The 144,179-nt window shown below is 39.4% G+C and overlaps 1 protein-coding gene across 3 annotated transcripts; it reads right to left on the reverse strand.

Annotated features, from left to right (window-relative positions):
* Positions 1-7,101: 7,101 nt before the first annotated feature.
* FUBP3 (far upstream element binding protein 3) lies at positions 7,102-79,995 on the reverse strand. Of its 3 annotated transcripts, XM_020973553.2 has the most exons (19): positions 79,845-79,994; positions 68,135-68,243; positions 43,150-43,183; positions 40,121-40,170; positions 39,607-39,678; positions 37,895-37,952; positions 36,029-36,191; positions 33,376-33,474; positions 30,670-30,774; positions 30,099-30,201; positions 29,378-29,478; positions 21,504-21,645; positions 16,576-16,736; positions 15,682-15,755; positions 15,242-15,322; positions 14,962-15,038; positions 10,912-10,983; positions 9,822-9,949; positions 7,102-8,518 (listed from the first exon to the last, which is right to left on the reverse strand). In XM_020973553.2, exons 1-19 carry the CDS (start codon positions 79,929-79,931, stop codon positions 8,510-8,512), a joined length of 1,725 nt encoding a protein of 574 aa, XP_020829212.1. In that variant the 5' UTR covers positions 79,932-79,994; the 3' UTR covers positions 7,102-8,509. The 3 variants fall into 3 exon arrangements, with proteins under 3 accessions (XP_020829212.1, XP_078006120.1, XP_078006121.1); XM_078149994.1 differs by lacking the exon at positions 7,102-8,518 and having other exon boundaries at positions 8,525-9,949; positions 79,845-79,995; XM_078149995.1 differs by lacking the exons at positions 7,102-8,518; positions 10,912-10,983 and having other exon boundaries at positions 8,525-9,949; positions 79,845-79,995.
* Positions 79,996-144,179: the final 64,184 nt, after the last annotated feature.

Below are 144,179 nucleotides of genomic sequence, written 5' to 3' on the forward strand. Positions count from 1 at the left end.
AGTTTGGGTGGGGTGGGGCTGTATGAGACCCAGTCTGGTCAGGAATGTTGAGGAACCTTGAGTAGTCACCTAACTCCTCTGAATAGCAATTTTTTTTTAAAGGCAATTGGGGTTAAGTGACTTGCCCAGGGTCACACAGCTAGTAAGTGTCAAGTGTTTTGTCTGAGGCTGGATTTGAACTCAGGTTCTCCTGACTTGAGGTCTGGTGCTCTGTCCATTGTGCCACCTAGCTGCCCCAGAGTCTCAATCTCTTAATCCATGCATTGGGTCTAATGGTGACTGCATTATCTAATCAGCCTCACAGAGCTTTTGTAAGGATGGAATTAACCTTTCAGGATCAATGAAGGTATTAGACAGATGTCACCTTCCTTTTCTTCATGACTTAGGGTAGTCCATGAACCGTATTGGAATTGGGCACTAAACAGAAATGGCTTGTGCCCTCCTGGACCTTGTTGTCTGTCAGATGACCCAACTCTCAACCAACCAGTAAATTGGGAAAATGTTTACCTTGAGTGTGTAAGGGCACTTTGTGGAATCAGGGAGTGAAGGAGGGAATCAGGTAGCTGTATGGCAGTAATGCCTCTTAGAGTCATTCCCTCTACCAGATTTGAGTCTAAGTGTATGAGTTCAAATCCTGACTCTGGGGGGCAGTTAGATGGCACAGTGGATAGAGCACCGGCCCTGAAGTCAGGAGAACCTGAGTTCAAATCCAGCCTCAGACCAAACACTTGACACTTAGCTGTGTGACCTTGGGCAAGTCACTGAACCCCAATTGCCTAAAAAAAAATCAAATCCTGACTCTGTCATTTGCTACCCATGTGACTCTGGGCAAGTCTTTTAGCTTCTCTGGGTGGCAGGTCCTTTATCTGTCAGAAGGGGTTAGACTAGATAACATCAAAGGTCTCGTTCAATTCTAAATCTGTGACCCTTGGAACTCAGAGGTTGTCAAAATCTACCTATAGTGCAGTACACCTTAATAAAATAATTTGTTCTGTAAAACTTGGACTCAGCCAAAAGGCTGCACCCAAGGACCTAGGAAGCCACATGTGGCAGGTTCCCCACCCCCATCCCAGTCCTGCACTATTGAAAGGGCTCCCAACCAGACTCCTTGTCCTGGGTCTCACCTCCAGCACAGGCTTCCAGACAAACAAATATACACACACACACACACACACACACACACACACACACACACTACATATACATATATACAAGTATATATAAACATAAGATATATCTAGATATGTGTATATATAGAAGAAAAGCTAAATATACATGTGTATATGTATGTGTGTATGTATACATGTATGTGTATATACATATATGTGTACATATATACATACATACACAGAGATTGGTGATATAGTTGGTATGGGAATTTCTAGTGTGGAAATTCCTTCTATTGCTATAGCTTGACAATCATCTTTAATATGTAATCAGAGCAGGAATTCTTAACGTGGGGGTCTATGAACTTTCTTTTACTTTTTAATATTTTGGTAACTGTGTTTCAACACAATTAATTTCCATTGTAGTCCTGTATGTTTTACTTTATGCATTTAAAAACATAATTCTGAGACCAACGGGTCCATGACACAAAGCAGGTGAAGAACTCCTGTCTTATGGAGTTGCCTGGGACACTGAGAGCTTGAGTGATCAGTTCACACAGCTAGTACGTGTCATCAGTACAACCAAGGTCTTCCTCCTGACTCCAACCAGCAATCATATCCACTTTGCCACAGTTTACCACTAATGAAAATAGTAGCTCACATTTTGTTGTCCTATTAGTATTACAAAGCACTTTCAACACTCTGAAATATTCAGTGTGGGTAAGGGTTATGATGACTGCTTTTTAAACCTCAAAACAGCATAGAAATAAATGTGAGCTATTATTTTTAACCCCATTTTACAGATAAGGAAACTGAGGCTGCAAATGTAAGTGACGTGTTGCACAGTTCTAAACATTTGAGCTGGAATTTAAAAACACTTCTGATATCAAATTCAGTTATTTTTTCCCTCTACTACATTATATTGTCCCATTCAGTGTTGTTTCTCTAACTTCCTTCAATTCCTAGCTAAAATCTCACCTTTTACAATAAGCCTTTCTCAGTCCTTAATGCCATACTTTCCCTCTGTTGATTTTTCTCCCATTTATCCCATATATACATTTTGTCTCTCCTACTAGACTGGGATCTCCTTGGGAGCTTTAGATTTTTATTTTATTTTTTTTGTTTATTTTTTTTTTCCCTTCCAGGACTTAGCTCAATGCCTGGCACATATTTGGTGCTTAATAAATTGTTGAATGACTGCTTTTAAGGATGAGCTCAAAAACCTAGCAAACACCACAATCAACAACTACGCGATCACCATTCCATCACCCTATCAAATTTATGACCTACTAGGTGGTTGGTTGTGGCATTTAATTGTGCAATCTAGGGAAATGTAGACTTGTTTTAAGCCACTCCTTAATAAGGTAAATTCATTAGCTTCTCTGACATTCAAAAGCCCCCAAATAAGTATTTAAAAACTAAACAGAACTGACTTTAGGATAACTTGAAGTTTGGGATTATCCACAGCAGAGGTGTCAAACTCTACTGTGAAGCCCACACCAGATTAAAATGTAAATGAGATATGTTTAATAAAATAAATAAGAATATAATACAACATAGATAATGTTAATTTGTGGTTTTCTAAAACATGGGCCCAATTCAGGGATCATTTCTATTTGAGTTAGAAACCACTGACTCATGTTATCTCCTACTCCTCTCAATGCTGTGGACAACCAAGAACAAATGTATCATAGTTTTGCTCTTAAATTGGGATGGTGGCTTTAATTGAAAAGAGAAGGAGAAAAATTAGAGCGAGAGAGCAAGAGAGCATAGAAACATGATACCAAATACATGTCTATAGAGCAGCAAATGGGAAAATTTCCCCTGGCATGGAATTCCCATCTGGAAGAGTGAATGGAACCCAAGCTACTAAGGAGGCTCAACCCAAATTTCTCGAGGTACAGAAAATAAAACTCCACCCAGGAAAGAGCCAATGAACCACAGCCCTCAGGTACTACAGAATATAAAATAGACTATGGACTGTTAGGGATGAAAAGGATCACAGAACCCAGACTCTTTGAACATAAATTAGACTAGACCTGGAAGGGACCTTCGTGGTCATCTAGTACAAACGTGATTTTATAGATGACGGAAATGAGTGAGGTCCACAGAACTGGTTAGTGGTAGAGCCAAAAATCTGGGCCTCCTGATCGTCTATTGCTCTTACTATGGCTTTTCTCTTGCCCCTTCCCTATGTATTGGCCCACTTTTCTACAAAGCAAAGTTCCAGGCCCCTTAATGTATAGTTGCACTGTAGTTCTGTGTAGGCCACACAGATTCCTGCAGTTCTCCTGGGCTAATGGGAATTTGACTGGGTGGGATCCCAGAGACTGGGGCAACAGGAAGGGACAGGATAATCCTTGGGGCACGGAGCCACACAAAGAAAGGATTAGAGACAGAAGAAGCACAAAGGTAATTTTAAAAAACATCCCTTTTTCATGATAGAAAAGGATTTTCTTAATAAAGTGATAATGAAATGGTAGGGCATTAATGCAAGACAGACCCCTTCTACTTGTCACCCACACAATGACATACCTCTAAATTTTGATTGTCATGCAGTAGGAATTCTGAAAATAACATTTTTATAAGAACTAAATTCTGGGAAACCAACAGTATTTCATCTTTCCCATATGGATCTCTGAGTTGTTCTTCCATGTGCCCTTTATAAACGACTGACTTGGAATTCTTGAGAGGATAAAGATATAGAGCTGTTGGGAGCAAAGGGAATAGGTGACTGTTAAATATTTACTTCAATGGAGGTATCCTATAAACATGGGCACTCCCTTTACTGAAGTGTCATGAAACACCTTCAGCTTTATTGGGACCAAACCTCTGGTGATAAGTCTTTCAGCCTTTAGCTTAAATCATCCTCATCCCCATTATTATTCTCCCTGTCATTTTGTCTGCTACTGCTGCATTCTGAAGATGCTTTTGGAGAACCTATGGAAACAAGTTTGTACCTCAATACTTACTCAATTACAAAAAGCAATGTTTTTACCCCCTTGCACGGTTAGTCAGGAAGATATTAAGCATAAATAAACAATAGGATAGCAACCTGTTACCAGTGCCATTTCTAGCTGAACTAAATAGGAGCTAGATGTTCCTGTCTTGAGAAGATGCAAGCAACAATATTAATAGCAAACATGCTATATACCTGCATACGTAAAGTAATACATACACTTCCTTATCATTCTGTCATTTAATATTCACAACCCTGTGAGGTCGATGAGGAAGCCAAGGCTTAGGGAGACTGAGACCTGCCCATTTGTCCACAGCTAGTATCAGAGGCTGAAGATGAACCCAGATGTTCCAGGTTCCAGTCCAGCACTCTAGCCCTGAGATGCCAGCTACACAGTCTGTCTCCAGTCAAAGTTTTTCAACCTTGGTAGGGCCTGCCCAAGCTCATCTTCCACAGACGCACCCTCTGAGAACTCAGGCCCACCACCATCTTACTTACAGAGTAAGGCTTGAGAAGTGGTTCTCTGCAGAAATACAGAGGAAAACAAAGGTTCTTCTATACCCTTCCTCTGGGTATAAAAGCTCAGAATTAAAATCTGAGGTCAGGAAACCAAATGTTTATGAATAGCTTTCAAACCCGGCAGAAAGCTTATCCTAGGATCCAGTGCATAATTTAGGCTATTTGGCATCTTTCATTACCAACTCCACCCAAATAAGAATACTCAGCCTGGCACCCATTTCCTCAGCATATCCCTTGTGCCCCACTTCTTTCCCTAGAATTAGGTCTCAGGCAGTCTTCTGGTCCATTAATTCATGAGAACTAACTGGGACCATCTGTGTTAGCCTGTCTTTAAAATCCCAGCTGGTACCCGGGCATTACTGAGTGGGCAAGGCAGATGTCAATACCCTCCGGTGTTGAAATGCCTTGATGGACCAAGTTGCTAAGGTCTTCCCAGGGTTACCTAAGATGGACAGGTCATAATGGAGAGTTCTAAAGGTGATCCATTGGAGAAGGACAGCTGCAGGAAGAGTAATGTATCCCACAACCTGAGAAGCCTATGGGTATGGACAGGGACCAAGGCCAACTAGCTCTGGTACATATCACCTCAAACTTCTGCATGGGAGGGTCTCCCGGAAGGCCAAACCAACTTCTTCACACTCATAAACCTCTCACTCTGGGGACCAAGTTTCAAAGACAGGTCAGAGAAGCCCCCACCTCTCACACTTTTTGCCCCAACCCCCACCGACACAAAGTCCTTAGTGATGACCATGCAGCTTTCTTAATGGAAAACAATCGCTGAAGTTGGTGCATTTCAAGCACTTTAGCCTTCTAAGACACCAGACTGCTGATGAAAAAAACCCACATTCCATGGGCGCCATCTTAATGAGAGGCCAAATTTCATATGCTTGCAAACTTTTCCCCCCTCCTCCCTCCACCCCACCCTACCCCACCCCCTCAATAAAAGGTTGCATCAGAAGGAGATAGTTCCATAATTTATAGTATGGGCATTTCACTGGGGAAAAGCGCTAATCTGTACTTACAGATACATTTAAGAAAATGCATCCTCCCACAATCCTGTGCCATTTATGACTCTTGGCACAAGCCGCAATACTCAGTCTTCAATTAAGGGACACCTTAGGGTTCATTATCACACAATTGCTCCCTGTGAACCATGCCAAATGCTGTTTTGGCACAGAGCTTGGAAGATGAATTAGAAGGAAGTCTTCTCTGTAATGCCCTCTCCCCAATTCCCATTCCCATCATCAGCGTTTATGCCCTCCTCTTGCTCACCCCCTCCCTTCTTTTTTTCCAAGAGGCTTTTACTATTCAATCTCTCAACGTCAAACTCGATTCTCTAGAGGTGTATTTAAAGATGCCATATCCCCATTTTTTTCTTCCGGCTTTCAATATGCCTCAAAATTGCTGCAGATGGGATTCTCTCTACACCCCTTTCTGACCTATCAGGGCCACAGATGCCTCTTTTTTCGGCGGGGGGGGGGTGGAGGAAGAAGGGAGAGGGAAGAGGCTGGGGCCCAGAAAAGAAAACAGACAAGAGCTGTAAATACTCTATTCAGGAGCTGATCAAGGAGCACCTAGATCCAGGGGAGATTCCTATGTAGACAGGGTGGCAGCATACTCAAATATTAAGCATAGCAACATGCCTTCAACATCATTGCCAGTCATAGGAAAAAGAAAAAAAAGCAGGTGGTTAAAAAAAGAATACAAGGCAAAGTATTTATTCTCCTACTACACTGTTCTACTCCCTTGATTCAGAGACCATTTGGCCTCTAGTTGCAACTATCCGTCTCATCACTTGAATAGACCTATTCACAAAGAAGGTTCTCCCAAAGTAGTCACCAACACCTGCTTCCAACTATAAGCAGCTATCAATGTGGTATGTAGCACCACCTTCAGCTGGGAGCACAACCTAAATCTGTTACTTCTGAGAACAAGAGCAGCAGCACTCACAGGGGTAAGAATTGCAGAGATTCAGATCCTTATTTTATACACAATCAGGTGATTGTGTATAAAATGATGACACATTATACACACTCAGATGATTATGGATGGAGGGATAGGTTAGCAGAAAATGTGGAGCAGACAGCGTAGGCTTTGCTGACTTAGTTACAGTAAAGTGTGTTTATACAGCTGAGGATTGGATCAAAACCCCTTGATATTATTCCCATAAATGAATCTTCAGGACCAACTTACAATGACAGCATCTCTCCATATGAGGAAACTCTAGTTATTAACTTCTCAGTGTCACGCCACTTCAAGAGATGCTTAGACGTGACAGGTAAGAGGGGCTGATTGTAATTAGGGCTCTCAAGTCAATAACATCAAATTATACAAAGCCATTAAAGCGAAATTAGTTTAACGAAGTAGATATAAGCCTATGCACTGTAGCAACTAAGTTGGAGATAATGCAAAGTGAGTCAGTTGTCTAAAAGCAAGCGAGCATTCCTGACCTCTTTCCATTTGGGGTGGCAAAGGGAAGGGGAGGTACCAAGAAAATGCAAAATAAAACAGACTAAAAACACTTCACCCACAAGAAGCCTTGTGGAAATTTTATTATATAGAGTGTAAAATGCAACTGTCAGTCAAATAAAAAGAACATTTTGTTTTAAACACCATGCTCAACATTATTTAATTGCATTTTTTTTATAGTTAGACATTTCAAGCATTATAGGGAAATAAAAAGAAAGAGAAAAAACCGAACAATAAATTCAGTACATTTCAAAACGGAATGTCCCTCAGGTCAATTAAAAATGCAAGAAAAAATAGTTTCAGTTCCGTTTTTTTTCTTTTAAAAATACAGTTATCTGTACAAGAAAACACTAAACGTAAGAAATCATATTATCCCTTTTATTAAATCAAAATTATTTAGCGCATACTGTGGTTAATACTAGAATCATTTATTTTTCTAAGTAATTTGACAAATATTAGATATGAAAATATTTGAAAGAAAAATGAAAAAAGCAAAAAAACACCTAGGAATTAAAAAATAGTTACTACCTTATATATGGTTTAATGTTCCACAGTGTTTGTTAAAGTTACTAGTAGCTGATTTATTTTTAATATTAAAAATAACAGTATTTATATTTCTGAGAGCATAGAGGAAGGTCTTTAAAATTTTTTAAAACAAGCTTGGAGGTCTTAGATACACAAATGCAACCCAAAATGGACATGTGAAAAAAAGTACTGCTAAAAAAAATTACATGTTTTTTATATTACCCCTTTAGACTCTAGAAATTATACAAACCCTACAAAATGCCCCCCCTCCCCTAACCTGTCTGACAGCAAAACAGTTAACTGTTTCAATACAGAATTCACATAATTAATTACAATACATAATGTAGTTTTAAAAAAAATGCAATAAAATCAGACAGCCAAAATAAAAGAAATTAGAAGTAAAACATTTAATAATGCATTTACATATTTAAGAATATTTAAATACTGTTTAAAAATTTTTTTAGGATTTGTTACATAACACCTAAGACTTCCAAGCCACTTTGTTGCAACAGAAAAGATCAAAAAGGAAAAAGAGAAACACGCCAAGAAAAAAACAAAACAAAAAACCCCAAACAAAAAAAATTCCCATGTCTGAAATGTCACTACTCTGGGGTATATTTTGGTGCCTGGAATTTGCAGACATTGTTCCAAAAAGAAACCCAAAGTTTACAAATTTGGAAGTAACAATAAAACAAAACAATGCCCCCCCCAAAAAAAAAACCAAAATCAAAAGATTACCAGCATTTTCATGAAGTTTAGTATATTACTAATTTTTCCTGATTCTTAGAAAAGTTCAGTATAGATTATTCTACAACTAGTGTTTCACAAAAACGAACAAAAAAAATCTTCTGTAAATCTAGAAACCTCTGTTACAAAAAGGTTTTCTTTCACAATGATTTCAAGGAAAAAAAACTGCCATAAGGACATTGTTCTACTGCTCCTGTAGAGGGAAAGAAGAAAGAAGAAAAGTTATTCCTTGGTAGATTTTAAAGTAAGTACTTCTGAAACATTTGTCCCCAGGGTGGGTGACAGGTCACACTTTCTCTCCCTCTGGCACCATATCAAGCATCCAAACAGACAACAGAGTCAATGTACAAGGAAATACCTCCTCCCCCCTCCATGGGACTGATGTCATAGGATATGGTAAGAGAAAACCCTGCTTAGGAAGGATGCTCCAGAGTTTTTCTTCTAAATGGGAAAATAGCATGGGGCGAGACAGAAGTACAAGCACTTCCCAGCCTGTGGATATTCTGTTAGCCTTTGGAAAGCTCAACTATCCATTCTTACTGAGCCCTCTAGGCAGCTGCTAAGGATATCATCCACAGGGTCTGTTGAGGTAACCATTATTTTGTAGAATCATTGGACACTGTGATTTGCAGTGCTATAGAAGGAACAAGAAAACCTGTGGATATTTTTCCTTTAGTTGCCTGACAATTGACCTCAATACCTATCAAAATGTCTAATTATTAAACTTCAGAAGGATGATTTCCTGTCCATGGGATTAGAGGCTGGAAATGTACAAGGCTGAGAAAATCTGGCTTTGTGCCCCTCAGCCCTGCCTCCCAAGGAGCAGCCAATACAGAACACTCTTTTACTTGATCTGGGAGGTGCCTCATGGACCTGGAACAAAGGACAGGGCTAGATAATCATTGTTGTTAAACACTTTTCTAAGCCAAGTGACAGCAATTTCAATAGCCAGCTCCCCCGATGTCAGAAAACATCACAGAGTGGCAACTTTTTCAGAATGGCAATATAGTTCAATTCTTCACATTCCCTATGTGGAAGTACCTTAGAAAGCCTATGTACTTTCTTGATTGCATTGTATACAACTGAAAAATTGATGGCAATTTATTAGGCCATATGAAGGAGTTTGCCCCACTAGGTTACAAAACTGACTCCAGTTATCTTTGGCCCAAAAGATCCCATGTATAGAAAGAATAAGTAAGCTGGAGTTCTGAACAGAAATGGCTACTAGGATTTCTCCCTGGCTATTGTAAGCTACTCAGCTAACACTTGTTTTTTTTTTTTTTTGCTCATGTCCAAGTTTTACAAAGACCCAAGTATCAGAGCACCATGTTTTGGGATGGAAGAACAACAGGAGACAATGGAGACACTGGCTAGCTAAGGGGTCAGAGCTTTGATGGGTCAGCATGCCAATGTTCCACTCACTCACCAAACTATTCTAAGATGGGGGAGGAAGGGACGAGACAGAGGAATACTGCTGTGTTCAGGGAAATACAGACCTGGCTGTGGGCCTGAGCTTGCCCTAACGTTTGCCCATAGTAAGCGGCTTGCTGTCTGTAATACTCCGCCCAGGCCATGGTGTAGTCTGGTGGGGAACTTGCCTGAGAAGCTGCATTGGCTGCATGGCCTGATTGACAAAGGAGGAAAGGCAGATTATTTGAAGGCACCCATACCAGAGCATTCAAAGACAAGCCACATTAGCTGTAAAACAGTGCTCAAATCTAACTGTATACTTCCCTTCCTAAAATGTTGCTGGACATCAGGAAACACTGCTCACATTGCCTGATAGTTCAATTTTGAGGAGCTGGATGGTCATAAGGACCTGATTGAAGCTGGCTTGCTGATGGGTACAAATTACAAACACTTAATAAAAAATTCTACCCTTCCCATTGCTGCCTCCCCACTAATAGTTTCTTAAAACCATTGCATTTTTGCCATTCAGCCATTCCCCTCAGTAATCCCCTTTCTTTTCCACACCCAGGAAATTTTCAATGACAGAGGAAGAAGTATCATTCTCCTTCACACAACATTCCTAAGCCCTAAATCTTTAGTTTACCCATCTTCACCAACCTTCAACCTGAGCTCTCACAACTAGCAAGTGATGTGAATCAAGGCTTCAAACCACATGAGACCTCAATTCAGTTTCCAGAATATTTCATTCATCTAGCTCAATCATTTAAGAAAACATACCAATTTAGCCCTGATTTGAATTGATCTGCTAGGTGTTTTGAAGACTGGTTTAGTTTGTGATTCAGTTATATGGATTAAGCAGAAGGACTTCAGGACTCTAAGGCAACCACCACTTTTCAGAGGCTCAATGAGAATTAGTAGTGTGAAAATCAGCAAAGGAAAGGGATAATGTTGGCATTTCTATACCAACTGAGATGCAACCTGGATGGGTTACAACTCCATTCTGGCAAAAGGGCAAGAAGAAAAACGGGGAAACAAAGTTAAGGTACTGATATGAAGTTCCTGAGGAAAAGGGGTGAGGAAAAGAAGATGCTCCATCCACAGTAAATTAAAGTGTGCTCAGGAGGGACAAGAAGGCACTTTGCCATTGGCCATCTGCCTTTGAAGAAAGCCACTCACTCTGTTTTTTGTAATAGTCCTCCCAGGCCTTGCTGTAACCAGGCTGGCTGTTCTGCTGCTGGCTCTGCTGGCCTGTTTAAAGAGGACAAAAACAATCAGGCCAGTGAGGAAAGGAGGGTTTTTTCCTCCTGCCCAGCTACTGCCCAGAGCTTCTTGGTGTATTTTTTACCCACACCAACAAGCCTGTGGGGCACATACCTCACAACAACGCTTTGGTTTTTTGGTGAAAAAAGAGGCAAGACTTAGCTAGAAGAGGATGGAGGACAGGACAAAAGAGGAAGAGACCAAGACGTGAACCTCCATCCAAGAAACAGACATTTTTTGCCCCATGGTTATGTGGGGAAGGGGTGCAAAGAGTATTCCTCCAGGTTAGGCATGGAGCACAGCTGCTGAGTTAGTGGGGAGAGGGGAATCGTCCCTAAGATAGAAAGAAAACAGGGTAGGCTGCTATGAAAGCAAAGAAGCTTCCTAAAGAAATGTGCCAAGAAGGGGGCTACAGAGACATTGGCTGTGGGCTACTCTGAGGTGATTTAGCATTCAATACCTTAAATGAAAACAGGTAATAGACAGGAGGCTAAGAGAGAAACATGAGAAGCAGAGTTGGTTTTGTTTACAGGGTCAACTGGACTTCAAATAGGGAGAGGGAGCAAAATACCACCACCCCTTTGCATAATCTTTTTCTTCTATTTGAAGACAAAAGACTATGTACAGCTGGACAAGCAGACTTGTAGTAAATATTCAGAGAAACTGAGCATAGGAAATTAAAGAAAATCCAAGAAAGAAAGCTCAGTCCAAACCCTAACCTCATTTCCCCTTGCTCCCCAACACACACACAGTATGGCGGAAACCAGGTTGGAAAGCTTATAATTCTAGCCAGAAGCCTCTACATACATTAGATTCCTATTTTATTCCAAATTCCATTTTGGGGAGAGCAGACAGAAGGCCAGGGATAAGAGAAAGAAAGCTAATTCTAAAGAAAGCTAATTCTAACTCTTTACACTCTCTCTCACTCTCTCCTGGGTACATGTCCTACAGTGCAACATAAGCTGCAAAAGGATTTCAATCAGTAAAGGGAGAGTGGGGGGAAGGAGATTGTTACACATAATAAATGGCGAGAGGGAACAGGGCAGTAGCATCCTGTCCAGGAGCATGAAAGAGGGTTAAAAGGCTTGACCAAAGCCATAAGTCAGGACCTTTCTTTCTGCTGAGGTCAGGGCCGTCCACCTGCTAGTACCAACAAAGGAAAGGCCCTCCTTTGATGCCTTTTATTTTATTAGAACTAGTCCAAAGTAGGCTGAAAGGTCACAGCACTAAATACATTTCGTGGCAAAATACTTTACCCATTAGTTAATTTATTTAAGGTTGAAGATGGAGTATGTGGAGGATAGAGCCATTACATTCAAATGCATGCAAGGTTAAGGATGGGGGTTCGGAAAAGAGGTCTTCCTTTCCCCACAGTCATCACTGCAGAAGGACAGGGCCAAGGAGGAGGGAATGAAGGAAGAGTAGAGGAGACCATTTTTTTGATAGGTGCTTTATGTTGGCAGTGGAATGATCTGGTTCTCTAAAAAGGCAAAGGGTTGACTGAGAAGTCAGATGGCAGGCAGGAATACACTAATGGACGGGTAAGACAGTGGAATCAATACCACCTCCCCCCATCCCCGTGAGATTTCCTTTAAGATTTTAAGTAAAAAAGAACATTTGGGATGTAGAAAATAAGATTTTTCTTTTTTTTTTTGTTTGTTTTTGGCTAGGCAATGGGGTTAAGTGACTGGCCCAGGGTCACACAGCTAGTAAGTGTTATGTGTCTGAGGCTGGATTTGAACTCAGGTCCTCCTGAATCCAGGGCCGGAGCTCTATCCGCTGCGCCACCTAGCTGCCCCCTAAGATTTTTCAACTATAGGTATTTATGTAGTTTCTGAAGAATAATCTCTCATGCCTTGCATGACTGGGAACTACCCTGATCTTTAGCCAGTGAGCAATGCAGTGAAGTCTGCCTTGACAACTGCCCCACCTCATCTATCAGTGGCCAGTGTGAAGCTCTTATATTTTTATTTTTCTTATTACTCACATTTTTTATTTCTCTCATTTTTCCAAAGGAGGGGAAAAAAATCAGAACTGACTGGTAAGCAATCTAAACTCATCTACTCTTCTGGGTGTGGTGTTCAGCATTTGCCTCCACCACAGCACAGAATGAGAAAAGATCAGCTAGGCTTTTGGCCATTAGCTAACCCAAAGGTTGCTCTTTGCTAGTTAAGATACAGCCACATTCAGAAAAATGTCTAACTAATTTTCTGGTATTTTAGGAAGGATTTCCCTTTATCACAGATATACAAAAAACAGTGACATCTGGTTGAGCAATGAACCAACCAAAACAACAGAATTATAATCTTAAAATAGAAAGGGATCTAAGAAATTTACGAGGCTAAGAGCACAACCTCTATCACAAGGCTAGAGTGGAGAAATCAGGTCTAGAACCTGGGACTCCTGATTTCTAGTCCTGTCATATAACATCTAGTGGACCAGGAAACCCAGAATTCTTGAACTCACAACCAGAATTCTCCTCACTTCTAAGCCAATAACCTTAGAAGCAGGACTGCTTTATTTCCAATGTACAGAGCCCACATCACTTATGAACACTTGATATAACAGACCAGTATGCTGCAGGTCATAAAATCTGCAGTGTCAAAATGAATGCTTCCCAAACAAAAATATGTTAGGATTCCAATATGTCAAAGAAACCTGGGTTTTACCAAGGCTAAGATGAGAAAAATCTCTGGGAACAGCTGAAAAGGGACAGCAACACATTCCAAACATCAATAACACAGAAGGGTTAGAAACAACTAAACCTGGTTTCTGGTTGAGGACTAATCTGACTCTGGATTGAGAACCCAAGGAATCCAAGTCTAAAAGGTCATTTTAGTTTTCAGATACGAAAAAAGGATTTTCAAAGGGCCACCCAAGACACAACCAATTAAGGCAGCAATAAAGGGAATATAGACCGGGAGGGTTGGGCAAGCTTCCTCAAAGATGAGTTACCCAACTCTCCACCTCAGAAATCAGATCACTTCCCCTTCCCCCCCCAACAATTTAAGGAAGATTAAACATCTGCTTAATGGTTGCCATTCTCTATCTCCCCACACCCACCCCGACTATCCTCTGAACCCAAAAGCTATACCATATTTGCAACACAGGATGAGCAGACAACTCACTGACACTGAGATAAGATAGGTACAAAAGTGAGGGAGACTGTTGTCTAAATCAAAGAGAGAGGCTCCATGTGGGACCCAAGAAGACTAACTGCAAAGAGTCAGTGGTGTTGGGGAGTTCTGTGTCTTTAGTCTTTTCACCATGAGACCTGGCTAAATAGCAACAGTGTAAGAGTGCTTTGGTCCAAAGGAAACTCTTAAGTCTTGTGAAATGGGATATTTATGACCCATTCATGAAAGACAAGTGCTTGGTGACTGTTAAAGAGAATGAATGAAAGCCAATAAACCTAGAAAGTAACTACACAAAGCAGAAAAGGAGAGAGGCTTCAGTTCAATTCCTACCCCAGAGAGCAACAGCAAGAGAGATGTTGATTCTTCTCTTCTAAGTTTTCTCCACCACCTTCTTCACAACCCCTAGCACATCACTTGCCTACAAACTGTAGTCAACCACAAGGAGGGGACATGGGTCCTTGTGTGATCTGGGGCAGGGAGCAACTGGGGCCTCACTGTTCCGGCTCTCTCCCTGTTTCCCAGCTCTGTCAACCAGTGATACACATCTTGGAAGAGCAAAGGCACAGATAGTGAAGAAAGCATCAGAATATTGTTGGACTCAATGCAGCCAACCTATCATAACACACCAGTGAGGAATGCAGAAGAACTGAGCTGTTTTTCCAGACCAATTACCTCTGGCTGGCCATGTCTACGTGTAGTTTGCCTTTTTACAGGAAGGCCTTGCTACCTTTTATACTCAAGAGGGCTCTAGGAATTCACTGATCTATCCATCCTGCATCACATGAGAAAATGTGCATCTTTTTTCATCAGACTCTGAAGTGTCACTTACTTGGGACTTGCTGTGCAGGCGTCTGCCACGTCTGGTAGGTGTTACCCCAGCCCTGGGTCATAAATGCCTGAGGACCACTGTGGATTACAAAACATTCATTCTTTCTGGTCTATCATGCTTCTTTTTCATCTCATGTGCCCACCTCCCCTCACATTTTCTTTCACTCAATTCTCTTTCTTTATGTTTCCCACCCACTTCTCAAAGCCTCAAAGCTAAAGCTCTGTTGTAAGTTGTTTGCCAACTGCAGGAGAACTAGAATGAAATAACTGATTTTACCTACCTCACAGGGTTGCTGTGAGGGTTACCGTTCACTTTAGCAGCAATGTTTGGAAAGCACCCTGAGCTCCTCGGAGGAAAGGTGCTACATGGACACAAAAAAATTAAATAAATAAAAATGCTGAGGATGGAAGTTATGGAATAGACTGGCCCCAAAGCCCTGTTTAAGAACCCATTAGCAATGGCAGGAGTTAGTCTATTGATGATAGTGTTAGAAAAGAGGACTCCTCAAAAAAACCCTGGAAAAGCCCTGATGTCAATCATCATTAAGGGCCAAGGCCGAGATTAGAAAATGGGGTGGTGGCACAATTTAAGACATTATTCAACTGTAATGCCCTTACCAAATTTTCAACCTTTTTAATGCAGAGTCTCTAAGAGGGAAACTGTGGGCAGGAGGGATTCTTGAGAGAAAATTCTCTACAAAAACATGGGTAAAAGACTCACTTTTGATGAGGTGTAGCAGGTGCTTGGTTGAAAGGACTCTGACCAAAGCCTCCAGGTGCGCCCATATTGGTACCCTGTCACAGACACAATGACAATTCTAACTTCCTATTCACTGCCCATCTAAAATCTGCCCAAACCCTCCCAATCCAAATCAGCTTTAAAAGTTAAAAAAAAAAAGAAAGAAAGAAAGAAAAGAAATAAAAATATCTCATAACCCTAAATCTATCCTTTCTTCCCCACAGAAAATTTTATTTGCAGAATGGTTTCACACCCTCAGGTGAACAATATCACAGAACAGCAAATAATGGTACCACTATGTCTAAGGATGATAACACCACAGCAAACCTAGCTTATCACCCTGTGTATATGGACCAACCTGCTTGACTCTCCCGTCAATTAAGGCTGGCCCAAGTCTCTTTCTGCAATTCTATGTCCCCTTTGAGGTGAGCAGTGGCAAATCTTTCCTCCATCAACACTCCCTTTGTTTATCTGCTTTGAGGTGCCTGAAACTAAAGCCAGAGTCAATGAAAACCATCTGCATGTCTGGCTACCAATACAATGCCAACAAGAGGCCAGGCGGGCAGTGCTGGGTGCAAAGCATTAGCCCCATCTAGCCTGGAAAACAGGCAGAGAATTGGGGTAGTGAAGAGCTGGTGCGTCTAAAATGCTTCACTCACTGGTCCATGACCGTTATCAACTTCTGTGCCTCAGACTTTACCCTCAGTAAAATGGGGATAACCCATCTGCCCAACCAAGCTCACCAAAACAGTGTGAGGAACTACTGAATGGCACAGGAAGCAAAAATGTTCTTAGGGAAGTAGTGGGAAGGCACCAGACAGCCAACAGATTATTCTATGAACAGCCCAAAGGTGGGAAAAAGGGCCTTGTACGTACACCAACTTTCTCATCTATGAGATGTCTGGCAAGTTCAATCTGTTGTGGTATGCCTCTGATGGTAAATATCCGCACACTGGGGTCTGTGTTAGGAGGTGGATTCCGCTGAAGTTCCACGTGGGCTCCTGACTGTTGGTTTATACTTTTGATATTCTCACCCCCTGTAGTAGAAAAAAAGAATACAGCAGAGAATAAATGAGGCGTGATTCTGATACCGGCTAACAAATCAGACATTTCTTTCTCTTTTGCATCCTTTACTTTAGCACCAGCATGAAAAAACGTTTTCTAAGAACCAAGACATACACAGAGCAAATAGAAATGTTGAACTGTTTTACAGGAACAGCACTGCTCCAAGGAGGCAGCCATTTGTTTGTTGGCACTTGAGAACTTGCTGGTAATAGGTTGATTATGTGGAACATGGTAAGATCACTAATACTGGGAAAAATCAGCAGAACAGTGGCCATCAGAACCCCTTTACTGGCACTGAGCTGCTGACCAACTAGAATGCACGTATCCTACATGTATAATGTAAAACCGGAATTTACTATCTAAAAGGGGGAAAGTCCCTTACCAAATTCCAAAAGCTAACACAACTGCACTGCATCACACTGTAGGTGCTCAATAAATATCTGTAGATTTTGTTTGCTCTCTAATATTATCATCACACGAACCCCAGGCCCAAGAAAAGGACTGTGTGTTTAGTCAGCAACTCTGTCCCTCTGATAAGTTACAATCTGTTTTCTCAGTATAAGAATGACTTTCTGATGGCTCCTCCATTGTACAATGGGGGCCTTCAACCAAAACACACAGGCCACCCCAGCAGCTCTCCCCTCCCTGCACAGGTCAAACGGCCAGGCAAAGGACCGAACAATTCTTGGCTCCCACTAAGGCCTTTAATATACCATCCTGTCACTTCTAAAGTCACTGTGTCCATAGGGAATGGATCTAGACAGGGAGCCATACCACTACAGTGTACATAAGAACACTGGGTGGAGCAGGGCTAATGAAAATTTAGTTGGACTTTTTGAAAAACCTGTGAGAGTCCCAGTCTCTTAATGAAATTTGCTTAACAAAAGCTCCAGCCAGCATTACAATGGTTCAATTCTTCTTTTGAAATTTCACAGAACTTACAGATCAGCTCCACTCAACTGGAGAAGAAAAAAAAAAGGGAGGGGGGGAGAGAATAGAGGGAAAACTTATAGCACCAGTCTTGTAAATCTAGGGGGAAAATAATCACTGAAAAACTGCTACAGAGCAGTAACTGTCCCTAATCCATATTTAAACATTTCTTTTCCTTTTAAGATTTTCCATATTTCTCATATAAAGTTAAAAAAAAACTTATGGGCACAGGGGCTACATTTGTTCATTTGTAACATACTCTTGACCTTTTTAACATTCCAACCTTTGCATTCTCCTTTGCCCTAGTCCCTTCCCTCCTCCATATTCAGGGAGGGAAAGTCATTTCAGAATAACTCCTCAAGCAATTAGGTTTTCAAAGACATTTGGGGGAATCAACAAGAGTTGCATTCTCCAGCAAGATAACCCGAAAAAACAAACCAACCCCAAAACCTTGCCTTTGTAACTGACAACAGCAACAGACCTATAGTCTGGTATGCTGAAGATAAAGGCGATACACCATTTTACAAAACTGAGAATTAGTTGGTAATTTGTTCAAAGTTTCACTTAACATTTGCTTGAGTAGTCTGTTGTACAAAGTGGTTTTAAATAACATAGTAATTTATCAAATAGGTCTCAAAGTTTTGAATATTCTCAGGCTTTTATTGAAGAACTACTAGAATTGTATAAAGTTCCCATCTTTTCCTACTCTATATGCAAATTATAGGTGACAACACGACTATTTAAAATATTCTTTAAGCTTTGTTCGCTTACAGGTAAAGCACAATCTCACTCCCTGGTACTATAAATACCATATTTTATTCAGGAGTCATTCTATCAAAAGAGTCATGGAATTTTATTTTCATTGACTCACAAAATGGGACAACAGCTTTATTTGTCAATTGGTTTTCAGGTTATTATATCAAAACAAGGAAGGCTACAAGGTCATCTTTCAGGGAAAGCCATGGTTCTGTAGGTCTCATTAGCCCACCAAGCCCTTGCCAGTACCATCTTCCTCTTAGGTCAAGGTAATATGATCTCAAGGTTTATGCACAAAACTGTGCATGTTTGCTCTCAAAGCCCTGCAGTCTCCAGTCAGCTAATATCTCCTTGCTTCCAGAAAACAGTAGCATTTGCGACCCTAGCCCTAGGGATTCTTTGCTTAGGCCTTGGGAGCATGCTAATAAGGCAAGGCAGTCAACACTATGCTGCACGGCCGGAAGGAGTTAATTTAAGTTCATCTTCCTTCAAAATGAGGTCACCCGCTTGGCACATGGTGGCTGTCTATAGACTGATTCAACAGCCTGCTACATTGTTCCACCTGATGGGGGGCAGAAACGACCCACCAGTGGCCCCCCAGCTGGACGTGAAATCGTAAAGCAATTAATCAAACCTGCTAAAAGGCTGGGCTGACAAGAGCCGGGCTGGCCACATTATCTGTCAATATTGCTGTGTTTATCATGGAAATCCAGCTAGGGGCCCAAAGAAGCTGCAGTTTGTTTTCAAGCACCAACTCGCAGAGGGAGCGCTTGACATTTGTATGGGTGCCCTTCTTCAACCACATCCCGAACATCTTTAAAAAGCATAAGATACTATACCTAGCCAAGCTCTTGGAGAAAAAAAAATGGAGGGAGGAGGAAAAGATAATGAGAGAGGAATCTTTCCATTTATTCATTCTAGCTCATCCAGTTGATTCAGGATGATTTGCAAGAGGACAAAGAACATGGTGGTAATTCTAAAGTATCACGCTTTTGCTAACTGAGAGAAATTCAAATGATAAAGACACAGAAGCTTCGCTGATATCTAAAGTGGAAAAAATCAAATATCATTTACAGCTCATCTTTAAAAGTAAAAGAAACTGTATCAAGATCAATAATAATTTGCAACCTATAGATATCAACAAGATTTGGTCTCAAATCATCCAACTGGCAGGGGAGGAGAGGGAGATATCAAACTTGTTATTGTCAATGAACCATACTTATTGATACAATGTCAGTGAGATATACAAAATAAATTACACAGACACAGTTCCTACTTTCTAAAAGCTTACAGTCTAAGACAGGTAACACCGACTAGACAGTTAAAACAAACAAAATGGTCATTCTTGCACCTGCAAAAGAATAGTTAATAGAAGAGTTATTTAGAATGGGCTGGGGGTGGTGGTGGTAATTTACCACCCCTTTCTTGTGGTGTTCTGGCACCATGTTTCTGGTAAAGCATGGGGCTTGAGACAAAGCTCTGCTCTCCCATTCTTCTTTTCTCCCAGGAATTAAAGAGAACTCACTAATGTTGCTATCTCAAAAGTGACATTACAATAAATAATAAATTAGAGATAAAATTAAGGTTACTTCTTTTCTTAAAAAGTATATCATTCAATTCTTAGGAGTAGATGGGTAATTCACAAGAAGTCAACTTTAAAGTTTGGTTCTCTGACATTAAGAAGAATGATTTCTGTCTCTAAACACTAATTTAGGATAGATGATAAAACGATTAAATCAGGAAGAGAGTGTTAGATGAAAGATTAAGACTACATTCATATAAACCTTATATTTATGAAACCCAACCCTCTATGTTGATTTCTTGCTACTAATGGAGCAATGATACAGGCTCACCAAAAGATCAAAGAAGCTGGAAGCACCTGGCTCATGTCAAGGAACAATATTCTTTGGACTTGTATTTAGATCCTTATTGCTCCATTCAACTTGTCTCCTCAATGTCTACATAGAAGTTAAAAAGTATGAGATCACCAACCAAGAAGTGTATGCTATATATTTCCCACATCACATACTAAAGGACGAGGATAAGGAGACTGCCAAATATTCACTGGCTACAAAGCAAGCCCATCCACTTTAATTTTTCTCTACAGGGTATCTGTTGTTCATTTTAAGAAGTGCTGAAAAAAAAAAAAAGCTAGTTTCACATGCTGTGTCATCAAAGCCAAAATACCATAGGCAGTTAGGACAAGCAGTGTGGTCTAAGACAAAAAGCAGAAATCAGGAATCCTGGGTTCTAATCAGTGCTTGGTCATTTGCTAGACTCCTTTTCTGGGCCTCAGTTTCCTCACCTATGAAATGAAGGGCCTGGATTCTTCTCTCTAACAGTCTATGGTCCAAGAACAACCACTGAGGTTGCTACAGCACTTTAAAGTATGTAAAGCACTTTATGAATATGATCTCCTTTGATCCTTCACAACAATTTTATGCAGCAGATACCTGCTGCATTTTATAGATAGGGAAACTGAAGATTTTAAAGGCTGACTTGCCATCCATGGTTACCACAGGTAGTAAGCGTCAGAGGCAGAACCTGAATCCAGCACTTCTTGGTCTCATGCTTTCTAAGAAGCTGTGACATCACTCCTGAGAGGTCTTCATCTGAGAAAAATATCCTACCTAACTATTCAAATTATTTGAAAGTTAACTTCAATACCATTTTCTTAACAATTCAGACTAGCTCAATACATCTAGGACCTTGAATGATGCAGGAAAATGAATGAAAAATATGGAGTCACAAGACTTGATGCTGGGCCTGGCTGCCAACTTGTAACCTTTGGCAAGGCACTCTGGGCATCAGTCCCCTCACAAAAACGTGAGCTCCTTGAGGGCAGGGCCCATTTCCCTTTTGCCTTTGTATCCCAGGGCCTAGCATATGGTAAGGTGCTTAATAAATGCTTGTTGATTGATCAGTACAATGATGAGGTTGGACGAGATAACTTTAGGCAGGCAAATGGAATTAATTAAACAAATTCAGACTCTAGAAGTACTGGTGTGAGGTGGTATGAAAAAGGAAATGGAAATCCAGTAGGGTTTTCTTACCTTTGCCTATAACGAGGCCGCATTTGTCTGCTGGGACTGTGTAGGTGACCTCCTGCAGCCCCCCAGGTGCCCCGACACTCCAATCACTTCGGCCACGACCTCTTCCTCTGGGTACAGAGAGGCTTCCTACACCATCGCGTTCCTGGGAAGAAAGCAAAGTTTTAGTGACTACTCTCACCACTCACAACTACCACCACCACTAATTTTTAGTCTCTTCTACTAAAAGTGAGGTTAAATGACAGGCTAAATAATCGATGCTGTACCTCCAGGTATGGAGCAGCAAGGCACTTTCTCATGTTTCTGACTATTAAGGGTTCCATAAAAATGGAATTAATTCAAATCACCATCAGAGGAGGAACTGAGCAGATAAATGTATGTAAATATAAATAAATTAAAATAAAATAAGTGTTTGGATAAAAAAGTTAAAAGCTCAACTACCTTGTTCCTGTGTTTTAATTGCTGGACTTGATCTGTTAGAACTGAGAGCCTGGTTTTATCCAACCTTGAGGTTTCTTTCCTGTGGCTAACACATGCTGTGATTATCAGAAGTCAGACGCTAGACACTAAAGAGCTATCGACATTTGAAAGGGAAGACTGAGTGACAGTTTATGGTTTCTAACCCTCCCCTAACTAGGCTGGCATACAGACAATGCTCTATAATTCAGAAGACCTTGCAATCTAACAAGCAGGAAGAATCAAAGGATTATTTTTTTCTTTTTATCTGCAATGCCACTCCCAAGGGCCGGCACAAAGATGTGTTAAACAGTGACCACAGAAGACAGGTTCTGAAAGGGACAAGAGCTGTCCCCTTTACCCACAGCCTGATGCTGGAGAGAAGATTTCTCTGAAACACAGTTTCACACTGTTCAGTGATCACAGAACAGTGCGCAAAGACAGGCACCTACAGAAGAAGATTTCTTTTAACATTCAGAGTGCACAAATCCCATTCCAATCACTGTCTACTATGTCAAACACTTTGGTCCTGCCACATTTCAAAATGGTGACATTAAAAACAAATGCAATCAGGCTGCAGTTCTTTCCTCTCCTTCATGAGAGGGTGCTGCTTTACCAGACCAATTCAGAACAGTAAAAAAAAAATGCCTACTGTTGACAAAGTTTTCTTCTATTTGTGCATATTTCTCTAGAAACCCTCTAAATCAGGTAAGCTGATTTTGTTTGCATACTTTACACAAATGGTAAATAGGCAAGTTGACATTAGGAACTAATTTTTAAAAAGCCACTTATAGAGCAACTAACAAAAAAGAGAAGCTTCTTGAAGACAATCTTTTTATTCTTTCCTGACTTCTTAATCAGCTAGATAGCACTGTGGATAGAATACCAGGCCTGGAGTCAGGAAGACTCATTTTCCTGAATTCAAATCTGACTTCGGACACTTACTAGCTATGTGACCCTGGGTAAGTCATTTAACCCTATTTGCCTCGGTTTTTTCATCTGTAAAATAAGCTGGCAAAGGAAATGGCAAACCACTCTATTATCTTTGCCAAGAAAACCCTAAATGGGGTCACAAAGAGTCAGACACAAGGGGCAGAGCCAAGATGGCAGAGTAAAAGCAGCAATTTGCTTGAGCTCTCCCCCAAACTGTTCCAAATACCTATAAAAAATGTCTCTAAACAAAATCTAAAGCAGCAGAATCCACAAAAAGACAAATTTCGAGCCCAAGACAATCTGGATGATTGATCGGAAAGGCATATCTTGCTGAGCTGGGAGAGGAGCGCAGCTTGGCGTGGGCACGTAGGCCACAGCAAACCGCCACGAACCTGGAGCAGGCCTCAGAGGACTGAATCACGGGCAGCTGTGGTGGTTTCCAGACTTCTCAACCCAAGAACGCCAAAGACAACTCAGAAGGTCTGTGGGAGAAGTCTGTGTCTGCAGTGAGAGAGAGAAGCGCAGGGTCCCAGTCCCAGGCCCTAAGCCTGGCCCCAGGGCAGCGGCTGCCTCCTAAGCTTCTGGCCCACAGACTGAGGGGGAATCGAGTGGCTGATCAGAGAGGGATTGCAGGGATCTCTCTGTTGGTGCAGGATTCTCTTGCTTTGCCCATGCTTGGATCTGGGTCACAGTTCTGGGTGGTGGTCCTGGGGAAAGGAGGAGTGCTGGCGTGGTGGAGCTTGTAGTGGCTGTGGAGAGGAAATTCTCCTCACAGTTCCAAGATAGAAAAGAGTGCTTGTGGTCACTCATAGACCAGAGCACAGTCCAGGAAAGGAGTAAACATCTCGCTCTTGATCACAGCACCTTGGAAGAACTGAAAATTTTCAGGTCCCTAGAAGTATCTCTGAAAACAGCTGCACAAAACCCCCGAAGCTTGGGACAATACATTCTCCACACTGGAAGCAGACTCCTACCTTAACAAAGAGTTTATAACTCAAGTAATTGGCTGGGATCATAAGCAAACAGCACAAAAAGAATCAGACCATAGAATCTTTCTTTGGTAACAAAGATCAAAACATACAACCAGAAGACAACACAGTCAAAGATCCCACATCCAAGGCCTCCAGGAAAAATATGAATCGGTCCCAGGCCATGGAAGAGTTCAAAAAGGATTTTGAGAAGCAAGTAAGAGAAGTAGTGGAAAAACTGAGTGACATTAAAGGAGACTCAAAAAAATACTGATGAAAATAACATCTTAAAAAATAGCCTAACCCAAATGGCAAAAGAGGTCCAAAAAGCCAATGAGGAGAATGCTCTAAAAAGCAAAATTGGCCAAATGGAAAAGGAAGTCCAAAACATTACTGAAGAAAATACTTCCTTAAAAATTAGAATGGAGCAGTTGGAAGCTAGCAAGTACATGAAAAATCAAGGCACTGTAAAACTAATCCAAAAGAATGAAAAAGTAGAAGAGAATGTGAAATATCCCAGTGGAAAAACAACTGACCTGGAAAACAGATCCAGGAGAGAGAATTTAAAAATTATTGGACTATCTGAAAGCCACGATCATAAAAAGAGCCTGGACATCATCTTTCAAAAATTATCAAGGAAAACTGCCCTGTTATTTTAGAGCCAGAGCAAACTAGAAATTGAAGTAATCTACCGATCACCTCCTGAAAGAGACCCCTACAGGAAAACTCCTAGGAATACTGTAGCCAAATTCCAGAGTTCCCAGGTCAAGGAGAAAATACTGCAAGCAGCCAGAACAAAACAATTCAAGTATTGTGGAAACACAAATCAAGATAACACAAGATTTAGCAGCAGCTTCTTAAGGGACCGCAGGGCTTGGAATACAATATTCCGGAGGGCAAAGGAGATAGGACTACCAACCAAGAATCACCTACCCAGCAAAACTGAGCATAGTCCTTCAGGGGAAAAAATGGACATTCAGTGAAATAGAGGACTTTCAAGCATTCTTGATGAAAAGACCAGAGCTGAATAGAAAATCTGACTTTCAGATACAAAACTCAAGAGAAACATAAAGAGGTAAACAGGAAAGAGAAATCATAAGAGACTTATTAAGACTGAATTGTTTACATTCCTGAATGGAAAGATGATATTTATAACTCATGAGACCTTTGTCAGTATTAGGATAGTTGGGGGAAAAAATTATATGTATGTATGTATGGATAGATAGATAGATAGATAGATAGAGGGCACAGGGTGAGTTGAAGATGAAGGGGTAATATCTGGAGAAAAAAATTAAGGGGCGAGAGAGGATTATACTGTGAGGAGAAAGGGAGAGGTGGAATGGGGTAAATTATCTCACATAAAACAGACAAGAAAAGGCTTTTACAGTGGAGGGGAAATGGGGGGAAGGTGAGAGGGAATGAGTGAATCTTTTTCTCATAAGATTTGGCTCAAGGAGAGAATAACATACACACTCAATTGGGTATGGAAATCTATCTTACCCCACAGAAAATAGTCAGGGGAATGGGACAAGGCAGCAGGAAGATGACAGAGGGGAGGGCAGATTAGAGGAGGGGGTAATCAGAAGCAAACAATTCTAAAGGGAGACAAGGTCAAAAGAGAGAATAGAATAAATGGGGGGTGGGATAGGATGAAGGGAAATATGCTTAATTTTTTACAACATGACTACTATGGAAGTGTTTTGCATGACTACATATGTATAACCTGTATTGAGTTGCTTACCTTCTCAATGAGGGTGGGTGGGGAGGAAGGAAGGGAGAAAATTTGGAATCCAAAATTTTAAAAACAAAAGTTAAAAAAAATCTGTTTTCACATGCAACTGGGAAATAAGATATGCAGGAAATGGGGTATAGAAATCTATCCTGCCCTACAGGAAAATTGAAGGCGAAGGGGATAAGAGAAGGCAGGGAGAGACAGAAGGGAGAGCAGATTAGGGGTATTCAGAATGCATGCCATTTTGGGGTGGGAGGAGGAATGAGATGGGGAGAAAATTTGGACTCAAAATCTTGTGGAAGTGAATGTTGAAAACTAAAAATAAATAAATAAACAAAACAAACAACAACAAAAAACAAAGAGTCAGACATGACTGAACAACAAGACTCACTCTCACTCTCCACAAAAGATTTCCCAAATCTTTTTTCTTCTCAAGCTTCTAACATCCCCTTCCCCACCCCTCTCAGTTGAAGACCTCTTTACTGAGAAAACTGAGGCCATTCAAAATGTAAGATATCTTCTCTTCATCTCAAAACCCCACTGACATCATTTTCTTACTCTCTTCCTCTTTTGCCCCAAGTCTCTGATAATGAGGTGGCCCTTGTTCTTTCCAAGCCCAGGACCTTTATATGGGATCGATTCTGTTTCATTTTGTCTTCTTTTGTAGATTACAAATTTAACTTACCCCTCTTCCAACTCCCCAGTTTTCAATTTGTATTTACAGATCATTATCCTTTTGCCTTCAAACACACTTAAGTCAACATACTAATCCATAAAATCTTTATTAGACACTATCATCCCTTCAAGTTATGATCCCACATCTCTCCTTTCCCTTTCTCAGTCAAGTTCCTTGAAAAAGCTGTGATTACTGCCTTTCCTTTCACTCACTCCTCAATTTTTTGCAATCTGGCTTCCCAACTCCTTTTCCAAAGTTAACACACTGTGTCTTAACTGAAATCTGAAGGTCTTTTCTCAGTTTTTATCCTCAGCCTATCTGCTACATTTGATGCTGTTGACTACATTTTCCATTTCTGTACTCTCTCCTTTCTGGGATATTATAATACTATCCCTTCTCCTGGGCCCCTTCCTACCTAACTGTTCAGTCTTCAGTTTTCTTTACTGGTATATCATGTAAATACCACAACACTCTACCCCTAAGCCTTCAATTCTTCTCTCAGTTCCTATGAGTTTAATGATCATCTCCATGATCATGATCCCCAGTTCTCCATATCCAGGCTCAGCCTTTAGATCTGAGCTTCAATACTGTATCACCAATTGCCTATTAGACATTTCAAACTCAACATGTCTCAAAAGAGAACTCATTATCTTTCCCTCCAAACTCATCTTACTTCTTAACTTCTTTATTTCTGACAAAGGTATCACTATTCTTCTAGTCTCTCAGGTTTGGCTCTTCCCTTTTTCTCATCCCTCATGGCCAATCAGTTGCCAAATCTTGCCATTTCTACTTCTACAACATGTCTTGTATCTGAACCATTTTTCTACTCACACCATCTTAGTTCAGATCCTCATTATCTTTTGCCTATATTATTTCAGTGGCCTCCTAATTGGTCTCTCTCCTTCAGCCCATCCTCCACATTGCTGATAAAGTAATTTTCCTTTAAGGGTGGAGCCCACCACGTTGACCGACTCCTACTCAAATCAAGTCAAGTGGGTTCCTAGAGCCTCTAGAATCAAATATAGATTCCTTATAAGCCTAGCTTTTACCCCTTTACAGACTGACCTTAACATATATTCTCATCCTCATTATACATTATTCCCTATCCCACACTGTGACCCAGCTACATTGGCCTCTTCTTCATACATGAAGCTCCATCTCCATGCCTGTACACTAGCCACTCCCTAACATCTGGAACAAACGCTCTTCTCACCTCCAACTCTAAACCCTTCTCTTCCATTAAGATGAAGTCTGAACACCAGATTCTACATGAAGTCCTTCCTTACCCCGTCAACTATTAGTACCCCCTCTCTCAAACCTCTCTGTTTTTATTTTTATTCATTTTATTTGTAATTATTCTGTACATATTTATATGTTTTTGTTGTCTCTCTCATTAAAATGTAAGCTCTTTGCAAGTAGGGATTGTTTCATTCATTTTACTTGTAGCCCCAACTGAAGTATAAATACTTTAATTATTGACAAATGTTTATTAAGTTCCTACTATGTGCCAGGCCGTAGGGGTATAAGTACAAAGAATGAAACCATTCCAAGCTGTGAATATAATTTAAAGTGAATAAGTATGAATACATATATAAAGTAGTTAAATACAAGATAGCTTGGGAAGGAGGATATTAAGAGTCAGGGGGGATAAAGAAAGGTTTCATGTAGAAGGTGGTGCCTGAGTTGTATTAAAGGAAGAAAGGACTCCAGGAGGCTGAGGTGTATTTCTTGGGGGAGTATGCATGGGGAAGGGCAAGTATAAAGGTAGGGAGCTAGAAGAGGGAGTGTAAGGAACCAGAGAGAAGGCTGGATCAAAGAGTATGGCAGATCGAGCAAGGCCCAATAATGTTGGGAAGATAGGTTCAGTAAAGCCCAGGGTGAAAAGGGCTTTAGAAGTTCTAAATTATATACAGAGTTTATATTTTATCTCAGGGGTAACATGAACTCCTGAAGAGGAATTCCATGACTGAACATCCATGTTTCATACTTCTCTATTTTCCTTTATGTCTTGAGCAATGCTACACAGAACAGTCTACGAGAGCAGAAGAAGCCTTCTGGTCATCTTGTCCAATGCCTTCATTTAAAAAAACCAGAAACTGAGGCCCAGACAGAGGAAGTAATTTGTCTAAGGTCACAAGGCAAGTCAGTGGCAGAGCCAGGACGATAACCCAACCCTGCTGATTTTGAGTCTAGTGCTTTCATTATTACGATCACAGATGTACAACTGGAAGGTATTTTGAAGCCATTAAGTCCAACTCTCTCATTTCATAACTAAGGAAACTGAACCATAAAGAAGTGAAGTGACTCGTTATTACATCATACTACCTCCTCTCTAAAGAAAATTACCAATTATTTGACATCACAGAGTCCACAGATTAAGTCTAATGGACACCATTCACACAAGCTATCCTTCATGTCTAGAATGCTCTCCTATCTCTTAGAATCTTTACACTCCCTTTTAATGCTTAGCTCCAGCACCATGTCCTCTATGAAGCCTGATCTCATTCTCTTCAGTTTTAATGCTATCTCCCTCTTCAAATTATCTTGTATTTAACTCATCTCAGGATAAGGTAAGTTCCTTTGTTTTTGTCTCTGTATTCTCATCAACCATCATAATGTCTTAATAAATATTTGTTAAACTGTATCAACAACAATTCACGTTTGTAGAGTACTTGGAGATTTACAAAAGAGTGATCTTTCCCTGCCTCCTTAATGATACACTATATTCAAAATGATAATCCTTGAGAGTTGAAAAGGTCCTGAAAAGCTTTCTGAATCAAAGATTATGCTGTTTTGGTATTTAGCACTGTTTTAGTATTAAGTATGTTAGCTTTTAATTATTTAGAAATTGATATTCTAGTTTTTCCCAGCCACTCTAGATAACCAAGAGTTGACTATATAAAAGGAAAAAAAAATTTTTTTTGCATGAAAAAGGGAATAAGTGGGTTACAGGAAAGGTAGAAGTGAAGACCTGAAATACAAATAAATTCATTTCATACAATGCAGAATTTTTAAGTGGAACCTCTAAAATGTTGTATTGTTCATTGATAGAAATGGTGACCATTTTCCACTTGAGTAGCTAAAACAGTTGATGCCAGAGAACAGAACCCACCTGTGCTGTAATAATAAGCTCACTGATGACATGTGCTGCATGTTGACACCTTTCTGGAAGTCCCATGACCTGTGCAACTCTTTCAGGACTAATCCCATCATCTGTGGAACAAGAAGTGAGAGATTAAATTGAAATCCCCCAATCCCAAGGGAGGCAAAAGTTGAACTGATACGCAATTATTTACACTAAAATTACCAAAAATGGAAGTCAGTGAGTTCACCACTGTATATATTTTTATATAGTTATTTCCTCCCAATAAAATATAAGCTCATTGTAAGGATTGCTTCCATTCTTTGTACTTGTATTCCCAGTGGCTAGAACAGTGCCTAGCACACAGTAGGTTCTTTAAAAATATTTGATTAACTGACTGATTTATAGATAGGCAAAGCCGCGGGCATTTCTGTAACATTTTTTTTGGGTGTATTCAAGTATAAACAAGTTCTTATGTAAAGGAAAAAAAACCCTAACCTATGTTTTACATAACGACAACTTTAAATTGGTTATAGAATTTAAAAAGTGAATACAAAAAAGAAGAAAAAACAGAATATAAATAAAACAGAATAATTTAACTGTGAAACTGCACACCACAAAAAAGGTAAAATAAAGCATCTCAATCAGTCAAAGGATGCATAAAGGGAAAGGAGGACACATTCTTTTTGCCAGATGTCTGGCAACTAGAGGTTTGTAAACAATAAGATTTCTGAATGACATTATAACCAACCTGGTTTAAATTGAATCCTTACACCAGCATCATTCTGAATTTTTTTGATCATTTCCCCATTTCTTCCTATTACTATACCAACAGCAAACCTAGGCACAGATACCTTAGAGGAGAAGGAACAGAAACAAAATCTCAACAAAGTTAGGAGAAAAACATAGGCATTAACTGCAGATGCAGAAGCCATGAAATATACTTGGGGATGATTCGATTTTTACATCATTATTTTATAGCATAAAAACTATTCTACTCTATCACATTAATGAAATAATCTAAAAAGTTTCCACATATAAAAACAGGTTCTTCGCAATTTGAACACTTAACCTGCAGTACTCAAAAAAAGCGTTGAGCCTGTCTAGCTTTCCTGCTACATCTCAGAAGTCAGGGAAAGGTGGTTATGCACAGAAACATAAAACCTATCTACATTTATAAACAAGAGGTGTGAATAGCACCATTCACTGAAAATGATGAATAACCACTGAGAGAGATTTGACTGTTACTATGCCCACTAGGAGACCCTCTTCATTCCTTTTCCCATGATAGCAAACAATTACAATTTCTAATTCAAGTGTACCTCTATACTGCCCCCTCCCATTCGGGAGCTGAAATCACTGCGCACGCCTCGGAAGTCAGCTTGATCCTTTTCTCGGATAATCTCTAGTACCATTTCCCTTGCTTGCTGCATAAACATACAAATAACAAATCAGGGCACATGAATATTTGTTCAACATCTGACAGTCTTTTCCAATTACTGTTCAAATGGCCTGAAAGGAATGTGGGAGTGAAGACAGGTGATCTGGTACAGTTTTGGGAAGGGGGGAGAGAGAAGCAGATACTCATCAGACCTGGAAATAACTGCATCATTCTTTCTATTGTCCAAAGCTATTTCAACCCTAGCTGGGTTAAAAAAATCTACTTGGCCTAACTTTTGATTACTAATCCTTCCAAGAAAATGTTTCTGACATGCTACTCCCAGTTTCTGAATGGTTTTCTGAAACATCTTATTTCAGGAAGACTCCTATGGAATGGAAAACATCATTATGGGGCTAGGTATAACACAGCAATGACACCGAGTATGGCAGAAACAAAACTTTAGGAATTTGAAAGAAAAATTCTGGTAACAAGGATAAATACTCATAAGTTAAAAAAAAAAGCAATCTGCTACCATTTGGAAAGCCAAAGATAACTGACTGCAGCTACTACAAATCCTATTTAAAAGCAGAGTAGAATTCTGATTATTACATGGATTTAGCTGTATCAAAGGCTAAATTTTGTTCTCCCTACACACAGATGAAATAAAGTAAAGGTAGAATTTACCTTAAAATTTGTTTCCCAACACTTGTGTTTTAAAAGGGTCACACTGTATAACAAACATCACTCCCTGAGACAGCCAAGTACCCAAACCAAAAACTTTGATTTCATTAAAAAAAGTTTAAGGCAGTTGCATGGCTTTTTCTTTTTTGTTGCAAATTATTGCAACACCTCTCATCTATTGATCTTGGGCTATTTTTCACGCAATAATTACAACAAAAGGATCACATATGGAGAGGAAGAGCTGAAGACATGAATTCTCTATATTTCTTAGAGGACTGGCATAGGGCCCAAAGCCAGGGATGAGTATGGGGGTGTCCAGCAGGCTCCAGAGTACTGCTGAGCAAGGGGAATTGTTGCTTGTCATTTAGTTGTTTCAGTCGTAATCGAAACCTCATGACCCCACTGGAGGTTTTCTTGGCAAAGATACTGGAATGGTTTGCCATTTCCTTCTCCAGCTCATTTTACAGATGAGGAAACTGAGGCAAAGAGGGTTAAGTGACTTGCCCAGGGTCACACAACTAGGAAGTATCTGAGGCTGCATATGAACTCGGGCCTTCCCTTACTCCAGGCCTGGCACTCTATGCACTGGACTACCGAGCTGCCCTTGATGACATGAATTCCTAAGAAAGGAACTGTTCACATTCAAAAACGCAGTAAAATACCATCAAGTTTGGTCTTTCACCACCCTATAATTTTGATGGCACAGATACATAATACAACCTCAGTAGAATACATGTTAGTTTACTAAAGCAGCAAAATAATGTCTATTTGTAATCCAATGAAAAAGTAAACTCCTCAATAACGAGACATTCCTGTGTTGTTTGTTTTTTTTTTTTAAAGACAGTTTATGGATCTGACAAGTGAAATGACTGGCTCTTTACCCTAACTAGAGCCTAAGGAAGAAAAGCAGTGCACTCAGAACTACTAAATTTTGTCCTACAACCATTACTGTAGTTATTGGTCTTGAAAAACTAGTTTTATAAATCTGTGCTTAACTGTGTAGTAGTGTCAAAAAGTGAACAAACTTATTAAAGGACTGGTAGTTTCCACTGGGTTGTAATACTATACTCCCAAAGAAAAAGAGCTGTGCAGTGACCTCTTGACGTATCAAGATTAATAAAGTTACAACCTCTGTTTTAAATAAAACAATTTTGTTGCTTCCTGAAGCCTCAGGTGGGTAGAAGTTAACCTCTTTGGAGCGAGAGCTCTGGTTCCTCCAATTAAATGCTACCTCCAAAAGCTGCTCTGTTCTCTGTGCAGATCAGCTTTCCTCATTCCAATGCCAAAACACTCAAGAGAAGGGAAAAACACTTCAGAAACCAAATTAAGAATCTCCCTTGAACTTCCGATCAGCCTCATTTTTCTATTCTATAACTAAACACCTGGCTTTGTCACTATCTGATTTAATATCATCTTATTATCTATAGCTGGTTATTCAATGGTAAAGTATTATGTTGCTGAGGCCAAAGCCATATCCTTAATACCTACACAGACTATTGGGCTTTGTTCTGTTTTATGGCCAAAGAATCTGTAACTATAGCCCTAGTCAAAGTGCCTTGCAAATGTCTGCCATTGGTTACAGAATACAGAACAAATCCATTTCAAATACTGGAGAAACTAATAAAAGTCTGCGCCTTGCTGCCACAGGGTCAGCAGGGTTATCTTTTGTCTTATGATGCCCAGAATATTGTTAAGTTTTTTCCCACAACTAAACTCTCAAACCCAATGTGACAGAACAGATTAATTGGGTAAAATGAATACCTATTTTCAGGGGCAGCTTAGTGTCATAAAAGCAGCAATTCCACCTCATATTTGTTTAATACTTCAAATCTTTTTACATATGTAATATAACATTTATAAAACAGAGTGAACAGAAATAATAAAATACAAGAGTAACAGTAATTTAGTCAAGTTGTATATTGCCACTACATAGTAACTCCATAAAAAGTTTTCCTGGTAAGTTTACCTGTACTTTGAATGGGTCTCCAGTAATACGAAGGGGTTTGTCTGCTCCAGTGGGCAAAGGACCATCTTGGATCATTATCATTTTCACACCTGTTCGCTCCTATGAAGAACACACAGCATGGAAACATAATTTTTAATAGGACACACAAAGTCACTTTAGGATCAATAATAATAGTGGCACAGATTTATATAGTACTGTAAGGCTCACAAAATATTCTTCTTACTATATTTCTGAATGGTAGCTCATGTCAATATTTTAACTTCCATTTTACAGATGAGAAAACTGAGGGCCCTGAGAGATTAAGTGACTTGCCCACAGTAAATGTTAGAATTGAAGACTGAACCTGGGTCTTCTGATTCTAAATCAAGCGCTCTCTTCACCATACAGTTATGCCTCTCCTGAATAATTAACACGTGAAATTAGCATTGACTTTACCACTCCAGTAACATTTAGACTTTTGGTAACCAATTCTGATTCAGTGTGAATACAGAAATGTTGCTATTTCTAGATAGCTCTTAAGTATAACATCTAAGACAGTGGGATAAACCAAACTATATCTAAAAACTTGATTTCTTTCCTTTCCTTTCTCCAGGGCATTTAGACTGCATATTGAACACAATCTGTGGTATCTGGTGAACATCAAATTATTAAAACGATATTAATAAAGTTTTATTCTCTAAATGGCTGTACACGAAAATGCATATGAAACATTGCCAGTACATATGAACTCCAATTATTCTCTGGTAGAAGACACAAGGTATGGTTTTTGTGTTATGAAATATAACACAAGATATGCAGAAACATCTATTAGGAGTCCAGTGAAATTCCAGCCACTGTGATTCAGATATTCTTGAAAAAGCCTACCAGATAGGGATGAAGGGGGAATAGCACTCCCAGACCTCAAACTATATTATAAAACAGCAGTCATCAAAACCACCTGGTGTTGGTTTTAAAACAGAGAGAGAGAGAGAGAGAGAGAGAGAGAGAGAGAGGTAGATCAATGGAACAGACTAGATAAGGGAGAATCAAAACTAACAGAACTCAATCACCAAGTGTTCAAGAAACCCCTAAACATAAAATACTTAAGAAAGAACTCTCCATTTTATAAATGGGAAAAATGAAAAGGAGTATGGCAGAAATTAGGCTTAGGCCAAAATCTTAAAAAATATTTTACAATATATTTGAAAATATACATCACTTTAATATTAAAGAACATATAAGGAATTTAAAAGAGAAATAGATCATATACCTCTCATAGCTATGGGTAGGAGATGTAGTCTTAACCAAACAAGAAATAGAGGCAGTTGCAAAAGTAAGTAACACTGGGGAAGCTAGGTGGCGCAGTAGATAGAGCACTGGCACTGGATTCAGGAGCACCTGAGTTCAAATCTGACCTCAGACATATAACACTTACTAGCTGTGTGACCCTGAGCAAGTCACTTAACTCCCAACCCCCCTCCCAAAAGTAAGTAAATTTGAATATATGTAAGTGAAAAGCTTCTATACAGACAAAATTAATGAAACTAGAATAAGAAGGGAAGTTGTTGAATAGTGGGGAAAAAAATCTTTGCATCAAAATTCTCTGATAAGGATTTGGTACCCAAAATATATAAATAATTAATAAATACATACAAGACCAATAGATAAGTGGTCAAAGGATATGAATAAACATTACTCAAAAGAAAAATTGCAAACTCTTGTCCAAACAAAAGAATGTTTCAAATCTCTAATAAGAGAAATATAAATCAAAACAACTCTGAGGTTTCACCTCACATCCTGAAAACTGGCAAAGATGATAAAAGATGGCAATAGTCAATGTTGGAGGGACTGTGGGAAGACAGGTACAATGATTTCATCGTTGGTGGAGTTGTGAATTGGTACAACTATTTTGGAAAGTAATTTGGAATTGTGCAAATAAAGCGACTAAAATGTCCATACTGCTTTGATCCAGAGATTCCATTATCAAGTTTATATATTATAACCCCAGGAGACCACTGATAAGAAAGTCCTTATATACACCAAAATATTTATAGCAGTACTTTTCGTGATAGCAAAGAACTGGAAACAAAGCAGGTGCCCATCACCTGAGGAATGGCTAAACACAATGAAGTATGTTGATTGTACTGGAATATTGCTGAGCTGTAAGAAATGATGATCATGATAAATACAGAGAAGCACGGAAAACTTGACATGAAATGATACACAAGGAAGTAAACTGAGAGTCAAGAAAACAATATACACAAGGATTAAACAATATAAATGGAAAGAACAAACACATACAGAAAAATCAAAAATGAATGTTGCAAAATTATAAAGAACCTGCATGCCTCAAAAGCAGAGATGTTCTCTTCCAACCCAACCCTTTGCAGAGGTGGGAAGTCCACAGGTGGCACACAATGTACACACTTTTGGACTTTTTCAATATACTGACTGGTTGCACTGATTTTTTCCTCTTCTTTTTCTTTTTTTGTCTTTTAAAATATACTGTTTGTTATATGGAATGGCTCCCTGGGAGGGGGAAAGAGGAAAAATACTGGGGAATAACTATGACATAAAAAGAAAGAAACCCATGAGAGTAGGAAGGCAGAGAATGGCTTTAGAGAAACATTTCCTGAGAAGGGAATAAGTTTCTGGATTTACTAAGGTCACATACCTGTAACTGCTTTATTGTTTCTCCTCCTTTGCCAATGACTAGCCCCACTTTAGATGCAGGGATGAGAATCTCTTGGATTGTGTTATTCCCATCTACATCATTATGAAATCCAGGTCCGTTCCGACAGCGATCCACAATTTGTCCCAATAGTCGCTTGGCTTGTCTTTGAGGGAAGACCAAAAGAGAACTACCATTAAACAAAATAGTTTGTGTAACACAGAGAAAAAAAGAACTAGGATAGAGATAAGAGAAGAAGTCCAGAGCAGGAAATGTAAAAAAAGAGATAGGAAGAAAAAAGAGTAGAGGTTATTAGTATGATTCATTCCTAAATTTCAAATTGCTCTTTAATTCATTTACCTGCTTTTACTTCTTTGCTGAAGTTAGGAACCATCAGCTTGGTTTTTGTAGTGAGAAGAAGCAGTGTCTGTCTGTCTCTACTCACACGTCTGTTCTTTTTTAGTCACCTAAGTTACTTAACAGTCTAGCTAAGAAAATTCAACTATCTTACATGTTATAAATATGTGTTACTCAATACTTTGCAATGAGAATCTGGAGACAGTCCAGTTAATAGAGCAATAAGGATATGGGGGGGAAAACCTCTAAAATTCAGGTTTTCTTCTAGCTGCTGGTGTTGATCACTTGTCTGATCTAAACTTTTAGGGCTGAGAACCTGCTTTTGGCTTCCTCCTCACGTGTTCCTCAAGTATAGCTTCTTTTTAATATTTTGCTTTAGTTCTGGACTAACCATTGCTGTAAGAAAAATATGTTTCTGCCACAAAAACCTTATTGTTTGCCCTGTAATGTATACTCACGAGTGACACTTATTCTGGGTCACTGCTTGCAACACTGTAAAATAAATTTAAACTTTTCTATAAATCTGTGAGCCATGGAAATAATGAAACAACTCTGCCTACTGAGAGACATAATCTGGAACCCACCTTTGTCCACAAATCACATATAACTGTAGACTGAGAGAGACTGTGAGATACAGACGAGCACGCACAGGAGGAGAGAGACAGAGGGAGGAGAGAAACAGAAAGAAGATTGAGATGAAAAAGAGAACAGAAACACAGAAAGACAAAGAGAAGACAGAGAAGGAAGAGAGAGAAACAGACAAAAGATTGATATGGGAAATAGAGATAAGAGAGTCAGAGAAAGAGAAAGAGGAAAAAGAGAAAAGGAAGGGAGACAGATTCCCCCAAATTAGCATAACTTTTTCCACAACGATCTTCAGTTCCATGAGACTGAAAACTGGTGTCTGTGAAGGTCAATTACTTGTAACAGCAATGGAAAACAGTTCTTTTCTTAAAGCTACTACAGGTCCTTACTCCTATTGCCCCTCCCCAATTCTAGACTACCCACATGGTCCTCTGAATGAAACAGGAAATCACAGAGATCCAAATTCATTTGGATCAAAAAGAAGCAACAGGATCGAATTTATAATGGATACTATGATGCTATGCAGTATCACCTAGATAATTTCAAAATAACCCTTTCAGGAAGAAGCATCATACTAACACCAGTAAGATAAGACTCAATTTGAGCATCCCGATAGAGTGAGTTCTTTAGCATGGAAAACTGTTCAAACTGTGTTGTGCATACCCTGAAAACCTAGTTCATAAAGGAGGTATCATGATAGCTATGAGAAATTCAGCACAGGCTTCATGTCACTCTAAGTACGTGGTAGCAGAGAAATGCCCATAGTATGGCAACCCCAAATTTTATATACATCAGCACTTGCTGGTTGTGGTTTAGTAACACAGTACCAATTAACAGTGTTTAGTAACAGTTCTGCCCTTCCATTTCTCCCCTCTTTAGGGAAGGGGGAAGAAAAGTAAAAGGAAAAAGTAAACAAAATTAACTTACTCAATACTTTCTGGGGTTCCGGTAAGTACACAGGGCCTCTCTGGAATCCCAGAACTCTCTACAAGAAGAATCAAGAAAATAAGGTGTATTGGTGGGCGCCTGGCAACTAAGTATCTTTACTACAGTTTCTGTGCTTGGTTATCTAAGGCAGCCTCAAAAATTCCCGTCTCTTGGTAAAAAGATTCTCAATTTTCATATATAGCTGGGATATTAATTTGGCAGATTAGTCTTTCTAACAAAGAAAATCTAGAGGACCCAGTAAAGATTTATGAGTCAGCACTAGTTATTATTCTTAGCTCCCCTTCTCTCCTACTGTGATATGTGGTTATGTCACTTGATTAGCATGGTTAAGTGGAAAGACCACTGTCTTTGGAGAGGACTGGGTTATAAATCCTACTTTTGATGCTTACTACCTGTATAACTTGGGCAAAGTCACAACTTCCCAGGGCTTCAAAGGCCTGAGGGTCCTTTCACATTTAGTTTTGTGATTCTATGATCATTTTATTCCTCAATTTTCTCATGTGTAATGGGGGATAACAACTATTTGTTTGCAAAGAGCCTTGAGATCCCTGATGAAAAGGCTAATGAGATGCACAGCAGTTGTCACCAATATTAATTGCATAAATATCTGACAAATCATCAACATACCATATAATAAATATTTAGTTTTTTGACAACCAACACATTACGTACGTTTTATTTTGTTTCATTAAGTCATTAAGTACACCGATATGCTTACATATACTTTGAATGCATACATAGTAGGATTAAACTGAAATCCTCCTCCAGCATAAGAATTAAAAGAGTATTCTATACAACATGATTTATATCTAAGGTTTCAGCTAACAAATTATCTTAAAATATTATAAGATTTTGCTTCATTGACAAACATTTTCTTTATTCAAATATCTATCCCTACTGCTCTTCACCTACTATAATAATCAGATCTAAACCCAAATTACATTATAAAGAAAAACCACATCTTTTAGTATCTGTCTTGTTCTCTACCCCAATACTAGGCAATGAGTAAAATGAAAGGCTAAGTAGCACAAAGGCCTACATGACTTTTAAGGAGCTTAAGGCATAGTAGGAGGATAAGCCAGCATACAAATAAGTGTGATACCAGGCAGGATGGGATAAACTCAACAGAGAGGTACAAATACGGAATGTGTGGCATACTACCAAGAATCTATCCACAGCAAAACACTGCAAGGAGAGATTCCTGAAATCTGTTTGACACGAGCCAATATGGATGAAAACAGAACACTAGCCATAAGAATAATGAGAACTGGTGGTCTAGACCAGTGATCTTCACAGTTCTGTAACTCAGGACCCTTGCAATCACCACTAACCCAAAGGACCACATGATCTGTCTTATCACCTGTAGAGTCAGGCAATATACTCTAACAGAGATCCTGGAGGTCCTGATGAGCTAAGGTTGCACAAAAATGCACACGGGTCTCTTTTGTGTTACTACTTTAGAAGCAAAGCCAAATGAGATTTGCCCCCACTAGATCTCCATCTTCCATTTTATTTGCAAAACCAGGACAATGATAAATATTGCCTTTGTTTTCTGTTTGGGAATAAATTTATCTCTCTGAGTTTCAGGGAAAGGCTTTGATCAAGATCCTATAAATTCTATGCAAAAAGCTAAGATGATAAATGGACTTAAAACATGCACATATCTGGCCATAAGAAAGAAAAGCTCTTACCTGGTGCAATCTGAATCTTGCAACCAGATTCTGCCTGAATCCTCGAAATCTGCTCACCACCCCGGCCAATAACTGAAACAAAGTGGAACAGGGTCAGAACTTACCCACCATAACTGACTTTCCCCAGTAATCAGCATCTACTTTTTAGTTTCCACTTGGGCTCACAGTAAAACAGGAGTGGGAGAGGACTTGATTACTAAGGTCCCTTTGCTACTCTAACATTCTATCAATCTATTGTTTAAGAGACAGGTAGTTTTGTTTCTAAATTTTCAGATACTCATTTAAGCCACGTTAGCCATAAACATTTCTAAAGGTGTTTGGTTTTGGTTCTAGTCATCCTGTAGTCGGGTAAAAGAGTGCACTGTCTTGCAGCATGAAGTAACTGGTGTTTAAGTTACCAGTTTAGTTTCAGAAGAGGTAACATGTCTCTTAATAAAGTAAACATTTATTTCTTAATGAATAAGGTAAAAAGGGTGATTAAATGCTTAGGAAATTGGGCAAGCCAGATACTTACTGAACCCAACCATTTTATCAGGCACTTTGAATTCTTCTGTTATTACTGCCCTGAAAATGAATAATATTGCAAAGTCAATAAAATAAATAAAAGTCAATAACATTTCAAAGTCAATAAGATAAATTTGGACTATCTTTCATTCTCAGTTTTCTCCTAAACTGATAACATCATAAGCCTAGAGTTGTAAACTTAATCACATCAGTTTAGACAATGGACCTAAAATTACACGAAGTCACTCAGATAAAGCACCTCGTCCCCTACCACTTGAATTGAAAAAATGTACCCAGAACCACTTGCTGTTCTTACCATTATAGGTGACTACTTCAGCAACTTTTTCCAATTACCAAACCTCTTTTAATTGCTAGGGTTTTTTTCCCCCCATATTTAATCAGAACATTTCCTGTTGCTGCCTAACTCTTAAATGTTTTGTTTTGCCCACTTTGATTAATAAGAGTAACTAGTCCGTGATTACTTCATAACATTCTTTTATGCACTGGGTGACCTTTGCACTTCTCTGGCATTCTTTTCTCCAGATCCAACAAACACCATTCTACTTTTCTACATATGCCTTGGTTTTCAAACTTTCCACTGCTCTTTGGCCTTCTTCCAAATTACCTCGGTCTTTTAAAGTATAAGGCCCTAAACTGAACATAGTTTTCCAACTGAGGCCTAATCAATGTTGAGTACAAAGGAATAATTACTCCACTCATTTTCTAAGTACTCCTGTTAAAAAGCATACAGTCTAGTTTTAGATATGCCCCCCCTCGTCCTTTTGAAGACAAGTACTGCATTGACTCATTCAAATGAACCAACAGGAGTACTTCCTAACTTCCCATACACCATATTATAGACAATACCCAATTTGTACAATACCCTGGAAAGCAATTAAATCTAAACATTTACCTTAAGAAGAAGATAAATGCAGATAGTTAGGGGACCCCCTCCCCCCCAAAAAAAATCCCTGGCATTTTTAAACACCTCACACACACACACAGAGCTGAATTTTTAACCACCATGGAAAGAACTGAAAAGTCCTATGCTTAGAAGAAATGCAACAGTGAAAAGCTCTTCCCATTATGTAGCTGCGATGAAAGCACAGGGAGAGACTCTTCTGTTGTAATGTACAATTCTTAGGTTTGTAGATGCAGAAGTAATTTCTGGCATGAAAATAAGCAATTCTGGGCCCTCCAATTATTTTTGAAATATTGATGCTAAGACTTAGTTTCATGAACACATTAAAAGATATTGTTTTCTTTCACATTAGGCTTTGTCCCAATAGGGAAGATAATGCTAACTACAAACGTGTATTCCCAGTAAAGTCAGAAGGCTACAGCAAAAGCAAGTGTTTATGTGGTACAAGTCAATTTGCTGTGCGTATTACTGGGATTTACCTAGAAAAAATATCCAAAGTTAAATCAACATGAAAATTCACGTGCCTGGATTTATCCAGCAACCTCCTTGTATAATTTTGGCTCTGGGCTTCTTTGGAGAATAAAAGTACAAGGTCACAATAAAAATATTGGGTCAATGTACAGAATAAATAAGTTGGAAATAGTTGTAAACATTTTTACCAGTATAGTTCTGACTGATCTAAGTGCTATAAGGAAGTTGGTCTTTTTCATTTCAAACAAAAATCTCAATTGTTAATGGTTTCTTCAATTAAATATTTTTAAACCTGGCCAGAATGAAGCTTTTTTGAAATAGTCTGCTCATCAACGGTAGTTAATAATTTGAAAGGCCTTCTTTTGTTGTTGTTCTTCAGTGTTTCAGTCCTGTCTGACTCTTTGTGACCCCATTTAGGATCTTCTTGGCAGAGATAGTGGAGCGGTTTGCCATTTCCTTCTCCAGCTCATTTTACAGATGAGGAACTGAGGCAAACAGGGTTGAGTGACTTGCCCAGGTTCACACAACTAGCAAGTTAAGTGTCCAAGGCCAGATTTGAACTCAGGAAGATAAGTATTCCAGACTTCAGGCCAGCATTCTATCCACTGTGCCACTTCCCCCCAACCCCCCAAGCCCTTCTAACATTTCTTTTCTTTTTTTCTTTTAAAGGCAATTGGGGTTAAGTGACTTGCCCAGCATTACATAGCTAGTAAGTGTCAGAGGCCAGATTTGAACTCAGGTCCTCCTGACTCCAGGGCTGGTGCTATATCCACTGTGCCACCTAGCTGTTCCATAATATTTCTTTGTAACATAATTAAAATGTTGGTGTTATAAGACAAAAATAACAGATATATTTTTGGCTTTTCAGATTATGGTAAGATCACTGAATTCTATGTCATATAACCTGATACAATATAAGAGAAACTTTGGCATAGTAAGGTAACTTAAAATGGAATCCTGTATATGTGTTTTAAATCTCTATTTTAGTATTAGTATCATTCTTATAAATTGTACACATTTCTGTTTGACAGAATTTCTTTTTCAGGCATAAAAGCACCATACAATGATTTCATTAAGCCTCTTTTTTTTTTTAGGGAGGCATGCAGAAGGCATTTCTTATTACTGAGACTTCAGCAAAGAGTTAAGTGACTATTCACTGAAGGTCACTTGGTGTGTCCCTACCAGTAGAATATGGGTTTCTAGCCTCCTACTTCCATGTAACAGACACTGAACTTGCCTGTCTACCATGAGCATCACCTTGTATCACTTATTCCAGGAGAACTTGTCTAAGGTAAAAAGGCTAAAGATTTCCAAAGCACTGGAAAAATTTGGTATTTCTTTTTTATTCAATGTAAAATCAATATAAAGAAAATCTCTAATATTCTGATAGTCCTATAATTCTGCGTAACAATATTTAAGTTTTTAACACTCAAAAACCATTAAATTTATCCCTTTAGGAAGTTGTCTTAGAAAAGGAAAGAAAAATACAAAAATCACAAAAACCCCAAAACTTTGGCCTTAAAGAAATCTAGCCTATAGTTTTTCCACATTCTCAACCTCTGACTTTCTAACACTCCAGTACAGATGGTGGATCAATAAACAATTAGAATTAATCAATAAATAATAAAACATAACCCACTGCTTACCTTTGATGTACCAAGGCCCCTAACTGGTTACCCACTGTGGCAAAGAGAAAGAGAAAAGAAAAATCAAAGCATTAGCACGGATAAACTAACTTCATCCCCATACAAGTTCTTATCATTAAAAAAAAAAACACAGAGAAAGAAAGAAAAGCAAACAGTAATTTAGGCTCAGTGGCTGAAATGAATGAGTTATATGATATGAAACAGGAGGGGATGTCTTGATCAACACAGTTTATAACCCAGTGTCCAGCTGAACACAGGATAAGAAATTGATTTGTGTATGTCCATGCTGAGAGTCATGGGAGAAAATCCTTCTTGCCCAAAATCCCTCAAACTCACCATCTCCTCCACGCTCTTAATTTAAACCTAGTGTAAGGATGGAGAGGATCATGTTTTTTTTTAAGCCAAATGTAAAGATTTAGCGTCATTCAAGGCATTATTAAAGATCATCCAGTGAGAGTTGCAGTCACTATGGAGATATATATATACACACACACACACACACACACACACATTTATTTGCTTTAATCCTTCCATTAAATGATAAGCTCCATAGAGGCAGGGTTTGTGCCTTATACTTCATTTTTAAGAGACTTACACCAGGCTTAGTACACAGTGGACACCCACTAAATGCTACCGACTAAAAAAATTATCATTCAAACTCACTTAAAATGAAGTCATTTTTAAAAATCAAAAACAATTCTGTTAACTTCCTATTACTACAGCAACCCTTTAATCAAGTTTTTCCTAAAGGCATTTCAGCCACTTTATGTTGTGGTCAGTTGGCAATTTCTCTTCTTTTCCAGCTACAACCAAAATAAAAATCATTCTGTTTTTCCCTCTGGGAAAAAATAGACTTCTTATCCAACCCATGAACTTAGAAAACAAAAAACCCAAGTGTATTACAAAGCAACAATCTGAACTTTACATAGAATTAAATAAGAATTTAGAAACAGGACTGTGGGGAAATGATTAAAGATAGACTAAAGATAACCAGGTGAAGACCTATATCATTTAAAAAAAATAATATTTTATTTTCCCAATTATATGTAAAGACAATTTTTAACACACAACTTTTCAAAATTTTGAGTTCTAAATTTTCTCCCTCCCTTTCTTACCTCCCTTCTCCCTAAGAGGGTAAGCAATTTGATATAGGTTATAGATGTGCAATCATGTAAATATATAATTTAAGACAAATGAGGAAGGGCACTGACACCTCAAATCCAAGACTCAAATAATATTTCTACAGTAAGAACTTAACCCTCAGGTCTCTGATTTGAAATTAAGAAAAAAGGATTATGGCATTTTCAAAGAAAAGTAAAATGCATGAAGAAATAAAAAAAATAAATGAAGCTATAGAGTCAAAAGTATTTTCTTTTGGGTCACTAGTTAAGTAACAATTTGTAGTCAGAATATCAATGTATACTCTAAATATGCCTATCTCAGGGAAAAGAGAAATGCTGTTTTAATTTCTCTTAATTTTGCCTTTTGCATATATTTGGTCCGAATGTAAGATGTTCCAATCAGAATATTCATCAGCAGAGAAGGTAGATGGAAAAACAACTGCTTAGGTGGTATTCTTGATGCTTAGCCAATCCTAAGTGAAAGCTAGATAATTGCAAATTTAAAAAAGAATCAACCAGTTAACAAACCCTACTATGTGCCAGGCACTCTCCTAGGTCCAAGGGATATAATACAAAGAATGAAACAATCTCTATAGTTGAGGGCACTACCAGTTATTGGCAAGAAGGGTTCCTGAGCTCCATCTTAATGGAGAAGGATTTTATGAGGCTTCACTGAGCAGACAGTACATTCCAGACATGGGGAATGACTAGTGCAAAGACATGCACTTAGGATATGGAGTATGTGAGAGGAACAAAGAAGAGGCCAATCTGGCTGGGTGGTGGTGGTGGGGGGGATTGGGAAGGGAGAGAATACTGTACAATAAAGTTAGAAAGACTAGTATCAGGTTTTGAATTACACCTCAACCTCTGAAGGGGGTTATGCCTGTACAGACTAGACTGATGGGTGAATTAAACCACAAATAATCTGTATGCCAGGTCCCTCAAGTCATGGCTAGAAGTTCCTATTAACTTATTTTCCAGATCTATTTCTAGGATTTGACTTTAAAGAACTCAGTAATAATTTATTAAAGGAAAAAAGAAACAAATGGTCACTTACAGGTGAAAATGTTTTACTAAGTCTCAAGAGACTTGCTACAGGCCCAGTATTTCCAACAATGGTAATAAAAATAAAAACAATAATAATTTATATAGTACTTTAAGGTTTGCAAAGTGCTTTACAAACATTATATCATTTTATCTTACAACAACCCAGTGAGGTAGGTACTATTTACAATGACTAGTTCTGCCGTTTCTCCTCCCTAGGCTCCACGTTTCTCATTTGTCAAATCGGGAAACAACATTTATGGTTTTATAACTGTCTTGACATATTCTCCAAAAGAACAAACAGTTTAAAAGAACAACAAACCTACTCAGCACAGTAAAAGGTAAAGACTAAAATAACACGGGAGCATGACAAATCAAAACTGGATACCAGATAGCTTCATTACATGCTGAACCAAAAGACTAACTGCTTAGCTGACAAGTAGAGATGCCTATAAATGTTGAAAATAAAACTGCAGATATACCATTTCACAAAGACATGGAAAGCTCCTGTTTTTACACTGAAAGAAAAGAAAAGTCTATATTCAAATTCAAAATCAGATTTAAGTACTTGAGTTGATTCTTAAGAATGTCAAATACCTTCTTCCTTCACGTAGATGGATGCAAACCAAGGCTGAAACACACAATTTAAAGTTACATTCATTCTGAGGCATTCCCATTTAGCTCCTAAAAATGGGACTAGTTGTTAGATGAGAAAAAGGTACTAGCATATGTTGAAAACACTACAAACTGATAATTCCAGGCACAAGACATCTATCCATAGCCTTAACGATGGGGAGGAGGTCAAACTCTGGAGGCCATGCAACGTCCCCTTTCTCATCACATGCATAGGTGCACCTATTGAGCACAATTTAACTGTAACTACAGTCACTTTAGTGCAAAAAAGCAAGAATGTTGAATAAAAATCAGTCCCATTTCCTGCTAATGGTGCCTGCTGGTTGATAATATTTCATCTTGCTTTAAGGTATACCTTAACTGAATTCTAGCATGTACACTCACTCATACATGGGTAGGCTTTTAATTTATTTTCCATCCTGTAAAAACAAGACATACCTCCTATGCTAAGGAAAGCAAAATCTCTACACAGAAAGTATGCATACTATATGTGAACATTCTCTTTAAGAGTAAGTCTTTTCACAGCTATGGGTAGGAGGTATCTCCTGAATCAAACATGGGAAAGAGTCATTTGCAAAAGATAAAAGATAATTTTGATTACATGAAATTGAAGTTTCTTCAAAAACAACACCAATGCTTCTAGGATAAGAAGGGAAGCAGATAAATGGGAAAAATATTTGCATCAAATTTCTCATGGAAGAGCTTGGTATCTAAGTTATATAGACAGCTAACAGATACAAAAAAACCATTCTTCATTAGGTAAATGACTAAAGGACATGAACCAGAAGTTCTCAAAAGAAGAACTGCTAACTATTAACAGCTGAATGGAAGAATGCCACAAATCACTATCAAGAAAAATGCAAAACAGGGGCACTTAGGTGGTGCAGTGGATAGAGCCCCGACCCTGGATTCAGGAGGACCTGAGTTCAAATCCAGTCTCAGACACATAACACTTGCTAGCTGTGTGACCCTTGGCAAGTCACATAACCCTATTACCCAACCAAAAAATAAATACAAATCAAACAACCTTGAGGTTTCACCTGACACTCAGTAAATTGGCAAACATGACAAAAGAAAAGAATAGCCAATGTTGGAGAGGTTGGTAGAGCTGTGAATTAACATGACCATTCTTGCACATAAAGTAACTAAAACGTTCATACCCTTTGATCCAGATTCTACTACTAGGCGGGCATGTACCCCAAGGAGGTCACTGATTAAAAAAACATTAAATATGCACAGTAACACCTCTTGTGGTAGTGAAAAGCTGGAAACAAAGCAGATGCCCACCAACTGTGGAATGGTTAAGCAAATCATTACATAAATAAAATGGAATATTACTGTGCTGTAAGATTATTAGAGAAGCCTGGAAAGACTTCATGAGAGTAAAGAAAACAATACACACAATGACTACAACAATGTATATGGAAAATAACCTAAAACAAAAGAAAAGAATGCTGCAAAATTACATGCTTTTAGTCTTATAATTTTCTTGACACAACTGTCCAAAAGAACAAACTTAGTTTAAGAGAAAAACAAACCTGCTCAGCAGAGTAGAAGGTAAAGACTAAAATAACAAGATGCTTTGAGCAGCACTTCCCACCATTCCCCACTCCTCTGCAGAGGTGGGAAGTCCAAAGTGGAGATACTGAGATTTTTTTTTTTGGATGTACTGACTGCTGGGTTTTTCCTCCCCCCACCTTGTTCTTCTTTTTAAAAAAGTATTCGTCGCTACATGGGATAGCTCTCTGAAAGTAGGGGAGGAGAGGGATACATGAAGAAATTTAGGTGATGTAAAAACAAAGAAATAAAAATGTATTTTTAAAAAATAGTGAAAATTTAAGACTAGAGATCAGTTGTGCAGATTTCACTTATATGAAAATAAAATGGTTGGACTACTGCTTTCCACTCCTCAAAAACTGCACTTATTTTTCTCACGCCAAAGGTGCAAATGAAACCAAGGCACAGTCCTGCCTGTTTTTCCTGTTCAAATTTAATAGCATTTTAAGAGGAAAACAAATTAAGTTCAGAGATCTATCTAAAGCAATAGGAACTAAAGTTAGAGCATGGCAAGATGTGCCAATTTTAAAGAAAATAATCTTCCCCACTAAAAGCTTGGACTCACTGATTTCTTGACCTTTAACACTCAACACACCATAATTAGGATAAAACTTTATACTTGTATAGTGAATCTATTTTGTTTCAAAGTTGGTCTCAGGAACTGTGTAAGTATTCTGTATCCCAAGAGTGATTCCTAGTCTTTTTGGCAACTTGACAAATCCTTACTGTTTAATTTTCTTGTATGGCTTTTATGCACCTTGCCTTTGACCTCTTGTTGATGGATCCTCCCTCCATTTATCTCCTGGAATTAAAGGATGATTTGACTCCCCACCCAGGTTGGGCTTCATGATTAGCAACTTCAATGACATCTATAATAACTGAGACTCTCTCCCCAAAAGCTTGAGCAGCCCTATTTGCTTTCCTCATTCAAATTCCCCAGATAAATAACTGTGATCCACTACAAATTCATGCAGTTTCCCTTCAATTAAGATCTCTTATTCATTCCTTAGTCCTCTTAGTTGCTATTCTAAATCTCCACTCTCAAGCCCTTAATTCTAACATGATTTCCACCTAACATGGCTTTTATCTCCTAGTTTAGATACTGAAGCAATTTAATAGGAGCATGTTCATTCACACTCTACTGAATCTTAAAATCTCTTCATCTATATTTGCACTCTCATTTTTCTTCCCTAGTCTCAAAGAAAGGGTCCCCCCTAACCTTTTCTAAGGCTCTACCCTTCACCTTTGTGCTTTCCATCTCATCATGCCACTCCTATTTTAAGGCCCACCGCTGCCATCCTAATTCAGACCAAACAAGCTGGCCACCACTCCAGTTCACAGAAGCAGAGAGGTAGCATAGCAGGTGGCTGGGTCTGGAATCAGAAGATCTGAGTCTGACTCTTGCCTTGATGTGACTGAGGCAAGACACTTAATCTTTCTCAGCCAATTTTCTCAACAGTAAAATGTTTTAAAAGCTGAAATGAGATAACATATAAAGCATCTTGAAAACCTTAAGATGCTTTATGAATGCTAGTAATTATTATTATCACCTCTCACCAGCTATTATTCCAATAGCCTCTTAATTGGTCTCCCTGCCTCAGGTTCCTTGCCTCTCCAATTCATTATACAGACAGTTGCCAAAACAATCTTCCTACAACACAAATCCGACCATGTCATCCCCCTGCTTAAAAGCTCCAGTACCACCCTATTACTTCAAAGATAAAACAAACTCTCAAACAGTTTGACATTTAAAGCCCTTCACAATCTGGTTCCATCCTATTTTTCTAGACTGATCTCACATTATTTTCCCTCTCCCTGTCAAATTGCTCTGTGTTTCAGCCAAACTGGCCTGCTTGGTATTCACTTTGACATTTCATCTTCCCCCCACTGCTGTTGCACAAGCTGTCCCTAATGCAATGCAATGCTCTCCCTAACTTCCTTCCACTTTTTGGAACCCCTAGATTCTTTCAAAACTCAACTTGAATTACTCTTTACACAAAGATTTTCCTGACTTCTCTTTTTAGAGCTCTTTCCCTGCTCCACCCCTCCCCAATCACTTTTTATTTATCACGTCCTTTTTGTTTCCACCAGTAGAATAAGTTCCTTAAAGGCAGAGACTGCTTCCTATCAGTCTTTGTAACCTCTGGGCCTATGTTTGACGCATAGTAGACGTTTAATAAATACCTGAATTGAATAATTCTAGCCCAAGACACTACGAACTGCTGTAATGGTTTCTTTGCCTCCAGCCTACATTCTCTCCAATCTATTCTGCACTGCTGCCACCACTGTTTTCTTCACTGTTTCCCACAGCCTCTAAGATTATGTTCAAACACCATATCCCAATATTAAAAACTCTTTACAATCAGGCATCAATATACTTTTGTAACTTTATCACTATTCCCCAGTGAACCCTCTTTTTGACCATCTATCCCTGCCAAATTTCTTGAACATTCCTGCTTTACTTCAAACATGGCTTGCCTTCTTTCACAACTTTCACCAACTCATTATTAAAGCTCAAGTCAAACCTGTCAAGTTCTTTATCAGTTACTGTACCATGCAGGGGTATTTATCACATAAAAGAGAGGTTCTGGACCCATGATTTCATTGACATAGAGAAGTCCCAGATGAGGACATGTCCTCTACCAATACAGCTTGGTACCTTAGAGAATCACCTAGAACAGAGGTGCCAGGCTCAAGGTGAATGCAGGGGAGCAGATTAAAATGCAATTGGGAAATTATAAAAAATACAGAACAATATAGATAATGCTAATTTGTGGCTTTCTAAGTCAATAGGTACCCATTTCTATTTGAATTTGGCACCACTGCCTAGAAGACCAAGGAATTAAATGACTTGCCTCCTAACGCCTGAATAGAATCTGAACCCAAGTCCTCCTACTACAATCTAGGGGTGCTGAACCAATGTTGAGATCTAGGGGTGTTGGGAATCCCGAAATTCAAGGGCAAAAGACGTGGGTCCTGCCTTGAATGAATTCGACTCAAGCCTTCTTTCGGTCAGAGACAAGGTTTATTAAAACACCAGCTGGGGTGGTCAAGATTTTAAGAATCCACACTATTTGGCCAGATTTTAAGAATCTGAGCCTTTGTAATGAGAATAAGCAGGCCAGACTCTTCAGGCATCTGAGCCCCTTAATGGAGACAAGATGGACCTTTTATGCAGAAAGACTCTGGGAAGATCTGGATGTGATCTAGGAGAGTGGGGTGACTGGGAGATAACTGAGAAGGACCTGAAAGGGCCTGGTGTCCAAGGCAAACTCCACAGACCAGAGCCACGTGGAATGGGTCTAGATGGAATGAATCAAGGAGTAGCGGTCTAGGGTGGAGCCAGACGCAGACAATGAGGGCTGGGCTGGAGGTAACAGAGAATTGGAGACTGGGACAGGGTCAAAGCCAAGGTACAAGGACAGTTGAAAGAATTATACAGAGATGAGCCTCCAGGGCCAAGTGGGAGAATTCAGGAGGAGTTGTGGGAAGCAGTTTCTAAGGCCTATACCCATCACTCCCAGTTCTAAGCCTGGTTCTCTTTATCAACTCTGTCAAGCTGCTTTTCATCTGAAATATTTATCATATATACTGCCTTATTTTATTAGTTCTCTTATCTGCATTTGTCACAGAATTTCAGTTAGATGGTACCTCAGGGACCATCAAGTTCAACACATACCTAAAAAAGGCTCCTCTCTGTAATACAACTTCAAAGTACTTTTTCAACCTTCCCTTAGAGGTCTAAAGTGAGAGAAGCCACTATGTCCTCAATTTGCCTCTTTGTAACTTCTACACACTGATCATAGTTCTGCCCTCTGGAAACAAAAAGAACAAAACTTGAACAAGCCTCATCACTCTTCTTTGGGTAATAGTTCTTCAAGTATGTGAAGAGAACTATCATATCCCAGTACATTTTTTTTCTTTGCCAGGCTAAATAGTCCCAGTTTTTTTAACTGATCTTTATAAAGCACAAACTTGAGGTTGATCATTCTAGTGAACCTTCTTTGGATACTGTCCAAATTATCTACAACCTTCCTAGAACGTGATATCCAGAATAGTAATAACAATTATTATAATAAATATCTATGTAGCACTATGTGCCAAGCACTATGATGTGCTTTATAATTATCTCATTGTTCCTCACAATTCTATGAGGCAGGTGCTATTATTATTCCCATTTTATAGATGAGTAAACTGAAGCAAATAGGAGTAAAATGACTTGCTCAGGGTTACACAGCTAGTAACTATCTGAGCTCCTGACTCCAGGCCCAGCACTCTAACCACCTAGCCACCTTGCTGCCCCAAGATTCTAAATGGAATGTGACCAGGGCAGAGTACAGAAAGGCTATGGTTTCCTTACTCCTGGATGTTATCTGTACATTTCTTATTGAAACCCAAGATTGTATTTGCTTTCTTGGCTGTCCTATCACGCTGTTCATTCTGAGCTTACAATTCACTAAATCCTTCAGCCCTAGATATTTTACAGATGAATTATTGTCTAGTTTTGCTTCTGCTCCCCCATTATGTACTTGTGAGTGGAAGACTACATTTACTATATTTCAGCTTATTAGAATGGGCTTAATATTCTGACCTGTCAAGACTTTTTTGAATCATAACTGTCATGTATGTTAGCTATCCTTTCTAACTCTGTGTCATTTGAAAATTTGCTAAGCATGTCATCTATGTGTTTACCCAAGTCACTGATAAAAATGTTAAACAGCACAGGTCCAAGGATAGATGGATGTGAAGCATTACACTGGAGCCCTCCTTCTCAAGTTAACACTGACTCATGATGACTCAATGATTACTCTCTGGATCCAGCCACACAACCTGTGTGTCTACCTAACTGTACTGTCATCTCAGCTCTTATTTCTCCATCTTTTCAATAAGAATAGCATGAAAATCTTAAACTGGTTGGCCAGAATCTAAGTAAACCATATCCATAATATTCCCCTAGTCTACAAGTTTGAATAACCCTGTCCAAAAGTGATTAAGATTCATCTAGCACGCCTTGTTTCTGACAAAGCCATGCTAGATCCCTGTGACCTTTGTTTTTAAACAATCTCTTCACAATCTTTTCTTTTTTAGAGGGTGAGGCCTTTAAAAATCCAGCCTCAGATACTTCCCAGCTCCTGGGAAAGTCACTTAACTTGTCTGCCTCGGTTTCCTCATATGTAAAATGGGGATAATGATTGTACTTATCTCTCAAAGCAGTGGTGAGAACCAAATGAGATAACTGTAAAGTACTTAGCTAGGTGCCTGGCACAAAGTAAGCACCATCTAAATGTTAGCTATTATTATTATTATTGTGGTTATTATTATTTCAACTGATCCTCTCAAAAACCCTAGGAGGTAGGTGCTATTATTATTCTCATTTTATGGTTAAGGAAACTGAGGCAGATTTAGGTTTAAGTGGATGAGGAGAAATTGGAACTCAGGTGTTCCTAATTCTCTATCCACCTAGCTGCCTCTGGGTTAAGAGGAGGGGGAAAGGAAAGAAAATGGACATTATAAGTGGCCTTCTCAAGGAATTTACCCAAGAAAGGGAAGAGAAATATAGGACAACAGCTACCAGAGACAGTGAGAATGGGAGAGACAGGGGTGTGTTTGTAAGCAGTGGGGAAGCAGCCAGGAAACAGAGATTGAAGATTAGTGATAGCAATGGTAGACTTGAACTCAGATACTAGTAAACTTCAAGGCTTTGTTATAACTGATCTTTTATAAAGAACAAACTTCAGGCTCATCATTCTAGTGGACCTTCTCTGCATATTATCTAAATTATCTACAACCTTCCTAGAATGTGATATCCAGAATAATAATAATATATTATTATATAATAGATAACATTTATATAGCACTCCAAAACATAGTTATAAATTATATACATGTACCTTCTACTAAACGAATATATTATGTACAAGATAAGACATACAGTGTAGAATAACTAAGCCCAGAAGCCTCTCTCTCACATAACTGGCTATATGACACAGGGCAAGTCATTTAACCTCTCACAACTCTCTAAGACATTAAGTTGAAGAGAAGGTGCCAAACTGCATTGATACAAGGAGTTTCCTCATCAAGGAGTTCCTTATACCAATGAATTCTCATGTCCTATTTCTGTAAAACTATCCCCATAAAACATCCACAAAAAAATAGAAATAAGACAAGATGAAGATGAAACAGTATTTAATTTTAAAAATTTATTAGGGTCCTGACTGAATATGCTTCCGTATTTTAGAAAAATTTCTCTGCACATCCTGGCGATAGGGAGGACTTGTAAATTTATTTGGATACTTCAGTTGTGCTTTTGTATGGATGTGAGGAACAGCAAGAATTCCAAAGTTTGGCTAGACTATAGAGTACAAGAAGAGAAGTACTGTAAAATAAGGCTAGGAAGGTAGGTTGGGGCCAGGTTGTGATGGATTTAAATGACTGAGGAGTTTATATTTAATTCCACAGGTAACAGAAGTCATTAGAGTTGATTAATTGATGGGGAAGGGGGAAAGAAGGGGAAGAGAGAAAGGACAGATATGCCCTTTAGGAAAATTACTTTGGCAGTAGTGTGGAGGGAGGATTGTAGAGGGGTGAAATGTGAGGCAGGGAGACCCATAAGATTGCTGTTGTGACTGTCCAGGTGAGAGGTGCTGAAGGTATGAAGTAGGCTGGTGGCTTGTAAGAATGGAGAGAAGGGGCCGTGTTCAATATATTGAAGAAAACAAAAAACGACAAGATTTGGCAACTACTTGGGATAGGTGAAGTAAATGATCAAGAAGTCAAGAATGATGACGACACTGTGAACCTGAGTGTTACTGGCACCATCAACAGTAACAGTGAAGTTCTGAAGAACTGGTTTTAGAGAAAAGATAATGTAATAAGATGTGTGATGCAGATCATAACCCATACATACCTGCTCACCTTATGTAACTAGCTCTGTCCTAACTAAAATTAAAAATGGGAAAAGGGAAGTCTTATTCTCCATTCACACCCCAGGCTAAGGAAGGGCATTTTTGTCCAGGAAACCACTGGGATGGTAGGTGAAACAATAAAGCAGTCAACAGACTTGCCCTCTCCAGAGGCAAATGATGTGGTTTATCCTTGTTTTCAAAGATGAACAAACGGTGAAGTCCTGACTTGCATGTGAATTGGATTGAGGCAAGACAGAGTTGTACAAAGTCCTTAGCCTCGTTGTCTCTTTCAGAGTCATCAAAGTCCAGTGGCAAGACAAAAGTCAGGATGACTGGCAATGGCCTGGGATGCAGTGGATGATCCTGTAGTCTTCAATGTCCGACCAAGCTCTAAGTGCTCCACAGCGCCTGCTTCAGCAACCTTCATGGCTACCGGAACAAAATGTTCTCACACACCAGGGGAAAGTCTTTATATGCTGGGGTAGATAACCCCCTAACTCACTGACATGTTTGAGGCCCATCAGTTACCTTCAACCTGGGTCTGTCCATCTGCCAAAACAGTTTACCAGGGTAAACTTTGAATGCTACAGTTTCTTGGAGCCACAGGTGAGAGCTGGGGTGAATGGAAGACACCAAAAGTGGGATGAGTGGCCCTGAAAAGGACTCAGCAAGCCTTACACCAGAAGTGCTAATCCTCCCTGAACACTCCAGATTGCATAGGCTTTACTGCACTACCAGAGGAATCCATGACACACAAAAAAGCTGAGAACCTCTGTTCTCAGAGGAAAGCCATTAGAATATTGAATAGACTCTCTGCATGGAGGATTTACACAAAGGACATAGACAAGATCCAACCAGAATAAGGAGGTATTGTCTCCCCAAATATCCTACAAGGTCCTTAAGGTTAGAGTACATGTCTTACACTTGCACATTGCATATAAGCAATATTTGTTAATTGACAATAATAATAGCAACAGCTCACATTTATATATCACCTTAATATTTACAGAGAATTTGCATATAATCTTATTGGATGCTCACAACAATCCTGTGAGGTTGGCAGTATAGGTATGATTATCCCTATTTTACAGATGAGGAAACCAAAGCACAAAAAGTGAACTGACTTGCTCAAGGTTCCAGAGCTAGTAGTAAGTGGCAGAGGCAGGATTACAACTCAGGTCTGACTTCAAATAAGTATATTCTTCCCTCTACACTATAGCCACCTCTCTAAACTGATGCATCTAAAAACAAATGAATAAATAAATATATTTGTGAATTTTTGTAATGGCATTTGTGGTAATTCTAGACAGATACTTTATAATGTCACAAGGTCGAGGGCTGGGAATCCTTCATCCTAGGAGTTAAAATGGCAGACCATAAACACAAAATTAGATTCACACTGACCAGAGTTAAGAATCTGATTTCTTACAAAAGGAATCCACATGTATTCAGCCTGCCATTGAGGACACTTGGGGCAATATCTAGCTCACCAGGGCCTACTTTGGGTGGCTCCCTCGGTTGACCATGGCGGCAGACCATCAAGTTTTATGTCTAATCAAGGATCATTTTGGTTTTTCTCAAACACCAGCACATGTAGCCTAATTTTATCTGAGTACAAAGGCATTTGGATACTTGTGAGATATTTTCAATCAGACATATATGTAGAACAAAATATGCCCCAAACGAAATATCACACCGCCTAATAGGTTCTCAATCTTTATATGCCCCTATGCTCTAATCTACACCTCCAATTTAGGTGCAAAATTAAAATCAATTTGCACAAGATTCTAAGAGTGCTTAACTGTATAAAATGAAATATCTTGGAAATGCTCTTAAGAGGTCAACTTGTCAAACCTTCCTTTCCAATACAGGAATTCTTCCAGTACCATTTTAATGGGTTATCTATTTCTACGTGTACTTTCCAATCATATCTCAAAAGATGTTGTGAAAAATAAGAAGATGTACATGGGATAAAGGTATTATGTAAGCATAAGACATTTTTCAATTCTAGTCATAGCAGTACAAATGAAAAAAAAAAGTTCTTGATCTCACTATTCTGGAAAGCAATTTGGAACTATGCCCAAAGGGAGATTAAAAAAAAAGGGGGGGGGAAAGACCTATTTGTACAAAAATACTTATAGCAGCTCTTTTTGTGGTGGCAAAGAATTGGGAATTGAGGGGATGCCCATCAACTGGGGAATGGCTGAACAAGCTGTGGTATATGAATGTAATGGAATACTATTATTGTACTTTAAGAAATGATGAGCAGGATGACTTCTGAAAAACCTGTTAAGACTTACATGAACTGATGCAAAGTGAAGTGAGCAGAACCAGGAGAACATTGTACACAGTAACAGAAACACTGTATGATAAGCAACTATGAAGGACTTAGCTATTCTCAGCAATATAATGATCCAAGACAATTCAATTCTAAAGGACTCAAGATGAAAAAAACGTTATTTGCATCCAGAGAAAGAACTGATGGTGTCTGAATGCAGATCAAAGCATACTATTTTCACTTAATTTTTTTTGTTTTCTTTTATTATATTTCTTCTTTTACAACATGACTAATATGGAAATGTTTTACATGATCGCATATGAATATCCTATATCAAACTGCTCACCATTCTAGGAAAGGGGGAGGTGAGAGAGTGAGAAAATTCAGAATTCAAATTAAAAAAAAAAGAATGCTAAAATTTGTCTTTACATGTTTAATTGGAAAATAAAATACTATTAAAAAAAAGAAAAAGCAGTTCTAATTTAGGTGTTACTATCAAAAGAAGAAAATGCTGCCCTTATAAAAAGGCCTGTTTTTTACACAGATATCAGGGATACTCATCTGTGCCCGTCAAAACACTTTTATTCCTCCAAGTCTCAATTCAGACATGACTTCTGATTGCCTGTGTTAGAAGCCTTCTTTTCCTTCTCAAATTTTTATCTAGGTTTCCCGAGTCCCCATCACATCCTATCCTATACTCTTATTTGATAGCCTTACAAATATCTAAACAGTTGCCAGATTTTGTCAATTCTAACACAATATTGCTCAAATCTATGTCCTTCTCTCTATTCATAGAACCATATCGCCTCTTGCCTAGACTACTGTTAAGTTTCCTAATTGGTCTCCCTTCCTCCTCTGTCCCTTCTCTAATTCATTCTTCACAAGGCTGCCAAAGTGATTTTCCTAAAGCACAAGTCTGACCATGTCACTCCCCTGATCAATAAATTCCAGTGGCTTCCTATCACCAAGCAAATATGAAGTCTCATGTCTGGAGTTTCAAAGCCCTTTACACTATGGTTCCCACTTACTTTCCAGGCTTATTAAACATTATTCTCCTTCATGAATTCTATAGTTGAGTCAAACTGGCCTCGTTGTTCCTCTACCATAATGATCCATTTCCTGCCTTTGCAGTCTGTTTTGGGGGGAGGGAGAGTTTCCCAGGGTCCATATCCCGTCATCCTTATGCTTGGAATGCTCTCCCTCCTCACTTCTATCTCCTAGATTACATAGTTTCCTTCAAAACTCACTTCAAATAACACCTTCTACATGAAGTCTTTCCTGACTCTCCCCATGCTCTCACTCCAGCTGCTTAGCTTGTATTTATTTTGTCCATTTTTATGTGTGTAGATGCTTTCTCCTCCAATAACATGTAAGTTCCTAGAGGAAAGGGCCTGTTTCATTTTTGTCTTTGAGACCCCAATGTTTAGTACAATGCCTCACACACAGTAAATGAACAAATGTTTGTTGACTTTAGGAAGTTACAGAAGAAGGAAGATTGAGAATATTACCATAGCCATTGAGATAGATAGTAAACAAAACGTGCAAACTATTTCATTAAGGTAAAATATTAGAAAATATTTGCTTGTCTGGAAAGATATGTCAGGCAACCAGAGGTGATGAAGATTCACCCATCCTGTAAGACTGTAAAAATTCCTTTTGGGCAGGGAACAGATTCCCTTTGTCCTTACTGCTCCTCTAGCTTTGCTCTCCCAGAAGTAGGCCTCCCATAGTGGGTGCATAATAAATATTTGCAGAATGTTTACTAACTCTAAGGAAGGGAAAGAAGGAAGGAAATAAGCATTTATTAGGAGCCTCCTATGCCCTAGGCATTGTGCTAACCATTTTACAAATACTTCATTTGATCCTCACAACAACCTCGAGAAGCCAGTAAAATTATTATCCCCATTTTATAATTAAGGAAATCAAGGCAAACAGATGTTAAATTACTTGCCCAGGATCACAAATCTAGTAAGTGACTGAGGCTGGATTTGGATTCAGGTCTTCCTGAATCTAGGCCCAGTGCTTTATCCACTATGCCACCTAGGAACTAGGTATTCTTAGTGGGAAACCATTATTACTCCAGTTTGAAATTTAATAAATTATTACAGTTAATCATTTAAAGAGACTGGTTTAAATTCTTCCAAGCCTAAGAGCTTAATTCCCTTCAAGTTTAGAGATTAAGGGCTTACCCAAAGCTAGCCCTGGAGAAGGTCAAAATGACTAGTAAATGTAAAAAGCTGGGACCTAAAGCCAGGACCTCTGATTCTAAGTCCAGCGCTCTGTCTATGACACCACATTACCTACCACTCTTATTTCTATATAATGATATCCTCTGATATTAGAAAACAGACCTATAGCATGCCTAATGCAAAAAGAATTCTATATTCTATCTTAATAAAGCCAATAATATTTTCACTTATTTCTGTTAATCAATTAATCTGAGGTTCAGGTAATTTTCAATATATGAAGAACAAGTTGAAGATTCCGGCATTTCACTCACTCATATCTTGTCATTAGATAACATGGTCATGAAACTTTACTAAGAGTTAAAACAGTTTGATCAAAAGTTTTAGGAAGAGAGTGATTCTTGTGCCCAAATATTTTCACAAAGGTAGAAAAAACACCTAAGATAACAGTTTTAAATTCCTGCTGACAGCAGACAAGATTCTAATTTTCTAAGAACTGATGGTTCTAAAGTACTTAAAAGATTATTCCACCCTTTAATACAACTAACCGAAATTTTTTTCTACATCTAGAACAAATTCCTTCTCATAAATGTGATCTTCAGGTTTGTTCACTGAGTTGTAAACTAGGATGTCCTGAAAGGTGAACACATCTGGGTTTTATCTTAAGAATTTGAGTATTTAAAGCTAATGCTGAATAACTCTTTAAAAATTCAAAATGATTTGCTTTATACACCATTAGAGGACCATAGAATTGTGTACAGCCAGATCCTCACTGGTAATGAATCCTCTTTAGTGGCTGTATATAATTTAAATCACAATGCATATTTCCATTGGGCTGGAATCAATTACCAGGTTTTACCATAATTATAACCTCAAATTGTGTGAATTCTAAAATAATCAGTTCTTCTATAACACATTTCAAAAATGTGAGTTTGTTTCAACACAAATGAAATATTAGATTACACTTCAAGTTTACTTTTGTGTGATTTCTTCTGAGAGAAACATTGAAAATGCAGAAAACCACCACTTCACAGTAACTCACAAACTGCAATCCTTCAGAAGCCCACTTTCACAAGCAAACTTCAGGTCTCTGTCAAGGTAAAGTGTCATTTTGTTATATATCGTCTTGATGCAGTAGGAGCAGGCTGGTGAAGACCACATCTATCCTTACTTCTAGGACCCCCTTATAGCCATGGACTCCAGACTAAGACCCAGCACTGCTTACCTGCAGCCTGAGGAAGGCAGGGGTGAGTGGGGGTAGAGATCCGCAGGCCAAATGGAAGGCCAAGCAGCAGCCCTAGGTTTCAGGTGAAGTCGCTATTTATTTTAGTATTTATGTATTTCTTAACTTCATTTAACATGTATAATATTAAGGTACCATAATTTCCTATCTCTTTTTTATGTGTCATTGATGAAGTTTTTGAGCTTTTATCCCTTAACCCTATTTCCCCATAAGCTCTGTGGTTTTTATTGTGTGATTTTGCATAAAGTTGTACTTTTTGGGAAAGCATATGTAGCATGAAAGTAGAACTGCGTATACATCCAACCACTTCAAGGGATTCATTATTTGCACTAATCGGGGAGGGGAGGGGTAGGGCTAAGGCTACATAGCTATATACTAGTCTCACAGGAAATGATATCAATCTCAAAGAAAAGATTATTTCTTAAGACAAAGTAGAAGTGCTCAGTGGCTAGTTTCTTTTCTGAACTATTCAGAGGCTCAGTTACTATTTGCAAAATGCAGTGTAAGAAAAATTTGCCTTTATGAACATCCAGTTCTTTATTATACTGAAAAATTCCACAGTCTTGCAGTACTAAGAAATGCCTTAATCATTCTCCTTATTTTTTGTATTCCTAAACTTTTAATGAATGAAACAGTAACATGGTTTTGACCCTGAGAGCTGTCAAGTAAACATCAACAGTTTCTTAAAAAAGAAAAAAAAACCCACAACAAAAACCAAAAGAAAACAAACGTGCCTTACATGTTTATTGAAGAAAATGGAACACCTAGCCCCATGACCTTATCTCTGATGCTAATGCCAGGAAAACAAATGATGAAATGATGTTGTCAGACCCAATATTCAGGTTTATCTAACAAAGTTTAGCTAAAAACTTACATATCTGGAACAAATCCAGGCAAAAGGGAAATTTTATTTCTGATTATTGGGGCATAAGATATATCCTTTATCAAGTTAGAATGATTCCTCTCATAATTCTTTTATTTGCCACCACTTGGGCTTATGAAATAATTCATAATTTAAATGACTTCACTCAAAACAGATATAAATTAAATTTGCATAATTTTGTAATTTAGCTAAAGGAAGAAATTCAGTATGCAGCAAAGAAAGATATTTTTAGAAGAATACATGGGAAAATAACAAGTTAGAGGGGAATCTCTCGTTCAAATACAGAGTAAGTTTTTGTACACCACACAGGAATTCCTAGTCCACAGATGAGGATATGCTTCATAACAGAGGTTTAAACATTTCTATCTTAGACTTAATCTTTGAAAGTAAAAGGGGAAAGCTTTCATTTTCTTTTTAAAAAGATTTAGCCAAAAATGGCAGGTAGAGAAGAAATTATATTAACATTACATTAGAAGCACTAAGGAAGGAAAAATGACCTATGTATGGAATGAGCAATACTCTTGGGCTGTCACTTGAATTTCTTAATTTCTTAACCTGCAAAATGGGAACACTGGAATAATCTATTTCAAAATGTGTAGACTAAGAGCAAAAAAATTTAAGTTGCATAAAATGCCATTAAGAACTTTCATTCCAATATGTTCTAGGCATTCCATACACTAGGGTGTAAGATCAACAATTTAATACATGTACATGTTTTATTACCTTACCTGTAAGCAGTAGGTGAAAACAAAGTTTATTTTTTTAGATGTGCCATATTGATCTAGAGTTCTGGAAGTGATGGGTCAGAGGTACCAACCATTAAAAAGATTTATGTGGAAAGCCAGACATAATGTTTAGAGTGGTGCCATGTAGGAAGAAATAAAACATGAATCTCTTCCTCCTCTCTGCCACCCCCCCCCCCATAAAAGGGTTACCTTACATTATGGATTTTTATTAGATATGAAATAAAGAAAACATAAAGCAGTAATGTTTACCTAACAGTAGTCAACAGAGGCAAACAATAAAATCCAGTAAAGCCTCATTTTCCAGTGGTAATTTCAACTGTGCTTACTACCTGCCTCAACTTGGTCAAGTCCCTTAATCTCTCTAGATCTCAGATCTCAATTTCCTCATCTGTAAAACAGGGATTGAGACTTAATAACGTCTGAGGTCTTTTCTAGTTGTAGATCTATGAACCAGAATCCTGCTAGTGTCTCAAAGCCATTTGTATATTTTTGTGTGATAGTTCCTGTCTCTTCACCACTCTCGGACTGTAAACTCAGTTCAGCTGGTAGACTATCCAATCTGGCATGTAACTATTTTAAGAAATAGACCAGCACATGGATATTGAAATGAGTGCTTTTTCCCTTCAGAATAACCACCTTGACAGCCATATTTTTTTCTGGACGTCCTCTTTCATCAGTGCTTTCTGAGACAGAAAATCCAATCTTAATGTCACACCTCTTAGTCACACTTCTTCGTGGGCCAAAAAACTGCGACCCAGCACAATACTTCAAATGACTTGGCTACTTCCAAAAATCAAAATTATACTCTAAGGATGAAGTGGTCACATGTGAGGATATTCAAAACACTGTGCTGTGGATTCTGAAGGCAATTCTACGAGGAATTCCAGAAATGTTTTGAGGAATGGAAAGATCAGGAAAAGAATCATACAGTATCCCCAAAGCAACTACTTGGAAGGAACCACACTCATTTGAACATTCTGATGTTCAACTAAACATATCAATCACATTCTTTACACTAACACCTGGAAAAAAGACTAGTGTAAGCCATATGAAAACAACAGCAATTCTTATCTTTCTGGCGAGTAGGGCAAAGTAGTCATGGCCAACCAACACCTACTGGTAAAACTGAAGAGCAGCTAACGTTCTTTCCATAAGAACCTCAATAATACAAAGGAATGAGGAGAAAAAACACCACATACGAACCCAAGAGAGACTACCACACCACCCTCCTCTGAGATGCAGTACAGTGTACTGGAAGGAGAGCTGGAGCTAGGTCAGGAGAGACCTTGGCTTGAATCCCACTGGGAGTTACAGTTTCCCGACCTAAGTATGGGGGATAATAACATTCGTCGTATCCAACGCAAAGGGCTATGTAAGGCCCCAAAGATATAATGTTTGTAAAGTGCTTTGAAAACAACTGAATGCCATATAAATGTCAACTATTATTGTTGTTGTTATTGTTTCCAGCTTTTCCAACAGGTTCAGGTAGAAAGGGTCTTGGGAAAAGTCACTAACCACTATCATTCCTTTATAGTCTATGGAACATTAAACGTAAAATAATGAAAGCAATTTTTCATGAGATTGTTTTCTATGGGATCAGCAAGATATTGATGGTAACTCAGACATGAGTTACCCACATGCCCAATTAAGTGAAAGGGAAAAAAATACACAGAAAGAAATCTGGATTTAAAAAAGCATAACAGAGATTCTAAATTCTCTGAATTAACAACTGAAAGCCAAAAGATTCAGTCCAAACAGCAATTCAATAACAAAAAACTCTATACTCTCTGAGTCTTGGGAAGTAAAGAAATAAAAGGTGAGAGCCCTGGAAGGAGAAGGATGTAGAAATTTTCCAATCATCTATAAGGACACAAGAAGCCCAACACGATGAAAATCTAAGTTGGGTCAAACATGAAACTGCTTATCTCCCATTGACATACTGAATACTATTCTTTAAGTTCTTGTGCAACAATATTATTATCAAAGTGATTATGGATAATAGTTTAGGTTGTGATGATGGCCTGGTTCCAGTACAGCTTAATGGTGAAGCTCTGCGGGATATTAAACTGTATTTGTAATATGGGGATTTGTTAGAATGCTCCTTGAGGGCAGAGATTGTTTTTGCTTTTCTTTGCATGCTCAGTGCTTAGCAAGGTGCCTATCACAGCAAGTGTTGAATAAATGCTTGTGGACTGACTACATAACAGCAAGTTTCTGATGCATAATTCTAGCCATCAAGTATTTGACAAGCACTAAATTTTAGTAACTTACTTGTAACTAGTAACTTACATGCTTCATCTCCACTGTTTCCATGTATAATCTATATTGAACACTAAGTCCAGACTTCTTCCTCTTTTTTTGGGGGGGGGTTAGGCAATGGGGTTTTAAGTGACTTGCCCAGGGTCACACAGCTAGTAAGTGTTATGAGTCTGAGGCCAAATTCAAACTCAGGTCCTCCTGAATCCAGGGCCGGTGCTCTATCCACTGTACCACCTAGCTGCCCCTAAGTCCAGACTTCTTAAGGATAACCTTTCTACAGTTTCTGGTAGTAATGACCTAGCCCTGAACTATGATAATAAACCCCACCAAAACAAAAACAAAAACAAAAAACCCCCACAAGTCAGGCATGTCCGATGCTTCTTTGTTGACATATTGTTCATCTGGATGTCACTCATGGAGGGCCTTTTTTGATTCAACTCTTAAACATAAGTCATTTCTTAGGTTCAATCTAGAGGTAAGCCCCTTTCAGTTACATCTGATCCAATACTTGTGCCCATTTTATCTGTTACTACTGTCCAGCAAAAGTGTTATGTGCTTATTCTAAAAGTTTTTCAGTAGGTTTTTGACTTATCACGTGTTCTAAGAATATCTACTAATCCTTTTCCTCCTTTTTGGCATGGAAATGTTAATCATTTTTATAGATGCCTTAGGGCGATATAGCCTGAAATTTGTTAACATCACGTATTTTTTGTTAGGTCATTTTCCAGATGTGTTACTGTTCCTTTTAAAATTCCCAAGGTTTTATACTACCCCTACTACCACCACCACTACTAGTGGCAGTATTATGTAGGTGCTAATTACTTTCAACTTTTTCTATCAGCTTTGATTTCAGAATGCCACAAAGTTTCTTTACTATATTCAGCCACAGCCTTCTCCTTGTTATCTTCATATTCAATATGTTTTGCCTGGTGGAGACTAAGGTATTTGTAGGCATCACCTTCAATCATACTCTATATTTAAACTTGAAGCTGTCATTCTCCATCTTTTCTTGGTTATACATTTAGAATTTTACACCTATCAAGTTCAAATTACATTCTGGTATCACTGGAGAAAGATCTGTTTCAATGGAGCCATAAAGCTTGACACCATCTCATCCATACATTGATATTCTTATTTGATTCCTTTAATTTGGAAACCATACTTCATTCTATTTAGGAAATACGATAACGTACTTAAAACTAGAGAGAAACGTGATGGTCTTAAACTGTCTTTCTGAAAAATATGATGTTTTATATTAATTATTCTTGAGATTATTGTGTTGGTGGCATATGTTAAACACGAAATTAGTTATCCATGTGAATGTGAAATCCATGTGGATACTATCAATTTATTTTATATATTTCTAGTTTGTGAAGAGAGTGGGACCAAGTCAGAGTCTTTGTGATAATCAACAAAGACAATATGTTATAGTTTTTTTGGGTTATATTGTCTCATAATAAGTTGCTCTTTATACCACTCGGATTTTTTTGAATACCCTTTTTGTTCATGAGTTAATTATTATTTTCTTATAAGTAATTACAGATGTTTTCTTCATAGTAAAAGCTGCAAATGTTTTGGTATAAAGTATACAAGGAAATACTTGTCCTATATTTGGAGAGATCACTTGCATTCTCATCTTTGATAACAGATGATACCTTCTGTTAAGAAAGATGGAACCAGGCATATATTATTAGAAAGGTGCCTTATGCTGCCACTTGGAAGCGTTTAGAAAACTGTGGATCTTCTTTTGCCTCAGCATTTTCCAGTTTTGTAGAGAGGCTAGATTTCCAGTTACTTCCTTTGACATACCTGTTGTCATTTGCTAATTAATAATATGTAAGCTTTCTGCTTCCTGTTTGATCTAACTTGCACTTTTGTTGTTCTGTACTTCCTGAAATGAATCATGTGATCCTTGTTCTAGGGTTCCCTCTTATCTGATCTTTTCAAGAATCTACAGTATAGTTTTTGTTGGAATTGTTTGGTTTTGGGGGGGTTGCTTTGATTCTCTGTACCATTTAACCTATTGACTTTTTCTTTAAGTTGTTAATTAGTCCACCCTCTCCTCAGCAACCAAAGTGATCTTCCTAAAGCTCAGATCTTACCATACTTCTTTTATTCAATAAACTCCCGTGGTTCACTATTATCTCCAGAATCAAATATAAAATCCTGTTTTAAAACTCTTCACAACCTAACCCCTTCCTATCGCTGCAGTCTTCTTATATTTTGCTCCCTTTCATGTGTTCTACAGTTCAGCGAAACTGCCCTTCTTGTTATTCCTTTCACATGATACTCCTATCTCCTGACTCTCTGTTTCTCAGGAGCTGTCTCCCAGGCCTAGAACGCTCTCCCTCTTCATCTCTGCCTCTGCCAGTTCGTCTTTCCCCTCTCTTCCCCTCCAGAACCTTCTGATATCACCTCCAATTTGCCCCGTTTATATACATGGATAGATTATCATCTATGTACATAGTTGCCTGCACGCTGTTTCCCCCATTAGACTGTGAGCACTTCGAGGGCAGGGATGTTTTTGCTTTTCTTTATAATCACAGTGCTTAGTGTGGCGCATGGCTCGTGGTAAACACCTAAAAAATGCTTCTTGACTAATTCTGGGAATCTAGACTTTCTAATGGTTTTGTTTTTCAGATTCCTTTCTGCATGTTTCTTTCCTGTTGCCTTTATCTGAGTAAAACAGTATTAAAGTTTTTACCTGACGCAATTTTCCAATGCCCTTCCACAGATCTGTAATAGCTCTCCCAAGGTACTTTTGCCACAATGATGTTTGACATTTGCTCTTAGGGGCATTTTTTAAGAGCTCCACTTTTCTCCTTATGATTCTTACCATGGCAACAGCTGCCACATATACTGCTGTGAGCAGGCCCTGAAATGTCTTGATACTTTGTCAAATGCCGTGAAAGAATGTCCTGATTCATGATAGTCACAGCAGATACCAGCTTTTTAAAATTGCTGTTTTGGTGTAATTGCTCTGCTAGTTAGATTCATGCCATCAAGTACCTACAAAAGAGACTTTCTGAAATTACAATTTAAGTATGTCCATCTACCTCATCTGTTCTGTTATTAGGTATACTTTCTGGGGTTAATATTGTCAAGATTTTTAATGACCTGAGGTTATTCAACTTTTTCCTCTTCTGATTTTGGTAGCTCCTCAATTTCATCTATTATTTAATCTAATATAAGCTTAGAAATATGGTTATTATTTTGTGCTGGTCCTTTACTAGTTGGCAAATGTCCATGTGACTTGGAGCTGAGCACACCATTAACAAAATGCATAAACCCGTTTCCCACAGATGTTTGCAATTTTGTTATGTGATAGTATTAGCACATAATCAGAGTATTCCTATCTATATTCCACTTCAAGTACACTTATTGTGTGTCCACTTCGGTGGTCAGGGCTACCTGCACTGAACAGTCCCATCAGATGGGGTACTGACAGGTATTTCTGAGTTGTTCCAATGTATCTTGCTTTCTTTCCTGTGGCACCCAAACCTTGAGCAGGGTCAGCCAGCAAAACTATAACACCCTATTTCTTTGACTTTTTAGAAGCAGTCATAACAGTAATCCAATCAGTGGTGGCACCAGAGACCAACTTGCCTGTTTTTCAGGGTTCTTGCCAGGCCTTCTCAGGACATCTGAAGTTTCCACTGTACGTCAGCTCTGGTTAGCATTCTCCTACCTTGCTGCTATCTCCTGTTCCTCCTCACAGTATGATGGGCCAGGGATTATCCTGATCTATACCTTCTGAAAATATCCATATGCCAACATTCAAGTTCTCAGAGGACTCAATTCACATATGTACACAAATGGATGGAGGACTAAGTCAACCAAAACCTTGCCTCTAGTCAAACTACTTCAAACCTGATACTTAGAACTAAATAAAGTCTTCATTTCAAAGACAAGCCAGCACTGAAAAGAATTTTATCTTATGAAGGCAAATAAGACATGAGCACCTGGGGAACAGCTAAGAAAGTAATATTCAATTCTTAGAATTTCATCTCAAATACTTCCTCTACTATTCCTAATAAAAATGAGAAGTTCAAGAGAGTACTTGAAAAAAGGAATTTTAAATAGATTCACAAGAATCTGAAAGGATCGCTATCTTTTAAAAGGCAACTTACCTCCATCATCCAAAGGTCGTTTTTGTACTCCATAACCATAAACCGAAGGGTCCACTAGGGGTGTGGAATTATTCAAGTGAGGAATTGCATCTCCAATTTTAGCAGCAATCTGTAGTGAGAAGAAAATTAACAATAAGTCAGAAATATAAAATCATGTCTACATTTGAGGGAGACAAATGAAGCCCTTCTTAAAAGGCTGTTATCCATTTCTCCCTTTTACTTAGGGTTAAAGATAGGGAATGCCACAATGATACAAACATTTTTAAAAATCATTATTAGCTAGCTTTTCTTTTGCGATTTTTGAACATGTAGCTCTAAGGAAAAAAGAAGTCTCCCTCAAAATGTGTATTATGCTATACTTTGGAACAAATCCATAACTTTTAAACTAATATTTTTATAAGTGTGATATCTCCAGGAAACCTGGCATATAACATGAAACATTAGGGAGTACTGGTTCTTATTATAAAAATATTCACCAGAGAGTTTCTTTCAAAAATTGCAAGACTCCCCAGGCATATCTCAAAAGACTTTATTCACACACAAAAAAAAGATCTCTCTAAGGAAACACATCCGTTGAAGCTAACTTTTACTTACATCATTCCAAAGGCCCCCAAAATTAATAGGCTCGGCTGAGAGGCTTCCTCACAGGGTTCATATGTTCCCTGTCCCAGATATGAAGTGACAGTTCTTCATCTCCCTAAGTGAAAAACTCTCTCAGCATTCTGAGAGACAAGAGAAGTTCCCACATGGTCAACTTTCCCTTTTTTGAACTCTTACAGAATTTTGTTGATATCTTATCCTTTTAAAATTGATTTCCCCTACCAAAGACTGTAAACTCTTGGAATGGAGGCCGTGCCTTCACTTATTCTTTTATTTCTCTTAACACAATGCTTTGCTGAAATGAGTAAGAAGAAACTTATAAAGAGATTTCAAGTCAATTCAACTTTTTACTTTTCCTGTGTATCTCCAGCAACACAGCACACTACTCAGGACATAGGAGGTGCTGAATAAAAGCTTGCTGATTGATTGAACGAGAATTTATTCAGCACTTATGTGTCAGGTACTGTGCACTTTGTACCCGAGGATACAAATACCAAAAAAAAAAAAAAGTCCTTGTCCTCATGGAGCCACATCTGTTGAAGAATATTGGTTGATATTCTACTAGGGATGTGTAAAAATATGTAGCTGTTACACTGCAGTAAATGGATAGGATCACAGGTTCACAGATCTAAAAACTGGAAGGGACTTTGGAGGCCTAGGGAGGTTAAAGTGATTTGCCCAAGTTAATATAATAAGTATTCTAGGAAAGGCTGAATGTTTGTTGGAATGTTGTAGAAAAGGTTACTGCATCACATGGGAGGCTAGACTGTAGCCCTATCTAAGAGTATGTCTAACAGAAAACATCATCTTTCTTTAAAAAAAAGAAAGAAAAAAAGGGTGTTATAATGAAGTATGATATATAATTTTAGAAATAAAAGGCTTCTTATTGTCCCAACAGGTATTAATGTTACACTCATTTATGAATGTCACATCCCTACTGATACTTTTTCATCTTTATATTCCCAGTGTCTATATTTATTGAACTAAAATTGGACATGACTTTTATTACAAGCACACCTTTTCTACCTAGGAAATATACTTAGGTAAAGGAAAATGTACTTAAAACAACTGATTTTGATTATTCTGACTTAGGTAAGTATAGTAAACAGGTACAAATTAAGCAACCAGCAGAGGTACCTATTGAACACATTAGACTGTCTTTGGTGGCAGTTTTATGGTCAGATGAGATTGGTGGCATGTCCCCAAAGAGGACCACATTAAAGCAAATTAGGTGTTGGAAACAAAGAAATGTGAATAATAGGTTTCCTCTAAAAATTGCTTTATTTGGAATATTAATGTACCGTTGGTGAATTGCTCCAATGATTCTGGAAAGCAACTTGGAATTTTAACAAAGTCACTAAAATGTCTATATCCTCTGTCTCAAGAGATTCCACTACTAAACATACACCCTAACAAGTCAATGACACAAAGGCCTCACATACACTAAAATATTTATAGCAGAGCTTTCTGTACTAGCAAAGTAGGAAAAAAAGTAGATGCCCATTGACTGGGGAACAGTTAAACAAGCTGTGATATATCAATAAATAAGCTATGGCCAGGTACTGTGCTAAATGCTGGGATACAAAGAAGCAGTCTCTGCTCTCAAGGAGCTTACATTTTAATAGGAGAGATAACATGTATATAAAAAGGTACATGCACAGTATGAACAAAGTAAATGGAAGATAACCTGGGAAGGAATGCTTCTAGCAGTTGGGGAAAATGGGGAAAGACCTTTTGCAGAAGGGGAAGTTTGAGTTGAGTTCTGAAGGAAGCCAGAGATTCTAAGAGGTAGAAGTAAGGAAAGAGAGCACATTCTACGCATGGGGACATCCAGTGCAAAGATGTGGAGACGAGATGGAGTGTCATATGCAAATGACAAGTGGGCCAGTATGGCTGAATAGTGTGAAGGAGATTAAAAGGAAGAGGCCAGGTTGAGAAGAACTTTAAATGCCAAATGAAGTATTTTACATTTGACCCTGGAAGTAATAGAGAAGCACTGGAGTTTAGTGAGTAGGGAAATGACATAGATTTGTGCTTTACAAAAACTACTTTGGCAGCTGTGTGGATGGATGATTAGAGTGGGGAAAGACTTGTGGCAAAAAGATCAACTGGAGGGGTTATGGAATATCACTGTGCTATAAGAAGGGAGGAATATGATGAATATAGAAGCATGAGATGACTTATGTGAAATGATAAAAAATGGGAAGCAGAATCTGAAAAAATAATATACATCATTAGATCAATGTAAATTGAAGAACAACAAAACAACTGAAATCAAATACTGTGAAATTATAAAGAGTAAGGGTAGCCCCAAAGAAGAGACAGAAGAAGGCACCATCCCTCCTTTTACAAAGGTAGGGGACCACAAGTGTAGAACACCACACATTATCAGACCTCAATTTGTTAATCAGTTCTGCTAAACATTTTCTCCTCTTTTTTATTCTTATAAGAGATAGCTCAGTCACACTGTAATAAGGGATAGCTTCAGACACACTGGGAAATATAAATGACGTAAAAATGAAACAGATCAATAAAATTTCCTTTAAAATTATAACTTATGGGAAACATTAAGAAGGTAATTATAATATTACTATAAATCATAGGAAAAAATACCACATCTTGAACCCAAATGTCAGCAACAATTGTACACTTGCTCTAAGAACATATATAATACATAACTCTAATACATAAAGAACACATATAACATGTAATTCTTGCCTTATAGCATTCTATCTTCTTTTAATATTTGTTTTTGGATAATCACATGGTCTCACTGCTCATAATGCAAAAGATGATTATATCAATGCCTACCTTTTAGTCTTGAGACAGGAAATCACAAATTTAAGAGCTATGACCACTGCAATACCTTGTTTTTTTATTAGAATGCCTTTCATTAAGAACCACATATCACATATAACAATCAAGAAGTAAAAGGTTTAGTGATTATGATGGCAGGCATTTGTCATTAAATACATGGCAGACATTAAAATACACAGTCTACAAAGAGTTCAAATGATCCCAAACAAAGAGAGGAAAGGGCTTTGGGATTGCAGATATCAATCAAGTTATAGAAACATTACCAATTCACAAACACATATCAAAATATCCAACCCAAAACATGAGCCACAAATACAAAACTCTTCCTCCCTCAACACATTTCTGTTTCCTAAAGACAAGAACACTAATTTTTACTAAAACCACTCATTATAAAAGTCTTTTGATGCAAGGTCAAGGTTTTCTGATTTGTTCATATTTCAGTTTATATTGTTGTTATATAATTAAGTTATAAACTAAGAAACTTACCACTACAAATTAAGTAGATTCAAACGAATATCATTTTGCCTCTTAAAAACTTCTTTGAACACAGTTCAACTCATCATAAGAGGCCTTTTGGTTTCAACTACACCAGGTCTAAACAATTCCCAACAGCAGGAAAACCACACTGGTTACTTCTCAGAAGTGATCTCACAAGCAGTAGCTGGCAATAAATATAAATCACCACACTTAAGGGAACTACGGAAAGGCTCATGTTTATTAAGTTATAGGCTAAAGATAAGCTGAGACACAATGAAGCCAGAATATATTAAGTCCAAGTAACTCCAGCCCTTATCTTACTGAATGACCTGGAGTACACACTGCCAGGCTTTTCTGCCTAATGAATGTCACTCTTTTTTCTTGAGAGGGTTGAAAGCTAGTATATGCATGTGCCATCCTTGTTTACACTGCCAGAAACACTAACAACAAAGCTATCTTACTAGGGTATGACATGGCTAAAATCCCACCTTTTATAAGACACTTTTATAGATCCCCTAGTGCTTTCCCTTCAAGATTACCTCTAATCTATTGTCTATAATAGTTGTTTGCATGTTGTCTCTTCCCATTAAAGTGAATTCCTTGAGTAGGGACTGTTTTTTGCCATTCTTTGTATCCTCAGTCTTAGCACAGTACCTGGCACATAGTAAGAGCTTAAATGCTTGACTTGACATGAGACCATTATTTCATAGATTTCTGAAAGTATATAAAAATTAAATCTACTCACAAAGACATTCAATTTGTATTAAGAGTAGAAGCATTTCCAAAATATTTTTTTGCCAGAGCCAGTAGAAATTAGTTGCAATACTAGATGTAATACAAAGAGCACTGGAACAGGAATTAGCAGACTTAGGTTCTAGTCAGGCTCTATCACTTGGTACCTACATAAAACCCCGGGCAGGTTATTCAACCTCTATTTTAAAATACTCTCATCTTTAAAATTGGACTAGATCATCTCTATATGGTCCCCTCCCATTTGAATATATTATCATTTTGTCTAAAACGTACCATAGTTGATTAAAACAAAAACCCCAACATTTTCATGACAGCACTTTTCACCTACTGAAGATATGCAAATACAAGCAAAAGCCTCCCCAACCCTCTTGGCCCTAGAAACCACCAAATAATCAAGTCTTGGCCTCAGTTCCACGCTACTGAATGTTGCAGCTCCCTCTCCTAATGCCCTGTGAAGGGGGGCTGACAGCTAAACAATCTGAGCTTTCATCATCACCCAAGACCTGGAAATGGTATCAGCACAGCATTCAATTTTTGTTCTCCTGGGAGTCCACCATGACTCCAATACCCACCTTTCTCCCAAAGTCGTAGTCCTAAAATCTTCAGCAGGTGCCCAGGGTCATCTAGCTGGGCTGGCTCCCCATTCCTACTATGGGTCACCTTAGCTGACCCCAGCCAATGCCTACTCTACCAATGGTTTGTGTCAGTCTTGGCAATCAAGGCAGCAATACCATTCAAGGTAGTATCTCTACTCCTTTAACCTTCTGACTTTCCTTCAGTTGTTAGTCCATCTACCACACAGCAGCCAAAGTGCTTTTCTTAAGTGCAATTCTAACTATATCACTCCCCTACTCAAAAAACTCTTATCACCTCTCTCTTTGTTCCTAGGACCAAATACAAACATTTTCAAGCCCTTTACAACTTTGCCCCAACCTATCTTTCCAGACTCATTATGTATTACTCCCTGGTTCTTCACAAGCGGCAGGCACTTAACTATCTCTGTGCCTTTGTATTGTCCCACCTTACCTCTGCTTCTCAAGAGAATCCTTCTTCAAGACACAGTTCAGGTACCATGTTCTACTCAAAGTCTTTTCTGATTCCAACCTCTAAGGCCCTCCTTCCCTAACTACCTTGGATTTAGTTTGTATTTATTCTGTGTGTTTTCGTTCTTATGTATATACTTATAAGTATACATGCTATCTCGCCCAATAATGTCAACTTCTTGAGAGGACTTGATTCATTTTTGGTGTTTCAGTCCCTAGTGCCAAGGAGAGTGCCTTAATAAATTCCTGACTGATGGTCTTGTAAAATAGCCAAACTGACTAAATGCTACAAAGACAACCATCTGAAAGTTAAATATGCCTAACTACAGAGAAAACTTTAGTTTTACATCTGGAATACTAATAATGCCAGGACAGCTTTACCCAATATCCTGAAAGACTTTAACAGGTTTTTGTTTTCTAAATTTTCAATGCATTGTGCTTTACAATTCTTATACATTTCCCTCAAAAATTTTAATGTGATCACTGCAGTGAGGTGGCTTATAAACTTAGCTATATTTCTCAATCTAAGTAGATACTAAAACAACATTTTATCTATTTTTATTAAAGACTCTAAGGAAAAGGCATTCAGGTCTTTCAAGTGGTTTCTTACTGTTTGCCAACAGGACAAAATATGTGGTCATGTTTCTAAGAGCAATAGGTCTTTTCTTCCCCTAAATGTATTCATAACGAAACTTTGAAATACAAAATATTTCTTTCTAAGTGGGATGATCAAAGGGCAAAGCAAAAGAAGGAAAATACTACAAGGAAGGACTGGTGGTGTTTGGGCAGAAGACCGATTTATCATATTACAGGGAAGAAAGAATCAAAATGAGATAACTAAATGATTTCAGATCCAGTTTAGCAAGTACCATACAGAACGTGTGAGCTGGAAGGGTCCAAGAAATGATCTAGTAGAACCCTTTGGTTTAGAAGGTAGGGAAACTGAGGCTCAGAAAGTGATTTGCAGCTAATTAGTGGCAGAGCTAGCATTAGAGCTCTCTCTTGATTCGTGTACACTTTAGTTCCCCTGTCACTACACCAAACCCTAAAATAACCAGCAGATATTTGCTATTTGAAAAACAAATATGAAGAATGGTTTTGAGTCTAAGAGACACAATAAACTAATGATTCAGCAGAAACTAAAATATGGTATAGCCACATGAGTTGTCCATGGAAAGCAGGAGGAATGTGCTTTTATTTATGGGAAGCTCCTAACTTTAATTGTTATTGGAATGGACACAGTTAACATTTATTCTTCAGCATGAAACTGGGTGTTTGGTGCCTTTGCTAATGTGCAATGAGCCAAGCTATCAAAATAATCAAAACATATTCGTGCATACTCTATATACCTCTACCAGGTTCTACCATAGCAAACATGCCTAGAATAAAATCTTAGGTGAATCCTATAGATTTCTAGAGCACTTATTTTTCTTTAGGATCTATTGTGTGAAAAACTACTGTGTTGGAGCCAATTCAGTCATGAAGTGATGAGCTGAGTAATTCTAATTTATCCACACTTCAACCTATGGCCCTTATGGGAGATTTCTGTACTTAATAGGACTTAAAGTTTGCTGGGATTTCATCACTTTTGACATTATAGAGATGTCAAACCTAAAAGCCAATGAAATGAAGCTTTTTGTAAGGTATCCATGGTGCTCTTTTAAAGAAAATTTGGTGCTCGTAAAAAAAAGTTAGCTTATTAAAGTACACAGCGTTAAATCTGTCAACTAGCCACAACACACACACTAATCATGGCTGCAACAGGCTCAAAATACGCATTAACATTTCTAGGAAAATTCAAAGGAAATGTAATAATTCTAACACCCTAGTCTACAGCTGTCAAAAATAGAGGCCTGCAGGGTTAAGGCCAGCCTCAAACAGACTGAAATGTAACTGGGAAAAGTTTAATAAAATAGATAAAAATACAACATAAGGTTAATTTGTGATTTTCTAAGATAATATGCACAAGCAAGGATGTTTCTATTTGAGAGAGAGAGAAAGACAGAGAGAATGAATGTGTATTGTACACATATGTATGTAGTACTATATGTAGTATACGGTACGGTATACTGCTCTCGTCCAATTAATCTCCCAAACTAAGGGACCCAAAAGAGATGTCAATTAGGACTAGCAGTGTAACTTAATGGAAAAATCACCAGAAAAGGAGTCAACTGGATTTTAGTTCAAGCTTGGATATTACCTAGATAAATTATCTCAGACATAATCACTTAAACTTTATGAACATGTTTCCTCAGAGGGGAAAGATGATGAGGTTGAACTAGATGATCTCTAGAGTTCCCATGTACTCTAATGTTATTTTTTTTTAAGGCAATTGGGGTTAAGTGATTTGCCCAGGGTCACACAGCTAGTAAGTGTCAAGTGTTTGGTCTGAGGCTGGATTTGAACTCAGGTCCTCCTGACTTCAGGGCTGGCGCTCTATCCACTATGCCACCTAGCTGCCCTTTAAAGTTCTATTCTATAGTAACTTCACTCTAAAATTTAATTACCTATGTTGTAACTTTCAAAAAAGTTATTTTCTTTAAAAAACAAACCAAACAAAAAAACTATTTATTTTCTACCTGTTGCTCACTGGATGATAATCCAATGAGAGACTGACTACAGTCAAACCAGTGTATATTCTAAATGCTGACCTAGAGGCATGCACAAGATTTATGCTTTAGGTAACAGGTTAGACTAGATCACCTTTGAGCTCCCTTAAAATTCTAAGATTCTACAACACAATTATAACATGACCTCATCTCATTAATGCCTGGTACAGATAAGCCTTTAGAGCCATTCAGTTTGCCAAATAAAACTCTTACAATATGAATGATCACTAATATGTAGAAAAATATTAGTAATGTATTATAAGGCTACCACAACTTTAAATTAGTAACAGTGTGTAATCGTTCACATGAGAAGAGGACAGCACTAACCTATGAATACTGCCATGCTTTGAGATTTTTATTCACTAAAAAAACTGACAAATTTGTAGCAATCCATGCAAGATCTTATGTCATACATAAATGTAGGCCCTTGCTTCATGACTAACAACAGACATTTTTGTAAGGTAGCAGTTTCTAGGATTAGAAGCATGAGTTGCGGTCATGGAGCTCAAAAAAGCTAACTGATCCATTTGGGGATGAACCCATTACCATGACTTCATTAGCATCTTACTCTAACTTAGTTAACCAACAACAACTGAGGGAAATGTATTACTTTTGAGCATCTGCATAATTGCAATGAAATATTGTTGCCAAAATAAAGATACCGACAAAAATGACCAAATCAGTTAATATTTCTATACTTTAGTACTTCTCTCTATAAACAATGATTAACTTGCCTCAAATGTTAGTAGATTTAACTAAATGTGGATAAGACAATTTCTGGGGACAAACTTTTTTTTCACATGGTATCATCAAAGTACACCTAAGGACTTAAAAATGACTGTGCTTTGAAAACAGTCTCAGAATTAGATAACAGAATACCTATTCATTCATTTTATTAGAAAGAGTGCAAATGATTTCTAATAAACCTTAAATGTGCCACATAGTGACTTACTGGGTTTGACATATCTAAACCTCCTGAAGACCACAGCTTAAAATCTCAGCAGGACATGAACCCACTCCTCCCTCCCCCTTATATTTCAGCAGAAAAAGGGTATAAGAGAACTTACTATGATGGACAAGAATTTAGTTTCTATCAGTGTGCTATGTAGACATTTAATAAGAAAAGAAATCATGGCAATTTTGAAGTAAATTTGTTTTTCCCTATGCCCTAAATGGGGGTGGCAGGTGTGGAAATCACATTTTACTTAGAGAGCTGCATTTGACCCTGTGCTTCAGTCAGGTATATTATAGACCAGATGCACACAAAGACATAAAATTCTTTAAGGCAAAATCTACTATAAGCCATATATTATTGTTGATTTCTAACATTCAATTCCTGCCCAATGCAAATCTATAAAATAAACTTAAAATGACCCACAAACCTGTATTTTATTTTTTAAAGGTCAGCAAGTCCTTGGAGATAGTATCGACTTTCAGCTGCTAACATACAGAAGTAATACATTCACAGCAATTTTCTCCATTGGGCTTATTACTACTCCAGTCAATGGTGCATTTCAGAGCTGGGAACATTTCCAATGAAGTTTTCATTGCTAGTAGTAAACAACATTGCTTCAACAGTCCATAACTGGTCAGCATTTAAGAGGGTCTCCCTCTTGAGCAGGTTGCCCAAGAATAAAAGCTCAACCACTGGCTCAAGAGAGGCAGAAAGTCTTCTCAATGGTTCAAAATGCATTTTAAGTTCAACTACAGGCCTTCTGCACCTGAGGTTCTGAGCACTTTAGGGCAATGGCTATAATCTTCCCGAACTCAGAAGGCCAACAAGGTGGCTGTCAAAACATCAGCACAGAGTGAAAGCCATTATATATTAGTAGCCAGTGAGAAACATGGTTCAGGACCCTGCACTGCAGATGAGAGCACTGCAACTTGATGGCAAAGCTGAAAGAGGCAGAAGGAAAAGGGAGTTGGATGGCATGTTCATCCATGACAGCCACTGATTTGCTCTGTAGACTAGGCAAAATGAATACTCACTACTTTACTGGCTGGAGACTAGGCAGTAAGCAACAGTGCACCAGATAAATTTTTAGTTGGAACCACAGGGTTGGAAAAGTTCTGGGATCCGACATAATGTCTACAGGAACATCAACATTAAAATGAAAAGTCAGTATCTGGGAAACAGGAAGATTTCCCTCCCCTGGAATACTGGAAAGAGATGTAAAGACCACATCTTCAAGCGCCAGAGTGGAGACATTCTTCTAACACAATGAGTCCTGTTGCTTTCTGTTGGGAACCAAGCAATAATCAGTTTTAGCCCAACTTTTAAAGTAACAGTTAGTGCACCTACAATTAAATATGAAGAGGTGATGAATGTGCGAAGAATATACAGGAGAGACACTCAGAAAAAGAAATTCCATCATTAGGGCTAACTTGTACATCAATTTGATACACTCACACAACACATTCTGCTCTAAAGATCCTAAAAGAAGTCAAGCAGTATCTTTGGCTGTTAACTCATTCATCTATTGTATTTGAGCAGGAAGGTTCTTAGACTTCATCATGCAACCCCCGTCTTTTTATAGATAAGGTAAATGAGGCACCTATAACTTATATGATACGCCTCATCACCTCATAAAATGAGTTTTCTTAACTGACAAGATGCACGCTGTTTTCAGTAGAAAAACTGTCTGGCCAGGCGAGGCAGTAAAGTTTCATCTTGTCAAACTTTCCCATTAAGTAGGGGGAAAATGTCATAGGAAACTCCTACCTCTTGGTGGGGATAGGGGTGTTACCTACATCCTTTTGCCCCTCCTATCTTAAATACACTCCTTCCCTTTTCCTTCTCTCAGGTGGGAAAAATCATTCCAGATTTAGGACTATGAAATCATAGGATTTAAAGATGGAAAAGACCTGAAAAGAAAACTGTAAAATAAAAGCATTGGACTAGATAATCATCAAGGCTCTTTCCAAGCTCCAAATCCTACTGCTTCACTCAAGTAGCCTAAAAAATTTAAAGCTATTTCTACTAGGCTACTGGGACTTGCATAGTATTTGTTTATTCCTCTACTCTATCTCTTACCCCAGTCCCATATTATTTCCATCCCTAAAATCTTCTGGCTCCCAAATTCTCACGCAGAACCCCGGCCTCCCGTAGAGGTCTATACCCCAAGCTACCGGCCCTGGGAGGGAACCTGAGTCCTGCTGGGCAAGAGGCAACCCCAAGGGGCTTTTTCGCCTGCATCAAGCAGCCCCCGAGTCCCACAAAGCAGGCCAGGGCTCAGGCCTCCTTGCACCAAAGGCCTCAGCATCAGATTCTGCAGTTTCTGCGGGACGCTGAGCAGCCAGGCCCTGTCAGGGCGCCGGCTCCCGCCCGCCCCCCGCGGCCTAGCCCCGGTCCCCCGCCCCCGGCCCCGCCTTGGCCTCCTCCGCTCCCCGCCAGCCCGCGCCTACCCGTACCTGCCGGACCCGGGTCAGAGCGTCCACGAAGCCATCGGACTTCATCCCCACCGGAGCCGCGCTCTGTCCCTGTACCAGCTCCGCCATTACAGCCGCCGCCGCCGCCGCCGCCGCCGCCGCCGCCACTCGGCTCCCCAATCCTGCCTCTAGCTCCGCTTGGGGACCCGTAGCCGGAAAGGGAAAGTCGCTTCACTTCCGCCGGAAAGGAAGCAAGGGGGCCCTGGGCTGGATCGGAGCTCGGGCGGTGGGCGGGGCCATGGGCACGTGATCTTGGTCGGACCTGAAAGAGACTGGGGGTGGGGAGGTCTGCAGGTGGTCAGGCTGGTGAGGGGGGACGGTGGCCCATTAGGATTGGTGGACTGTTCCTGGAAATGCCTCTTCCTGGAGTGGTCCAGAGAAAGCGTGAGCGTCTTTGCTCAGCGACATGTCGTGACTTATCTCACCCACCATGGTGTTGTCGCGACATAATGTAGTGGCATGGTGGTGGGGCGATTATGGATTGATGTGGGCTAGAGATTATTTCAGTCTTTGTGAGATATTGCGATGTGACCGGCACTGATGTCGTGAAACAGCCATGGTGGGCACCACATTGGCCCAAATGGCCTGGCTCCTGTGGAGGCCCATGTTTAGAAATATTGTTACTTAGCGGGTGTGTTTAGAGCGGAGGGGACATCAGAGACCGTCCAGCTTCCTGAATTCATCTGAAAGTAAGGAAACAGATCCAGAGAAGTTGTGACTTGCCCCAAACCACACAGATACAAAACATCAGAAAGGCGACTGAAGCTCCATTTTTCTGACTCCTAAACAAATTCTCTTTCCATTACACTATCTGCTTCTGTTGAGACTAAATGACAATGCAGAGGGTAGCTCAGAAAGATGTACTGATGGTTCAGGGACAGAATTCTCTCCACTGAAAACCAGTCATATCCCAGCCAATTTGCCTGATATAGTGGAAAGAGCATTGGATTAGTTACAGAAATCAGAATTTCAAGTTGGGTCTTGACAACTATTGAGTCCAGTCCATGCCTGAAAAAGAATCCTCACTATAACACACAGGAAGGGTTTTTTGAAGACCCAAGAGACCACTCAGACCTTTTTTTTTTTAACATCTTCGGGAGGCATGTCCCAACCTAGCCACTAATTGTATACACTTGAACAAAGGCCCTTCTGAGGCTCAGTTTCTTTATCTTTAAAAGAAGGGTCTTGGACAAATGGTCTCTAATGTGTTCTGTGTGGGTTCTACTGAGCCACTATGGCATGTGGAGCTTCTAAAGCCCGAATTCTTTCACCATGATTGGGTTGCACTGAGATGGGCTTGTTGTCTATCATTCCTTGCTGTTGCCTGGTGACACAGCATAGGAATGTCACTGGCACTGGGGCTATGACATCACAAAGAAACATTACACCAACGACAAGAAGAGGGCTGGTTTCCTTTTACACATTCTTCACAGGCAATGAGCTCTTAATGAACACTAAACACTATAGTAAGATCATTGTTTCTATGTTGAATCAAAATGCTGTTGGGCAAGAGTTTAGGATGTGAGCCTTAAGAGTATGTGCTGAATTTGGATTGTTCAAAATAAATTCAGCAGATAAGAAGAGGAAGGGACTTGGAATTAACATAGGAGTATCTAGATACTCCAGAAGGCCAAATGATGACCGAGGGATAGAAGTTTCAGAGAGGCTGTTTTAGCTCAACATAAGGAAGAATTTCTTAACAGAGTGACCCACAATTGGAATAGGTGGCCCCAGGTAATAATGAATTTCCCAAGTATAGGAGGTTTTCAAGTGTCAGTCAATAAACATTTATTAAACACTTACTCTGTGTCAGGTACTGTGCTAAGCCCTAGGGATACAAACAAAGGCAAAAACAAAAACATACCAAAAAAAAAATACAAAAAACCCCTGCTCTCAAGGAGCTCACAGTTTAACTTCTGAGGAAATAACATGCAAACAACTATATGTAGGATAAATTGGAAAAACAGAGGGAGGGCACTAAATTTTAAGGGGAATGGAAAGCCTTCCTGTGGAAGGTAGGATTTTAATTGGGACTGAAAGAAACCAGGGAAGCCAGGAGGCAGAGATGAGGAGGGCGAGCATTCTGGACATAGGAGATAGTCAGTGAAAATACTCAAGAGTTGGGAGACTGGAGTGTCTTGTTGGAGAAACAACGAGGAGGCCAGTGCAGGTATATAAAGAATAAGAAAACTAGAATGGTGGGGGGAGGGTCAGGTTACATAGGGTTTTGAAAGCCAAACAGATTTTATATTCGATTTTGGAGGTAATAAGGAGTGAACTGGAGTTTATTGAGGGGGTGGGGTGATATGGTCAGACCTGCCCATTAGAATATCATTTTGATAGCTGATTGGAGGTTGGACTGGAGTGAGGAGAGACTTGTGGCAGGTAGACCAACCAGTTTGCTGAGGGCCCGCACCAGGATGATAGCAGTGTTAGAAGAGAGAGGGGAAACATGTTACGAAGGTGAAATCAACAAGTCTTGGTAATAGATTGGATGTGGGGAGTGAGGATTCAAAGATGAAACCTAAGATGATCCTGAGAGGATAGTGGTACCCTCAATACGTAGAGAAATTAGGAAAAAAGACAGGGTTGGGTGGGACAGCTAATGAGTTTAGTTTTGGACATGTTGAGTTAAAATGTCTATAGAACATATAGGTCCAATAGGCAGTTGCAGATTTGAGATAGACGTCAGCAGTGAAGTTAGGACTAGATAAGTAGATTTGGGAGTCATCAGCATAGAGATAATAATTGAATCCATGGCAGCTGATGAAATTACCAAATGAAATCATATACAGGGAAAAGAGAAGAGGGTCCAGTACAGAATCAGTGCTATAAATCCATGGGCACTGGGCATGAGCTGGATGAAGCTCCAGCAAAGAGGAAAACCAAGAGAAAGTAAGTAATGTCCCAAAAACCTAGAGAGAAGAGAATGATTGACAGTATCAAAGGCTGTAGGGAGGTCAAGAAGATGAAAGACTGAGAAAAGGCCTTTAGATTTGGCAATATTTTTGTTGTTGTTCAATTGTTTCAGTTGTGTCTGACCCTTCATGACCGCATTTGGGTTTTTGTTTTGTTTTGCAAAGTTACTGTAGTGGTTTGCCATTTCCTTCTTCAGTGGATCCAGATTTGGCAATTAAGAGATCATTATTAACTTTGTACAGAGCTGTTTTGGTTGAATGATGAGGTCAGAAGCCAAAATAGAGTTAAGAAGAGAGTGAGAGGGAAGCAAATAGACGCTCCTATCGTTAAGATGCCTTCTGAAGTTTAGCCACAAAGTGGGGAGAGTCATAGGGGACAATAGGTAGCAAGAACGGATGAAGTTAAGGGACAGTTTTTTGAAGATGGGGAAGACATGGACATGTTTGTAAGCAGTAGCAAAGTAACCAGTAGAAAGACAGAATTTGAAGATTAGTGAGAGTGGAGGTGATAGGGCAATCTGCTGGAGAAAATGGGGTGGAATGAGATCACTTGTGCATGCCTTAGTAAGGAGAAAGGTCACCTCATTATGTGATACAGGGATGAAGGATGCTAAATGGACAACTATTGATATTTATATTGTAGGTAGAATTAATGTTTTCAATAAGGAATGGACTAGAGCTACCTTGAAGATCCTCTTTAGCCCTTAAATTCTTTAATTTGGTGACATTAGAGATCTTCTAGTTCAAGGATTCTTAACCTTTTTTTTTTTAATCATGAACTCCTTTGTCAGCCTGGTGCAACCAATAGAATCTTAAGAATTTAAAAAAAATTCTAATTGAAGGAAATGCTAAATTTCAGTTAGCGATTAGTAAAAATAGAGATGTAATTTTTCCCAACCCAAATTCATGGGCCCCCCTGAAATCTGTGAACCCCAAAGAGTCTATAGACCGCAGATTAAGAACCCTTGATCTCCAACTCTCCTAAACTGAGGCCTAAAAGATGAAATGACTTGTATAAGTAAGGTCCCAAAGCTAGTTAATGCCAAAACTGAGATTACAGTACCTCACATCTTACTGTGATCCTCTCTTTTGTATTTCTTGACTGACTATGAGTGAATAAGGGCTTTGAATTCCTACAGTGACCCAAATTATGAGTTCTTTATGCTATGTGCTTCTTTAATACTTCAGTTGAAAATGGTAAAAAAAACTTTGAATTCTTATTCATGTGGTGCTTTAAGACTTACAAAGCACTTGCCTAATAACTCCCCTTTCTATAATTTTCTACCTCTCCTTATCTTTTGAGTTCTTCCACACTGCCTACAAACATCTGCAGCTGCCCTTCTCCCCCCCCATCCTTAAAAACTTTCATTTCATCCAATTTATTGTGCATGCATTCCATCCCCTTCAATTTATCACCCTTTATATGTCTATCTTAAACTTGGTAACATTCTTTGCCTCCACCTTCTCACTAGCTACTCATCCTTGCAATCTGACTTGCACAACTATTTGACTAATATGGCTCCCTCCAAGTTTAAGATCTATCTGTTGCTATATCCAGTGGCCTTTTTGCAGTCCTCATCCTTCTTGACCTCTCTCTGGGGTTTGACACTGTTAATCATTTCTTCCTCCTGGATATTTTCTCTTGCCTGGGTTTTCCTGACAGTAGTCTATTGTGGATCTTTTTCAACCTGTCTTATTGATTCTTCTCATTCTCTTTAGCTAGTTCACTATCATGCTCCATCCTTATTCTAAAGTTCTGTCCTTTTCTCTCTAAGCTCTTGGTGATCTAATCAGCTTCTATAGATTCAACTACCATCTCTATGCAGGTGGCTAACAAATTATTTATCTAGTTCTTCTCTCTCTCTCTCCTCACATCTTCACCTAAAATTTCCATGGACAGCTGAAATTCAAGACATTGAAGACAAAAATTCATTATCGTCCCCGCCCCCCCTTCACATCTCCTCTCTTGTCCCAAATCTAATCTTCCTCCTAACTTCCCTGTTTTGATTGTCGACATTCTTCCTAGTCACCCAGGCTTACAACACAGAAGTCATAGGGTTATGTGTCTACAGCTGGAAAGGACCTCAGAAGCACATTTTATAGAAGAGGAATCCGGGGCCTAGGGAAGTTGCCCAAAGTCATAAAGGCAATAGGCTTTACATGTGGGATTTGAACCCAAGTCCTCTGATTCCAGGATCAGTGTACACTTTGTGGCAGCACCCCCACTGCAATCAGTTACCAAATCTTGTTGATTCCACTTTCTCAACATCTATCACATCCATCCCATTCTCTCTATTCATACCACAACCACTCAAGCTCTCATTACCTTTCACCTGGGCTATTGTAATAGCTTCTTGATTGGTCTCCCAGTCTTTCCCCTCTATAATCTGTTATCCACACAGCTACCAAATTGATATTTGTAAAGCATAAGTCTGACCATACTACTCCTCTATTCAAAATACTTTGGTGCCTTCCCATTGCTTTTGGGTTAAAGTTCAAACTCTTTGCTTGCGAATTCCCTTTACAATCTGGCTCTAGCTTATCTTTTTAGGATAATTATGCAGTCCTTCTATGTTATATTCTCATACCTTCTACAGTATATTCAATACTTGCTCTTCTCCATATATGACACTTGAACTCCCATTCCTGTGTCTTTGTTTAGGATGCTGCCCCCCCATTCCTGGAATGTGCTCCACCCTTACCTCTTCTTCTTGTAACCCCTAGATCCTCTCAAGTATCTGCTCAGGTGTCACCTCTTTAAAGAGGCCTTTTCTAATTTTCGTTTCTTTTAGTATCCCCCATCACTCTATATTCACTTTATATATAGCCTGTATTTATTTGGAATGTGTTATCACTCTTGTAGAATTTAAGTTCCTTAAGGGCAGGGATTCTATTTCATATTTTTATCACCATTACTTACTACAGTGCCCAGCACTTGGCAGACACAATATGTGCTTGCTGATTTATTGATTGAGGTGGAAACTCAATTTTCGATGATGAAACTAACCCAAGATCACACAAGTGGTAAATGTCAGCAGTGAGATTCAAACCTAGGTTTCTCATGACTTCAGGTAATCTTTCTAGTATAGTATACTGCTGTGTAAAACGTTTAATAATGTGGAATCACTGAAGAAGTTTAAAAATATGGTTTTTTAGAAATTTTTTGTTTTTTTAAGTAGATTTAGAGCTAGAAGAGGTCTCAAAGGTGATCTTAGCCCATCCCTTCATTTTACAAGTGAGAAAAGAGCATAGCATAGGGAAATAATATTCCCATGGTCATATAGGTAGTAAGTGATTATGGCAGGATTGCAGGAATTTAGTCCCCTTGATGCCACATCTAATCATGTTGGATTGTCTTGTAAGCAGTTAAGAAATAGTGTGGTGTAATCTAAAGAACAGTAGATTTAATTCAGAGGACCTAGTTCAACCAAGCATTTAGAAAATTTTATTAACTACTTCATATGTACTACATGTTAAGTTTGAACCCTGGGTCTGCTGCTAACTACATGTGTGGCCTTGGGCAAGTTAATATAACCTCTCTGGGCCACACTTTCTTCCCAAGTAAAGTGATGGGTTGGACTGGATTATTTCTAAAACCCATCTAACTAGAAATTCTGTGATCTGATCCTAATAAGTTATAGATTATAGGCCTTTTATACACATTTCATTTTAAAGTTTTATTGATGCCTTTTGTTTTTACGTCAGTCATTTCTGGAAATGCCACCCTCCAAATCAAATCTTCTTTTATAGCAAAGAAAAACAGTTAAGCAAAAACACTTGCTTTGGTGTTTATGTCTGACAATGCGTTTTAAAAATCTAAAAGAAAATGAGTAATAAAAAATAAAAATGAAAGAGTGGAGGGAGTGTACCTGTGGGATGGTGATATTGGTGGAGGGGTGAGGACTATTTCATGGCCAATTGATCTCCTGTTTCTTGTCATCAGGAAAGTGGGTTCCATTTGAATTAGTGGGTAGCAATAGTGGGAGTAAAGGCTATCAGTAAACAAGTGATGCTATAATGAAAGGTCTCTATGCAGAGCAACTGAACCTACTTGCCTGAGAATAACAACTCACATTTTTATAATGTTGTAGAGTTTTCAGGGCGTTTTCCTCACAACAACCTAATTCTGCTTCACTCTGTGCTTTCAAAAGAACAAAAGCTTTGGTTCTTTGTCACCTTTATTTATCTCCTTAACTGGGCATTCAATCTGCAGTCTGGCCCCAAGTCACCTTAGAGAGGGAGAGTGGCATTGTAGATGAAGTGCTTGACTCTAACTCACGAGGACATAGAGACAGTAATTAGCTGTGTGACCCAGAGCAAATCAATTGACCTATCTGAACCTGTTTACTCATATGTAAAATGAGGATAATAATAATAGGTTATGGTAAGATTCAATTGAGATAATTTAAGTCACATACTTTATAAACTTTAGAATCCTATATTGTTATACTATACAAACATTTTCCTGTGGCCAGACGGCTTTGCTGCTTACTGTTTGTGTGTGGTAGTATTTAGGGAAGTCATTCAGCCTCTGGTCCTCAGTTTCCTCATCTAGAAAATGGCCTCTGAGATTTCTTTCAGCTTATGGTTCTATGATTTAGGGTCCTCAGAAATGCCTTGTGCTGTCCTGCCTCAGAGCCTTTACTTAGGCCATAACTGCCCTTTTCCCATTAGAATTACTTCCCGATTGCTTTTGGTTTATCTGAATCCTCCAAGGACTAATTCAAGTCTCACCTCCTCCATGAATCCTTCCCTGACCACTCTAGCCCATAGTGATTTCTTCCTCTTCTGCGATTTAAACTTCTTTGTTTCCTCCACAGCACTTAGCATAGTGCTAGCACATAATAGGCACTCAGTAAAAATCAGTTTGTTGGTTGATAGAAATAGCCAGTTTCTCCTTCATCTTCCTACTCTTCTTGCTGCAATGTTTGAAGTTCAGGTAGCTCCATATAAATATTAATAGAAAGAACATGAAACACAACCTGACAAAGTGTCTCTGTTAGCAGCCTTTGACTATTAAACTGGACTCTGATCTCTGAACCAGAAATTTTTTTGTGTGTGTGTGTGTTTTGTAAAAAGCAGTTACCAGCTTCCACCCCTGGGGAAGGTCTCTGGGGAAGCCCAGACAGACAGCGTTAGATCCAGAGGGGAAGGATTTCTAGAGTTCATATGTAAAGCAGGGGGAGGGATATTGGAAAGAAGAGAGTGTTGGGTTCTGGCTGTCCTACTCGATACCTCCATGACCTTGGGAAAGTCACTTCCTCTTCAAGGTTTCAGTTTCCTCTGTAGAAAGAGGGGGTTGTATTAGAGAAGGGAGTTTTTGCACAGTGTCTGTGAATCCATATGCATATGAAGCCCAAAGGATTCTAGAATTTAGAGCTAGAAGGGAGCTTAGAGATGATAATTTTATAGATGAGGAAATTCTGTAAATCTGATTTCTAACTCAAAATATTCAATGTGACTTGGTATAATAAATAAGTTAACATACCTTTTAGACCCAATAAATAATGACATATATATGCATGAAAAACATTAATACATAGTAATATTTTTCATATGTATATATAATGTAGATGCTTTTGTTAATTAATAAAATACATATCATTTAACAATTTTATTGGTATCTTTTTTCTATCATTTTTGTTTCCCAACATATCCTTTCCCTCTTTTCTACCCAGAAATCTATCCCTTGTAACAAAGCACAAAACAAGCATTAAGCATGTAACAAGGATAAAAAGGAAAGAGAAACAAAATTCGGTAAAACTAACTGACACGTCAACTGAATCCGATAGGAAATGCATTGCCCTGAACCCCTTACCTGCTACCTGTCTTTGCCAGGCAACCTTGGTCATGATAATTACATAGTGTTGTTTAATTTTTTTTTTGTTCTTTCCATTGACGTTGTTGTAGTTATTGTGTATAGTTTCCTGGTTCTGCTTACTTCACTTTGGATTAGTTTATATAAGTCTTCTTATGATTCTGAGTTCTTCATAGTCTTCATTTCTCGTGGTGCAGTGATTTCGTTATATTCATGAACCATGACTTGTTTAGCTCTTCTCCAGTGGATTGGCATTTACTTTGTTTTTAATTCTTTGCTATTGCAAGGGTGCTGCTGTGAATATTTTTGGTGTATATAGTATATACATATATAGCAAAGTAGTGTATAAGGTCAGTCAGGTGTACATGGCATAAATGGTGTTTTGGTGTGTCTTTTTGTCTTTGATCTCTTTGGGGTTATGTGCCTAACAGTTGGATCTCTGGCACAAAAGAAAATATGAATTCATTTAAAAGAATCTTTGAGTTCATGGTAACTTTTAATTATCAGCTGAGTGGCACAGTGGATAGAGTACCCGGCCTGAAGTCAAGAAGACCCACCTTCCTGAGTTCAAATCTGACCTTAGACACTCAGACACTAGCTGGGTGACCTGGCTAATGTCGAGATCTACAAAATGTATTGATATTAAAAAGAGATCCTCATATTGAAAGACATTGGGATATTCTCTAATTATCCTTCAATTCTGTCTTAAGCTCTTGTCTTGGTCATATGGATGACTAAGTTTATTCTCCAAGGGGAATCTTATTGCTCGAGTTGGCCCCTGTCATCGCATCGCATAGCTCTCTGTTAGCACAGAGCTGGCCTTAGGTGGAGCTCCTGCTTACTGGAATAGGGGTAGGGACCAGACCTGTGATTTCATTGGTATTAGGGAACTCCTGGGTAAGGAAACTCCCTCTACCAATGTAGGCCTGTATCTTCTTTTGGTGGGACCACAAAGGCAGAAATGAAACAGTCCTTGCCGTTGGGGTGCTTACATTCTATTGGTGGATATGTACACAAATAAGTAAATAAAAATATATACAAAATAATACACAATAATTTCAAGAAAATACAGAAAATGGGAGGATCAGGAAAGGTCTCATGTGAAAGATGACGCCTGATTTGTGCTTTGAAGGTAGTCTGAGCTTTATTCCATCCATTTTTCATCAGTACCTTACCTGGAACTTGGTTGCTGTTGCTTACCAGTCCCCTGGACAATCTTTCTTTTTAAAGAGTTCACAGCACCTAATGTGCAGTCTTCATCTCCACCTTTCCCTGCTTTTTTACTTGTGGACTTCAGTATACAGGCTGATTTCTCTGCAAACATCCTGGCCTCTCAATTTACTCACCTTCTCAACTCCACTCCTGTCCAACTCCTACCCAATTTCTTGACGCTTCCATTTTCATAAACTCCAAAATTCTTTTATCTGATCATAATCTTTTATGATTCTATTTTCTCTATGTCTTAGGATCCCTAACCCTATTTTTCACCCTCAGCATGTTCTCCATTTTCACCTCGTATTTGCCCAGTCCATCATTCCAGCGCTGGTTGCACTCTCTTCCCTTCTCTATATTGACCTCTCAATGAATCACCTCAAATCTATGCTATCTTGTACTCTGAAATGTCTTACCTTCTTGTCCTATTGTTAATCATGGTCTTCCAAACTCCATGATTTTTACCTTCACCCCCCTCCTTAGCCCCCATCCCACCACACCGCAGGAATGGTCTTCCCCTTGATCTCATCATCACTCATAACTATTTAACCTCCATGATCCAAAATATTTATATCCTCTCTCTAATCACAGCCTCCTCTTCTACCCTCTCCCTCTCTTCCTTATTCCTCCTACACTTATTCTTCCTCATCCCCCCTACTCTTTAACTCTTTTTAAAATTTTATTTTATTTTTATTTTTTAAAAATATATTTTTAGTTTTCAACATTCACTTTCATAAGATTTTGAGTTTTTCATTTTCTCCTCCTCCTTCCCCTCTCCTCTCCCCAAGACAGCATGCAATCTGATATAGGCTTTATAGTCATATTAAATATCAAATTAAATATGTTCATATTAAACATATTTTCACATTAGTCATGTTGTAAAGAAGAATTAGAATCAATGGGAGGAACCACGAGAAAGAAGAAACAAAACAAAACAAAAACAACAAAAAATAGAGCAAATAGTCTGCTTCCATCTGCATTCAGACTCTATAGTTCTTTCTTTGGATGGAAAATAGCATTTTCCATCAAGAGTCTTTTGGAGTTGTCTTAGATCCTTGCATTGCTAAGAAGAGCTAAGTCTATCAATGTTGGTCATTCCACAATGTTGCTGTTGCTGTGTACAATGTTCTCCTGGTTCTGCTCACTTCACTCAGCATCAATTCATACAAGTCTTTCCAGGTTTTCCTACTCTTTAACTCTTGTCATCTCTTTACTATTTCTGCTATCCTTGAATCTCTTGACCCCTTCTATTCCAAATTTGGGTTATTTCTATTCTCTCTCTCTCTCTCTCTCTCTCTCTCTCTCTCTCTCTCTCTCTCTCTCTCTCTCTCTCTCTCTCTCTTTTGCTAGGCAATTGGGGTTAAGTAATTTGCCCAGGGTCACACAGCTAGTAAGTGTTAAGTGTCTGAGGTCGGATTTGAACTCAGGTCCTCCTCCTGACTCCAGGGCCGGTGCTCTATCCACTGCGCCACCTAATTGCCTTTCTTTCTCTTCTACTCATGTGCTATTGAATGTGGGGGAGAGCAGAGGAAACTGGGAAGGGAAGAATCACATCGCCATGAAGCCTCAGTCCTCGCTGCTGCACAGCAGTACTTTTATTTTTGCCTGATTGACCAGCTCTATCTTATCACTTCCTGACTGTTCCAAAACTTCTCTCTTTTATCTCCCCCCTCCACCTTAGCAGAAGACCTCATTTCCTACTTTATCAATGCAAGAGTGGGTTTCCATTGATAAGTCAGGTCAATAAACACTTATTAAGCACACGCCATGGGCTTAACAGTCACTGTGGGACTGGGAATACAAATACAAACAAATTTATCTTTCAATCCTAATCCTGTTGGCTATTATCTGTGAATCCCTAGGACAGGGAAATGTTCTGTGAAGTTTGGGTTTAGTCAAAGGGCCACACTTGAGGACCTAGAGGGCCACATGTGGCCTCTAGGACACAGGTTTCTCACCCCTGCCCTAGGATATTCTCCCCACTTCCTCAGTGAGTTTAGTGCCTGGCTCACAGTCTTTCCTCCCCAAATCCTATCCTCATACGAGGCAACTTCAGTATACATATTGATACTCCCTCAAATACCTTAACTTCCCGGTTCCTCAATCTATTCAATACCCAAGACCTGTTTCTCCATGCCTGGGATACTCTCTTCTTTCTTCTTTGCTTCGTGGAACTTCTAGCTACCTTTAGTCCTCAGTTTATTTAGCTACTTTTATGTGGCACCCCTTGATCCTTCCAGGTATTAGGTTTTTTCCCTCTACTATTTGAAATTACTTTATTATTTATTATTACACACATATGTATATATATAATATATGTTTATGCATGCATGTATAAATATATATATGTATATATAAAATTCTTCCCCCCTCCCCCATGTTGTTTAATAAAGTATAATGCTTTTAAAAGCAGGAATGCATCTTTCTTTCTTTCTTTCTTTTTTCCTCCTCCATATTCCTAGCATACAGCACATGCCTAGCGCACTCAGGGAAATTATTAGGAATTCTTTTGCAAACCCTTGCCCTATTTCAATATCACTGAGCCTTGGGATTCCCAGGGACCCTAAATGATAATTTATATTTAAATAGAACTTGATGGTTATTAAACATTTAAGTAGGGACTTAAATGTTAATTGAAATCAATCTGAACTTTCAAACCCCCTTTGTCCTCTCTTTTGCATTTTTAATCTAACATGTCCTGGCTACTTGTATACTTCCATTCCTTCCACCAGAAACTGTAATTTTTTTTTCATTTTTCCATACCCAGTGTCTAACACTTTGAAGGGCACATAGACAGTAGTTATCCTACGATCAAGGATTTAGAGCCTAAAGAGACTGTAAGTTTGATTCCCTTGAGCTTCCTCTTCAGCTAGTCCTACACTCTTTTTTTCAGGAAGAGAGGGTAGCAGTTGGTTATCTAGGACCATGGAAAATAAGGAAAATGGAATGAAAAGGGTCAGCAATAAATAAGGTTGAAAATGGAAGTAGGGAGCGAGCTGAAAAAGACAGAAGTAATAACCAACTCCAAACTGATGTCTGAGTGGCTAGAAATAGGCATGAGTCAGAGGACTGAAATAGAGAGCAGCAATGGATAACTGTTAGTATGCTCAGTTTGGGGAGGTGGGGGTGCTGCTGGTAAGTAATAACTTCAAAGTGAGTTTGAGAATATGACCTTGGAACAATGAGTCAGGGATATTGTTAAAAACTCTTTTGCAAACCCATGCCCTTTTTCTGTATCTCTGAGCTATGAGATTCCCAGGGACCCTAAATGATAATTCATACTTCTATGAAACTTAATATTTACTGAACACTACATACTTGATCTCATTTGATCTTCATAGTAAACCTTTGAGGTAGGCAGGTTAGGGGTTGTTATTCCTATGCTTTTATTGATTGCTCTTGGGCAAAGTTGTTTTATTTGTATTTTCATTTTCAATTGTTAAATTCAATTTAATTTAGAATAACATTAAAATTGACATTTTTTCAAATAGTAGCATTTTAATAACACATAAAATATACATCATAATGGTAATAAGGCAAAATTTATGAGTATTTTTAGCCAGCATCATAGGAGAGGACTATAATGACAATGACAACAACAACAATAATAATGTTTGAGGTCAAACCGAAACAATGGAACAAAGAGAAAGCTATGGCTTAATATGTTAAGAGATTTACTGGCATCCTGAAGTCAAAGCTAAATGGAAAGAATATGTTCACTGTTAAAAAACAGTGAACACATATGCAATACCAATCTTAATGTACACTTTCAAAACTGTGAAATGGATCATGACAGATTTGGAAGGTACCCTAAGAAAAATCCATAGAATATTCATGAAATACAGGGTTCACAACCCTAAGGCATATTATCAAAATATTAATACTTTGTTGACAAAAAGGAGGAAGAAGATTTATAGCCATTATAAGGGGGTCAAAATCCCACAAAAAAACCTCCACAGAAATATTTTTGGAATAAGTAGTCATCACTTCAATAAGCAATAACAAAAGCTGACAAGAAGTTTACACTATTGTACTTGCCTAATGTAAAATAAAATTATTTACCTCAGGATGGAACCTAGGAAACGGAAATGGTTAAGATTCAGGAGTAGAACCAAAGGTCTTCTATGAGTAACATCTGCATGAACTCAGTCAGTAAAATGTTAACAAAGAAATGTTGAATAAATAGACAAATTGTGAATACTCTCATGCTAGCAATTCAGAACCACCTCATCATCACCATAAATTATAAAAAGGCTTATCCTTGAGGGTAGTGATGTAGGCAGATTATCTAAGAAAATGATAGAAACTGTGTGTCATCATTGGAGGCTGCAAAAATTTAGCACCTGCTGAATATGTAGTAAGTCATGACTTGGTGGCTAGAATTATCTACTAAAAGCTGTCTTTCAAAATTGACCGACAAGAATCACCATACTACAACACATGCTGCACGATATCCTGAAGGCCTCAAATAAACCTTACTAGATCTCCCCTCTCCCTTTTCACTATTCCTCTCTTCTTTCCTTGCCACCTCTCTTCACCCTCCTACCCTCCCTCAACAAAGAAGCTCTACTGGAATTACAGCATGATCACAGACCAAATTGTTGTCCACATTTGTTCAGAAAACCCAAGAAGAATGTTTTATTAAATGTTGCCTTACCCAAAACTCATAATCTCCAGTAAGAAGAAAGACACCAAAATCAAAATCACATGTGAACAGGATGAATCACTGGGAGCAGGATATCATCTACATTATCCTGTTGGCTTCTGGGGCTGTTTTGAAGATGCTTTCAAGAAGCCTTCAGAAGATGAGCTTACATCTGAATAAATTTTTATTCAATTATAATATTATATTTATACTATAATATGTATATTACATCTATAGATTACATATTTTATTATTATAAATATAATTTTATATTCATTAAATTACAAAAATTATCCACCCATAGAATATTAAATACAAAAGAATAATAGCAGGATAGCAATTGTCTCAGTAGAATTTCTACTTGAACTCCATCAAACAGGACGAGAAGAAGACAATACTATCAAGCAAGGAATCAGCAACATTTATTAAGCATTTACAACGTGCCAGGCACTGTACTAAGTGCTGCAGATACAAAGACAAAAGCAAAACAGTCACTGCCCTCAAGGATCTTACATTCTAATGGAAGTCAAGATATATGTATAAAGGTATGTCAAAGACACATAATTCAGTTATGACAAGCTTTTCATGGTGTAGGGCCTCTTGATTCACTAGTAGGTGTCCCTGCAGTCTATTATTTAATTCATTCCCCTATTTAATCTTATCATCCCTAGCTCTAGGGTATCTCAAGGGATATGTTTGGATATTTTCTTTCTAATTAATAAAATTGCAGCTTCTTTGTCATTAATTAATTAACTCAATCACTACTTCAGTTCACTAAATAAGATTTATTTATTTATTTTGCAATTGGGGTTAAGTGACTTGCCCAGGGTCACACAGCTAGTAAGTGTTAAGTGTTTGGTCTGAGGACGGATTTGAACTCAGGTACTCCTGAGTTCAGGGTCCAGTGCTCTATCCATGCACCACCTAGCTGCCCCTAAATAAGATTTATTTAATGGACTATAGACACCTCCTTTCCCAATAGTAATTATTCATATATTTTTTATATTGAATCACTTAATCACTTATGATTCAATACATATTAAAATTATTTAACATATATAATTTATTAATAAATGAAATAAATTATAACATCCATGGATAATTTTAAACAGTATTTTGACCATGAAAAAGTTCACAGCCAATGTGACCTCAAACACTCACTATAATAACCAATGATTTCTCTTTACTTCTGGAAACACAATTTTACCATTCAGTTTACTCAAGATAATGATTAAAGTTTCTTCTCAAAAATCCTCTTTTTAAGATAAAAGTGAAAACAGCTTCGGAAAAGATCTCTCCTTACTAGCTGTGTGACCTTGGGCAAGGCACTTATCCCTAATTGCCTCAGCAAAAACAAACAGAAAAGAAAAGATCTCTCCACCTACTTTTCTTTTTATATTTTCCAGCTTCTCTCCAACCACGATAAGAAAAGAACTTCTTTGCCAGACTTACTCTTCGAAGAATTCTCTCTATGATGTTTTTCTTTTACCGTAAAAATAGTCAAAACAGTTCTTGTAAGAAAGAAGTTTCTCTTCATCTTTTTTCATTCTGTCTTGTCCACTGTTTATTTTGTAGCTCATCAAAGATCAAAGCACATATTCTTTCTCTGACTCTGTAAGAAGAATCTCATAACTTTCAGGGTTCCAATGAGGCAGCTGAGGAGACAAAGGCAGAAGAGTTCAAGAATGTGCCTGATGTAGAGCCCCTAGAGCTGACATTTAGCAACATCACTGAGCACTGTCTCAAATGGAGCTTCAGTGAGAGCAAAACCACTTGTAGTCTAGTGGTGCAGCTGTGCAAAGGGAGAAAAAAGCATCCTCACCTTCCCCATGGAGGCAGCTGGTAGAATCAAGAAGACCTGATTTCAAATCTTATCTAAGACACTTCCTAGCAGTGTGACCCTTGGTAGGTCACTTAATTTTTGTTTGCCTCGGTTTCCTCAACTGTAAAACGAAGATGATAATGCCTACCTTCCAAGGTTGTTGTAAGGATCAAATGAGATAATATTTATTAAGCACTTAGCATGGTGCCTAGAACATGTTGTTGTTGTTGTTTGTCCTTAGTTCTCGAGAAGGACCATGATATCAGAAAGGTGATGTCATGGCTTACAAGTGAATTTGATTTAAGTAAGGCAAGGCTGTGCAAAGTCACCAGCCTCACACTCTCCTTCTGAGACATGTGGGTCCAGTGGCAAGATATAGATCAGGATGACTGGAGATGGCCCTGGATATAGTGGGAGACTTTGGCCTTTTTAAGCTGAGGTTTTTCCCAGGTCTTAGTTTGTCTGAGACAAGGCTCATTCAGTGATTAAGGTGAAGTAAGAAAGGAGGCAAAAAAATGGCCTCTTTATAAAAAAAAAATCAGTCTGGAAGGGGAGGATCATCAGGGTTTACTGTCATACAGAAACAATTGTTATTTACATTCACTCTGAGCCACCAGAACCCAAAGTGGCCGATGTAGGCTTGGACTGTGACCTATTGTTGGCCAATTAGTGAGAGTCAGAGTGATATAGGTTTAAGGCATGGTTCTTAAAAAAGAAATCTAGCCAGTAAAACCCAAGATATCCTGCAAGGTTTCAGCAATCAAAGTTCATATTCCTTTGGACAGAGTACCCCCAGGTAAAGGTATGATTCCTTATGTGGACAGAGGGAGATCAGGGAGGGAGGGGAAGGAAGAAAGGAAGGTAAGACAGAAGGAAGGAAGGAAGGAACTGCATTGCCCAAATGGAACTGGTCAGTTGGATCCCCAGTGGGGCAACTACTACTGCTCACAGGTTGTTGTTAGTCTAGAACAGGGGTGGGGAACCTGCAGCCTAGAGGCCACATGTGGCCTTGAGGTGGCAGATTCCTCACCCCTGGCTCTAGAATAAAGGACTAGAACATAGTAGGTTTATTCCCATCCTGCCTTCTCCATGGCTCCATCTCACAGCATCTTTGTTGCTTTTGATTGATTACATATTCTCCAAAGTCCCTGTCCAAGTGAAAGACTCTGACAACCTCTTTGCTATGAAGACTGACCCAATCCTGGAAGTGGTGGAACTGTCTGATGAGTTATTTGAGGACAACATACTGAACATGGATAAGAAGATGAAGCCATAAATGCCTTCCCTGACATTGATGAAGCTATAAGCTATACCAAATCAAGAGACTAGCAAAAGAGATGAAACTTTCAGTTGTGGTGTTGGCATTGTGTCCTCAAGTCACATAGTTTGGTTACTCAGTTTCCCCACTATTGTAAATCTGTACTTGGGCTACTTCATGAAGATCAAGAACCAGACTGGTTCTTTCCTCTACAAATGTATAGAGGAGATGGACCTCATCAACATGAATGCTGTTCATCTGTATTCCAAGTCAGAAGAGACCCTAGGGTACCTCTCCTTCAGTCTCTCAGTAAGTGATTTAAGTTCCCTGTAGAGACAATCTAAATTTGTCTATTCATTGCTCAGTTCTTCTCCCTATATGAGACACAGAAGCTCATCCTGGAGCTAGACAAATGCAAGATAGACACTCATAAAGTCATTGTCAGGTAGTTCTGCCAGAAGTTCAATGTCCAGCACAAAATCGAGTCCAAATACCCCAACCAGCTGGAGGACCTACATAACAGTTTCAACCCTGTGAAGCTGATGCTGCTGTCCTAGAAGGTGTGAGTGGCTAACAAGGTCATTGCTTTTTCCATTCTCCTATTGAAGCCCTCCAAACCATCCAGTACCCAATAGCCCAGAAAAATTGTTTACCCGTCTTTGGTTCTAGCTCTTCCTCCCATCCCATCTTCTTGAAACTTCCCTCTGCCCCTGGGGCAGAGTTTGTACAAATTTTCCTGTTGCCCCTCAATGAAAACTACTGATTTGGATGGGAGGGAAGGAAAGGTATTTATTTCTTTCCCTATGGTGATAGAAGGCTCAGTGGGTGGGTAATACAATTTTAATTAGACTGTGTCCTGAAGCCTATTCCTGGACTAGGAACTGTGTCTACTCTCTATCTCCTCAGGATCCTGCCTAGCACAGGCATTATTGACTCCAAGTGACTACATTTCTCTCCACTGCCATTCATTACCAATAACCTCTCTCCTGTGCACCAATAAAAATCTTTAATTTAAAAAACGCATTTTCAGTCATCATCTCCCAACTGCATTTTCCCCCGGAAACCAAGACAAGTCTCATGAAACATGGTCCTTGATATTAGTCTTAAAGGAAATTCACAAGGAATTCCACAAGGCAAAGGTGTTGCAGGAGATCATTATAGGCATGCAGGATGGCAAATATAAAGACACGGAAATGGGAGATAGGTGTCACTTGTGAGAAACACAAGTGAGTTGCTATAGCTGAATTGTAAAGGACATGGAGTGAAGTAATGTGTAAGTAGTCTAGAAAGGTTAGAGGGGGCCAGATTGTGAGAAGAAGGAAGAAGCAGAAGGAGGAGGAAAAAGAAGATGAAGAGGAGGAGGAGAGGTAGAAGAAGAAGAAGAATATTAGAGCAGTAGAAAGGTAGAGGATGAGATGTAACTACAGTAAATACTGACATACCATTAGATGCAACGGCTGTGATGGCTGGCTTTTCCTAAATGTATTGTTTTTATTTCAAGGGTTCTATGGCGGGGGCAGTTTAAAGGAAATGACTTATGTATAGAAAAAAAAAACAAAAGACAACAATAAAACTATTTGTCAAAAGTACTAGGGTAGAACAGTTGGAGATGGAGGCTGTGCTGCTTATAACTCCAATAGTTTTTGTTTCCATGCAGTTTTTGACATGAGTCATAGTTAGATGGCAGCCTGTGGGTGGTAAAATCTGTACTGTTCTCTTTCCAGGAGAGTTCTTAATTGCACTTGGGAGCAAAGGCATCACTAGAGAGTGAAGATGAAAGTATAATTCTTGAGACAAAAAAAGGGAAGGTAAGTAGATTCAGAAATAAAATCCTCACAGTCTAAAATGTGAAAAGCAAATTATTTCACAAAACAAAGCTTAACTCCACTTGAAAATATCCACAGAACTGTGGCTAGCTTCCAACAAACCGGGAGGTTTGATGAGAAAGTTTGAACAGGCTATTGAATCCAGAACAGAGGTTCCAGATTTTCAGTATCAGTGTCTCAATCCCATATTCTAATTAATGGTACCTTGAATTAACTAACTTATTTATTTGCATTCCATACCCTTTCTCTAATATTCTGACCTCTGGTATCTGTCTACTTCTTCACAACTTGCCTGACTACCTAGACTGTTGATCCTAAGCCTATTCCTGACTTTTGGTAACCACAGACTCCTTCACAAATGACTTACTAACTTTGAATTTGACCTTTTGCTTCATTTATCTGATCCCCAGTTGGTGAACCCATCTGCTATACATGACTCCATGGGACAACCAAGTTATTTCTTGCATTCTGACTAGGTCAGGAAGCATAGAAGTAAATTGGAAGGACAATCTCAATGATGATGATGGTAAAAGGACAGTTTGAGGTTGAAAAAATCAACTGTATTTGTGCAGAATACAAAATGGGGAGGTGTGACTAAATAGCTATTTGTTTCAATCTAATAAAACTCCCAGAGATGACAAAAGATCTGGAGATTTTATTCGACTGAAAACACAATATAATAATGGCTAGTGTTGATAAAGCACTTTATGGTTTGTAAAACTCTTGAAATATGTTTTCTCAATTGATCCTTACAATACTGTGAGCTAGGTGCTATTGTTTATCCCCAATTTATAGATGAATAAACTGAGGCTGAGAGGCTAAGTGACTTGCCCAGAGTCACGTAGCTAGTAAGAATCTGTGGCAAAATTGGCTCTTGAATCTTTCTGACTCTAGCACTGTTCTGCTGTGCCACTTAGCAATACCAGGATGCAGCACAATACACTCAAACAGATGGGTACTTTTATTGATCAGGATGTTCTCTCCACCAAGGTAGATTGTTACCCATCCATGCCTCCCCATCCTGGACAGCTGTCATCCATTTCCTCTGGTAAGTTCACTACCAGGAGTCCACCTGACATACTAGAGATTTTCCTCATTTCCCCTTGATTTTGAAGACAATAGCAGAGCATCAGGCTACTCACCTGTCAGCCCTTGTCCTTCCCACATGACCAGTCCATCATCTCTTCCTATTATACTGATGACATCTTTTACTCTTGTTTTTCTCTGAAGTTCTCCGTTGGCTTCGTTGTGAGATTCATTTTCAGTTCTTCAGAGACTATTGTGTCCTTTATGCTATAAAACAATACCAGCAGAATATTGGTATTAAAAAGATAAGGTTTGTTTCTGGGAGAAGTTTGGAGTTATTAAAGAAGCTTTGCAATTAACCAAAGGCATTCCTCCTTCTCCTATTTAATTCTAGACCTTATTCATCTATTAATATTATGTATTCCATATGCAAAAATGTATAAACATAGTTACATACACATACATATATGTGTATAAATATATCTGTGTAACACACAGACACACATATGTAAATACACACTTAGGGTAAGCTTTATAGAGTGTTGCTACAACTGCATGCCATAATTTGGAGAGACATTTGTCATCTACTTGATCTTTCTTATGGTGAAGATTGGGCCCTACTCTTTTAAATGGTCATAGTGATCTGTAACTCTTCAAGGCACTCTGCAATGTTCTGGGGCTTGGTACAGCCAGCACAGTGTCCTCTGCAAACAGGAGAACTTCAAGGCTCTTACCATCTGCAGGGAATCCTCTTCAACTTGGACTTTATACTATATCTCCATCACAATAATGAGTAGAGGCCTTTATCTCCTTGTTTTATGTTTTGCCTGGTATTTATGATCACAGGGTTTTGAATAAAATTGTCTTTGTTGTTTTATCTCCCAAGGAATCTTTAATTATTTTGATATTCAGATTAGACACACCTTCTTAGAAGATAATCTTTTTAAAAATTTTATTTATTTATTTTTAGTTTTCAACCTTTACTTTTAAAAGATTTTGAGTTCTAAATTTTCCCCCTCCCTTTTCTCCCCGTTCGCCAAGATGGCATGCAATCTGATATAGGATATACCTCAATCACATTAAACATATTTCCACATTAGTCATGTTGTAAAGAACAATCAGAACCAAAGGGGAAAACCTTGAGAAAGGAAAAAAAGAGAGAGAGAGAGAGAGCAAATAGTATGCTTTGATCGGCATTCAGACTCCATAGTTCTTTCTCGGGAAGTGGATAGCATTTTCCATCATGAGTAGATGAGAATCTTTAAAGTGACATTTTGATCTACTGAATCAAATACTTTTAACAATCAGCAATCATTACAGGGAGATCTTATATTCTCTACATCTTTTAGTCAATTGTGAGATGATAAAGATGTGGTCCAGGGAAGCATATCACTTGCAAAAACCTTCATGTTCTCTACAAATACAGTTATTGAGCATGCTGGAGGCATGTAGTGATAAATCTGATGAACGTTTCGTATTAATGGAAAGTAGTTTATATGTGTCAGTAATTGTTGGTGTTAGTTGCCTTTCTGCAGTATTTTTAAAAGGCTCATTTTTTTCCCCCAAGCCTTTGCTGTCTCTTCTCCTTCTGATAGCTTGTGAATGGACCCCTCAATGCCCTTACAATAATGTTGACACCAGCAAGGAACTCCTCTGTATTCACTTGGTCTAATCTGGCTGCCTTTTCTGCCTTTGTCTTCTTTATTGCTATTTCTGACTCCTCTATAAACACACCCAGGATTATGATGTTAGAGTTCAAGTATGGTGGCTCTACTGTCTTTGATGGGGAAAAGGTTTTTTTTAATGAAAATCTTTGCAGGTATTTTGCATTTATCTCTTGCTTGTTGTCCTGTTTCCGTTTTAATCCTCAAATACCCTTGGAATCATGTTGCTTAATTAGATGTCTTTTTAACAATTTTTTTTATTAATTTATTTTCATTTATCAACAATCACTTCCATATGCTTTTGAGTTCGAAATTTTTCTTCTCCTTCTTCCCCACCACCCTCCCCAAGATAGCACACAATCTGATATAGGCTATACATATACATTTCTATTAAACATACTTTCACATTAGTGATGTTGTAAGTAAGAATTAGAACCAATAGGAGGAACCACCAGAAAGAGGAAACAAAACTCAACAGAGGAGAAAAAAATTAGCAAATAGTGTGCTTCGATCTGCATTCAACTTCCATAGTTCTTTCTTTGGATGTGAATAGCATTTTTCATCATGAGGTCTTTGGAGATTGTATTGCTGGGAAGGGTTAAGTTTATCAATATTAGTCATCGCACAACGTGGCTGTTGTGTACAACGTTCTCTTGGTTCTGCTCACTTTACTCAGCATCAGACCATACAAGTCTTTCCAGGTTTTTCTGAAGTCAGCCTGTTCATCATTTCTTATGGAACAGTAGTATTCCATTACATTCATATGGCACAACTTTTTCAGCCATTCCCCAATTGATGGGCATCCTCTCAATTTCCAATTCTTTTCCACCACAAAAAGAGCTGCTATGAATATTTTTCTACTTAATTAGATATCTTGCCAAACTATCTTTAAACTGGTTTTAAAAAGCAGTTTAGATTTATTTAAATCTTACATGCTTCTTTCTGCTTTATTAGGCAATGCTACAAAAAATCATCCTTCTTTGGAAATTTTACAAATGAATTTTTCTTTTAAATTGGTATTGCCTTGGCCCATGAAGCAACCTGACATTATGTAACAGCCACTCCCAACCAAAAAATACTCTAATGCCATTAAAAATATATTAAAATAACCATACTATCATAGAGTAGGGAGACAGTAGTCCAGCTGTACTCTGTTCTGATGAGACAACATCTGGAATGCCTACTCCACTCAGTTCTGAGTGCCACATTTTAGGGAAAACATTGATAAACTGAAGCCTCTTAAGACAAGGGTGACTAGGATCAATCAATTAGTCAATAAACATTTATTAAGCACCTGCCAAGTATCAGGCATTGTGCTAAGTGCTAAGGATACAAAAAGAGGCAAAAGACAGTCCCTGCCCTCAAGGAGCTTACCATCAGTGAGAGAGACAGCATGCAAACAAATGTAAACAAAATGAGCTATATACAGGATAAATAGTAAATAACAGAAAGAAGGCACTGAACTTAAGGTTGGGGGGCAGCTAGGTGGCACAGTGGATAGAGTACCAGCCCTGAGTTCAAATCTGGCCTCAGGTACTTCCTAACTATGTGACCCTAGGCAAGTTACTTAATCTCAATTGCCTCCAAAAGAATTTTTTTTTTTTAAAGAGAGGTTGGGGAAGGCTTCCTGTAGAAGGTGGGATTTTAGTTGGGATTGTGAAAACCTTTGAGATCATAGCCTATAAGGAATGGTTGAGGGAACTGGGGGTGTTCATCTTGGAGAAAAGAAAACAGAACAGATATAATAACTGTCTTCAGGTTTTTGAAGGGCTGTCAGATAGAAAAGCAGATAAGTTGTTTTTTTGCTTGGCTCCATATTCCAGAACTAGGAGCAATGGATAGAAACTTCAGAGAGTCAAGTGTAGGCTTGATATAAGGAAAAACTTTACTACAATCAGAGTTACACAATAATGACATTGAATGGGTCAGAAAGTAGTAGGCTCCCCCTCACTACAGAGCATCAAGCAGAGTCATAATTAGGGGGGAGTGTGGAGGACACGCTTCCTTCCTGAAGAGACCACCATCCCCCTGCCTTGCCTTGTGGTCTTCTACCAGCCTAGGCCATGCCATGGCATGATCACCTCCTGCTCACAATCCTTGGGGCCCTATTGATGAGTGTCATTCTCTTTGGGCCCAACCCCTGGGGGCCAGGGAATAAACTCTCTGAGACACAGGTTGCTGCTGCTGCTGCTGCTGTTTGTCTTTTGTTCTTTTTTTTTTTATAGGCAATTGGGGTTAAGTGACTTGCCCAAGGTCACACAGCTAGTAAGTGTCAGGTCTGAGGCCAAATTTGAACTCAGGTCCTCCTGACTTCAGGGCCAGTGCTCTATCCACTGCGCCACCTAGCTGCCCCTTTGTCTTTTGTTCTTGAAGAGGACCATGACATGAGGAAGGTGATGCCATGACATGCAAATGAATTGGATTTAAGTGATATTGGCTGTCCTTTCAGAACAAGGGCCCATGTGTAGGAACTGTCCTTTGTGCCACCACCAAATTCTGTGCCATTTGTGAGAATTCCTAATTGTGGTTCCATCTTTAAGCAAAGGCTTTGTTGCTACTTGTCAGGTATGTTGTGAAAGAGATTCAGATATGGATGAGACTATATGGCCACTGAATCCCCTTTCAGCTGTGATTCTGTAATTCAGAAGCTCTGGGAAGCAAAAGTTTCCATGTGCTGAGAGTCAGAACAGAGAAGTAGACAACAGTGACCCCAGTGGCTCAGGTGTAGCCTACACTCCTCTCAGGTGTGTTGTTCAATATTTTGATTCATGATGTCGCAGCTACTATTTTTTTTTTTTGGTTGTGTTGTTCCATGGGACAGTTGTTATGTTTGGCTCTGCCTGAGACCTAGAGGCGTTGCAGACAATGACTAGTTGATGGGAAGAATAATTAAACAAGGAAGGCAGGAAGTCTCAGAGGCTTCCAAAGAAAATTTCATTCCTATTTAGCAGCAGGAGGTAGCTTTTCAGTTCCCCCAACATACGCCACAGAAGTTTAAAGGCATTTCATCTTCTGGACAAACTGTCATTGGCTAAGTTCACCCTGAGGGTCAAGTCAAGGCCTCCAGATATTTTTGGCTGAGGTCCTAAGCACCATTGGTTGGGGGGGGGTGTATTTCTTGTTAATTACATGATGTATTAGAAAGAATCTCAGATTTAGATTCCAAGTCCTTGGGTTTGAATTATGCCTCCATTTACTATTTGTGTAACTTTGGGCAAGAATGAGTGAATGAAAAAGCATCTGTTAAGCACTTACTAAGTGTCAAACTTTGTTGTGAGTGCTGGAGATAGCATAGATAAATGAAACATTCCCGGCTCTCAAGAAGTTGGTGTTATGGGGGGTACAACACATATAGGAGGGCTTAGCTGCTGGGCCTGGTTGTGCTAAGAGTGCAGCTGTGAGGCAAAATGCATTTTCTTTAGTGTCATTTCCATTGATAAGACCATGCCTATTTCTAATGTTGACCCATTTGACAGAGCCAAGGACTTTGGTGGAGAGATCTTTCTGGTCTGGGTTGTTAGTAGCTGTGGCTGTTGAGGCAGCTGACAGGTTTCTGTGGAGGGTGCTCTCCTAGGTAATGGCTGAGGAGGCTGGGCTGGACCCTTGGCCAGTAGCCGGAGGTATGGGCGCTACTATTTGAGGGGCTCTTGGGTATGGGATGCTGGGCTACCTCCACTGGGAATGAAGAAGGGAGTGGTGGTTGTGGTGTTAGTGGTTTGGCCTGCCTGGCACGTGCCTCTTGTTTCATCTTGCTGCCTCTGCTAGGTTGATCTTCCTGCTTGGGGCATTTAGTTGGCTTTAATGTTAGTGGTGGCAAGAATTTCAGCTGATTTCCATAGGGGTTGCTCCTCTGGAAGATGAAAGGGGAATCACTTCCACTATCTGGGTCTCAGTTTCCTCATCAATAAAATGAAGGGCCTAAATGAAATTATTTTGAATATTATTTTGAATCAATTTCAAATTATTTTGAATCAATCAACTAACAAGAGCCTACTAAGTACTATGCTAAATCCTAGGGATACAAGGAAAAGCAAAAACAGCCCCTGCCCTCATGGGAAGACAACATGAAAATAACTAGGTACACTCAAGATATATAGAAAGTAGATGCAGACCACACTACCTGGGCTCTGCTTCTTGCTTCAGCAGATCATATCAGGGTACCCCCCCAGAGCCCCTTACCCTTGACTTTACCTTTCTGAAGCTGACCAGCTCAGCTTGTCTGCTAGCCAACCCCTGGAACTGGCCACCTCAAGTTGCCTTTTGACTGCCTCCTTTCTGGAACAGTCTCCTTCTCAGCCAGCCTCCTGTCTCAGGGACACAGTGCCTCCTTGGCATCTAGCCCTGTGCTTTAGGGACAAGTCACCTCCTTTGCCACCAGTCCCTTGCCATGAACTCCACCTTCCAGATCTGTCACATCTTCTCTTTTTTAAAATTAATTTATTTTGATTTATCAACAATCACTTCCATGTGCTTTTGAGTTTAAAATTTTTCTCCTCCTTCCTCCTCCACCTTCCCCAAGATGGCATACAATCTGATATAGGCTATACATATACATTCCTATTAAACATATTTTCACATTAGTGATGTTGTAAGAATTAGAACCAATAGGAGGAACCATCAGAAAGAGGAAACAAAACTCAACAGAGGAGAAAAAAAATAGCAAATAGTATGCTTCAATCTGCATTCAAACTCCATAGTTCTTTCTCTGGATGTGGAGAGCATTTTCCATCATGAGACTTTTGGAGATATCTTTGATCCTTGTGTTGCTGGGAAGGGTTAAGTCTATCAATATTAGTCATTGCACAACGTGTCACATGTTTTCCCCAGAGGCTAAGGCTGCTGTCAACCACTTGGCCAACCTCTACCTGTGGGCCTCTTACTCTTACCTGTCCTTGTTTCTTTATTTCAATCAAGATGATGTCACCCTCCCTGGTGGTGTAGCACTTTTTTCTATGATATGGTAAAGGAAAACCTCAAAGGCCTAGTCTTCTTCCAGATTATGTGGAAACCTGACCAAGATGAATGGGGCTGTATCCTGAATGCCAAGGAGTCTGTTTGGGCCCTGGAGAAGGGCCTATACCAGGCCCTAATCGAGCTGCATGCTCTAGGCTTCAGCCAAGGAAACCCATATCTCTGAGACTTCCACCCTGTGCCACATGCAAGTGAGTCCCCAGGCTGGGTGGGTACCTATTTAAGAGGCTCAGTCTGACACCTGACTAGAATCTAGGCCCTCCTCTATGACTGGGACTCATCTTGATGCTTTGGCTACCATCCCAAACCTGAAAGTAAGTATTGACAATAAAATTTTTTTTGTGGGGGTGAGGAGAGAGAGAGAGAGAGAAGAGAGAGAGAGAGAGAGAGAGAGAGAGAGAGAGAGAGAGGAGACGAGAGAGAGCGAGAGGAGAGGAGAGGAGAGGAGAGGAGAGGAGAGGAGAGGAGAGGAGAGGAGAGGAGAGGAGAGGAGAGGAGAGGAGAGGAGAGGAGAGAGGGAATCTTTTGTAGAAGGTGGGAGTTGAGTTGAGTCTTGACAGAAGCTAAGTCAGACTTACACTTTAGGAACATCATTCTGACAGTTGTATGGAAGGTGGATTGGAGTGGAGAGAGACTTGAGGCAGTAAGACCAATTAAGAGGGTATTGCAGTAGTTCAGGTGAAAGGTGATGGGCCTCGAATTAGGGTGGTGGCTGTGGGTGAAGAAAGGCATGGAGAAAGGATGTTGTTAAGGTAGATATGACAAGATTTGGCAGCTTATTGGATATGTGGGGAGAATGAGGAATTTAGGATGAAACTAAGGTGGCAAACTTAGATGACTAGAAAAAGGTGGTGCCCTTGACAGTAATAGCGAAACTCAGAAGAGGGGAGGGTTTTGTGGAAAAGAAAACAAGTTCTGGTTTTGGACATGTTGAGTTTGAGATGCCTGGGAGACATCTAGTTTGAGATGTACAAAGGGCAGTTAGTGACGCAGGACTAGAGAGAGACGAGGGCCAAATATGTAGATCTGGCAATTGTTTACATGGAGGCGATCATTGAACTCTTGAAAAGAATCTTGTGACTAAACCTAACTTCTTTCTCAAGATTTGTTTAGAGAGGACAGGAATTCTTTTTCCAATCAATCAACCAACCAACAAATGTTTAAGTGACTACATGTGCCAAGCAGGCATGCTGTTCTCCTTATGTTGACCTCTCTTGTCATCACTTCACCTAAGGCTTTCCACATTTCCTTATGTTCTTTGTATTTATCATTTAGGTACTTCTAGCACTCTAATTCATTAACATCCTAATCTCCAATCATTAGACTTCGAGGTTGACTGTGACTAACCCATGTCACTCTCCATGGCCAGAAGCTTTAATGGCTCTTTATTGCTGCCACAAGGATAACATACAGCCTTCTGACTAGAATTTAAAGTCCTTTTGGGGAAGTTAGGTGGTGCAGTGGATACAACACTGGCCCTGGAGTCAGGAGGACCTGAGTTCAAATCTGGCCTCAGATACTTACTAGCTAGTTGTATGACCCTGGGCAAGTCACTTAACCCCCATTGCCTCCAAAATTAAAAAAAAAAGTCCTTTTCAATTTGGCTCCAACTGAGCTTTCCAGGATTCCATGATTACCCATGATGCTCTCTTACACATTACATTTTGGCCAGACTAGGCGTCTTGATCCTCCTCTTACATAACAGTGCTCTCTTTTTTTAAAATTTATTTTATTGATTTATTTTGATTTATCAATAATTACTTTCATGTGCTTTTGAGTTTAAAATTTTTCTCCCCCTTCCTCCCCACCACCCTCCCCAAAACAGCGCACAATCTGATATAGGCTATACATTTACATTCCTATTAAATGTACTTTCACATTAGTGGTGTTGTGAGTAAAAATTAAAACCAATAGGAGGAACCATCAGAAAGAGGAAACAAAACTCAACAGAAGAGAAAAAAAATAGCAATTCAGCTTCCATAATTCTTTCTTTGGATGTGGATAGCAGTTTCTATCATGAGGCCTCTGGACATGTCTTAGATCCTTGTATTGCTGGGAAGGGTTAAGTTTATCACTATTAGTGGCTGTTATTGTATACAACGTTCTCCTGGTTCTGCTCACTTCACTCGGCATCAGACCATGCAATTCTTTCCAGGTTTTTCTGAAGTCAGCCTGTTCATCATTTCTTATAGCACAATAGTATTCCATTACACTTATATACCACAACTTGTTCAGCCATTCCCCAATTGATGGGCATCCTCTCAATTTCCAATTCTTTGCCACCACAAAAAGAGCTGCTATGAATATTTTTGTACACGTGAGTACTTTTCCCATTTGTAAGATCTCTTTGGGATATAGCCCTAGAAGTGCTATTACTGGGTCAAAGGGTATGCAGTGCTCTTTTTCTTCATCTGGGCCTCTTGAAAACCCTTTCCTGATCATCCCAGTTGCTAATACCCCCTGAAATTTCTTCATATTTGTTTTGTGCATCTCTTGTATTTACTTACCTATGTACACGCTATATACTTCAGTAGGATATTATTTCTGTCTTTGTATTTGTGTCTCTGGTGCCTAGCACAGTGTCCAGCACATAGCAGGTGATTAATAAATGCTTATTGATTGGTTGGTTGAATAAGGGCATGAACTGTCTGATTTTTGTCTTTTTCCCCCTAGTGCCTAGCACAGACTCAAGGACATAGTATGTATTTGATAAATGTTTGCTAAATTAAATAGAATTTTTTTTTGCTATTACAAATAGAAGAAATATGAACATTTTCCAAAAGATACATATTTTTCTCCCACCTTTTCATAAGGTCTTGGGGATAAAATCCTAACAATAGCGTTGCTGGAGCAAATGGTATGACCACTTTTGTGAAGGGAAAGGAAGGGGAAAGGGAATAAGCATTTCTATAGTACCTACTATATTCCAAAATCTGTACTAAATGCTTTTTACAAATACCATTTCATTTGATCCTCACAGTAATACTACATGATAGGTGTTGTTATCCCCATTTCATAGTTGGGGAACTACCTTGCCCATGGTCTCACAGACAGTAAATGTCTGAGGCTGGATTTGAACTCAGATTCTTTCCTGAAGCTATGGCCTGACATGGGGAATGGTGGCTACAGCTGGCTGGGAGATTTGCTGGATAAGACTTCAAAGTTACTTGGACAACTGACCAGGTAGGAGTAGCTGCTCTACTCTTCCCCTCCCCTAACCCCACCCAATTACTTTGTTTTATTTTTATTTGTTTCCCCCAGTAAGCTTCTGAAGGGCAGAGTCTAGTTCATTTTTTGTCTTTATATCTCCAGCACCAAGCACGATGCCTGATATATTGTAGGCACTTAATAAATGCTTATTGACTGACTGACAAGATCTGTTAAATTTTATTGAATAGTCACATCATGGAAGTGAGGCCTTATTCCCAAGTCAAATGCTTCATGCTTTTCCTCTGTCTTCCACATCTTCAAGCTGCAGATGGAGATCAGGGTGAGAGCAGAGAGCTTGTTTTTTCCCCCATTCTCCCAGTTGCTTACCACTGACTTCTAGCCAAATGGACAGGGAGGCAGGACGCAGCTTTTCAATTCCAAAGCAGGTGCACAGGGAGTTCAGATGTTAAGAAGAGGAACCGCTGGTCTGGGCCAGTCCACATCTGATGTCTATAACCGGCAACTCAGGTAACTTCATCCAGAAAGAGAGACAAGTTAGATTTCATGACAGGACATTTCAACCACAACACCCCCATTCAATCATGTTAAACCGCCAAAGTGCCTCAAGAGGATTCAGTTTCAGAAAACTGAACATGAGCTGAAAGGAGGGAGGGAGAAACCTTGGAAGGATTGACTGCAAATAGGTGGTGATTTTTGAAGTTCCATGCCTAAACCGAAAGATCGTGAGTTCTCCTCCAGCACTTTAATTAACCCCTGAAGGGCCATAATGCTTGCCTAGAGGCCTCATTGAGTTGCATGTCTAGGGAATGGCAACTTCTTCATTTTCAATATATCTCTCTGTGCTTGGCTCAGTGACAAAACAATAGTGGTAATCTAACAGGAATAAAAAGTTTTGCAATCTCATAATTGTTATATAATAACCATGCAAAGTCTTGCTCCTTATTGTTAGCATAATTTTCTCAGTAACAGCTACAGGTAATCCTCATGATCTTAACAACAGGCTCCAAACTTTTGGGAGTAATTAGCTTGAGAATGGTCACCTGCTGATTTGTGTCATCACTGAGAACAGAACAGCAAAAATATTTGGCTTAAAACTGCAGGAGGAAGAATGAGGACAGACATGACTGTAGTGTGCTAGGGGTTGAAGCCAAGGGTTCGCAACCTTTCAAAAATAGCATGCCAGAGTTCTGCCCTCTTTTCCCGAAGCACATACGGGTAGGGGATGGTGGTGACTACATGCTAAAGCAGGAAAGTTTGAGCTTCAAGGCCAACTCTTGTGTCAGACCGTCTTTGGCTTTTGCCAAAGGTAGGTACAGTAGCAGGAATTAGTCCATGAAAACTAGCCTACTCTTTTTGGAATGTATGTCAAAGGCTGCCTAGATTTTGAGACAGTCTAGACGGTTGCTCCCTATCAGGGTTTTACAGCCTTCAGTCTGGCCTGGAGCTTGATGCTACAGAAATCAGTGCCACTAAACATGTTTACATGATAGCACATGTATACCATATGTCAGATTGCTTCCATCTTGGGGAGGGGGAAGGGAGGAAGGGAGAAAAATTTGGAACTCAGAATAAAAAAAATGAGTGTTGAAAACTATCTTTCATGTAATTGGAAAAAATAAAATGCTATTTACAAAAAAAGAAAAGAAAGAAAGAAATCAGTGCCACTGATTTCTACACTGTCTTCTACTCCTGCTGTGTGAATTACAGGCCCTTTTATCACCTGTGAGTGGTGTGTATGGTATCCTCCATTTTAATAAGAAAAAATGTTGATAATAATAGAGGTAGCAACTAGATCTGTGATTTCATTGTTGTAGGGTTCCCTACATTGGTTCTCTGGGAGGAATTTCTACTGGTGCATCTGGGCACCTTCTCTGAAAATGAGTTTTAGAGAATTGCCTGGAGCCACTGAAAAGTTAAGTGACTTGTCCACAGTCCTAGTGCTGCCAAAGTGTCAATGACAGGACTTGAACCCAGGGCATCCAAAGTCTGAGAATAGCTTTCTCTTATACATAAGCAGAAGAATTAAGGGATATTACCAAAGGATTCTTCCCCTTTTGGTAGGATTGCCACAAGACTTCTAGGAACCCCCTTGGCTCCTGGTTCCTAGATCAGTCTCTGTCCATATGAGCACACTGCTTTCCTCTTCTCCCCAGAGCTAAACCTACAAGAACCTCAAAGTTATATGGGTAGATGTTTTGAGAAGGAACAGAGGCTCTAGGAATCCCAGGGTTACCTCTGGGGAGAGAAAAAGGGCGCAGCCTTCCGTTGCCATATTGAAAGGTACAAAAACCGTTTTGTTCATTGCAAACGAAGAGAAGATATGATTTTAAATGCCGCACTTTGGCTGGATATGCTGGGCAGACCAGGGCCTCAATGATCGGTCATACCAAATGAAACATATGATTTTGGAGCTATTTGAAGGCAGGCAAGCTGAAAACATTGTGCACCAAAGGGCGGCCAACAGTGGCCTGCACGCAATCGAAATCACTCCCCCCCCCCCCCCCGGGCGAGTATGTTGATTCATATTTAGGGCAATTTCCCTTACTGTAACACCACAGAAGTGAGTGAGCACAGGCTTTGCCTGGAGGAGCGATTTCCCATCTTAATGACTTCCAGTTAAGGAGCAGCCTGCAGAAAGGCTAGCGGGAGGAGCTTGTTGAGGTTGGGTCTCCGCAGCAAATTGGTCCCAGCCCATTGATATTCAAGTCCTGGCTTCCTGGAAGAAATATCTTAGATTGTATCCCCTACCTTGCCTCTCTTTCTACTAGCTTATCATGCCAACAAGGTGGGGGAAGGGAGAGCTGATCAACCACCTTAGCTTCGGTGTCAATGGCAAACCTAAAATATGTTTGAGAAGGCAATGCCTCATCACTTGCAGCCTGGACTACTGAAGTGGCCTCTGAAGTGGACTTTCTGTTTTAAGGATCTCCCCTCTCCAGGTCATCCTCCTCACAGCTGCCAAGTGGGTTATTCTGAAGGTCTGACCACATCACCTCACTAATCAATAAATCCTAATGCCTCCCTCCCTCTTACACAAAGAGTCCATTATAAGCAATAATAATAATAATGCCGCTTCTAAAGCCCTTTACAACCTCACTCCCATAACACATGATATATGTATATCTAGATACACATACACATATATGCACACATACACATACATGTATGCATGTATATATGTGTCTGTATATACATATATATGAACCTTATTACATATTATTGCCCTTCCTGCATGATGCCATTTTGCCAAAAGGACTTCCTGCCATTTCTTACAATCCGTCTGTCCCGCTGACTATTCAAATTTGGCACGAATTCCCACCTCCCCTCTGCCTCTTAGAATCTCTTCAAATCCCTTAGTTTCCTTCAAAACTGCTCAAGCAACACCTTCTACATGAAAAGTTTCCTGATAATAATAATAGCTAGCATTTATGTAGCACTTTGAGGCTGGCAAATCACCTTACATACATTTTTGTCATTTAATCCTGATAACAACCCTGTAAGGTAGGTGCTATTATTATCTCCATTTTACAGATGAGGAAACCAAGACTAAAAGAGGGTAAATGATTTGCCCAGGGTCACACAGCTTGTAAAGTGACTGAGGCAAGATTCTAATGAAGGTCTTCCTGAGGTCAAGTCCTTCAGGCTATCCACTAGAACAGGGGCTGTTAAATGAGTGTGTGTGTGTGTGTGTGTGTGTGTGTGTGTGTGTGTGTGTGTGTGTGTGTGATGAATCCCTTTAGCATACTGGTGAAGCCTACGGACATTTTCTCACAATAATGTTTTAAATGCATAAAATAAAATATGTAGGATTACTAACCTAACCAATTATATTGATATCTCTCTCTGTCGTGTCTCTCTCTCTCTCTCTCTCTCTCTCTCTCTCTCTCTCTCTCTCATCTATCTATCTATCTCATGGACCCATGGTTAAGGATCTTTGCACTAGAGTCACCCTTCTGCAATGAGAGCATGAGAGATAATGTTAGATAGGGTGTTGCCCAGATTATACTAAGGAATTAAAGCCAGGCTGTCTTGCTTCCAAGTGCCATGCTCATCCAATTTACCTTGTATTGACTGTATTTTGGAGATGTCTCCTTTGGTAGAATATAAGCTGCTAGAGGACAAGGAGTTTCATTTTTATATCCCCAGAACCTAGCACAATGCTTGGCACACAGATACTTAATAAATGGTGGTTGATTGTTTGGTGTAGCACAAATAGTAAATGCTGCAGGAGTTTAGGGGAGTAAGGATCCCTACAGGCTGGGGGTGAGTAGGGTAGACCTAGAGTTGGACTTTGAAAGAATTTAGAGGAGCAACAAGAGTTTTTTGGGGGAAAGGGAGCAAAGCCTACAAAGCCAAGTGGTGGAAATAGGCATGGGACAGGCATGTGCTAGTAAATGTTTAACAAGCTGCTTTCAGCACAACACACTTTTAATTCAATTTACATTATTGTCATTTGTTTCACCACTTTCTTAAGTCTAGATAATCAACGAAACAATAAGTCAAGCCTTGATTTGTAGGTGTAAATGCTCACACTGAAAGTGTAACAGTCAGCTCTCCAGAGACATTACGAATTGGCTCCAGGGCACCATGATGTGAAGAATGGGATGAGAAAACAATGAGGAGACCTCTGTATGAAGTGTTCTGTAGGGAAAGCAATGAGAGATAAGGTTAGGTAGGGTGCTGACCATATTATACTAAGGAATTGAACTCAGGTCATCTTGATTCTTGAGGAAGGCTTTATCTCCATTGACTGTGCTATCTCAAAATAATGGTTAAGTCAACAAGCATTTATTAATAGTTTACTACATACCAGACACTATGCTAAGAGCTGGGAATGTGAATACAAAATAAGTCCATGCCCTCCAGAAGTTCATATTCTAATTTAACTTGGCTGGCACCTAAAAATAGAGATTCCAGAAGGTAATGGTTGGGTCACATGATCAAAGGGGAGGTATACCTCACTCGACCCAAGAGATGTGGATAGGATTAGCCAATAGTGAGTAGTTTCTAAAAATTTGGGTGTAAAGCAGACATTTGCAAATTGAGTACTATTTGACCATTTTTTGTTTTATTTTAGAAATGTTCTTTGTTTCTGACTCTTCTTCAGGTGACAAAACTCCCTAAAAGTCTGGTTTTAAGATTCTTTTCCAACAACAACCAAAATAATTAATTTTCTCTCACACAACAGGTGTTCAAAAGATGTTTACTGAAGGAATGAATGAAACAATGAATTCCGTTTAATTCAGTTCAACAAATATTAAGCCCCTTTCCCCCATGCCTGGAATGGTCTCCTTGCTAACCTCTGACTCTTAGAATTCTTAGCTTCCTTTAAGACCCTGCTCAAGTGATGCTTCCTGCAGAAAGCCTTTCTTGGTCTCTTCTCTTCCTCTTCCCAATTCCATCCTCCCTTCCCCCCCCACTTCCCCTCTAAATCTACCTTCCATCTCTTCTGTACTGAGCGTGTATGTACACATCTTCCTCATTAAGATGTAAGCTCCTTGAGGGCAAGGATCACGATTTTGCCTTTTTTTGAATCATCATCCTGGGCACAGTGTTGATGGATTGATTGAATGAGAGGCTGGGGTGATGGGTATAGTGAAGAGCCTTGAATTTAGAATCAGAGGACCTGAGTTTTAACTCTTGCTTGGCTCTTCCACTATGACTTTGAGTAAGCTCCTTTCTATTCTATTCCTGGGGTTTAGCTTCTTCCTTAGTAGAACTACAAGGGATCATAATCTCTAAGGTCCCTTTCAAAAGCTTTTTAATGAATGAAAAGCACTGAACCAGGCAGTGGATCTTTTGGTAAACTAAAGAATCCTTTTAAATGTAAATCATTATTTTCCAGCATGTTCCCTAAAATGAAGAAGTATAGTTTCCTTGCTGATTTAATCTGGCAGATAGCTTCTGCACCCTGAGTCTTGCCTTTAGGGGACAGCTTTGGTCCTGTCTCCTCTCTCTTCACCATTCATTAGTGCAAGCTTTCTTTCCCAGATCTCAGAGGGGAATGACCTGCTCCTACAAGACAACCACCCAAGAAGCCCCATTAGGGGGAAGGTTGCAATTAAGGGTAACTGAAGAATACCACAACAGAACAAAAGTTTTCTGTTTGTTGAAAGGAAGTGAGGGAGGAAAAGCAGGGAAACTGGGTAACTGAGGAGTAGGCCCCCTGGGGCTGTGTTGTAGTTAACATCCTGGCTGGGGAAGGACTAGCCCTGGGCAATAACTTTGCTCTCCTTGGAACAGCAGCCCAGCCCCCCTACTACTCTCACTCCCACTCCCACTCTCACTCCTTCTGGCTGAAACCATATGGTGGCCTGAAGGTCCTATGATTGAGAGGCAGAAAGGATGTTAGAGGTCATTCTAGTCCAACTCAGTCTCTTTACAGATGAGGAAACTGAGGCCCAGAATGTTTAACATATTTTCTGACTCCAAATATAGTCCACTTTCATACACTTAGTTACTCACATGGAATAACTTCTACTCTTTTGAAGGAGCAACCTTTTATTTTACCTTTTATTTCCAAGATAAAAAAAAGAGAGAAAGAAAGAAAAAGAAAAACAAAACCCCTGCAACAAGTGTGCATAGTCAAGTAAATTCATCCCCACATTAGACATGTCTAAAACTACTCATCTCACTCTAGTACATCACCTCTCTGTCAGGAAGTGGGCAGCATTCTAAGTTACTGGTCATCTGGAATCATGGCTGATCATCCTGTTGATCAGATTTCTTAAGTGTTTCAAATTGTAGTATAAGTTGTTCTGTTTCTGTTCATTTTGATCTTCATCAGCTTAAAGTGAGGTTCAAGTGACACCTGCTCCTACCACCCCATTCTTGTTTGTATAAATTTTTACTTGCACCCCCTGGTTATGTGAGATAGTGACCTGCCATTACTTCTTTTGTTTCCCCTAATGTTTCCTTTTTCCCTTTCCCTTTTCTTTATTCTTTTCAGATTGTCACAGCATAAAATTCAGTCCCAGGCCCTCCATCTTATTTGCTTTCCTTTATGATGTCTGTTGACATTATAGTTTGTATCATCCCCCTCTCCATTAGAAAGTAACCACTTCATCCTTATAATTTTCTGATTGCTGATTTTTATTTGCCTTTTTATATTTCTCTTTGCTTCCATGTTTGTACTTCAAAGTTTCTACTTAGCTATGGTCTTTTCAATAGCAATGCTTGGAAGTCCTCTAGTTCATTAAATATCCATTTCCCCCTGCCTGTAGGATTATACTCATTTTTGTTGAGTAAGTTATTCTTCATTATAAACCTCTAACTTTTGCTTTATGGAATATTGTATTACATACATACTCTTTACTTCTTTTTAATTGTATCTGTTCAAATTTGGGTGATCCTGACTGTGGTTCCTTAGTCAAGATTAAGTGCTTGAATTCTTTCTTTCTGGTAGCTTTCAGTATTTTTTTCCTGATCTGGAAATTTTAGATTTTGGCTATGATATTCTCGGGAATTTTCATTTTGGGGGTTTCTTTCAGGAAGTGACCAATGGATTCTTTCTATTTTCACTTTGCCCTCTGGTTCTTAGAGATCCAGGCAGTTCTCTTTTATGATTTCTTGAAAGATGATGTCTAGGTTCTTTTTTTTGGTCATGGCTTTCAGGTAACCCAATGATTCTTAAATAATCTCTCCTTGATTTGTTGGGTTTTTTTTTTTTTAATGTGAAATACCTTAGGTTTTTTTTTTTCTATTTTTCAATCTTTTGAATTTATTTAAAATTTCTTGTTGTCTCATGGAGCCATCATTTTCTGTTTAGTCCATTCTAATTTTCAGGGAATCTTTTACTTGGGTACATTTTTGCACCTTTTCTACTAAGCTGTTAATGCTCTAAGTTTGTCCTCCATAACTCTCATTTCTTTTTCAATTCTTTTCTTTATTGCTCTTATTTCATTTAAAATATCATTTAAACTAATTTTTAAGTTCTTCCATAATTTATTTTAAGAATAATCTTGATGGTAAACTGTGTTTTTCTTTGAGACTTTGCTGACAGGTGTTCTTCTGGGTTTGTGTCTTGAGCATCCTTGGACTCACAATAGTTCTTTATTTTTTGTTTAATTCTTTTTTCAGTAATCTGCTTTAGAAGCATTGCTGGATTGAGAACTCTGGGAGTTGAGTCTGTGATCCTACTTTATTTTGGGAGACCCCAGTGCTGCGGTCCTATTCCAGACAATCCTTTGGCTGGGGCTTTGGCTGCTGGTCTGGGCAGGGAGTCTAATTTCAGTTCTGGGAGTCTCTGCTTTGCTGGCTTAGCTCAGACCTTTGGGTACTAAGTCCATTATCTCAGTCCTCTGCTGTTCCATTTGCCTGTTGTTCTGGTCATTTGCCTGTACATCAAATTTGTGATCTTGGACAGGAAAGGTGACTTACTGTAGTTTCTCCTTTGACTTCTAGATCAAATTTGTGATCTCGTACAGGAAAGATGATTTACTGTAGTTTCTCCTTTGACTTCCTGATCACTATTGAGTTTGGAATACTTCTTGGATTATTGGAATAGTTGGGGTGGTGCTGGGCTTTATTGTTTCTTTCTACTATGCCATCTTGGTTGGTCTGCCTTCAGAAAACTCTCTAAGACTACAGATATCCAAAGAGTTGCCAGTCTGCACCAGTGGAGAGAGTTCCCATACTGGGACTTCCCTACACTAGTGAATCAAAGAGAAAACAGTAGTAAAGATTTTCTGATTGCTGATTTTTATTTGCCTCCCAAGAAGCCTATGTTGACAAACTATAGAAGGCTGAACTAAAAGATTGTATTTCCAAGTGCCTTGAGATGCAGGTGGTATGGGTGAAGGACAGGCAAGCAAGAAGCTTTCCTGTATGCAGAGTTAGCTAGTTCCTACCAGGAAGGAGACAGCTCAGCTTCAGGGTTAGCCCTCAGCCATACTCTAAAATGGAGACATTTGTTTTTTGGGTCCTCAGCCTTCCTGCCCTTACTGAACATCTGATCTATACCTGCCCTGGGTGATGCTTTGCTATGAGGGTCACAGATTTGGGTACAGCAAGGTCTCCATCTTGGCATAATTTACAGTATAGTGGGGTGTGTGGGTAGAATAAGTAAACAAATAATTCTAAGGCAGGTCCAAGTAATTACAGCAGCATTAAGGTTTATAAAAGACAAGAGCACTGGATGAAGACAGGAAAATGGGGTTAAACTCTTCCATTAACATTTTGTGTGGTAGTGCAAAGATGGAGAAGGATTGCTTGAAAATGTGGGAAGATACTTTCTCTAGGCTCAGTTTCCTCATCTGTAAAGTGAGGGAATTGGACTAGATTACCTGTGATAGAATGGAAACAATACTAGATTTATAGTCAGAGCACCTGTATTCAAAACTGGCTTCAGTCCGCTTCCGGGAGCCAAGATGGCGGAGTGAAAAGGTACTTGCTCTCACTCTCCCGTATCAACCTCTGAAAACCCAGAAAATATCACCCCAGAAAAAAAACCCTGGAACACCTGAACTAGAAGAAAGAGGAGCAGCAGTGCAGCAGCCCAGCAAAGGTCTCCCAGTGCCTCAGCAAAAATAAGGGAGGCAGAACTACAAGGGGCCCCAGGCAGATAAGTACCCTGTGGCATTCATCTGAAAGGAGGCAAAGAAAACAACCTAAAGGCTTCCTAAAGCCCAGGCCTTGCTTATTCCAACCCAACACCAGGTGAGCTGTAGGAGCCCTGAAGCCTCCAATTGTGAAGAAATCCTGAAGCCCAGGTGGTAGAGCAGGCAAACACCAACACCTGGATCTCTGAGTGCCTCAGTGAGGGGGGGAACCGTGGAAACCAGCTCAGAAAACCACCAGGAGCCTGGCACTCCACCCAAAGGAATCTCCCAGTGCATTAGCAGCCAGGCAGATAAACACCCTGCAGCACCCATCTAAAAGGAGCTGAAGAAAGCTAAAAGAAAGGAAAAGCAGGTGACCTTGAACTGCCTGAAAGTTCCAGCCTTCCTGATTCCAAACCAACATGCCTTAAGCTGCCAGAAACCTACAGCCTCCAATTCCCAGGATAGGAGGCCCCAGCACACAAAGCCATTGACCAAGACCTAGGCTCCCAACACAAGAAGCTTGGGTCAGTACCCTCTGTTCCCCAGCAGGAGAGCTCAATCTCTTTAAAGGCCAGGGAATAAAGAAACACCATGAGTAAAAAGAAAGTACCATAGATTCATATTATGAGAAGAGTGAAGATCAAGACAGAAATTCTGAAGAGGACAACATTGTCAACAAACCCACATCTGCAACAACAAAAGGGAATATGAACTGGTCTGAAGCCCAAAAAGCCTTCTTAGAAGAGCTCAAAAAGGATTTTAATAGTCAAATAAGAGGGGTAAAAGAGTCCTTCAAAAATATAATTGGTGAATTGGAAAAAAGATACACAGAAAAAAAAAACAAGTCCCTAAAAAGCACAATTGGCCAGATGAAGAAGGAAGGACAAAAACTAACAGAAGAGTACACTGAAGAAAAAGTCCCTAAAAAACACAATTGGCCAGTTGAAGAAGGAAGTACAAAAACTAACAGAAGAAAACAATCTGTTAAAAACTAGAATTGGACAAATGGAAACTAATGTCTCTATGAGAGAGCAAGAATCAGTCAAACAGAAACAAAAAAATGAAAAAATAATGAAAATGTAAAATATATCAGTAAAACAACCGACCTGGAAAATCGACTCAGGAGAGACAATTTAAAAATTATTGGACTACCTGAAAATCATGATGAAAAAAAGAGCCTGGACAGTATCTTTCAGGAAATCATAAAGGAAAACTGCCCAGAAGTCCTAGAACCAGAAGGGAAAATAACCATAGAAAGAATCCACCGATCACCACCTGAAAGAGATCCCAAATTGACAACGCCAAGAATATAATAGCAAAATTCCAAAATTACCAGATGAAAGAGAAGGTGCTGCAAGCAGCCAGAAAGAAACAATTTAAATATCATGGAACCACAGTCAGGATTACACAGGACCTTGCAGCTTCTACATTAAAAGACCACAGGGCATGGAACATGATATTCCATAAGGCAAAGGAGCTTGGAATGCAGCCAAGGATCAATTACCCAGCAAAAATGAGCATCATTTTTCAAGGGAGGAGGTGGATATTCAACAAATAGGAGACTTCCAAACTTTCCTGATAAAAAGACCAGAGCTCAACAAAAAATTTGATCTTCAAGTACAGGACTCAAGAAGGACTTAAAAAGGTAAATGGGACAGAAGGATACAATATGTTGTTAATGAGGGGGGGCTGTTTAAACCCCTACAAGGGAATATGAGACTTGCAACCCTTGAGAACTGTATTGTTATTACACCTTGTTAAAGGAGTATACATAAAGAGGGTGGATATTAGTTGACGTTGATGTAATGATAAAAAAAATCTAATCAAGTGGGTTAAATGGATCCAAATAAGTGGATCAATCTGATCTTAGAAAATGTACTGAGAAAGGAGGCAGACAAGGGTAAATTACATTACAGGAAAAGACACAAAATCCTATTACAGCAGAGGGAAAGAAGGGGGGAGCATTGTTTGAACCTTACTCTCATCAGATTTGGCTCAAGAAGGGCATAATATAATCAGTTAGGTATAGAAATCTAACTTGCCCTATAGGCAGTAGGAGGGAAAAGGGGAAAGAAAAGGGAGGGGGAAAGAAAGGAGGGGGAAAGAAGGGAGGGAAGCAGCAGTAAGACTAAAGGGGAAGAAAAGGGAAAGGGATAATAAAAGGGGGAAGGGACTGAAGGAGGCGGTGGTCAAAAGCAAAACACTAGTGAAGGGGAGAAAGGAAAAAGGAGAAAGAAAAGCATAAATGGGGGAAAAAGGATGGAGAAAAAGACACAGATAGTAATCATAACTGTGAATGTGAATGGGATGAACTCTCCCATAAAACGGAAAGGATTGCAGAATGGATTAAAAACCATAATCCTACAATATGTTGTTTACAGGAAACACATTTGAAAAAGAGTGACACATACAGGGTAAAGGTAAAAGGCTGGAGCAGAATATATTATGCGTCAGCTGAAGTAAAAAAGCAGGGGTAGCAAAACTGATCTCAGACAAAGCAAAAGCAAAAATAGATCTAGTCAAAAGAGATAAGGAAGGAAACTACATCCTGCTAAAAGGCACCATAGACAATGAAGTAATATCATTACTAAACATATATGCACCAAATGGTATAGCATCCAAATTCTTACAGGAGAAGTTCAGGGAGTTACAGGAAGAAATAGACAGCAAAACTATACTAGTGGGGGACCTGAACCTCCCCTCTCTGCACTAGATAAGTCTAACCACAAAATAAACAAGAAAGAAATTAAGGAAGTGAATAGAACATTGGAAAAGTTAGGTATCATAGATTTCTGGAGAAAATTGAATGGGGATAGAAAGGAATATACTTTTTTTCGCAGTACATGGCACATACACAAAAATTGACCATGTACTAGGGCATAAAAACCTCACAATCCAATGCAGAAAGGCAGAAATATTAAATGCATCCTTTTCAGATCATGATGCAATAAAAATTATATGTAATAAAGGGCCATGGAAAGATAGACTAAAAAATAATTGGAAACTAAATAATCTAATCCTAAAAAATGATTGGGTCAAACAACAAATCATAGAAACAATCAATAATTTCATTCAAGAGAATGACAATAATGAGACAACATACCAAAACCTATGGGATGCAGCAAAGCAGTTCTTAGGGGAAGTTTTATATCTCTAAATGCTTACATAAATAAAATAGAAAAAGAGGAGATTAATGAATTGGGCATACAACTAAAAAAACTAGAAAAAGAACAAATTAAAAATCCTCAACTAAACACCAAATTAGAAATATTGAAAACCAAAGGAAAAATTAATAAAATTGAAATTAAGAAAACTATTGAACTAATAAATAAAACTAAGAGCTGGTTTTATGAAAAAACAATAAAATAGATAAGCCTTTGGTTAATTTAATTAAAAAAAGAAAGAAGAAAACCAAATTACTAGTATCAAGAATGAAAAGGGCTACCACCAAGGAAGAGGAAATTAAAACAATAATTAGGAATTATTTTGCCCAACTATATGCCAACAAATTTGACAATCTTAGTGAAATGGATACATATTTACAAAAATATAAATTGCCCAGATTAACCAAGAGGAAGTAAAATACTTAAATAACCCCATCTCAGAAAAAGAAATTGAACAAGCCATTGATGAACTCCCTAGGAAAAAATCTCCAGGGCCAGATGGATTTACATGCAATTCTATCAAACATTTAAAGAACAATTAATTCCAATACTATATAGACTATTTGGGAAAATAGGTGAAGAAGGAGTCTTACCAAATTCTTTTTATGATACAAATATGGTGTTGATACCTAAACCAGGAAGAGTCAAAATAGAGAAAGAAAATTATAGACCAATTTCTCTAATGAATATAGATGCAAAAATTTTAAACAAAATACTAGCAAGTAGATTGCAGCAACTTATCACAAGAATAATACACTATGACCAGGTAGGATTTATACCAGGAATGCAGGGTTGGTTCAATATTAGGAAAACTATCAGCATAATTGAGCATATCAACACAAAAACAACAGAAACCACATGATCATCTCAATAGATGCAGAAAAAGCTTTTGATAAAATACAACACCCATTCCTATTAAAAACACTAGAAAGCATAGGTATAAATGGAGTCTTCCTTAAAATAATAAATAGCATTTATCTAAACCTTCAGCAAGCATTATATGTAATGGGGACAGGCTAGAAGCATTTCCAATAAGATCGGGGTGAAACAAGGATGTCCATTATCACCACTGTTATTCAATATTGTACTGGAAACCTTAGCTTTAGCAATAAGAGAAGAAAAAGAAATTGAAGGCATTAGAATAGGCAAAGAAGAAACAAAGCTATCACTCTTTGCAGATGACATGATGATATACTTAGAGAATTCTAGAGAATCAAGTAAAAAACTACTTGAAATAATAAACAACTTTAGCAAAGTTGCAGGCTATAAAATAAACCCACATAAATCATCAGCATTTCTATATTACCAACAAAGCCCAACAGCAAGAGATAGAAAGAGAAATCCCATTTAAACTTACTGTAGACATTATAAAATATTTAGGAGTCTACCTCCAAAACAAACCCAGGAACTCTATGAACACAATTACAAAACACTTTTCACACAAATAAAATCAGATCTAAATAATTGGAAAAACATCAATTGCTCATGGGTAGGCCTGAGCTAATACAATAAAAATGACAATCCTACCTAAGCTAATTTACTTATTCAGTGCCATACCAATCAAACTACCAAAAAATTATTTTATAGAGTTAGAAAAAATAATAACAAGATTCATTTGGAAAAACAAAAGGTCCAGAATATCAAAGGAACTAATGAAAAGAAATGCAGGGGAAGGTGGCCTAGCAATTCCAGATCTTAAATTGTATTATAAAGCAGCAATCATCAAAACTGCTTGGTACTGGCTAAGAAATAGGGAGGTGGATCAGTGGAATAGGTTAAATATGCAAGACACAGTAGTCAATGACTATAGTAATCTATTATGATAAACCCAAAGACCCCAGCTTCTGGGATAAGAACCCACTCAAAAAAACTGCTGGGAAAACTGGAAAAGAGTATGGCAGAAACTAGGCATAGACCCAAATCTCACACCATATACCAAAATAAAGTCAAAATGGGTTCATGACTTAGATATAAAGGCTGATACCATAAGTAAACTGGGAGAACAAGGAATAGTTTACCTATCAGATCTATGGAGAACAGAAGAATTCATGACCAAACAGGAGATAGAGAACATTATGAAAAGCAAAATGGATAATTTTGATTACATTAAATTGAAAAGTTTTTGCACAAACAAAGCCAATGCAACTAAGATTAGAAGGAAGGTAAAGAAAGAATTTTTACCAGTCTCTCTGATGAAGGCCTCATTTCTAAAATTTATAGAGAATTAAGACAAATTTATAAAAACAAGCCATTCCCCAATTGATAAATGGTCAAAGGATATGAACAGACAGTTCTCAGATGAAGAAATTAAAGCCATCTACAGTCATATGAAAAAATGTTCTAAATCGTTATTGATTAGAGAAATGCAAATCAAAACAACTCTGAGGTACCACATCACACCTATCAGATTGGCCAACATGACAAAACAGGAAAATGATAAATGTTGGAGAAGATGTGGGAAAATTGGAACACTAATACATTGTTGGTGGAGTTGTGAAATGATCCAACCATTCTGGAGAACAATTTGGAACTATGCCCAAAGGGCTACAAAAATGTGCATACCCTTTGATCCAGCAATAGCACTTCTAGGGCTATATCCCAAAGAGATCAAACAAATGGGAAAAGGACCCACATGTACAAAAATATTCATAGCAGCTCTTTTTGTGGTGGCAAAGAATTGGAAATTGAGAGGATGCCCATCAATTGGGGAATGGCTGAGCAAGTTGTGGTATATGAATGTAATGGAATACTATTGTGCTATAAGAAATGATGAACAGGCTGACTTCAGAAAAACCTGGAAAGACTTATATGGTCTGATGCTGAGTGAAGTGAGCAGAACCAAGAGGACTTTGTGCACAATAACAGCCACGTTATACAATGACTAAGATTGTTAAACTGAACCCTTCTCAACATTATGAGGATCTAAGACATCTCCAGAGGCCTCGGGATGGAAAATGCTGTCCACATCCAAAGAAAGAACTATGGAAGTCGAATCACTATCACTTATTTTTACCTTCTGTTGAGTTTTGTTTCATCTTTCTGATGGTTCCTCCTATTGGTTTTAATTTTTACTTACAACTTCACTAACATGAAAATATGTTTAATGGGTATGTAAATGTAAAGCCTATATCAGATTGTGTGCCATCTTGGGGAGGGTGGTGGGGAAGAAGGGGGAGAAAAATTTTCAACTCAAAAGCATATGGAAGTGATTGTTGATAAATCAAAATCAATTAATTAAAAAAAACTGGCTTCAAAACTCATTCCTTTGTGACTTTAGGCAAGTCATTTACTTCACCTTGGGCCTCAATTTCCTCATCTGTAACATGAGAAGAGTGGACTAGAGGTCTCTGTAGTCCCTTCCTCATCTAAATCTATCATCTTTGTCATCTCATCTTCCCACAGGTTTTTTGAAAATGTGGGAAGAACATTTCCTTGTTCTTTTTTCTCAACTGTGAAATGCAGAGATTGTATTGGATTGCCTCCAAAATCCCTTTCAGCTCTGTCTAGGCTTCCTGTCATCCCATGATCCCAAGACTTCCTTGACAACATAGAAGGAGCACCTGTTGGAGGCTCAGCTTCTTCATCTGGAAGATGAACAATGAACAATCAACATTCTATGATCTTGACACTCTTTGAATCACAAGGTGAAATCTCCTTGTGCCCCATGACTCTGTGTTCTTCATTTCCCTTAACCCTATGCTAAAACCTTCTCTCAAGAGAGGACCATTCTCCATCATGTACATAGAATTAATGGAAGTCCCTCTGTTTTCTTTCATTGTGGACCAGAATACTTGGTTACTTGTTTAATTTTTAGATAACTGTGAGTAGAGCCTTAACTGAGAATTCTGCCACCCGGAGCAGATTTCATTAAGCTGAATGTGTTTAAGGTGTAGACATTCTTATCCTTGATTAAGACAGGCTTGAGGCACAGGTGATGGGTATTGAGAAACTGGGAAGCCAGGAAGAGGGTAGGATTCAGGGTGAAGATGACTGTAAGCCAGGTGTCTGGAGAAGGGAGTCCCTAGAGGAAAGAAACAAATATCCAAATGGTATGGTGTAAACATCAAGGGAGAAAGGGTGGCTGCTGAGTCATAGCTTCAGAGGTGGAGAGAGGAGCATATCATTTTCTCCTCCTGGCCCTGTAATATCAGCCAGCTGTGAGCCAGAGAAGGAGCAGCCTGCCTTTGAGAAGGTACCAAGAGATGGGATGTCTTCAGGGAGGAGCCCTGGAAGATGGAGGGACAACTTTAGAATCACAGAGATGGAAGGAACCTCAGAAGCCATCCTGTCTGATACCCTCATTTTGCAGATGAGAAAACAGAGGCCTAGAGAAATTAAGTGGCTTTTCGGGGGATGGGGGAAAGTACAGCTAACATACTTTTGCACTCAGGCTGCATTAGCAACATTTTCTCCATCACTTTCTTAGCTCTAGATAATCACCAAAATAGCAAATAAAGCCCCGATTTGATGTGTTTAAATGCTCACTCTGAAAATTTAACAATCGGTTTCTCTCAATTCTGAGCCAAGCACACTCTTGTTGGTGTTGCTTTTTCTTGCAAAAATGCTGGAGTGATTTGCCCTTTCCTTCTCCAGCTCATTTTACAGATTGAGGAAACTGAGGCAAACAGGGTTAAATGACTTTCCCAGGGTCACACAGCTAGTAAGTGTCTGAGGCCAGATTTAAACTCAGAAAGATGAGTGAGTCTCCCTGACTCCAGGCCCAGTGCTCTATCCACTGCCCTACCTAGCTACCCCTAATTCCTATGATCCAGTGTAAGTTCCTTGAATTTGTATTGCATTTGACCATTAACAGAATTACAGAATTTCAGAGTTTGAAGAACCCATCTGTCTGTCTGTTTCTACCCATGCCTTCTTCTCGATCCATGGGAGCAATTTTCAAATCAGCAGAAGCTATCCAGTGTAATCCCTTCATTTTGTAGATGAGAAAACTGAGGCCTAGAGAAATTAAGTACTTTGTCCAAGGTCATCTGAGTACTAAGAGGCAGATGAAGGATTTGAATTCTACTTGTCCAATTCTAAATCTAGCAGCCTGTTCCAGAGAGCCGAATGGAAATGGAGGGCAGGCAGAGATCATGACCGGGGCAGGCTGAGGTCTTGCTTTATCGTGAACATGGGAGCGGCAGGTGGCAGCTGGCTCCACGGCTGTGAGGAGTCTTTGCCACTAATCTCTAGCTGGTACTGCATCGATCCAATCCCAGAGATACCTTGTCAGGGCCATCCCCAGACCAGGTGGTTCATAAGTGTGGAGTGTGGAGTGGTGTTAGAGAGAGCAGTTTGGTAGGACAGAACGCTATGAGAAAGGCATGGTGGGGCAGAGGTCCTGAGGCAGGTAGTGGAAGTGGAAGATGGAGTGCCAGACTTGGAATCAAGAAAACCTAACTTCAAATCCTGCTTCAGGTACTTACTAATTGGGTGACCCTGGGCAAATCACTTAACTTTTTGTGTCTCAGTTTCTTCATCTGTAAAATGGAGATACTAGCACCTAACTCCTAGTGTTGTGATGATTAAATAATATAGGCAAAGTGCTTTGAAGCCCTTAAAGTGCTACATGAATGCTAGCTACAGTTGTAATTAGAAAGGATAATAATTATTGATGGTGCTGGTGATTAATATTAATAACTGGGGGACGGGTAGGTATTCTTGGCTGGTATTGAGGTTTGGGGTTAGGTGGGAAACACATTCTTGATAGGAGGAGGAATCCCAGTTACACTGAGAGTCAGGGAGTGTTGCTACCTAGGGGGAAGGAATCATGACCTTGGGGTGTTGGTACCTAAGCACAGTTCTTATCACCCCATGTTGGTTCTAGCTCTGTCCATGAATCTGAGGAAGAGGTGTTTCAGAGCCAGAGGCCTTCCTGAAAACACAGCACAAAGACAAATTACCTCCTTTGCTTACTAGTGAGGGGAGCCTTGCTGGTTTCTAGATTTTATGCCATCCCAGAAGTAGGAAGGATGGGTCCTGACTCCGCAGTCCAAAGAAAACTCTAGTGTCCCTTCCTATTTCAGGCCCTCAGTTGGGTTAGTTTGCTTCTATACCTGCCCAAGTACTGAGTCCCTCATATAATTCATCTGAAGGTAGCATCCCAGCACCCCTTCAGAGACCTGGAGAACTGAAAGACCAAGATAAAAAAATAATCAGCAATTCCCTAAATTTAGAGGAGCAGGAAGGAGGAGGGTAATTTGGAGAGAGCAATGAATCTAGAGTCTGAAGACCTGGGTTTAAACCCCAGTTTTGCCAACCATGTGACCTTGGGCAGGTCATATCGCATCTCTTGGCTTCAGTTTCCTCTCAAACAATATGTGTGTATATAAGGGGGAAGGGAAGGGAACAGGCACTTATTAAGCACCTACTAAGGTACTAGGTACCTTAAAGTAAGTACTTTACAGCTATGTCATATAATCCCCACAATTGTTTGTTTTGATTTGTTTGTTTGTAGGCTATCTGGCAATTAGTAGGTGTTTAATTTAAAAAAAAAAAGCCTGTTGAGCTCAATTGAACATCAGTCAGCAAAGCTGGGCAGCACTAAGAGGGATAGTGCCTGGAATGAGGGAGCTGGGAGTTCTCTGTGCTCTGGTATAGATACTTAAATTAGTTTCTATGATTCTCAAAGTCCATGGAGTCTAACACCTTCATTTTACAGATGAGGAAACTAACCTAAAGAGAGAGATAACGAGAATCTGAGGTGGCAAGGAGCTTACAGACCATTTAGTCCAATCTCTTCATTTTACAAATGAAGAAACCGAGGCCCAGAGAGAGGTGATTTACTTAAGGTCACACAGCTGTTCAGTGGTAGAAAGAACTAAAAAACTGGGCTTCCGACACCTGGGACAGGGCGCTTTGTACAATTGCTTCCCCCTTATAGAAAGTTACAATCTAAGACATATAACCAGTACAGATGTGGAGAAAAGCAACATTGAAATGATCTATGAATCAATTAATCAATCACTAGATATTTGCTGAAGACCTACTATGTGTAGTACAATAGTAAGAGAGCTCAACTGGGAGTCACCAGGCTCTCTGCCATTTACAATCTGGGAGACCATGGCAAATCTCTTAACCTTTCTGGGTCTCAGTTTCCTCATCTGTCAAATGAAGGTGTTAGGCTAGATGGGTTCTAAGGTCTTCTATGATTGTATGTATCAGGGATGGGATAACAAAGAAAAATCAGATCTGTTTGGTCTTCCAGAAGCTCACAGTCTGGCTGGGGAAGAAAGACATACAAGGATTTCAGTAGAAAGTCTTGCTATTACGCTGTGGACTTACCCCAGTGACTCTCTGAAGGGATCCAGAGCCCAGGGTGAAGAACAGGGTGGTGGATGATGCTGGGAGCCAGGAGATGGGCTGAGGTAAGATGGTGTGTGTGGGGCAGGGGTGGGGGGGAGTTTGCAGTGTGAATGGAGGGGGTGTTAGGCTGCAAAACAAGAAGACATTAGAGTGCAATTCAAAAAGAGGAAATTACAGACCTTAAACACTTCTAGAAACAAATTTATGATGTAAATTTTTCTTTTGAAATAAAAAAAATGATGAGAGAGAGAGAGAGAGAGAGCAGCCTTGTCCAGGCCCCTCCTTCCCTTAGATGGCCAAGGGGGGAAAAACACATGGAAAAATTGGAATTAGTTGTGACAGCTGAAATTCTCTGCTCTGCAGAATGACATTTGACAGGGTACTTAAAAAAATAATAAGAAAAGGGAAAGTGGTTTGGGCAGCCTGGGGAAGGGGGAGAATGGGGGATTTAAAGTGACACAAGACGCATAATTCAAGCTTCTTAGATTGCAAAAGCTCCCCTTACCTAAGAGGCCTGCTGCCTTTATTTTTATCCAAATGGCTCAATTACCGCAAAGCCCCACAGAGAAAATTACAGATGTTTGCCTCTATTTTTCTCCCCTTGTCTCGACAACTGTAGATATTTTGTTTTCCTTCTTTCTCTTTTTGGGAGGGAGGGTGGTGAAGATGGAAAGGGGGGCTTGGACAGGCAGGAGGGGGACACGGGCTTTTGAATTGCGAGTCCAGATCTCTGGAGCTCTCCCCACATACACAAAATTGGCCTGTTTTGTGTGTCAGTTTTGACACTATGATTCGTCCTCTCTCTTCCCATCTCTGCGAGTCCAGATCTCTGGAGCTCTCCCCACATACACAAAATTGGCCTGTTTTGTGTGTCAGTTTTGACACTATGATTCGTCCTCTCTCTTCCCATCTCTTTCCAACCCCAGCTTTTCTGTGACCTTCGCTTCACTTTTTCCTCTCTTTCCCACCTCTCCCCTAATCTCTTCTCCCATTCCTTCTTCCTGAGGCCTTTCCTCCCTGCCTTTCTCTCTCCATTCTTCCTTCCACTGATTCTTTCAACCAAATTTCTTCCTTTCTTCATCTTCCCCTGTTTTCTATAGAAGAAAAATTTCTGGTTATCCCTCCTCTTCCCAGCAAAAACCACGTCTTCTCCACTTTTCCCTTACCCAGTTTATTTCTAAATTCTGCAATAGATACACCACACTGGGTGGCTTATAATGCCTATTTCCCAACATTGGGAGGGAAGGGTGTGTCTCTGCTTGTCACCTTCAAAATGAGCTCTCAGTAAACCTGATTACTACTTTTATCATACTTTTGCCTGAAGGAGGAGCAGTGGAAGGGAGTGGGATATCCATTGTTCTAGGAGATGACCAGTTGCAAGAGAGTTCTGTTTCTTCTGGGTCTTTCCAATTCCCCTGCCTACATTCCCCTGTTAGGAGTGGGATCCAAGTGCTGGGTTGGGGGTAGGGTGGCTCTGAGCCTGACAAATGAGCAAAGAGCAATGGATGGTGAATGCTTTGGACTCAGGACCCTTCTGGAGCAGATACATTCTTAGTCTTTGACCAACTACCCTTACTTCTACCTACCTAATGTGTGTTCAGGAAGTTCACATTTTGTATACTCAGCCAAATAGAATTAGAAAAGTCAGTTAGGACAAAAAGTCAGTTTGAACACTGCAAAACCAACTAGAAATAACTCAGGGATCATGTGTTATTTTAGAGTCTTTGTACTATTGTGCCTGCTACACTGATGCAAAGAATGCATCTTAATTCCCCACATCTTTGTAGATAGAATCATAGACACTTAGAACAGAAAGGGATCTTAGAGATCATTTTAGTCTAAGCTCTTCATTTAATAGAAGGAAACTGAGGCCCTCAAGTTGACTTGCCTAAGGTCAATTAATAAATTAAAAGCTGGGCCTAGGACCTTTGTCCCCTACTCTCGGTTCAATGATCTTTCCATTACATCACTTGGTCTCCCCCAACTAACTTTCCCTGTCCAGTCCTCTCTCTTCTCTTTCTCTCTCTATCACTCAATCACTAAATCAACAAGCATTTATTAAGCCCATATTTTGTGTCAGGTGCCGTGTGTGTGTGTGTGTGTGTGTGTGTGTGTGTGTGTGTGTGTATGTGTCCCTTCATCTCTTTTTCTTTCTCTTCCTCCTTTCATCTTTCTCCTCCTTTTCCTCTTCATTCCTCCCTCCTCCTCTCTTTCCCTTTTCTTCTTCTTTTCCTCTCTTTTTCTTCTCTTCCTTTCTCTACATTCTTAAATTTAGAACCTTTTCATGTCCACTGAAGCTTGATTTTCCTCTTAGGACATCACATTTCTTTCCATGGATATGAATCTCTCTCCAATGCAAGCATTAGAACCTCCCACTCTCTCTACAATTCACAGCACCAGGATGAGCAGCCAACATTCTCTAGATGCTCCACTGTCACTTCCAGACCAATGCTCTGATGCCACTACTCAACCTCTCCTTTGAAGTCCACGTCTTCTGATTCTGTAGCTTTCTCTGTCCTTTCAGAGTCATCTGCCAGCTTCTGAGACACACTTCCACCTTCCTTGAAGAGTCTAGTAATCTGGTTTATGATTTCTTTAGTGATGGTAACAACCATGAATATAACAAGAACCTGGGCGCTATTATTTTTCTGAGTTTCTCAACTCTAATACCCTCTACCTCCATACTACTTTGGCAGCTGATCTGCATGGCTGGATACTTTGCTATCCCCAGGACTCAAACCATCTCCAAAATGTTGAATTTTCAGAATTGTCTTTCTAACCACAGTCTCCTCTTCTCCTACCCTCCCACTCCCCTAATCCCAATGAACCTGTTCTTCATCATCTGTATTTATTAAACACCTAGCATGTGCAAGGATACTATGATAAGCACTGGGGATAGATATATAACATAGTTAATTCCCCCTCCCCCAATATTAGTCATGTTGTAAAAGAAAATATAGACCAAAAAAAAAAACCCATGAAAAAAATAAAGAATGTGAAAAATAGTATGCTTCGATCTCTATTCAGACTCCATCAGTTCTCTCTTTGGCAGTGGATAGCATTTTTCATCATAAGTCCTTCAGAATTGTCTTGGATCATTGTGTTGCTGAGAATAGCTAATTCACTGTCAGTTGATCATCATACAATATTGCTGTTACTGTATACAATGTTCTCCTGGTTCTGCTCACTTCATTCAGCATCAGTTTATGTAAGTCTTTCCAAGTTTTTCTGAAGTCATCCTGTTCATCATTTCTTTTTTCCCCTTAATATATGTATTTTATTTTTTCCAATTACACATAAAGATCATTTTCAGCATTCATTTTCATAAAATTTTGAGCTCAAATTTTTCTCCCTCTCTCTCTCTCCTCCCCCCTCCCTGAGACAGCAAGCAATCTGATATAGGTTATAATGTACAATCATGTTAAACATATTTCCACATTAGTCATGTTGTGAAAGAAGCATCAGAACAAAAGGGAAAAACCATGAGAAAGAAAAAACAAAAAACAAAGTGAAAATAGTATGCTTTGATCTGCATTCGGACTCCATAGTTTTTTTCTCTGGATATGGTTAGCATTTTCCATCATGAACCTTTGGAATTGTCTTGGATCTTTGTATTGCTGAGAAGAGCTTAATCTATTAAAGTTAATCATTGCACAATGGTGCTGTTGCTGTGTACAATGTTCTCCTGCTTCTGCTCACTTCATTCAGCATCAGTTCGTGTAAGTCTTTCCTGGTTTTTCTGAAACCTAATTTCTTATAGCACAATAGAATTCCATTACATTCATATACCACAACTTGTTCAGCCATTCCCCCATTGATGGGCATCCCCTCAATTTCCGATTCTTTGACACTACAAAAAGAACTGCTATATTTTTGTACAAACAGGTTCTTTTCCTTTTTTTTTCTCTTTGATCTTTTTGGGATACAGACATAGTAGTGGTATTACTGGATCAAAGGGTATGCACAGTTCAATTGCCCTTTGGGCGTAGTTCCAAATTACTCCAGAATGATTGGATCAGTTCACAACTCCACCAACAATGCATTAGTGTCCCAATTTTCTCACATCCCCTTCAACACGTATCATTTCTTTTGTCATATTAGCCAATCTGATAAATGTAAGGTGGTACCTCAGATCTGTTTTGATTTGCATTTCTCTTATCAATAGTGATTTAGAGCATTTTTTAAAATGATGGTTTCTAGCCTCATGGAACTTACGGTATAGTTGCAGAGACAAGTTACATGATAACTAACACTTCACAGCAAGGTGTAGTTGGTGACTAGTGAGTGGTATAGATAAGTACTGTAAGAGGTCAGAGAAAAGAGAACTATGTGGTTTGAAAGTCAGGGAAGGCTTCACAGAGGAGAAGGGGCTTAGATTGGACATTGATTAGTGTATAGAATTTTGGAATGGTGGTAAGGACAAAAGGACATTCTACGTTAGAAAATGGTGAACCAAGGCACAAAGATGGGAATGTGAAAGACTTGTGATGTGGGGTGGGGGGAGCGGAGAGTGACAAGATTCCTTTGACTCAACTGAGTGAACATACTGTGGGTAAGGTAAGGGAAATACAGTGAAGGCCACTGTGTGGGCATGCATTGGATGTAATAATGACTTTATTATGTTTGGAAAGAAGAGTCCTTTCCAACTGTGAAAGAAACGCTCTCTTGGTCAGAATCCTCACCAGAGGACTTGTGTGGTCTGCAGAGAGAGGGGTCCTGTCCTCTGTAGAGTAAAGAGAGCAGTGTGCCTTTAAAGGATGGAGATGATAACGAGGAGGGTGGGGGGGGGATGTAAAATTGCCCCAATAGGTAGAACCGCTATTTAAGTGCAGTTGAGAAGAGAGTACAAGGAATTATAGCATAGATGATAAAGTCCTGACAGCTGCCATCTGCTACTGCTAGTCTTTTCTAATGGAGTTCTAATGTAGTGAGCTCTGCCTTGACAGTCGAGCCCAGAGATAGTAGGGTACGTCGGGTGTCTGTGTGACAGATGGGACAGTCCAGCAACAAACCTGTAATCCTTTGATTTCTGCTGGGGCTGGCTGTACTTAACCCTTTCATTTCCAAATTGGCCAGCAGCCAGACCTGGGGTGCAGGGACAGCTGTCAAGAAGGGAGAGAAGCCATGAAGAGGTCAGGGGCCTTGATTTTCAGCTGCATTTAGGAATCTGAAGATGTACTTAACTCTTCTTCTCTATTGGGCCAGAGAGTCAGCTGCTCAATCTGCCAGCCAACGAGTTGGGACTTTCAAAACAAGTGAGGGAGTGGGAGGGAGGGGATTAGCATCTGATTTCATTGCCACCCTTTTCTATCTCCTAGCTCTCTGCTCTAACTTGTCATCAATTTATCAACTTGGACTTGAGAGTTTAAACAAGGTTCTGAACCTCTCAGGGATGGTTCTTTGGATTATCACCACCCCCACCGGAGAGTTCATCAGTGGCAAACCAGAATTGTCATGTGATGACACACACACATACAGATACATACACATAAATATATATATGCACATATATGACCATCTGTATCTGTGTGCACATGTGTACCCAATCAAAGCTGCACTCGCTTGAGGGCACTTAGATAAGCATATGGAACTCTGCCTTGTTTTTCAGCTCTCTCATCCTGTCACCCCACCCCCACCCTACCACCATAGGTGAGCTGCTCTCATCCAGGTGGGTGTCCTGCAGGAGGGCACTCGGTGGGAGCAGTCAGGCTTCCTGCCTGGGAGGTCTAGATAGATGATTGCAATCTCCACATGAGCCAACAGTGTGACATGGCAGCTAAAAAAGTTAATGCCAAAACTTATTTCAATCCTTTCAGCATCTACAGCTCCATGGAAGTGGGCACCCCCTCTGTGGATGCAAATCCCAACTTCATAATTGCCTTGCTAGTCATAGAGAGTGGCCAAAGAATTCACCACTCTGTGGCTAACCTGGTAATGAATGAGCCTCTTTGAAGTCAGCTAGGCTGATGCTTAAGCTGCAGATGTGCAGCCATTACCAAGACCACCCCTCACAGCCTCTGCAGCTCAATAGTCCCTGCCAGAACTGGCAGTCTTTAGGCATAGCTTTCAGCATCCCTTCCTTGCCATAAGGAGCCAATGGGCAGGCTCTAATGCAGGAAGGCAAGTGAAGACTAGGTTAATGAAAGCATATTGTTCTGATCAAGAAGTAAAGTGGTCATAAGAGGAGTCCCACTGTCCTCTGCATTGGTCAAACCAAATCTGCGATACTCAGTTCAGTTCTGGGCATCATGTTCTCATTAGCATGGATATTGACAAGCTGGAATGTGTCCTGAGAGGGGTGAGCAGGATGATGAAATACTAGTCATGTGAAGAATGATCATAGTTCTAGATTTAGAAGAGAACCTTAAAGTTATCTAATCCAAATCCCATATTTAACAGATGAGGAAACTAAGGGCTAAACAGAGGGGAAGTGACTTGCCTCAGGTCACACAGACAGTTGGCAGAGGCAAGATTCAAACTCATGTCCTCTGACTCCAAATTGAGCTGTTTCCATTGTACCATAATGTCTCTCTGGTTGAAAGAGTTGGGCTTTCCATCAATGGCAGACCAAATCAAGGGTAATGCAAGTCAGATTCCTGCACTGAATTGGACCAGATGACCCTTTTAGGATCTCTTCCAACTCTGAGAGTATAAGATTTTAATATTCGCCGATTGTAGGCTTCTCCTCTTCTCTTCCTCCCTCAAATTTTCAAGTCCCTTTGTCACCCAAAGGAAGAGAGACTGCTAGCTGGAGCTGCCTGGAGACTGAGCTTGGGCCATTTCTTTGACCCTCTCTGGAGTCCATCTCTCTGGCTGGGGTGGAGTGGCTTCCGCGCCAACATGGGGCTCATCTCTCTCGCCCCCTAGTGGCCACTTCAGCATAAGGCCTGGCTCAGGCAGCAGGTGGAGGCTGAGGGGAAGAGGAGAGTGGAATTGTATGAATCTGCACAGCCGACAGCTAGGGTAGGATCCCTAGTACAAGACAGAACAGCCACCCCTTTTCTGTGACCTCCACATTTAAGGGCCAGGCTGGGACTTGTCAAACAGTTTTCTTAGGACTCTTGCAATCTGATAGTTAAAAGGGCATAAGAGCATATATCTTTTGACTCTTCAGCCTGGGTTGCAACTTTCCCCTAAAATGATTGGTACTTGGGAAAGGCCTATTCTTCCTCCCTTTCTCTAGCATATCTGTTAGGGCCACAATTCCTCTAGAGGATCATTGATTTAGAGCTTAAAGGAACCTTAGAGCTCATCAAGATCCAGACTCCTCTTTTATAGATGAGGAAAAAGAGGCCCAGAGAGATTACATGACTTCCATAGAACTACATGGACAGATCGTCCGAAGCTAGATTTGAATTCAGGACCTGTGACTTCAAGTTCAGGACTCTTTCCATTGTATCGTACTGCCTTAAAGGCCCTCTTGTGGACGACATATGCATTTTATTTTTATTTTTGAAATAAGTTTTTGCAGATGTCTTCTGTTCTTTTATATCAATGTAGTTATTCCCAGTATCCTTCTCCTCCCCCTCCCAGAGAGCTATCCCATATAACAGATAGTATTTTTAAAGAAAAAAAAGGAAAAATGGAAGAGGAAGAGGAAAAATCACCAATATTGATCAATACACTGAAAAAGTTTGAAAACATATGCAATATGTCGCATCTGTGGATGATATTTACATTTTAATGTGGTGTAGAGGAAAAGTTGCTGGGCTTGGAAGTCAAGAAGCACCTGGGTTCAAATGCCACTTTTGATACCTACTAGTTATATGACCCTAGGCAAGTCAGACTTCCTGAACCTCAATTTTCTCATCTGTAAAATGGGGATGATAACAGCATATATCTCACAGGGTTTCTGTGAGAAGAAAATGTACATAAAGCCTTTGTAAATATCAAAGTTCTACATAACTATTTGTCAGCTAACCTGGGATGAGAGACATTGTTGAGGTGATAGGCCACCAGAAGTCTGCTTCTGAAGCCATTGACACTTGCTACCCACAAGTAGAGAGAATGGTACTATGGGAAAGAGAGCATACTACAGTAGAAATCTCACTCCCTCGTTCTAGGAGCTGAGAGAACTGGGCTCTAGTTTAACTCAGCTGCTGTTTGTACAACCCTGAATAAGCATTTAACCTCCTTGGGCCTCACCACCCTATCTTTTCAGGCTTATCTCATGCTATTTCCTTCTGCGTGTTCTGTGTTCCAGCCAAAGGAGACTGCTTCTGTTGCCCAGACTTATATTGCGCTTTTCCATCTCTGTGACTTTGCTTGTACTGTTTCATATATCTGAAATGCTCTCTTTCCTCCCTCTCTAGCTGGTGAATTCCTACCTATCTATACATTAAAGCATAACTCAAATGCTAGATCCTCCAAAAAGCCTTCCTTTAACTCATCTCACCCCAACTTGGGTAATTATCTCTCTCCTCTCCAACTTCTTGTGGTACTTGGTTTGCTCTCTCTAGTCCAATTACCTTGTATTACAATATCTGGTATCGCTACTTAGAGGGCTATAAACTCCATGAAGGCAGAGCCATGTTTTATATAAACTTTATGTCTCTCCCCAGGAGGCTGGAACAGTGCTATGCATATAGTATGTACCTAATAAAGTCTTGTGGATTCTTTCTGGGGAGGGGGAGCACCAAATTAGACCATCTCTGAAGTCTCTTTCAGCTCCAATGCTATGTCATTCTTAGCAAAACAATGGAAAAAGAAGATTCATCTGACAAACATTGGATTTACCCATTGCTTTTTGAGGCAGTGTGGCACAGGGAATAGGATGTTGGACTTGCAATCAGGAAGATCTACTTCTGACGTTTTCTAGCTAGTTGATGCTAGGCAATCCATCTAACCTCTTCAAACCTTGATTTCCTCATTTATAAAATGAGAGTGTTGGACTAGATGGCCTCTGAGTTCTGCTCTTGATCTAAATCTGTATTTCTATGATTTGATGATCTGTTGCTTAAATAAAGATCTAAGTCAGTAAGCATTTATTAAGCTTCCACACTGTATCAGGCACTGTGTTAAGAGTCCCTGATTTCAAGGAGGTCACAATCTGATGAAGGACAAAACACGAAAACAACCATGGATAAACAAGACATATAAAGGATAAATTGGAAATAATTAGAAAGGGAAGACACTAGCATTAAGAGGGCTCAAGAAAGGCTTCTTGTAGAAGGTTAGATTTTACCTGAAACTTGAAGGAAACCAGGAGACAGAACTGATAAGAAGAATTCCAGGCTTGGGGGACAGCAAATGAAATGCATGGAATTGGGAGGCGGAGTCCACCCACATTATTCTGTTTCCAGACGAAGCTCTAGCACTAATGATGTCTCTGAATTCAGAGTCTGAAAGGAGTCCAGAGGGTTGTTTGTAAGATCTGTATTTTCTCCTCCAATATTAATTTCACCACCAGACAGGAAAATTCTGGTCTCTGTTAGGGGAACTTAGATAAAGTCCCTTCCCTGCCCTCACAGAACTTCTGGTCCTCTTTGGGCTGAAAAAGTAGAATCTAGGTCAGTGAGACAAATTTCTGGTCAATGTACATTAGAAATTTTCTAATAGAGAAGGAGAAGGAGGCAGAGAAGGGGAAATAGGAGGAGAAGGAGGGGGAGGAAGAGGAGATAGAGGAACAGAAAGAGGAGAAAAAGGAGGAGGAAGAGAAGAAGAAGAAAAAGAAGAAGGAGAAGGAGAAGGAGAAGGAGAAGGAGAAGGAAAAGGAGAAGGAGAAGGGAGAGAGGAAGGGGAGAAGAAGAAAAGAAAGGGGAGGAGGAGGAGAAGAAGAAGAAAATAGAAGAAAGATGATGAGGAGGAAAAGATACAAATGCAAGTTCTCTGAGCTGGGGGGGTGAGGTAAGGGGGAGCAGGGAGGCTTCAAAATAAACTCTGTCTCTTGAAGGAACCCAGAGATCCTGGCAGGAGGCAGCTACTTGGTACAATTAGCTAACAAGTGGTTGTTGCGGGGGGGGGGGGGGGTTTGCTGCTGATGTGTTTTAAGTGGTTTTCTGAGTGGGAAATGTTAGGTACTAGAGAGACTGGCAGACAAAAGGGAAGAGTACATTAGGCTTTATTGGTCTATTTTGCACACATCTGACATCACTCTATTAAGCAAGTTCTGCTTAGCTTTGGCAAAGATGAAAAGAGGCAAGAAGGGGAAAACACACACACACACACACACAATTGCACACGCACACACAATCTTGTCCAAACAGCCAAGTGGAAGCATAATGGTAGGAGACATAGGAGCAAACTGTCAGACAGATGGGGTCTGTGTTATTCTGAAGGGGAGGCTTCAAAAAAAATCTTGAAGTAAAATATAATAACAGAATTAGCAAACTATTGTGCAGTGAAAGGATAATGCACTTAGCTTTTTCCTTAATGGCTACCTATCTGCAAGAGAATAAAACCTTTTCTAACTGCTAAACCATCCAAGGACAAAAGTCACCAAGTCTAGGAAGGATCTGGGAAGAGGAGGGGGAGTCTACCACCACCTGAGAGGCTCCAACAAAAGGCCCACTTTTACCTACATGGCGGCTGCCGCCATGGTTTTGCTCCTGGTTTGGTTAAAAGCAAAAGGCATGAGAGTAACTACTTTGGGAGATAGGAAGGAAAATAGAAAGGAAAGGAGGAAAATGTTCCAGGCTAGTATTATGCTCTTTAGCCCAAATCTTGATCAGCTGCTGCCAATATTGAGGAAAGCAGTATAGTATTATAGTGGAAAGAGTTTGGACTTAGAGGATCTGTTAGTCAACTCCCAGCTCTAATGTCTTGTCTGTAAAATGAGGAAATAGGAACAGATGGTTTTAAAGGATTCCTTCTAGATCTGACTCCTATGAGACTATAAAATCATCCCTCTAATATCTATCCAGTTATCTGGTCCCTTTCTCTCTCTGGGCCTCAGTTTCCTCATCTACAAAATGGAGAGGGGGAATGATCTCTGAACAAAAAATTGTGCGCTTCAAATATAAGCTGCATCATATCAGTAATCCAGAGAATTCATCATCACAGTTCATGCTAAAAATAACTATGACAGGTGAAAAATGAGAGAGTGGATCTGAAAATGCTTTCTAACCACAGAGCACTCTGTACATGTGAATGATGATTCACATGTATAATGCCTGGCGCAATGGAAGGAGCATTGGAATTTAAGTCTAAAGTCCTGGGTTTAGGTCTTGGCTCTGAGACCTGCTACTCCCTCTTTGAATTGGAGCAAGTCACTTCATTTCTATGTGCCTCACTTTCCTCATGTATGAAATTTAGGGGAGGGACTTGATCATCCAATGATCATACAAGGACCTTAGCATTAAGATGCACAGTTTCCTGATCTTTTATGTAGATCTTACTGATTGTTGGCTGATGGACATAGTGTGATAGATGGATCACATTGAATCTCTTTTGGCTAATTCTATTTTTTGAGGTGTTATTTTCTTTAGTATTCTTGGTGCCTTTTTTTTTTTTTACTAAGCTGTTGATTTTCTTTTCATCATCTTCTTGTATCACTATCATTTCTTTTCCCAAATTTTCCTCTACCTCTCTTATTTGATTTTTAAAATCCTTTTTGAGCTCTTCCAGGAATTCTTTTTTTGGGGGAGGGGGCTTGTGACCACTTCACATTTTTCTTTGAGCCTTGCATGTAAGCTGTTTAGACATTGTTGGCTTCTGAGTTTGTAGTTTGATCTACCCTGTCACCATAGTAGCTTTTTATGGTCAGATTATTTTTTTGGTCGTGTGCTCATTTTCCAGCCTGTTTCTTCACTCTTATCTTTAGTTAAAGTTGGGTCCTTCTGCTGGAATTGAGGGGGCACTGTCCCAAGCTTTAAGCCTTTTTTGCTGCTGTTTTCAGAGCTAGCTCTGGGGACACGCAGATTTTTGGTGCTTCCAAGGTAGTCTATCTAAGGAAAGGTGTGGCCACTGCTCCCCTGGCCCATGCTCTGGTCTCTACCTAGCAAGGGACCTTGTTTCCCTGTAGCCACTAGTGCTAGCACTCCTTCTGGTCCTGAGACATTGACCAGATCTCCTGCTCTCCTGTAGCTGCAATTGCTAGTGGTCCCTTCCATCCTGGAATTGAGGCCAGGGTTCTTACTCTCCCATGAGTGACCACAAGCACTCCTCTCCACCATGGAACCATGACCTGGGTCCCTGTTCTTATGTGGCCTCAAGTGCCATTATTCCTCTTGATCCTTGGACTACACCCCAGAACTGTGTATGGGCAATGCAAAAGGGTCCTGAGCCCAGCTCCACTAAAGGGTCCCCTGCACTCTCCTTCTGACCAGTGGTTCGATCCTATCATTGACCAGTTGTGCAACACCTCCCCACCACCACTGTCTTGGGCTGTGAGCTCCTGAAACTGCTGCTGCCAATGCAGAGACCCCATTTTGTGCTTCCAGGACCCACCACCACCCTGATGAGAAGGACCTTTCTTGCTGATCTCCTTAGTTGTCTTGGGCTGGAAAATTGTTTCACCCAAACTTTTTTGGTTCTGCTGCCACTGATTTTGATTTGAGGCATTACTTTAGAGTTGTTTGGAGAGGAATTTGGGACAGCTCAGTTGAATGCTTCTCTACTCAGCCATCTTGGCCCTGACTTGATCACACTGAATCTCTCAGCCAATCTAGGTTCTTATCAGCTCCTATGGGAAACTTCAAAATAGGGTGAGCTTCCTATAATGCCCCCAGCAGATAACACAAACCAAGGCATTTCTTTTCTCAGTAAAGATCTCATCCTCAATGCCTATGAAGAAATTTATCTGGTGGAGCCATACAGATCTTAGAGCTAAAAAGAACCTCAAAAGATGATCTGATCCACCCTAGTATATTTTTATAACTAATGTATTATTACCCCCACCACCACCATTTTACAGATGCAGCAACTGAGAGGAAAGATAATTAGAACTGGGGTTAAGAAATCTGAGTATATATTCCACATTTTATACTTAATAGTTGTATATCTTTAAACAAGTCACTTCATCTCTCTGATGCCCAGCTTCCTCATCTCTAAAATATAGGTAATAATACATTACCTAACCTCACAGAGTTGATGTGAAGAAAGCACTTTGTATATCTTAACTTACTATAGAAATATAAGGAAGTTATCAAGTGCCAGGATTAGAACTGGAATCCAGGTATTCTAATTACAGGTTTAATGTCTGCACTCCAGAACTGACATAGTTTCTTTCTTCTCCAACCTAAACAGGCTGTTTTTCCAATCTCTCAGCTATTAGACCTAAGATAAAAAGTGGAGGAGTTTAGTCAGGGAGATGACCAGCTACTTTCTTGTCTCTCCTCAAGGTTAGGCAGATTGAAGCTCTCTAGCCCCCAGATCCTTGAGGGAGGGGAATGATAAAGATGAAAGCTCCCTTGAGGGCAACCCTGCCCAGAGAAACAAGGCCTATCAGCACCCACAAGGTGGACAGCGCCACAGTTTGCACTAGAACTTCCCACTCTCCTGAAGGTTTTTTGGTTGCTGTTCATAGGATTGTAAGATTTAGAGCTAGAAAAGACCTTAGAAGTCATTTAGTCTGGTACTTTTATTTTACAGATGAGGACTCTAAAACCCCCAAAAGGGGAAATAACTTGTCCAAAATTATGAAGCAAGTTAGTAGTAGAGCAGGGACTGGAAAACAGGTTTCTTGACCACCCCTCGCTCCTCTTCCACTTCATCACATGTTGGCAACATGTAGCTGGTTAGCATATAGAAGAGGTCAATGAAGCCATTCTGCCTCTGCTAGAGCTTTACCCCAATGCTAAGGGAACTGTTGGAGAGAGCCCCTCCGTTCATGCTCCTTTTTGGGGACAGGCATAAATAATTTGCTGAAAGCTGCACTTAGTGTCTCAGAATATTGATTTCCCACTTTGTAAGCACTGAAACAACCCAAATGGTTGAGACATGGAGATTACAGTTTCCTCTCTATTTAACATCCTCAGCAGATGAATTTCTGTGTTCATTAAACAAAGGTTAACACAACTGGGATGGGTTTCCCACA

The sequence above is a fragment of the Phascolarctos cinereus genome, unplaced genomic scaffold, assembly GCF_003287225.1.
Source record: "Phascolarctos cinereus isolate Bilbo 61053 unplaced genomic scaffold, phaCin_HiC Scaffold_2;HRSCAF=192, whole genome shotgun sequence".
In the NCBI taxonomy this organism is placed as follows: domain Eukaryota; kingdom Metazoa; phylum Chordata; class Mammalia; order Diprotodontia; family Phascolarctidae; genus Phascolarctos; species Phascolarctos cinereus.

What these genes read in the sequence shown, in the direction of transcription:
- FUBP3 (XM_078149994.1), bottom strand. Translation starts at nt 79,931, where the DNA reads ATGGCGGAGCTGGTACAGGGACAGAGCGCGGCTCCGGTGGGGATGAAG. An exon ending in CAAGATTCAGATTGCACCAG is followed by an intron (nt 37,953 to 39,606) that starts GTAAGAGCTTTT and finishes TTCTTCTTGTAG; the next exon opens with AGAGTTCTGGGATTCCAGAG. An exon ending in TGGGAGGGGGCAGTATAGAG is followed by an intron (nt 30,202 to 30,669) that starts GTACACTTGAAT and finishes TTCTCCTCTAAG; the next exon opens with GTATCTGTGCCTAGGTTTGC.